Source organism: Aulostomus chinensis, chromosome 21, assembly GCF_037954235.1.
Source record: "Aulostomus chinensis isolate RoL2024-O1b breed Wild chromosome 21, RoL_Achi_v1.0, whole genome shotgun sequence".
Lineage (NCBI taxonomy): Eukaryota > Metazoa > Chordata > Actinopteri > Syngnathiformes > Aulostomidae > Aulostomus > Aulostomus chinensis.
In genome coordinates, this window is record NC_141340.1 from 19,717,131 (window position 1) to 19,858,544 (window position 141,414).

The 141,414-nt window shown below is 44.9% G+C and overlaps 6 protein-coding genes, 3 long non-coding RNA genes, 1 other non-coding gene and 1 pseudogene across 29 annotated transcripts; 6 read left to right on the plus strand and 5 right to left on the minus strand.

The window, feature by feature from the left end:
- Positions 1 to 11,788: 11,788 nt before the first annotated feature.
- On the minus strand, positions 11,789 to 11,894 carry LOC147241990 (U6 spliceosomal RNA). Its single transcript, XR_015111099.1, has one exon. It is a non-coding gene; the product is annotated as a U6 spliceosomal RNA (small nuclear RNA).
- A 2,923-nt stretch (positions 11,895 to 14,817) lies between these two features.
- Positions 14,818 to 16,133, plus strand: LOC147241991 (uncharacterized). Its single transcript, XR_015110977.1, has 2 exons — positions 14,818 to 14,925; positions 15,287 to 16,133. It is a non-coding gene; the product is annotated as an uncharacterized LOC147241991 (long non-coding RNA).
- A 607-nt stretch (positions 16,134 to 16,740) lies between these two features.
- LOC147241992 (uncharacterized) lies at positions 16,741 to 25,327 on the plus strand. 7 transcript variants are annotated; one of them, XR_015110975.1, is made up of 4 exons: positions 16,741 to 23,889; positions 24,125 to 24,253; positions 24,325 to 24,405; positions 24,545 to 25,327. XR_015110975.1 is itself a non-coding variant. In XM_086191861.1 (4 exons), exons 3-4 carry the CDS (start codon positions 24,128 to 24,130, stop codon positions 25,004 to 25,006), a joined length of 588 nt encoding a protein of 195 aa, XP_086047987.1. In that variant the 5' UTR covers positions 16,741 to 16,954; positions 18,661 to 23,889; positions 24,125 to 24,127; the 3' UTR covers positions 25,007 to 25,327. The 7 variants fall into 5 exon arrangements, 4 of the variants coding, with proteins under 4 accessions (XP_086047987.1, XP_086047984.1, XP_086047988.1 ...); XM_086191861.1 differs by lacking the exon at positions 24,325 to 24,405 and having other exon boundaries at positions 16,741 to 16,954; positions 18,661 to 23,889; XR_015110976.1 differs by lacking the exon at positions 24,325 to 24,405.
- A 2,029-nt stretch (positions 25,328 to 27,356) lies between these two features.
- LOC147241993 (uncharacterized) lies at positions 27,357 to 30,779 on the plus strand. 5 transcript variants are annotated; one of them, XM_086191349.1, is made up of 8 exons: positions 27,357 to 27,578; positions 27,696 to 28,304; positions 28,412 to 28,475; positions 28,688 to 29,195; positions 29,309 to 29,391; positions 29,611 to 29,739; positions 29,811 to 29,891; positions 30,020 to 30,779. In XM_086191349.1, exons 7-8 carry the CDS (start codon positions 29,819 to 29,821, stop codon positions 30,748 to 30,750), a joined length of 804 nt encoding a protein of 267 aa, XP_086047475.1. In that variant the 5' UTR covers positions 27,357 to 27,578; positions 27,696 to 28,304; positions 28,412 to 28,475; positions 28,688 to 29,195; positions 29,309 to 29,391; positions 29,611 to 29,739; positions 29,811 to 29,818; the 3' UTR covers positions 30,751 to 30,779. The 5 variants fall into 5 exon arrangements, 4 of the variants coding, with proteins under 4 accessions (XP_086047475.1, XP_086047473.1, XP_086047474.1 ...); XR_015110889.1 differs by lacking the exon at positions 28,412 to 28,475 and having other exon boundaries at positions 27,696 to 27,900; XM_086191347.1 differs by having other exon boundaries at positions 27,696 to 28,475.
- Positions 30,780 to 31,357: 578 nt separating this feature from the next.
- LOC147241994 (uncharacterized) lies at positions 31,358 to 36,916 on the plus strand. 4 transcript variants are annotated; one of them, XM_086191331.1, is made up of 10 exons: positions 31,358 to 31,510; positions 31,672 to 32,047; positions 32,164 to 32,708; positions 32,798 to 33,168; positions 33,755 to 34,005; positions 34,100 to 34,811; positions 34,906 to 34,996; positions 35,226 to 35,278; positions 35,377 to 35,441; positions 35,573 to 36,916. In XM_086191331.1, exons 3-6 carry the CDS (start codon positions 32,525 to 32,527, stop codon positions 34,809 to 34,811), a joined length of 1,518 nt encoding a protein of 505 aa, XP_086047457.1. In that variant the 5' UTR covers positions 31,358 to 31,510; positions 31,672 to 32,047; positions 32,164 to 32,524; the 3' UTR covers positions 34,906 to 34,996; positions 35,226 to 35,278; positions 35,377 to 35,441; positions 35,573 to 36,916. The 4 variants fall into 4 exon arrangements, with proteins under 4 accessions (XP_086047457.1, XP_086047455.1, XP_086047454.1 ...); XM_086191329.1 differs by having other exon boundaries at positions 34,906 to 35,278; XM_086191328.1 differs by having other exon boundaries at positions 35,226 to 35,441.
- A 3,257-nt stretch (positions 36,917 to 40,173) lies between these two features.
- LOC147241995 (uncharacterized) lies at positions 40,174 to 43,042 on the plus strand (annotated as a pseudogene). Its single transcript, XR_015110967.1, has 2 exons — positions 40,174 to 40,305; positions 41,583 to 43,042. The product of XR_015110967.1 is annotated as an uncharacterized LOC147241995 (transcript).
- A 130-nt stretch (positions 43,043 to 43,172) lies between these two features.
- On the plus strand, positions 43,173 to 46,131 carry LOC147241996 (uncharacterized). 2 transcript variants are annotated; one of them, XM_086191788.1, is made up of 6 exons: positions 43,173 to 43,238; positions 43,879 to 44,543; positions 44,667 to 44,712; positions 44,854 to 44,945; positions 45,069 to 45,179; positions 45,356 to 46,131. In XM_086191788.1, exons 1-6 carry the CDS (start codon positions 43,215 to 43,217, stop codon positions 45,651 to 45,653), a joined length of 1,236 nt encoding a protein of 411 aa, XP_086047914.1. In that variant the 5' UTR covers positions 43,173 to 43,214; the 3' UTR covers positions 45,654 to 46,131. The 2 variants fall into 2 exon arrangements, with proteins under 2 accessions (XP_086047914.1, XP_086047916.1); XM_086191790.1 differs by having other exon boundaries at positions 45,480 to 46,131.
- Positions 46,132 to 46,439: 308 nt separating this feature from the next.
- On the minus strand, positions 46,440 to 53,540 carry LOC147241997 (G2/M phase-specific E3 ubiquitin-protein ligase-like). Of its 5 annotated transcripts, none has more exons than XM_086191794.1 (15): positions 53,428 to 53,540; positions 52,041 to 52,173; positions 51,874 to 51,936; positions 51,525 to 51,738; positions 50,949 to 51,099; positions 50,628 to 50,702; positions 50,427 to 50,468; positions 50,268 to 50,347; positions 49,918 to 49,968; positions 49,418 to 49,623; positions 49,145 to 49,241; positions 48,286 to 48,448; positions 47,898 to 48,001; positions 47,643 to 47,787; positions 46,440 to 47,059 (listed from the first exon to the last, which is right to left on the minus strand). In XM_086191794.1, exons 5-15 carry the CDS (start codon positions 51,048 to 51,050, stop codon positions 46,925 to 46,927), a joined length of 1,200 nt encoding a protein of 399 aa, XP_086047920.1. In that variant the 5' UTR covers positions 51,051 to 51,099; positions 51,525 to 51,738; positions 51,874 to 51,936; positions 52,041 to 52,173; positions 53,428 to 53,540; the 3' UTR covers positions 46,440 to 46,924. The 5 variants fall into 5 exon arrangements, with proteins under 5 accessions (XP_086047920.1, XP_086047917.1, XP_086047918.1 ...); XM_086191791.1 differs by having other exon boundaries at positions 50,949 to 51,218; XM_086191792.1 differs by having other exon boundaries at positions 50,949 to 51,218; positions 51,874 to 51,939.
- Positions 53,541 to 61,893: 8,353 nt separating this feature from the next.
- LOC147241998 (uncharacterized) lies at positions 61,894 to 66,124 on the minus strand. Its single transcript, XR_015110928.1, has 4 exons — positions 65,993 to 66,124; positions 64,929 to 65,006; positions 64,601 to 64,714; positions 61,894 to 63,521 (listed from the first exon to the last, which is right to left on the minus strand). It is a non-coding gene; the product is annotated as an uncharacterized LOC147241998 (long non-coding RNA).
- Positions 66,125 to 75,709: 9,585 nt separating this feature from the next.
- LOC147241999 (uncharacterized) lies at positions 75,710 to 77,864 on the minus strand. The gene is made up of 4 exons (XR_015110969.1): positions 77,788 to 77,864; positions 77,512 to 77,663; positions 77,261 to 77,383; positions 75,710 to 76,607 (listed from the first exon to the last, which is right to left on the minus strand). It is a non-coding gene; the product is annotated as an uncharacterized LOC147241999 (long non-coding RNA).
- A 25,049-nt stretch (positions 77,865 to 102,913) lies between these two features.
- On the minus strand, positions 102,914 to 119,891 carry LOC147242000 (uncharacterized). Its single transcript, XM_086192379.1, has 8 exons — positions 119,838 to 119,891; positions 115,606 to 115,969; positions 114,703 to 114,728; positions 114,261 to 114,315; positions 108,700 to 110,357; positions 106,916 to 107,030; positions 104,304 to 104,347; positions 102,914 to 103,021 (listed from the first exon to the last, which is right to left on the minus strand). Exons 1-8 carry the CDS (start codon positions 119,889 to 119,891, stop codon positions 102,914 to 102,916), a joined length of 2,424 nt encoding a protein of 807 aa, XP_086048505.1.
- Between the last annotated feature and the right edge of the window lie 21,523 nt (positions 119,892 to 141,414).

Here is a 141,414-nt window from a genome sequence, read left to right on the forward strand (position 1 = left end):
TTCTTTTCAAATGTAATTTCTTTCGTTCCGATATGTGTATTTTTACTGCTCCAACAAAGCTGTTCCTCTTCTGGGGTAAATCAATCATTCAGGCAATCAATAACTGAATGTCTCTGATGCTGTACAGTAGGTATTGCAGTACAACAACACCTTGATCCTTCCTTTTCAAATGTTTTTATTGTGTTTCTCTCCTCAGGTGTTCAAAATGATTACAATAAAAATAAATAATTGATATTCAGCTTTGTTTCAAACAATAATAATTGATCAGAAATGAGGCCTGATGGCTGAAATAGCAGGCTTTGTGCTGTTCAGTGACACCTGCTATAAAAAGGAGTCAAGGCGGTCTTAAAGATGTGAAAATGTTCCAAAAATCCTTCTTCATGTTTGTCCTGAACAAGATTGGTGTCAGGCCTTTTTTCAAAGGAGCTCCAAAAGGCTCACTTAACCCTTTGAGGCCTGGCTGAGACATGAGGCCTGTTGACCTTTGACCCTGTGGCTCTTTTGCTCTCATTTGGCCTCTACAGTGGATACAGACATGAAATTTGAACTGTGAGGCCTCTAAAATTTATAAAATCATAATCTGGTGGAATAATTCTAGAATCCCCTCCCAAACAGGAAGTAGCTTGAGGAAGGAGGTGGGGCTTCAAAGTTTTAAATATTGGTTTCTGGCAGAGGTGTGAACTCCTCCCAGAAATCTCATCTCATTTGGAGCAACTTTGACCAGTTATGATGCTTCATTGATAGACTTTACTGGACTTTGCCACGCCCTTTACGGACAGCAGAAAGGACTTAGGGGGGTCAAACCACCACAGATGCGGTCCTTATGGAGGACAGAAAAACATACTAAAATTTCAACTTCCTAGGTTCAAAGACAAAAAACTATCCCCTTGTGAAACTGGGCAAAATCAGGGTCTGTGACTGCTGCACTCCGAGAGCCTTTTGGAGCAGAATTGAGGATCAAATCTGGGTTCTGGTGTTTCTACTTGGGCTACATACACCAAACTTTACACACATAATATGATGCCCCAGAGTAGCATGTGCTGGGAATTTCAGCCATCTAGGTGCTAAGGGGCCCAAGCACGGTCCCAGGGAGTCCACTAACCCTAAGGGGCTCCTCAAAGTCTGGCCCTGCTTCCCTGGTTTCATTTGAGCTGAAGCCACCAAAAGTCACACCAATGGTTGATGTCAGTGAGAGGACGGATTCTGACATTTTCAGCCATCTAGAAGTTACAGAGCTGAAACACAAGACCCCAAAGCCCCTTCCAGAGATATAGTAGTAATGACAGTGCACCTCCTTTATGAAAAAAACAACAACTGCTGCTGTCTTTGGGGCTTGTGTTTTGGGGCATTATATTATGTGTGTAAAGTTTGGTGTAAGTAGCCCAAGTAGAAACACCAGAACCCAGATTTGATCCTCAATTCTGCTCCAAAAGGACCTCGTGTGGCTGGAGTGCGTCAGCAGTTCCTGCAAGACACATGCATTTATGCTCTGGACTGGCCTGCCCGTTCCCCAGACCTGAATCCAATCGAGCACATCTGAGACATCATGTCTGGCTCCATCTACCAATGTCACATTGCACCACAGACTGTTGGAGATGCTTTAGTCCAGGTCTGACAGGAGATCCCTCAGGAGACCATCTGCCATCTCATCAGGAGCATGCCCAGGAGTTGAAGGGAGGTCATACAGGCACGTGGAGGCCACACACACTACAAAGCCTCATTTTGACTTTTTTTAAGGACATTACATCAAAGTTGGATGAGCCTGTCGTGTGTTTTTTCACTTTAGTTTTGAGTGACTCCAAATTCAGACCTCCATGTGTTAATAAATTTGATTTCCATTGGTAATTTTTGTGTGATTTTGTTGTCAGCACATTCAACTATGTAAAGAACAAAGTATGGAATAAGAATGTTTCATTCGGATCTAGGATGTGTTTCTTTAGTGTTCCCTTTATTTTTTTTGAGCAGTCTATAGATAAGCTTTACATCAAGCTTCACACATTCTCCAACACAGCAACTTCAAAACATGACAAAGTCCTAAAGATGGGCAGGAGGTTGCACAATATGCCCCCTGCGAGACTGTCCAGTCCCCATTCCCACAGAGTCCTCCCTCAGCCCATTGTCCATTCCACCAGCTTTAGGCAGATATCTGACTGGGTGAGGCAAATTTCAGTGGTGGTTCCAGCTCCTTTGTTGCCAGAGCTCATTCAGCGGTTGCATGGAGGACCGGCTGCAGTGCACGTCTCTGCTAAACGCATGTGGGAAAAGGCCCAACAATCATGTTACTGGCCCTTCATGTTGATAGACACACTGTACGACAGTGGTTTGAGCAATGCAGAGCTTGCCAGACTTGCAGGTGCCCTATTCCTGGGCCCAGGGCTCCCATGGAGGGGTCCCAGGTCACCCAACCCCCTGCAGAGTGGCAGCAGACATCCTGGAGCTCCCCGTGACTTCTCGGGGAAACAGGTATATTTTAGTTGTGGAAGACTACTAAGTTTGTTGCCCTGCATGCTTTGCCAAATCTGATGGCCTCACACGGTTGCACGCCGTTTGTTTGAGGATTATGTGTTGGTGCATGGTGTTCCAGAAATCCTGCATACAGACAGATCAGTGTGAAACAGAGGTGATTCAGAGTCTCTGCCAGTGGCTGGGGATAAAGAAGATGCGCACCACTGCCTGTAACCCCAAATCTGATGGCATGGTGGAGTGTCACAACAGGACTTTGATTGACTAACCAGCCAAGATGTTGCTTTCCCATGAGGATGAATGGGACACATATGTAAAGCATGTTACTTTTGCATATAACACTTCTAAAAAAAAAAAATCCTATCTCTCATTTGCTTGTCACATGTCTAATACTTGAAGGAAAAACAAATCATCCAGCCATCCATTTTCTACCACTTCTCCTGTTAAGGGTCACAGTGGGGGCTGGAGCTTATCATAGTGGCTTTTGGGCGAGAGGCGGGGTTCAGCCTGGACAGGTCGCCAGTCCACGGCAGGGCCAACACATAGAGACAGACAAGCATTCACTATTCTGTTATGACCACCTGGCTCACGGCAGGCCACAACAAAGGGGAGACTACAAACTAGATCATTTCCACACATTCATTAAAAACAAGGCCCTCAATCACAAAGGAAACTGAGGGTCAGTATAAGTGCAACTAACTATGTATGATATGATATGGACTGGTGCATGAAGAAATGTGCAAATGAACCAAAACACAACTAAGAAAAACTGCTGGCAGCTGTCCTCTCAGGCAGGGTGGAGAGAGAGTTGCGGCCCCAGAATCTTCTCCTCATATACTCTCTCAGGCAATCCGATCCAACCCTGTGCACCTGGTCGGGTCCTGACCTGGAAAGCAAAAATGAGCCAGGCACCAGGGAAACACCTTCAAAAAGAGGCCCAACACCGTGGCCTCTGGCCTACATAGGGCTTACAATACGACCATTACACCATGAACACCATGAAAACTACAAGGTCACCCACAGCATGTTCTTGAAAGAACTCGTGGTCCATTAGGGGTCATGCTCCACCCTGCTGGTCCTCCCCCCAGCCACCTCCATCCACCACTGCCCAACCTCCAGCAACTCCTGGTAATGGGAGAGCACCTTTAAGGAGGAAAGACAAGTTAGATGGAACAGGGTGAAGAGAAACTAAAGGGAGAGGGGAGGACACAAGCTCACTCTGACCCCTCTGCTCCCAAGTATCGCTGTAGACCATGACATCATCTAGGTAGACGGCAATACCCTCCAGCCCTGCTCCTACCCCATTCATCAGGCACTGAAAAGTCGCCAGGGCATTCCGTAACTCCAAACTCATAACCTTGTAGGAGTACAGGCGAGATGGTGTGATGACTGCTGAGATCTCTTGGGCCCAGGGGGTCAGTGGGACCTGCCAGTAGCCTTTTAGCAGACAGAATTTCCTCACAAATCTGGCAGATCCCACTGCATCTAAACAATCCTCCATTCTCATTAAAGGAAAGGAGTCAGGCTTGGTCACAGCGTTCACTTTTCGGTAATCTGTGCAAAACCTGTCAGTCATGTCTGGTTTTCCTCCCAGTACACATGAAGAGGCCCAACTGGAGTTTGAAGGCACCACCAACCCATTATTGATCATAAACTGAACCTCAGCGTCCAGACGGCGCCGCATTTCCAGTGGGACACGGTAGAACGTCTGGCGAATTGGCTCCGCCCCTCCAACATCAATATCATGCTGCACTAGATGGGTATTAGAGGGAGTATCAGAAAACAGGGATGAGAAAGCAACTAACAGAGAGAAGGTTTACAACCGTGTTCCCAGGAACACCCTGTGGGGGGTACTCCGGGAGTATGGGGTGGATGGCCCCATACAAAGGGCCATTCAGTCTTCCTACCGGAGAAGTGAGAGTCTGGTCCGCGTTGCCGGCAGTAAGTCGGACTTGTTCCCAATGAGGGTTGGACTTTGCAAATGATGCCCTTTGTCATTGGTTCTGTTCATAACCTTTATGGACAGAATTTCTAGGCACAGCCGTGTGGTGGAGGAGGTCGAGTTTGGTGGCGGGAGGGTGTTGTCTCTGCTTTTTGTGGATGACATGGTCCTCTTGGCTCCATCAGGCCACGACTTCCAGGCCTTGCTGGGACAGTTCACAGCCGAATGTGAAGCAGCTGGGATGAGAATCAGCACCTCCAAGTCTAAGGCCATGGTCCTCAGCCGGAAAAGGGTGGTTTGCCCACTCCAGGTCAGAGGGGATGTCCTGCCTCAGGTGAAGGAGTTTAAGTATCTCAGGGTCTTGTTCACGAGTGAGGGTAGGATGGAGTGGGAGATTGACAGGTGGATTGGGCCGGCATCCGCAATGATGCGGGCGCTAAACCAGTATGTTGTGGTGAAGAGGGAGCTTAGCCAGAAGGTGAGGCTCTCAATTTACTGGTCAATCTAAGTTCCAACCCTCACCTATGGTCATGAGCTCTGGGTAATGACTGAAAGAACGAGATTGCAAATATAAGCGGCCGAAATGAGTTTCCTCCGCAGGGTGGCTGGGCTCTCTCTTAGAGATAGGGTGAGAAGCTCAGTCATTCGGGAGGGGCTCAGAGTAGAGCCGCTGCTCCTCCATGTCAAGAGGAGTCAGTCGAGGTGGTTTGGGCATCTGGTGAGGATGCCTCCTGGACGCCTCCCTCGGGAGGTTTTCCAGGCATGCCCAACCAGGAGGAGGCCTCAAAGCCAACCCAGGACATGCTGGAGGGATTATATCTCTTGGCTGACCCAGGTACGCCTCGGGATTCCCCTGGAAGAGCTGGTGGAAGTGGCTGGGGAGAGGACAGTCTGGGCTTCCTTGCTGAAGCTCCTGCCCCCGCGACCCGGACCCACCGGATAAAGTGGAGGAGGATGCCGACAAAGTGAACGATACAGCTGCTGTTTTGAACTGACTCTAACACGCCAAACTGTGTTTATAAGGAAGCGCATCTGTCAACGGGATGCATCTGCCAAAAGAATCTTAAATCTTTTGCGGTTGGGTTCACCATCAAACTCACTCAGCAAGAATTATGGATTAACCTCAAGCTAAATGAAAAGTTTCCGCCGTGTGGGACCATTTTGATCTCATATCGGAAAAAAGGTATTTGTTTTAATATCATGACACTGAACTGCACAGTGGTGCAGTGGTTAGCACTGTGGCCTCACAGCAAGAAGGTTCCGGATTCGAGTCCCAGCTCGTGCACAGGATCTTTCTGTGTGGACTTTGCACGTTCTCCTGTGCCTGCGTGGGTTCTCTCCAGATACTCTTCTACCCACCATCCAAAGACATGCAATTGGGGATGAGGCTAACTGAAATACTATAAAATGACCGTAGGTGTGACTGTGAGTGTGAATGGTTGTTCGTCTCTGTATGTTGGCCCTGCAATGGACTGGCGACATGTCCAGGGTGAACCCCACCTCTTGCCCATTGACGCTGGGATAGGCTCCAGCCCCCCCGTGACCCTTAATGTAGGAATAAGCGGAAGACGATGGATGGATGATGACGCATATTTTCACATTATTTTCTGCAGGTTAAATGTCACATTTGTTTGACAGAACTGTCGTATCTCAATAAAAGCACCTCCTCAATGCTGAGGCATTACAGGGCCAGGCATGAGAATGAGGTCCCAGATACACGCTGGACAAACTCAGGTATACAGCCATTGTACAACTTGTTCATAGTTGCTTTATTGATAATTACTTCCTTTTGAATTAATTTATTTCAACAATGCAAGAAGAAAACGAAAGTACAAGAAAAAAATTCAACATCTAACAGAATGAAAACAAGGATCTTCTTCTCACACTTTGAAAAGGAGTGGGAGGAAGTATAAATCTCTATAATCCCACCCCCTTTCACTAACTCATAACAGCAGATCAGCTGTCTGTGCTCTCAGATCAATTCAAACTTATATTTCATATATTTATTTATTCTTTACTTAATTTTTACCCATAAAGCTTCCAGGAAGCAGATGCTGGATGAGGCTCTACTGAATTTGATACTGAAGGACTGCCAGCCCCTCAGCATTATGGAGAATGAAGGGTTCAGGGAACTGGTTCAGGTCCTTGAACACTCATATGTTTTGCCCACCAGAAAGGCATGTGGAAATTTTCAGAAGTATTAGTTTATATATCAGTTCATTAAATCTTTCATTGAAATATATTGATTTGCTTTTGGTTTTACTTGGTGTCATTTTCAGATCATCAAACACATGGTGGCCAAAAGGTGTGAGGAGGAACGGAACATATAACGGCTGACATGTGGACATCTGTGAACATGGAGGCTTACTTGGCTCTTACCTGTCACTACATGAATTGGAATTTGCAGTTGTGTAAATCTGTCTTGGGAGTGCAATACTTTCCACAAAGTCACACTGCTGACAATTTGGCCCAAGTTAAAAGGGGCATGATGGAGGACTGGGTCATTACCAATAAAGTAAGGTGTCTTGTGACCGACACAGCACCAAACATGATTGCATCCACGAGACAGCTTCAAATACGGCACTCAATTTGCATTGCACATAGCCATCAACACAAACACAAAAACAAACACCTGTTGGCATTATGGAAGCGGCTATAAAAGAGCCTTCACGATTGTGCTGAATGTGAACGCGAAACGTTTGTTGATTCTTCCGCTGTTTCACGCCGACTCCAGAGGTGCCATAGCCAAAGCCGATTCTTGCGTTAACTGCACTTTGCTCGGTTGGCGACACCCTGTGGCGGTGTTTGGTAACTGACATTATTTGACAACCGCATATACATCAGGCACAAAAAAGCCATCAACACAAACACAAAAACAAACACCTGTTGGAATTATGTAAGCGGCTATAAAAGAGCCTTCACCATTGTGCTGAATGTGCAAGTTTCAACAATAGCAGTACTTGCGCTGTTGGAGGATGTGGCAAACGGTGCAATAAGATGGGAGCGACACTTCAGGGAGGACTTGCACCACAATTCTGACGAGTGGCTGATGAGCCGGTTCCGGCTACCGCGGGCCATCTTTCTGCAAATTTGTGAGAAGCTGCGACTGGCGCTCCCCTCCATGAGGAGTACGCTTACGTTCATGGTAAGGGTTTACACTCCATCCATGTGCAGACCATCTATACGCAGAGGCTGGAGGGATGGACGCCGATCCCGGCCAGGCAGCCATCCGCTACGCCAGAATTTCAGTTCCTGTGTGACGACCCTCCCACTGGATCCGTGTGGGCCGGAGGATGCGCCGCTGGGTCCGTGTGGGCTGGAGGATGCGCCGCTGGGTCCGGGTGGGTCGGAGGACCGTCCGCCGCTTGTTGGCCTGGTGCTGGAGCTGAGGCCGGGGGACGACGGGCTGGCCCGAATGTCGCTGGTCCTGGAGGATGACTCAGAGCCGGCAGACGGGCACCCGCTGCCCAAATTCCGTCAGGTGCCCCTCTCCCTGACCCCCACCTGTCTGGCCGGCACTCCTCTGGAGGGCAGCTGTACACCGCTTGACCTCCTTTTGGTCCTTATCTGTCGTACCTCAGGCCAGCTCATCTCCACCTCCATCTTCTCCTTTATCTCTCTGGCATGCAGAGTCCGGAAATTCCTCAAGATAGTCTGCCACAGCCATGATCGCTCTCCTTACCGTCTCAGTTGAAACACTGGGGCTCTGCAAGATTTTACTGACTCTGTTAATGTGGTTCAACACATTGTACCATAGAACAGTACTCACCATGAAAGGCCATTTCATCATGTTTTCCATGATGCTTTTAGCGCTGGAGACACATTCTGGATCCTTCTTCTCCTTTGCATGATCTTTCAGAGCCGCCAATGCATCCACAAATTTCAGGAAGCTGGTAGCGCACTGCATCCACCCGGCACTCCCATCTTGTTGTGGACAAAGCCTTGATGGACAAGTCTTTAACGTTTTTCTGGAGAATTGTCCAGCGGTGAACAGAGCTACTAAACAAATTATAAAGCCTCTGCAATAATCCAAAATACCCTAAAGATACGACAGAAGACTTGGCAGCATCTCCAACCACCAGGTTTAATGTGTCACTGCCACACGGGACACACAGTGCTTTGTTGTTTCGTCCTAGGACCCTTGCCTGGACCCCCTGCGTCTTTCCTTGCATATTGCTGCCGTTGTCATCGGACTGGCCACGGAGGTCACAAAGATCCAGGTTCAGAGTTTCCAGGTGTCCTAAAAATAGGTTTAGCAGGCCCTTGCCAGCGGTGTCCTCAGCAACAAGAAATCCCACAAAGTGCTCATGAATGGACACTCCCTTTGTCAGCTCACAGTTGACAATTCTTAAAACTACTGACAGCTGCTCATTGTGGCTGACATCAGGAGTGCAGTCTATGATGACTGCGTAGTGCTTGGCCCTCCTCACTCTGTACACTATGGCTTTAGTGGTGCACTGTGCCACAAGGCCAATTCATTTGTTCTGTATAGTCTTACTTAGGTATGTCTCAGCCAGCTCTTTCTCCTCAATCCTCCTCAGGTGTTCCTTCATCATTGGGTCAAATTTGGCCATAAGCTCCACTTGACCCAAGAAATTGGCATTGCTATGCTCGTATAATTTTTCTCTGTGGCCTCGAAATGCAAGGTTACGTTCAGGTAGGTAGTTGACGATGGCAAGTAATCTGTGCAGAATTTCCTTCCACCTAACAATTTCAGCATTATTGAGATTAACGGTCAATTGCTGTGCCAGACTTTAGATGATTTCTCAGTGTGTGCCAGCCTTCCATGCATTTAATGTGTTCAGGGGACCTTTCATGTGCCTTGAGGTTAGCCTGGAGATTGTTTCAGTTATTAAAACCACTGGAACTCAGCTGTGAACGCATGCTCCCATCTCCAAACAACCGGCAACAAAAGCAGAGAACTAAGTCCTTTGCTTTGCTGCAAACAAGCCAGGACCTATGGATCTTCCCTCCACTCTCCATGAATGTATAGTAGTTACTACATGTGAACCTCCGACTGTCTGTGTTTTTTAGGGAAGTCGGTTTTGATTTGAACAGGTCCTCTCAACACTATCAGCCATCGCTCGCTGTCACTGATATTTTTTTGGCAAAAGTGCCGGGTCATCATCCAGTCCCAATTCATTCGTAGTTGGGGGAGATGGAGGGCTGTCAGGCCGCGGACTCACCAAATTTTCATTTTGAGCATCAGCGCTTTGCTCCTCCACCACTGGGCTTGCGGCACTTGGTTCTGAGGTAACTTGTTGAGCTAGCCCGCTGGAACTCAGCTCCGAGTCTGCCCACTCTGCCGTAACAAGCTCTGGCTCCTTAGGGTGGGGCTGCTCGCTGACATTTTTTCAAGCTGTTTTGTCTCAGAGAAAGTAAAAAATTGCGACAGTTTTGGTAGTGTCCCGCTACGTCTTTGCTTTTTGCCGTTTCTCCGAGACAGCTCCGCTTCCTCGAGCCGGCTTCACGCAGCTGTGGTTTCCTATTTGCAGCAGTAATTACATGGAGCCCTCTACTGGCAGGGGGTGTAGTAATTCGCTGAATAACTGGCCCGCGCAGCTGACACGCACACGGACACAACGCCAAGCACTCGCACATTTACTGCTGCATGGAGGGGGATGTCTACAGTGTATTTCTAGCGCTGGACAGCTCCAGTAGATATAGACAGACAACCATTCACACTCACACGGTCATTTTAAAGTATTCAATTAGCCTCGTTCCAATTTGGATGTCTTACCCAGACATGCATGAGTACCAAGAGAGAGCCCACGCAGGCACAGTGAGAACATGCAAATTCCACACGTGCCCGGGCCGGGACCTTCTCGCTGTGAGGGACAGTGCTGACCACTGCACCACCGAGCCTGTCCCTGTCTATATCCTGCCGACCAATAAAATTATTCCCGGTCGGAGGGAAGCCTCCGATTGGCTTTTGCAAAGTTAGAACAGCAGGAAGCAAAAACGTTAGAACAAAGTTAATAGAAGTACAAGATCCAATACAAAATTATACAATTATATTCAGGATGCTGTTAAAAAATTCTAAGAGCTGTTTAGTCATTTAGCTTTGATGCATTGTGATTCAAATCATGATTATTGAATTTGCAGGGGGTTTTTTGTATTGATTTGTTGTCTTTTTCCAGGAGTGTTGTGCTATTATTTAACCACAAGATGGCGCCTCAAGCAAAGCAAACAACTGTGGACTGAATGAGAGAAGGCCTTGATGTCAGAAGGACGTGTTGTTTGTAAGATGTATTGTTTTATAAATCATTAAAAAAGAACAAACTGGTATTGACTACAAACAAAATGAGCTGTAGAAATCAGAGAAGTCTACTGTGGTAGAAATCTACTGCTTTTATTTTACCACAAGATGGCGCCTCAGGCAAAGCAAACAACTGTGGACTGAATGAGAGAAGGCCCTGATGTTGGAAGGATGTGTTGTTTGTAAGATGTATTATTTTATAAATTATTAAAAAAGAACAAACTGGTATTGATTACAAACAAAATGAGCTGTAGAAATCAGAGAAGTCTAATGTGGTAGAAGTGTACTGCTTTTATTTTACCACAAGATGGCGCCTCAGGCAAAGCAAACAACTGTGGACTGAATGAGATGAGGCCTTGATGTAGGAAGGATGTGTTGTTTGTAAGCTGTATTATTTTATAAATCATTAAAAAAGAACAAACTGGTATTGAATACAAAGAAAATGAGCTGTAGAAATCAGAGAAGTCTACTGTGGTAGAAGTGTACTGCTTTTATTTTACCACAAGATGGCGCCTCAGGCAAAGCAAACAACTGTGGACTGAATGAGAGAAGGCCCTGATGTTGGAAGGATGTGTTGTTTGTAAGATGTATTATTTTATAAATTATTAAAAAAGAACAAACTGGTATTGACTACAAACAAAATGAGCTGTAGAAATCAGAGAAGTCTAATGTGGTAGAAGTGTACTGCTTTTATTTTACCACAAGATGGCGCCTCAGGCAAAGCAAACAACTGTGGACTGAATGAGATGAGGCCTTGATGTAGGAAGGATGTGTTGTTTGTAAGATGTATTATTTTATAAATCATTAAAAAAAGAACAAACTGGTATTGAATACAAAGAAAATGAGCTGTAGAAATCAGAGAAGTCTACTGTGGTAGAAGTGTACTGCTTTTATTTTACCACAAGATGGCGCCTCAGGCAAAGCAAACAACTGTGGACTGAATGAGAGAAGGCCCTGATGTTGGAAGGATGTGTTGTTTGTAAGATGTATTATTTTATAAATCGTTAAAAAAGAACAAACTGGTATTGAATACAAAGAAAATGAGCTGTAGAAATCAGGGAAGTCTACTGTAGTAGAAGTGTACTGCTTTTATTTTACCACAAGATGGCGCCTCAGGCCAAATAGAAAATGAGGAACGCTTCACGAATTTGCGTGTCATCCTTGCGCAGGGGCCATGCTAATCTTCTCTGTATCGTTCCAATTTTAGTATATGTGTTACAGAAGCAACACGGTTCTTCTCTGTCGCCACAGCCATATATAATGTCCATGAATGCACAAGCAACCTAAGTCAGGGTGTTGTAAACTCAAACTCAAATAAACGACTTAATCTGCTGAGATAAATATATAGACATCACAGCTACATAGAAATTTGAGGTGTTTGGTTATTATAATTCATCTTTAAGCGCTTGAAAATACTTTCTTTGAGTTTTGCAAACGTAATCAGGCAGCAGCAAGGAATTATGGGTAATCTATGCAGCCGCTCTTCCCGACAGGCAGCCACGACTCGCTGGCCCTCCTCCCACTTCCCCTCACTGAATCTCCACCCTCATCAAGCCGGAGCAACCACCCCCGACTGAACTGCATGGATTGTACTTCACACGCTGCTGATTCAGAAAGAGACAGAGAAAGAGAACATGGCTGTCGCTATTCTTCCAGTGTCCTTTATCAGGAACTTAAGAGTTTTCAAGTGAGCTATCCGAGAAGTGAAATAAAAGGAGGAACACGAGTATTTTATTGAAATCACTACTATATGGTGAAGAGTGTTCCCATCATCAAGCAAACACCAAGGATTCAAGGACTCAAGGACTCAAGGATCTTGATTGTCATGCCTCTCACATTTCCATGTTGGTGGTACGAAAATTGAACTCAAGTCCCGGGATAGCAAGAGATAGCATAATAGAGAGTTGAGAACACGATAGATATTCACAGAACAGAATAGATGTTTACTCAACAAAAAATATGTTTACTGAACAGAATCGATATTTACAGAACAGAATCGATATTTACAGAACAGAATCGATATTTACAGAACAGAATAGATGTTTACAGGACAGAATAGATGTTTACAGGACAGAATAGATGTTCCTGAGCCTGCTGACGTGGGGAGTGAACACCAGGGAGCTGGTGAAGAAGGCCCAGCGGAGACTCTTTTTTTCTGCCGACCCTCAGGAAAACCGGCCTACCTCACAAACTCCTCACAAACTTCTACCAGTGCACCATCGAGAGTGTCCTGAGCTGTGGATGCAGCGTGTGGTTCTCCAGCTGAACCTCAGAGGAGAGGACACACCTGCAGCGAAGCATCAAGGCTGCACCCCTCTCACACCCTGGCATCAGATCGACTCCGCCTGGCTGGAAAACAGAGCTGGAAAAATCGAGTCTGACTGGACACACCCTGAACAAGGTCTTTTTGACCCCCCTTCCCTCTGACAGGCTCAGGGTCATGAGGGCACGGACAGAAAAACTGGGAAACAGCTTCTTCCCCAGGGCTGTGAAAGCTCTGATGGCAGCCTGAGCCCGACTGTTGTTGCATGTTGCACCTCTCATCCTGCACTTTACTTGTGATGGACATTCAATTCGCAAGCCTACATCACCACTGGACTCACTGCACTATCCTCTATCCTTCATTCGTGTTCTTTTTCTATCCTGTTACTGATTTTCTGTTCTAAATGATTATTATCTGTTTATGCTGCTGTGTGACGGACTGTGTCCGACTACATCTCATTCTACAGAAATGTTCAGTGGTAATAAAGAAAACCTTAAATGACGCTCGGGTAGTCATCCGAATTCATGTCGGCCCACTGCACAGTTCGTGGCTGTCGTTGCCTCTCTGGCACAGAACCACAACCATCACTGGTGGAATTTTGACAAGCATTGGTGAACTGTGGCCAATCAAATCCAATTGATATTTTCAACAACTATTTTACCTCTCACAAAGGTTAGTGAGTACGTACAGTGGAGATTCCATTCGACACTGAAGGTAGCCTGTTGGAGGCGCTTGGTAATGTTACCGTTTACACACTCTCTCCACTACAGAGCAGGGCCAGGTGAAGCTGAGCCAGCAGGAGACCGGCCATACATCCGGATTTAGGCAGGGCAGTCCAGAACTGAGATGCCTTGTCCATCAGGACGTCCTCTTTTTTTGGCGTTGCATTTGAACGCAACGCAGCCTATCGTCCAATGGTGTGAGAGTGGTTAAAAATGATAGGCTAAAAACGGTGTCACTCAATCATCTGACTTCTCATTGGTTGCAAATGTAAACAAGCCGCCCCCTTTCCCACGTGCTAGCTGTGCACGCGGCGTCTCACCTCGTTAGCGGGACGTTGACGAGCCGAGAGGACGGACCGCATTCAATGCCCAAAGGTCAATAAAGCCCGCGTCCCTCAGCAAAAGTAACAAAGACGATTCGCATGCGTTTTGCACACTTTGTCGCTGTGACGTGGACGTTAGCACACAAGGAAAGACGGCGATTGAAAGGCAAAACATGTTTTTTTTTAAATTTGTTTAAGAACTGAAATGTGTATTTTTGGAATTTATTGATGTTTACGTATATTTAATTTGCACATTAAAGGCCATCAGTGTTCTGCTTTGTGGCACTGCACTTTGCAAGACAGATGAATCGAATAAATACAAATACTGTGAACAAATACTTTTTCTCAGGAATATTTGTTCCTCTTCGTCTCACAGACACCGTGATATATCGTAGATTGCGATGTACACACTATCTCAGAATCACTGCATCCTCATACCATCGTCATCGTGTTCAAACAAATCCAGCAAAACCTGAAGTAAGCACCGGCACCATAATGCTAAGCCAATGATAATTAACATGGTTGTGTAATGTTCAGGGTGCGAGGCGTCTCTTCAGACCTTCAAAAACTAGAGAATAATAAAGTAGCATGCTTTTGCTAAAATTAATGCTAATGCATGGATGGGTATATTACTTTTTTTAACTGTCTTGAAGTAACTCAGTTCGCTTACTTTGAGGGGAAACAGATGTTTGCTTGTTTTTTGTTTAACCCGTTTGTTAATATCCCCAAAATCAACAATTACAATATAAAGCTATTGTTTAGACAAATCATGTAACCATGATTTGTATTTTCGAGTGATTTATTTAAGGGGTTGTACTTCCGCATTTTATGTTGAAAAAGCCCGTATGACTTCCGGTGCTACCGATCACGGCAGTCGTGTCCGGGATTTCGGCAGGATCACATGGCCCAGTGGGAAACTAAGAAATAGGTTGAGTGCCAACGATGAGTAACTTGTAAGAACACAACGTGTTGATGCTTGTTTCATTGTTAGGCAGTCCCAGAAGAATGAGAATGTTATTTAGTGCTCGCGATTAGCGCCGCTTGCTAGCGTTAGCATGATATGCTAACGCCATTAGCATTCTGGACTGGCACCTGGCTGGATGCATTAGCATTTGGCTCGTGGAAGGGGCTGCTACTGGTGCCACTGTGAGACTGATTTAATTAATTGATCCGCTTTATTTATTACAATTAATTGCGTTAATTTGTATTAGAAGGATCAATGTTTTGTTTCAAATAAAAAGGAATGTAAAAGGACAAGTTCTAATTTCATGAATACTACTGTATGTAAACTGGTGTTTTTGGTTATTCTTTCAGGTGTTTGACCTGCGTGGCCGCCTGTGGTCATTTATGATCAAAATAAAGAAGATCAAGGATGTGCTTCTGTCGGAGGGCTGAAGATTTAAAAAGTCCGAACAGCTGTAACCATGATTTCACCGAAACCCCAGTGCACTACACAGGAACGATTTTATACATGTTTTTATACTTTGTAGCCAGGAGAAACAAACATGGATGAAACTCTGATGGAATCGTCAATCATTTGACCCCTTTTTTTTCCCCCCACTCCTTGAAGGAGTCACGCAGAAAGTTGAGTCAAAATGAAGTCACACAGCTCATTTACATTCAGACTTGGTTCATGAAATATTTTGCTATATGACAGTAATCCAGAAGTACCCAAGCTTCTATCACTGAACGGCAAAATCTGAATTACCAAGGTGGGCTGGGGGTGGCGCTGATAAAACGCCAAGTGTTATAATGACGATAAGTTTGGTACAACTAGGAGAAGACAGATGTACTGTGAGGTAAGAAACGAGTGCTGATATTCAACCAGGATCGCCCACAATATCAGATGAACAAGCGTCACTGCGACCAGGTCCCACGATGCGAAAGAGGCCCTGCTTCGAGTCTTCCTTGATGCTCTGACGGCTGTTTTTCCCTGGATGCGGCCACTTCCCAACTGCGGTGAACGCTGACTCGTGTAAATGAAGTCGCCATGCTCTCTTCTTCCTCTCGCCTGGTGTGTGAAGCTGACAGAGCCCCTCCCTCATCATCCTGCAGGATTAGAGAGACCAGAGAAGCTACGGTGGAGTGCGAGTGACTCAGCGCATGTTCTTGAGAATCCTAATTTCATTCACCCGCCAATAAAGTGACAGCAACAAATGTAGATCTCGGTATCACTGCTTTCTCATTCATTTACTCGGTTCTCTCCTTATCTACTGAACAGGTACAATGGACACTCATCGACTTCCATCCTTAGTACCTGGACAGGAAGTCCTGAAATAGGAATTCTCCTGTTAAAAGTAGATACCAGGCTTTTAACCCCTTCAGGATCACTGCATTTGTCAGTGTTTTTTTGTTGCCAACATTCAAAGCAGCACAGCTGCCACAGAGCTGAAGACTCAGGTGTGTTCTTGGACTCTTTGGAAAGGTGACTGTCAAGTTTTCCGATGAATCTTCCCTACTTGAAAGGGCTCAAGAATACACAAGTGGTATCACTCTTGGTTTGACCATTTGTTTTTGAGGGACCAATTTGCAGCAGGTCATAATCCTTGTATGGAATAGGAAATAAAAAGGGCCTATTTCAGTTCAAACAAGAATTTACATTTCACTTCAACATTAGCAAAATCATACTAATTATGCATAGCACAATTTACTTGTAAACAATACTTTTCTATTTATAATTGACACATTCGCACCATAGAGTTCAAGTTTTGGACTACATTACCCATAATTCTCTGCGACATCAGGAAACAAACTGGTGCGCTGTCGTCAAACTGTTCTTTACACCTAAACAGCCTACAGCAACAGATGCGCTTTGTGATGCACATTGAGAACATGACCGCTACATCAGTGGACTACGGACGACATCGAGTCACGAGTTGATTTAAATGTCGTCATTTTAAATTCACCAAGCAAACGCTCAACACTACGTTGCTGGATTGTAAACGCTACTGTACCACGACTGCAAGCAGCAGGCTTTGCCAGGTAAGTGTCTATCAGTAGCTTTACAAGTTGCGAAGTAAAACGGTTCCACAAATCAGAACATTTAGGCAAAGAAACATTGTCTTACCGGTGGCCTGTGTATTCGTTGAGGATTCGATGCGAATGCTGTCAGTTCAGATCTAACGGCTTTTAAAGGAAGGACTGTCAAACAAGCGCCTCTGCGCTCTACACGCGACTCGATTGAGAGAGAGAGAGAGAGAGACGGCAACTCTTTGCCTGAACATAAAACTAGAGTTCACGATAGGCCTATTTGAAGATTTAGTTTCACCTCATTTTGTTCTGTACTTCTAGTGGTTTATAAACACAAAATTCTTTTAGAAACAAATCATATTAGAGAAATCAGTTATTTTAGGCTCACGTCGAGCGAAACAGTGACACTCTCAGGTGTCCGTTTGAGTCTGGGATTTACTGACAAAGAGATACAGTTGCTAAAACAAAGGGGTTTTACTTCCGCCCATCACTCTGTCTGAATGCTGACCAGGAAAACCTCGGTCCATGACCAGCTAGGACAGAGCAGACATCACTAGTCCACAGACACAGGTCCTGACCTCCTTTTATCAAATCTGAAGTCCAAAAGTCAAAAATGACTTGTAGACTGTACAGCGTTTGGCACACGAAAAGTCTTCTTTGGCTCCTACTTGGAGACTTCTGAAGGACATCTGGATACCCAAACACAACAACATCCCATCATAACATAATCTTGGTCTCCAATGACAACCAACACTGGCAGGATGCAGCTTTACATGGGATTTGGATATTTTTGGTCATTTTGGGATGAACAAATGGAGAAAAATAGAGCGAATGGTCAACAGCATCAACCAAGTATAAAACTGTAAAAGTGTTCATAAATTGTTCTGTATTCTCAATTGAGTAAGACTGACAATAATAACTAATATTTCACTGACTAACAATCCAGCCTCTCCCCCGCTCATACAGTCGGACTCACTGTAGATGTGCTGAATGCTGTGATTGTTTGGTCTCTCAGCTGATCTGGTTGCCTGGAGACGGGGCGTGGTTGTCACTTAGCAGGTGTTGCAAATCAATAAATGCCCGCTTGCCCTGCTCCTTCGTGTGTGTGCATGCCGGTCAAACTGAACCGATGGCTGTGTCTATTTTTTCCTGCGTCAGTTTAACATTTTAGTCGGTGCTCCAGCCCTTTTTATGATGGCAGCTACAACAGGTTATGGGCCCAGAAAGGAGCTTGGAAGCCGATGGAACCGTTTATGTTTTGACGGAGAGGAGAGAAATTATGAGTTGTGGGAAACCAAGTTTCTAGCGCACCTGCGTCTGCTGAAGTTGAAGGGCACCATACTCAATGAGCCGCCTGATGAGGAGGAGGAGAACAGTGCAGCCACGGCAGAGGACAATGACAAAAATGAAGAGGTTTATGCAGAAGTGATTCAGCTGTTGGAGGATAAAAGCCTATCTCTTGTGATGAGAGACGCGGCAGATGATGGCAGAAAGGCCCTCCAGATTCTCTCTAAGGGGAAACCCCGAGTGATCAGCTTATACACAGAGCTGACGTCACTTCAGAAAGCTGTCAATGAGAGCGTCACTGATTATGTCATCCGTGCAGAGACTGCAATTACAGCACTGAGGAATGCGGGAGAAACTTTGAGTGATGGCTTGTTAACTGCAATGATTCTGAAGGGCCTGCCGGACTCATTTAAGCCATTTTCCATCCATAGCACACAAAGTGACGAGAAGTTGAGTTTCACCGCATTCAAAGCTAAGCTGCAGAGCACGGAGAAGTTCAATGCTTGCCCAGATGATGACAGCGTGATGAAAGTGAGAGGAAGAGATGGTGGGAACTTGAAGCTGTCCTGTTACAACTGCGGCCAGAGGGGTCACAAAGCTGTGGCGTGCACTTCTGCTGCTGGAGAGCGGGGACAGAGACAGTGGTGTAGCGTCTGCGGGAGTTCCACGCACAAGGACGTGAACTGCAGGCGGAGAAGACGGGACAAGGTGAAGCAGGCTGTGGATGAAGAGGAGGACCACACGTTCGCTTTCAAGGTCCGTCAAGTGGATGGAGACCTGGTCAGCGGAGTGAAGGAGAGAGGCCTTATGGTGGACACAGGGGCCACTTTGGAAAGTGTCACAGAGGGTATGAAAATTAAAGGTAAAACTGAAAAATCGAACATGACGTGAAGTGTGCACAAAAGGTAAATTTGCTCAGAGCAGGAATAGAGAGCCAGATGAAAAAGCAAGAGTTCCACTTGAACTGGTACACACAGATTTGGCCGGACCTACAGAGCCGGCAGCAAAAGACGGGCTCAGGTATATCTTGGCATTCACGGATGACTATTCAGGAGCAGTGTTGACCTATTTTTTGAAAGCTAAGAGTGACACTGTTCAAGGCACTGAGAAGTTCATTGCTGATGTTGCACCTTTATGGTAAAATCAAATGCACCAGATCCAATAATGGCACAGAGTTTACATCTCGCGAATTTCAGTCACTGCTCAGCAAAAATGGCATTCGACACGAAACCTCAGCTCCCTATTCACCCCATCAGAATGGGACAGCTGAGAGGAACTGGAGAACTTCACTAGAAATGGCTGGATGCCTGATAATTGAGAGTAGCCTCCCAAAAGAGCTGTAGACGTACAGAGTTCAGACTGCAGCAGTCATTCGCAACAGGTGTTTTAACAGACGTGTAGGGCAGACTCCATATTACATGCTGACAGGAAAGAAGCCAGATCTTTCAAGAATGAAAACTTTTGGGTCAGTGTGCTATGCACACAAACAAAAGAAGAAAAAGTTAGACTCTCCAGGTGAAAAATGTATTTTTGTTGGTTATGACAAAAATAGTCCTGCATATCTAGTCTTCTATCCAGAGTCAGGCAAAGTTTCCAAAAACAGGTTGGTGAAGTTTATCACAAAGAGTGTCAATCAATGTCACTCTCAGACAGATCAGGACACCAGTGAGTACATTTTGCATAGGGAGAGTGTTGAAACCCACTTACCACAAAAGGACATGACAAAACCAATTCCCCAGGAAAAACTAGTAGAGGTGTGTGAGTCGAACACCAACTGAGGTGAAACGGGAAACGGTAGCAGCCGACGTTATCCAGAGAGGGAGAGGAGACGTCCTCAGTATTAAGGGACTATGAGTGTGAGGTAAAATGTGAGGATGACCATTTACTGACCAGTGTGGATTATTGTTCCAGTCATTTCTGATTTACCCCGAACGCTGAGAGAGGCGATGAGTTCCCCCGAGTCAGAACAGTGGACAAAGGCTATGCAGGAAGAGATGCAGTCACTCAGGGAGAATGAGATGTTCACCTTAACTCCACTGCCTGAAGGTAAACGTGCAGTGGGGGGTAGATGGGTTCACACACTCAAAGACAACCCTGTTGAGACAACGTACAAAGCCAGGTATGTGGCGAAAGGTTATAGTCAAGTTGAGGGGACTGATTATCAGGAGACCTTTTCGCAAACTGCTGATATGACATCTGTACGTAGCTTAATGCAACTTGCAGCTCAACATGATTTAGAACTTCACCACATGGATGTAAAAACTGCCTATTTGCATGCCCCTGTTGATTGTGAGCTGTATATGGAACAGCCAGAAGGGTTTGAGGTTAAGTCAGAGACAGGTGAAAAACGAGTCTGTAAACTGAACAAATCACTTTATGGTTTGAAACAGTCGGGACGGAATTGGCATAAAATGTTACATGATTTCCTCAGCCAAAAAGGTTTTACCCAAAACCCAGCCGACCCCTGTGTTTACAGTAAACAAACTGAAAGTGAGAAAATAAGACTGATAATCTGGATAATCTAGCGGAATACATGGCTTTGGCAGCTGTAACACAAGAAAGCATGTATCTTGTGCAGCTATGAAAAGGAATGGACAATGGGTGTGAATACGCACCGGTGACTATTGATGAGGACAATCAAGGTGCGATCGCTCTGTCGAAGAATCCTATATGTCGTCAAAGGTGTAAGCATGTTGACATCAAGTTTCATTTTGTTCAATCTGCCCTTAATGATGGAAAAATAATGGTGGAATATTGCCCAACAGCTGACATGGTGGCTGACATTCTCACTAAACCTCTAAGTAAAACCATGCTGAAAGGTTTTTGTGTTCTATTTTTGGTGTGAAGAGCTAAAACATGAAATGAAAATGATTTGAAAATGAAATATGTGAAGGTATGTGGCACACTGTATTGTTGTTTAGTCTGAGAGCAAGTGGGGGTGTTGAATGCTGGGATTGTTTGGTCTCTCAGCTGATCTGGTTGCCTGCTTATTGGGATGAAATTCTTCCACTTGGTTAATGAGCTTTTTCATCATGTACCATTTTTTGTTGTCTCTGAATAGCTGCCTGACACTGATGCTCATGACAGCGTGAGGAGTAAAGTTGCAGCCGCTAAAGCAAATGACCTAAAAGAGAATGTGTGGGCTCATTCCAGTTTTATGTCAACAATGCTTTGACTCAACATTTCCATGTTAGTCTATTCTGTCATTAAACACACATCTGTTGTACAGTTGAGATATTTTCCTCTATTATCCTCATGGACTGATTTCAATTTTACCTCACCGCTGAATTCTTAGTGCAATGATCATAAGGCTGCCTCGCTTGTTCTTCCACCAATGGAGGAATTGATGACGAATTCCCACCCTTACCCATCTCGCCCAGCCAGTGTCTGGCACCAAAAAAGCCCATTCATGCAAAGGCAGCAGATGTGGACGTTGTTGCTACCCTATCAAAACTAATCAATGACAGAATGGATGATGTTGGGCTACAAATTGCTGGTGTCAGAAAAAATGTGGACTTTGCATGTGAGGAGATAAAAGACGTGAATGGAAGAGTGGGCACTTTGTACCAAAAAAAATCAACAAAGAGGCAGGTCGCATGGACATAAACCAGCAAAGGATTACAGACCTTGAGAGACACTCCAGAAGGTGGAATCTCAGGCTCCCACTTTAACTGTTCTGAAGATTTTGATCGGGAGTGTACACACACACGCACGCACACACACACACACACACACACACACCTCTTGGAAATTGAAGAGGATTTAATACAATTACAAAAAAAACACTTAAGACAGTAAAGCACATATGAGTTAGCCTCAATTTATCTGAGCTTCAAAGTGGACAGTAAAAAAAAAAGTGTGCAGGATGAATGATAGTGACCTCCAAAAACTGAATGGAGGGCTGACCAGGCTCTACAGAGTCAGGATGAGTTTGGCACCGAGAGAGGAGTCGAGGCCTGAGTAGATAAAGCATGAACCCTTATTATTGCAGCAGCCAGCTTGGTTTCTTAGCTGGATTGCTTCCATCGGTGTCTGAGTCCTCGCCAACGAGCTGGTGGGGAGGACTGCCTCATCAACCGTAGCTCCCCCTAAGATTTGCCGGATGAAGAGGGGAAGCGTGTTGATGCGCTACCGCCTGGTCTCTGGCTGCCTTGACAAAGCTCCTCCTCCCAGGAGGAAGGTGGCTTCTCTCCACTGGTCAGGATGGAGAGTCAAGGCTCACAGGAGGGCAATAGTATAACAACTGTGAGTGGTGATTGATGAATCATGAAAATCAAGAATTTAGATGCTAATGGATAGCAATCACCTAGAGAATAAGATTGTTCAGAGTTACGACAATGAAGAGGCAAGGGAAGCGTAACTACAGACAGAAGCAGTCTAAACATGTTAATATGCATGGGTGTGTATGAGTTTACTGGGTTTTTCTACCAGACAAATGTTTGGAATCCCAGGGTTTGAGGTTGCAGAGGTGAGAAAGACCTGTTGCCAACCCTCCCGACTGGAAGTATGAGTGCCTGGGTCGGAGTCAGGGGACGAGGACTGGTAAACATCTTAAAACAGAGGCAAGTGTTGATATAAGTGGTGAATTAGAAAGGTGGAGAGGGGAACTGTTCTGCTCCCCTTTCAGAATTAAGTGTTCTGAAGGGGTTAGTCCAGACATCCTGAGGAAGGAAAAAAAAAGGGGGGCTGGTACACTGTAGCAGGCTCAGCACCAGACACCAACGAACAAAGGTGAAGGAGATGTCCTCCTCATCTGCCATGTCATCCCCGATCCCCATTGTCCAGCTGGTCCAGAGTGCCTGGATCCCAGCTAGTCTTCAGCAGCACTGCACCTGTCTGGGAGTAAAGGGACTCCACCCCAGTGAGTTCCCCTGAAGGCAGCAGAGAGACCATGACCTCAAATTGAAAAACAGATGTGTGAAAAATGACCCCCCTTCCCTGAGGACATACCTGTGTAGTTGCCAGGCTTGGTGTAATTCAGCCAGCGTCTTACTCAGGAACTCCTGGGTGAGCTGGTTGAAGCCGTGCTCCATCTAGGGACTGTAGCAGCGCAGTGTCCCCTGCTGGCTGCACTGAGGCCCTGGCTCAGTATCGTTCCACCTCACCAGTCTCTCCAGCAGGTAAGCCTGGAACTGGAGGAGGAAGCAAGAAGTTCGATGGACAGAGACGAAAAGTACATGAGCTGTACGCAGTGAATGACTTGTCTCACCTGGGATGATCACCCCCCACTGGTGTAAAGGCTCACCCCCTTCGGATCCTGGATGCGGGCCAGGGGATGATGTGTCCTCCAGATCACCATCCAGGATGATGTCAATGAGGATGCCTGTGGTTTCTGTCAGGTCCCAGGAGTTCCATCTCCAGCTCCCCTGGTCCAACAGCAGCAGTGGCAGGCCAGCTCCCTGAGTGTCAGTGTCAGCCTAATGTCCCTTTCTTGCTGAGACTGCTTGGCCTTCACGAGGCAGCCATGTCACCCCCATTCCACTCAAAAAAAACAAATCAAGGACAAGCAGGTCATGAAGGTGGCATACAGCTGCTGACACCCCTCACGAAGTGAGGACACACATCCAGGCGCACCAGCTGATCCCAGTTTGCGAACACTCTGCGTCCCGCATCCGATCCATCGAAATCTGCTGCAGGGACCCCCAAGATCCGGCTGACAGGTACTTAACTTACTTACTCACTTACAGTGTCTAAACTTTGTCGGTCTGCGTGATCTTTGACAGCCACTGACAGCTGTAGTGTCTGTCTTGCTGGTTTCACGCTTGTGTGGCTCTTTGGCTCCGTGATGGTGGCTCCCCTCCCTGCAACCACTCAGTAATGGCACTTTAAGTAGATCACCCGACGTCCAGACTGGACACTTTCCTGGGAATGTCTGACGACACCTTTTTCTTCCAGGAGATGGCGGCCGTTCACGCATTTGCCTTCCTCCTGCCCCGCCGAAGGACTGGCCCCTGCTGTGCTGCCTGCGGAGGTGAGAGAACAATGGGGAGGATCCACGGGAGGGAGGCCAACGATCGGTCAAAGGTGAGCAGGCTGACCAGCCCAGAGTAAAGTCTTTTAAAAACAGCCCAAACCACCTCTGCTCTCTCCGTTAGCCGTCCTGATGGAGCCTAGGAAGCGTCTGTTTCAGGCCAAACACCTGGAGGAGCTGGAGGAGGAGGAGGACTCTGATCCAGGTGTTACAGCAGCTTGAAAACTGTTTGTTTTTTTGTCCCCCCCTCCGCTTCTAAAGGGACTAGACAGTATGGGTGCAGTACACGGCCAGCTGCGTGTGTCGCTCTGTGCGGAATATTATTAATAATTGTGTGTCTTTAGCAGGGTTCACCTCCTCTGATGTACACGGCCAGCCAGGAACGGGAGAGGAAGGAGACGCCACAAGCGGCGACGGCTGCACCCTTCAGCCTCCTCCTCCGCATCAAGGCAGCCACCGCCGCCGGAGCTGGCCCCCCCCCCCCCACCCCTCCTCCTCCTCCTCCTCCTCCTCGTCCCCCAGGCTCCCAACCAGGGATAAACAGGAGGAAGAAGAAGAAGGAGAAGGACAGGGAGCTCCTCGCCCAGACTGACCAAGCCATGGTCCCGCGGAACCCCTGCTACGTCTGCGGGCAACCCCAGGACCTGGACTCGGACCACGCCTTCTACCGGGGGCGCTTCTTCTGCCCGATGGGGGACGAGGGACAGAGGGCTGCTGAGCAGTGGCTACAACAACAGTGGGAGAGCCACGCGCCATCCGTCCCCAGAACCACCTCCTGGCGTAACCAGAAGCGGGTCGCCGCATAGGAGGAGGAGAAGGAGGAGGAGGAGGGGGAGGAGGGTCAGCGAGTAAGTCCCACAAGACCCACAAGATCCACATCTGCCAGCTCTGTGGCCTGCCGATGACCAAAGACTACGGGCACAGTGCTTTCAGCGGTCTTGCGAGCGGTGGCGGTGGCAAAACCACGGAGAGTTTCTGTGCCCTGTTGCAGGGACTGCACCCTGACCTCTGGCTGGCGAGGAAAAGAGCTGGCCAGAGGAAAAACAATTGAGGTTTTTGAAAATAAAATATATTGGTATTGCAAAGCCCTGGTGTTGTGTTTTTCTTGCTTGTCATACTTTGATAGTTCGTTTTGATTCATTTGAACATAAACATTGAGAACAAATCTATCTATCTACATATATGTGTGTGTGATATATATGTAATATATATATAAATATATATTTATATATTACTATGTAATATATTATATATATAATATATATGTTCCACACAATATGACACACTATGTAATATATATTATACGTATTACACGTGTATTACACCAACAATCGACCAGCGCCTCCATCAGTCTCCACGACGAATAACACAGCGCCTCCCTCAGTCTCCACGACGAATAACACAGCGCCTCCCTCAGTCTCCACGACGAATAACACAGCGCCTCCCTCAGTCTCCACGACGAATAACACAGCGCCTCCCTCAGTCTCCACTACGAATAACATAGCGCCTCCGACGGTCTCCAAGTCGGCGCGCGGCTAATTTGAATAGGCTGTTCTTTTTGTCAGCCGGCCAATCGGCGGCTCGCTTTAACCAGCAGATTTTTGGATTGGTCGACAGGATCTGCCTACCTTTTCCGGCACCTCTCGACATTTTCCGTCACTCTTCTTCTGCGACTCAGAGAGGTAAGTGTCGCTGCGCCCTTCCTCCCGCTACTAAGACGAAAACTTTTATCACGCCGAATTACAGACTGTGTGGATGTCGTATCGTTGATCTGTCTTGCTACTGCTTGCACTCGTGATGGGTCGATGAGGCGTCATGAAGCGTGTCGACACAATGACACACTATGTTGATACTGTGTCACTGAATACTGACACCTGCTGGAATTTAAAAATCCCTGCAGGCAACCGACCTGACAGACTGATCTTCCACTGATTTGATGACCTCGTGTATACAATAATATCATTTAAGTCTTTGCATTCATATTGTATCATTCCATATCTTTGAATATTGTGAACATGTATCATAATGTGAAAATGATTGTTATGAGGATGCTTGTGGACTTTGTTTTTACAAATTTTTATTCAAAAAAATAAGTTTTTCCAATGTTTTAAAAGTAAGTGCGTCGCGTTTCTTGCAAGCAATTTCTCCTGCCTTGGAGAACACAAGCTCACATGGCACTGATGATGCCGGCGTACACAGGAACTTTTTGGCCAGCAAGAAGAGGCTGGGACAGGCAAACCGCTGGCTCTTCCAATGTACCAGAGGATCTTGAGTCCGTCCAATCTTCCCCTCTGCTAAGTGTTGCTGCACTTCAGAGATTGCATCTGCAGTTGCACTTCTTCCAAGTCTCCCCACTTCATCATCCAAGTGCTGTCACAAGTCGTCTAAAAGAAAAAACACAAAATTAGCATTTCAGTACAATTTTCAAAAAAACAAACAAATAATGATGAATAACATACCTGATGTGGTTGCAGAGAGCTGTGATGATGGTCCGGGCTGGGCCTCGTATGTGTGCCCGATGATATGTGCACACTCAGACCGCAGTCTGTTTACGGCCTCGGTGCACCTGGAGGAACCCAAATGATGTGAATTTAGAAGTGTTGCTAAGGTTAACACTCTCATAGACTCCAGACTGGAAGCAGTGGTTGTGACTCGACGCTTCAGGTGCTCATGTAGGTGCATGGCTGCCTGTGTGTGCAAGGTTGACGCGTGAACCTCAAGTGCTTGATAGAGCATTTTCATCATCGGGATGACCTTTGAACCTGACACTCGCCTCTCTTGAGACAACTCCACTGTAGCTTGATGGAATGGAGAAAGCACTAGAAGTGCTTCTCCTATGATGGTGAACTCATCAGCTGTCAGTGGAGTCAAATCCATCTCCAGAGAGGCCAGAGACACCCACACTGGCTCCCTCTCATCATGCAGCCTTGACAACATTTCATGTGTGCTGTTCCAGCGTGTTGGCACCTCATTGATGAGTTTCAGAGTTGGTCGTCCCAATATGTTGCTGCACCTGAGCGAGACATCTTAAAGATGGACTCCTCCAAAAAGGCAAGGTGTCGCATTTTTGGTCAAGTGTGGACTGACTGGCGCTGACAGGTGACTGGGGGGGCGGGAAGGAGGGAATTACTCACATTTCTCCTCTATTGCAGATGACCAAGAAGCTCGTGGGGGAAGGCGCCGGGACGGCCGAGTGGGTGACCAATGTGGGCAACGAGCACGGGCAGGTGCTCATCTCTGTCCTCACCGCTGCCGAGAAGGAGGGGCTTGCGCCCATGGCAGACGGGCTGGTGCGGAGGTACAGATGGGACCCTCCCCAGATCCTGTACGTGAACTGGGACTACTGCGCCACGGGCGGCACATGTTGCAAAATAAGAGGTGAAAGTGTGTGTGTGTGTGTGTGTGTGAGAGAGAGAGAGAGAGAGAGAGAGTGTCGGTGCCTGCGTACACGTGTCAAGTTTTCCTCCTCCAACTCATCTTCCTCTCCTTCTGCAGGTGGCGGCCATGTTCGCGGACTGGGAACAGCTGGTGGTGCGCCTGGATGTATGGCACCTCAAGCGCCGCTTGGCTAGAGGCAGGGACGTGGCCCGCCTGGTGGAGGCCAAGCAGTCGGAGCAGGGGAGGGACGCCAGGGTGACACCCACACCCAGGGAACTGGCCCGCCACTGCCGCCGTCAGTTAATACATTCAAAACATCCACGTAAGGTCTCCAGGCTGTGAACCGTCCACTGCAACACAGTTTTTCGTTGTGGCTTGCTGGACTTCCAGTAAGTACAGTTTTATATGTAGGAATAAAGTGGACGGTAAGGTGATCTGAGTTGGAGAGAGGAGGAAGAGACCTCGCAGTGTAAGCTGCTCTGATATTTGCGAAACATTTGTCCAAGATTTTGTTATTTCTAGTGCTGCATTTTACATACTGATAAAATCCAGATAAAACAGGTTCCAGCCGACAGTGGTTAAAATCTCCAAGGATGAATAAAGGGGCTCCAGGGGTGCGCAGGAGTTGGGATTGGGCACACTCCATGAGGCAGTTGGCAGCCCTGGCTGCATTGCCACGAGGGGGAACATAAGCAGCACAGATGATTACATTCCCAAACTGCCTGGGTAAATAAAAGGGCCTTAGGGACACGCAAAGCAGTTTAAGATCTGGGGCACTGACAGTTTCCATGGTGTTGATTTTTTGACACCAGTTGTCTTTAATGTACACACAGACACCACCTCCTCTTGTCTTCTCTGAAGAGGAGTCTCTGTCCTGGCGTACACAAGTAAAGCCAGGTAGATCAGTCAGAGAGTCAGGAATGTCTTTGTGGAGCCATGACTCTGTTAACACTATGGCACATGACTCTTTGTATTCACAACTGTAACGTGCATTAAGGCGGAGTTCATCAATTTTACTGTACAAAGATCTCAGGTTACTCAAAATCATAGAAGGAAGTGGTTGTTTATTACCCCTCCGTCTGAGTCTCTGTCTCACTCCACCACGCCAGCACCTCTTGCGCCTAGGATGGATCTGGACAGATGGTTTCCTTCTCACCTCCTTCGGCAAAAGCTTCGGTGGCTGCTGCATCGAGATCCACCTCGCAGGCTCCATCATCCCCCTCCTCCGCCTCTTCCACCGCTCCATCGGCCGAAACCTCTCAGGCGCCATCAGCCTCCGCCTCTCAGGTTCCATCGCCCTCCACCTCTCAGGCTCCAACGACATCTGCTGCCGCCTCCGCACCGTCCGCCTCCACCTCCTCGCATCCTGTACCCCGCAGCACAGCCTTCTTCAGGAGGCTGCACAAGGAGCAGTTGCGACGGGACCGGGAAGAAGGTGCTCTCTTCCTCAAAAAGCCCAGGAAGTCCCCTTAGCAGTTCCTGTGCTCGCGCTGTGGCCAGCCGAAAACGAAAGAGTACGGCCACAGCTGCTACGGAGGAGAGCACTTCTGTTCTCAGGCTGAGGGTCGCACCATGGAGGACTGGCTGGCAGAGAAGAGGAGCAAGGACCCCAAAAATGTGCGTTGGTCAATTTCCCCCGACAAAAAATAAATAAATTGTATTCTTCTTCTCCCTCTTGTTTTGTTGTTCATTGCCAACACTTTCGTTCTCGTTGTCGTCGTCATCTGCAGAAGTAACGCAGCCGGTCCCGCTCTGCCTCCTGCATCCGATCCGTCGAAACCTGCTGCCGGGACCCCCAAGATCCAGCTGACAGGTACTTAACTTACTTACTCACTTACAGTGTCTAAACCTTGTCGGTCTGCGTGATCTTTGACAGCCACTGACAGCTGTAGTGTCTGTCTAGCTGGCTCTGTGATGGTGGCTCCCCTCCCTGCAACCACTCAGTATTGGCACTTTAAGTAGATCACCCGACGTCCAGACTGGACACTTTCCTGGGAATGTCTTTGTCTCTGACGACACCTTTTTCTTCCAGGAGATGGCGGCCGTTCACGCATTTGCCTTCCTCCTGCCCCGCCGAAGGACTGGCCCCTGCTGTGCTGCCTGCGGAGGTGAGAGAACAATGGGGAGGATCCACGGGAGGGAGGCCAACGATCGGTCAAAGGTGAGCAGGCTGACCAGCCCAGAGTAAAGTCTTTTAAAAACAGCCCAAACCACCTCTGCTCTCCTCATTAGCCTTCGTGATGGAGCCTAGGAAGTGTTTGTTTAAGGCCAAACACCTGGAGGAGCTGGAGGAGGAAGAGGACTCTGATCCAGGTGTGTACAGCAGCTTGAATGCTGTTTTTTTTTCCCTTGTAAAGGGACTAGACAGTATGGGTGCAGTACATGGCCGGGTGCGTGTGTCGCTCCGTGCGGAATATTATTAATAGTTGTGTCTTAAGCAGGGTTTACCTCCTCTGATGTATGGAGCCAGCCAGGGACGGGAGAGGAAGGAGATGCCACAAGCGGTAGCAGGCAGCAGCTTCCCAAGAGCTGCAAGCGTCGACGGGCGCAACCTTCAGCCTCCTCCTCCGCATCCAGCCAGCTGCCGCTGGACCTTGCTGCATGGCCCCCCCTCCCCCACCCCACCCCCTCCTCCTCCTCCTCGTCCACCAGGCTTCCCACCAGGGTGACCCTACAAAGGAGGAAGAAGAAGGAGGCGAAAGACAGGGAGCTCCTCGCCCAGACCGACCAAGCCATGGCCCCGGGGAACCCCTGCAACGTGTGCGGGCAACCCCAGCACCTGGACTCGGACCACGCCTTCTACCGGGGGCGCTTCTTCTGCCCAATGGAGGACAAGGGGAAGAGGACTTCCGAGCAGTGGCTGCGACAACAGTGGGAGAGCAACTCGCCGTCTGTCCCCAGAACCACCTCATGGCGTATCAGGAAGCGGGTCGGCGAGGAGCAGGAGGAGGGTCGGCAAGTCCCCGCCCGTAAGACCCATAAGCCTCACAAGATCCACATCTGCCAGCTCTGTGGCCTGCCGATGACCAAAGACTACGGGCACAGTTTGTTCAGCAGTCTTACAAGCGGTGGCGGTGGCAAAACCACGGAGAGATTCTGTGCCATGTCGCAGGGACTGCACCCTGACCTCTGGCTGGCGAGGAAAAGAGCCGGCCAGAGAGAAAACAATTGAGGTTCCTGTAAATAAAATATATCAGTATTGCAAAGCCCTGGTGTTGTGTTTTTCTTGCTTGTCATACTTTGATAGTTCCTTTTTATTTATTTATAACAAACATTTATAACATAAATCTACATCTGTATTATGTATGTATTACACATGTGGACGGATGGATAGACGGTTGATAAACCGCGAAGAACAGCGCTTCCCTCGGTCTACACGACGAATAACAGCGCCTCCGAGTCCTCTCCGAGCAGGCGCGTGGGTAATTTGAATAAAGGCGCTCCCGTTGCTCCTTCGCCGGCGGGGCAAGCGGCTAATTGGGAGGCCGGTCGGAGCATATCGAGCCGGTTTGCCCGGGCCGGGGGTGGCCGATCGGGGCCCCTCTGGCACCTTCGTTCAATTAAAGCGCCAAATGTTAAGTCGGCGGTCAAAACATCTAGTTCTGTTCTATGTACCGACTTCCGGCTGTTCTATTTGTATGCCGTCCAGACCCCAGCCTCTCACCACGCCTTCTACCAGAGCCGCTTCTGCCTTTGGCTGTCCTAGAAGTTGTGGGCATACAAGTTGTTGTGCCCCGACTGCGGCCGCCGACTGGTTGGAGCCGGGCTCTACAGGTGCGGAGAGTCCTGGACATGACGGGCTGGTACTTCATTGGCACCGAGTACCTTGAGTGCGGCTCGTGCACGCGGAAGTGCGCAGCCTGGGTGCCCTGCGTCGTGGAGCAGCTGGCCCAGCCCCACCAGGAAATGTTCCCGGCCGTCCTCACCTCCAAGTAAGCGGCGGCGGCACGACAACACACTCAGGACGTGAAAACGCATGAAACGCAGGCCTGAATACTGACAGCGTTTTACGATCGTAGCACTTGTTGTTGGTGTCGGGGTGTCATGTGATAACGCCTGTTTGACATTCAATTCTTCCATCCTCCTTTGACAGGCTGTCCTGTGACAAAGCGGTTATTCGGCAGCTCAAGGAGCGCACCCTGGGCAACTCGGCATCCCGCCTCCGCGCCTACCTGGAGGAGCAGCACTGCCGGGACTGGTTGACCAGGTCCATGTCGTACCTGTCGGTGCTGCGCAAGCTCGGGGTGCCGGGTTTTGAAGAACAGCCTGGACGCGTGTCGCTCCCGCCCATGCACCCGGTACCCTCCGTCCACTGGCTCCTCTCTGTCTACGTACGAGAAGCCCTCACTAGTCTGGCGGAGACCAAAGCCAGGGTCACGTCCATCTGTGGAGACATTTTAAAGATGGACTCCACCAAAAAGGCAAGCTGTCACATTTTTGGTCAAGTGTGGACTGACTGGCGCTGACAGGTAACGGGGGGGGGGGGGGGGGGCAGGAGGGAATTACTCACATTTCTGAGAGTGTCGGTGCATGTGTACACGTGTCAAGTTTTCCTCCTCCAACGCATCCTCCTCTCCTTCTGCAGGTGGCGGCCATGTTTGCAGACTGGGAACAGCTGGTGGTGCGCCTGGATGTGTGGCACCTCATGCGCCGCTTCGCTTGAGGCGTCACCACCGACAGCCACCAGCTTTTCGCCACCTTCATGGCCTGCTTGTCCTTGGCCATGTTTGAGTGGGACGGCGGGGACGTGGCCCGACTTGTGGAGGCCAAGCAGTTGGAGCAGGGGAGTGACGCCAGGGTGACACCCACGCCCAGGGAGCTGGCCCGCCACTGCCGCCGTCGGACCAGGGGAGCCCAAAGAGACGGAGCGGCTCACCCAGGAACTGCTGGACTCCTTCTGGGACCTGACGGACACCAGGGGGGTCCCACTTCTTGACTGCGGCAGGATGGAGGACATCTGGAGGACGCAGCGTCGCCACCTGGCTTGCATCCAGGATCCGGAGGGGGTGAGCCTGTACGTGAAAGTGGGGGAAGTCACCAAAGCGGGGGTCAAGCTTCCCGTCTTTTGCTGCGCCAGAGGCTCCAGCTCCCTGGAGTCGTTCCGCCTCCACCAGTGCCGTTTCATCCCAGGTAAGACGCGTCATGAAATGCATCTTTCATCTCTCGTGCTCTTTGCGTCCGTCCTCCTCTAACTTCTTTCTCCCCTCCCTCCCTCGCAGGCACGAGCGCCAGCGCCCTCCACTTCCAGGTGTACCTGCTGGAGGGACTGGTGAGGTGGAACGAGAACCGAGGCTGGACTGGTCCCGGTGTCTGCTCTTCTTTTGTTCCTTTTTGCTCACCAGCACTTGTTGTTTGGGTTAAATTTAGTTGGATTGAGAAACCCTGGCTCGTTATTATGTCGGACCCTCTGACAGGAGGCTACCAGCATGTAGTGCGCCTGGCGGCAGGTGAGGCAGATTGTTGCGCTGCGGGACCAGGACAAGGCCCCTATCTCCTTCGCTCCTCGCCACCAGGAACGGCTCGTGCGTGGCCGTTTCCAGGCTGGATCCTCCAGGCACGCTGGCACTGCAGGCGTGGACAGCGTCAAGCGGTATTTCGTGAGAATTTCACAGGCCCTGCAGCTGCAGGAGGAGGCTCACCTCAACACCTCCTTAAAGCACTTCATTTTCTTTGATATTTGCTTCTCCTGTCAGTCATCTGCAGATGTTTGTTTGGTCATTTTTATTCGCAAACTGCTTAGCAGTTTAAGGAAACAATATTATGAACAATAATGTTAATGTTTCTTGTCTAAATGGCAAGGCAAGGCAAGGCAATTTTATTTGTATAGCCCGTTTTCACAAACAGTTTGTCTCAAAGGGCTTCACATGGCATCATGAAAAAATGAAAAAACTTGGGTTCTTTCAATACATTTGTTCACAGGAGCGGTAGCAGACGGAGTGGCATCAGCATCATGTCTCAGTGCACACTACTTGATCTCCAAATGTTTGGGGTGTGGTTCTATAATTAGGTGTTCGTAAAAGAGTTATCAGTGCCATCTTGTGGTCATAATAAATAACTACAATGTATATAACATGTCACAACAATAATGATAACAATTGCTTCCAATAATTTCACACCACACAGCAAACATACAGATTCTCGTCTCTGATCCCTGTCTGTCTCTGCTCCCCATTCAGGTCCTACCTCGGACATGTGGAAGGTGCGGCGCAGATTCCCAGCATCAGCAGGATGGTGGAAGCTCTGTTTGTGGAGCTGTCCTACATCCATCCATCCAGGGCCGAAAATTCGCCGGGGTGCTGATCAACCGCTGGGGCGCCGTCATGAGTGACTATGCTCTCATCAGAGATAATGTACTCCATAGTCCAAACCTCATGGTGGGCGCCCCCATACAGCTGTTCCACATGAACCAGTGGAGTCTTGCGCAGTGGTAAGAGTCCAGTGCTGTCTTCATCATGTCCACATGGTGATTACTGAGACTTCACTGTTTTTTGTCATCGTTGGCTCCTCTCTGTCTGTGCCAGGTACAGCGAGCACTGTAAATTGGCTGGGACACAAGACATTGTGGTAAATGTGACAGGGTTCAGTGCAGAAAGAAAAGCAGCAGAGCCTCTACCCTCTGCCATGGCTCTGCTGCAGGACCCATCGCTGCCCCACCAGCCTCTGGAAACACAGCACCCAGAGGACATGTCTGGTCGGGCAGACACTCACCGTGGGCCCCTGGCACCCCAAGTGTTTCATGCCCTTGAGGCCAGTGCCACTTCTACTGCAGCAGCCGCCACCTCAGCCTCCTCCACCACCACCCCATCTGCTGCTGCATCAAGCTCCACCTCTCAGGCCCCATCGTCCCCCTCCTCCTCCTCCTCCTCCTCTTCCACCGTTCCATCGGTCTCCACCTCTCTGACTCATTCAGCCTCCACCTCTCAGGCTCCATCTGCATCTGCTGCCGCCTCTACACTGTCCACCTCCACCTCCTCACAAGCTGTACCCCGCAGCACATTCTTCTTCAGGAGGCTGCACAAACAGCAGGACCGACGGACCTGGGAACAATGTGCTCTCTTCTTCAAAAAGCCCAGGAAGGCCACTGCGCACTTCCTGGGCTTGCGCTGTCGTCAGCCAAAGACACAGGGTATTGCCACAGCCGCTACAGAGGAGAGCACTTCTGTTTTCGGACCGAGGGTTGCTCTGTGGAGGACTGGCTGGCAGAGAAGAGGAGCAAAGACCCCGAAAGTTTGAGTTGGTCAATTTACTCAACAAAAAACATTGTATTCTTGTTGTTTTTTTATTTGATTGTCAACAGTTTGTTTTTTGTCATTGTCATCATCTGCAGAAGTAACGCAGTTGGTCCCACTCTGCCTCCCCCCTCCGTCAACCTCTGCTGCCGGGACCCCATCAACGGAGCTGACAGCTACTTCCTTACAGTGTGTGACAGTTTCAGTCTGATCTTTGACAGCACTGACAGCTAGTGGCTGTCAAGCAGGTTTGACGTTGTGCAGCCCTTTGGCTCCGTGAAGGTGCTCCACACCCTGTCTTCCTTCCTCCCTCTCTTCCTGCAAACACTCAGTATTCACACTTTGAGTTCATCACCCAACAACCTGACCGGCACTTTCCTAGGAATGTCTTTGTCTCTAACGACACCTTTTCTTCCAGGAGATGGCAGTTGCCCCGCCAAACAACTGGCCCCCGCTGTGCTGCCTGCAGGGGTGAGAGAACAATCAGGAAGATCCATGGGAGGGTTTCGGAGGACAATGATTGGTCAAAGGTCAGCAGGTTGATCTTTGCTTTCTTCATTCACCTTCAGGATGGAGCAGAGACTGTGTTTCTCCAAGACTAAACACTTGAAGCAGCAGGAGAACTCTGATCAAGGTGTGTGCAGCAGCTTGAAAATGTTTCACTCTACAGGGATGTCAGACACATGTATGAATGTAGTATATCGCAGTGTGGCTCAGTGCCAAAATAAGATTAATATTAAAACAGCGATTGTGTTCCTTTGGCAGGTTTCATTTCTTTTGGTCAGAGCCAGCCAGGCTCAAGACAGGAGAGGAAGAAGGAAGGAGGAAGCAGCTGCAGGAGAGGCAAAAGCAGCAACAGCTACAAACTGCCACTTCCTCCTGATCCGCCAGAGTCCCCAGCAGAATGACTGTGTACAGGAGGAGGAAGAACGAGGAGAAGGACAGGGACCTCCTGGCTGAGCCAGGTGTCAAGGGAACCCCTTCTACATCTATGGGGAACCCCAGCACCGAGACTTTAGTCACACCTTCTACAGGGGACACTCCTTCTCCCCCACAGTGGACAGAGAACACACCGCTCAGCAGTGGGAGAGCCACGTGCGGTCCATCCCCAGAATGATGCTCTGGCGGATGAAGAAGCTGGCTGACATGGAGGAGGAGGGTCAAGAAGTCCCTGCTGCCACCTGTAAGCCCCACAAACTCCATGTCTGCAGGGACTATGAACTGCCACAGACAAAAGACCACGGGCACACTGTTTTTAAAAGTCATGCGTGGCAGCGGCGGCACCACCGATAGATTCTGTGCCCTCACCAGAGCAGTGTTGCCAACTTGGCGACTTTCTCGCTAAATCTGGCGACTTTCCAACTCTCCATGGCGACTTTTTTTGTCAAAAGCGACTCGCGACAAATCTAGCAACTATTCCTGGTGTTATTGGAGACTTTTCTGACATTTGGAGACTTGCGTGAAAGCACATATCTTTGTTCTGCAATTCATGTTCTCAGCGAGCAGTGGGCTCTTCCTGCTCCGCCCGAAAGCAGTCACACACAGGTGATCACCGCCTCTAGTGGTGCGGCAGTTGGCAGCTACAGTCAGGAGTGGAGCAGAGACCCTCACCTATAGACATAATAAAGAGCCCTCACCCCTCTGCGTCCAGGCAGCAAATGAATCGCACATGCACAAAGCCGCCGAGGAGATCCCACCCTTCTGAAGAGTGGGATCGGATAGCGGGATGTTAAATAAACGTAAAGGTTCACTCATTGCATTCGTTGTCACCAAATCACTGCATTATACAGTATTATATATGTATATTTTATAAACGTATAATACAACATATTTAGTTTTTTTTTTAAAACACTTTTTGTCTACTCTCCTACAGCATCCATTGCGATCACGTGCACGTTAGGCAAATTAGGTGACGGCATCGTTTGGCGACTTCTCGCGACTTTTAGGACAGCCAAAAGCGACTTTCCTTACTGAGGAGTTGCCAACACTGCGCCAGAGGACAACACCCTGACCCCTGGCCGGCTCAGAAAATAGCCGACCAGGGGAGGAAGTGAACTTTTTTATGTGTTATTGGATTTTGTTTGTATTTTAATCCATTTACTTTAAATAAATATATCACTATCTCAAAGCCCTGGTGTTGTTTCTGTCTTTTTTGCTTGCTCACTTGTGATATTTTTTAACACATTGAACATCTTCATGAATGCATAGATTTGCAATTTAAAAAGGGCTGGTGTCGCCGACCTGCCGCTGCGCCCCATCAAAAAAATGGGCCCCTTCTGAAACGCTACCTGTGTTTTAAATTTCTACTTCCTGTTGTTCTAAATTTGAAACAGCCAATCAGAGGCCTCCCTCGAAACTGGCATGTTTTGATTGGTCAAGCATATTTAGATGTCTTTGGGTGCCCTCGGCTTTGTCCGACGGTTTCCTTCTGAGAGAGTTAGGTCGCCATGCTCCGCTCCTCCTAGTACTAAGTCTTCATATCACTGAATCCAGAATTCTGAATGCAGAATGTGTCTTATATCACTGATATGTGTTGGTTCTCTTTTATGTTTTCCGTTCCTGGTGGCAGACTTTGTACATTAAAATGAATGAAAGCTCATATCAAGTCCATGAAAAAGTCATACTTTGCTCAAGTAACACCGTATATTTAGTCGTGTGTCGTATCCTGAACATTTAGTTAGTGTTTGTGGTGAGACTTAAAGGTTGGTTTTGAGTTGACGATTGTTATGTTGTGTTAACGCACTCGATGTCTGCCGCCTCAAAGGTTCTACCTCTAAGTATTTTACAATGTGATTACAATTCTACAATTCTACAATTTCATTTCGCAGATGCTTATGTCCAAAGCGACGTACAACACAAGCAAGAATTAAGACTTAAGGAAGAAACCCGTAGTTAGCGCAAAAGTGCTTCAGTTGTGATTTGGTCACAGTTATTGCCATCTAGTGGCAGAAGAAGTGTCCCCCCCCCCCCCTTCTGTTTTTTTGTTTTGTTTTTTTTTTTGGACATACATATAACATCACACAACACAGTTAGTGCTACATAATCCCTAAGTGCTGGGTCTTGGACCCTCTGACTTATTCTTCCCCACAGGACAAAGAGGAGAAGAGTCAGGTTAAATGCCTAGGTGCTCTCTGAACAATTGAGTCTTCAATTGTCTCTTAAAAGTAGAAAGGGACTCAGCAGAACGCACGGAGTTCGGTAGTTCGTTCCACCATTTGGGAACAACAGAAGAGAAGAGTCTGGCTAGAGATTTGGAGCAGCGCTGGGCTGGAAGCACGAGACGTCTTTCGTATGCAGAGCGTAGTGGGCATGAAGGACAGTAGACCTGGATCAGGGATTCCAGGTAGGCTGGAGCCGTTCTTGTGATTGTTTTGTAAGCCAAGAGAAGTGCCTTGAATTTGATTCTGGCTGCCACTGGAAGCCAGTGAAGAGAAACCAGCAGCGGGGTGACATGTGCCCTTTTGGGCTGGTTGAAGACCAGACGTGCTGCTGCATTCTGGATCATCTGCAGAGGCTTGAATGAGCATGCAGGGAGGCCTGCCAGAAGAGAGTTGCAGTAGTCAATGTGTGAGATGACAAGAGCCTGAACCAGAAGCTGTGTGGTCTGTTGGGTCAGGAAGGGTCTGATCTTCCTGATGTTGTAGAGGGCATAACGGCAAGACCGAGAAACTGAGGCCACATGAACCTTAAAGGTCAGCTGGTCATCAATCATGACACCCAGGTTTCTGGCTGAGTTTGTGGGCACAAGAAGGCTTGAGTCAAGTTGGACACTGATCTGAGGCTGAACAGATGGACAAGCTGGAAAGACCATAAGTTCAGTCTTAGACAGATTCAGTTGAAGGTGGCGTTCCTTCATCCATGTGGAGATATCAGCCAGACACGCTGATATACGATCTGAGACCGTTCTGTCATCAGGTGGAAAAGAGAGGAAAAGCTGAGTGTCGTCAGCATAACAGTGGTAGGAGAAGCCATGGAAGCGGCTCACTGCACCAAGTGAGGTGGTGTACAGAGAGAAGAGAAGGGGACCAAGCACTGACCCCTGAGGAACCCCAGTCGATAGGCCATGTGACCTAGACACCTTTCCTCGCCATGACACTCTGAAGGATCTGCCTGTGAGGTAGGACTTGAACCACAACAAGGCAGAACCAGATATGCCGAGCTCAGAGAGTGTGGAGAGGAGAATCTGATGGTTCACCGTGTCGAAGGAAGCAGACAGGTCCAGCAGAAGTAGGACAGAGCACTGACCAGCAGCTCAAGCTAGTCTCAGTGACTCAGTGACTGACAGGAGTGCAGTCTCAGTGGAGTGGTCACACCTGAAGTCAGACTGAAAAGAGTCAAGTAGGTTGTTGTTCCGCAGATGTTCAAAGACCTGGTTAAATACTGAGCGCTCCAGTATTTTTGACAGGAATGGCAGAAGTGATACTGGCCTGTAGTTTTCAACCTGGGTGGGGTTGAGATTAGGCTTTTTGAGCAGTGGGGTGACACGGGCTTGCTTAAAAGTAGCAGGAAAAATGCCAGTTTCCAGGGAGGAATTGACAATGTGTGTGACTGCAGGTTTGATAGTGGGCAAAAATGGTCTGCAGGATGCTGGTGGGTATTGGATCGAGAGGACAAGTTGTAGGTCTTGAGCTCAGGAGAAGTCTGGAGACCTCATCCTCGCTCAGAGGAGCAAAGGAGAAGAGTGAAGCAGCAGTGGCAGGTTGGTGCTGACTGGACTGGTCAGGCTCAGAGAACTGGTTGCTGATTGCAGCAACCTTTTCAGTAAAAAAGGAGGCAAACATGTCTGAAGTAAGCGCAGTGGAAGGCTGAGCAACTGGAGGAGAAAGCAAGGAGTTAAATGTCATAAACAGTTTTCTGGAATCAGAAGTGGCACAGATCTTGTTCTGATAGAAGGCTTTCTTAGCGGACTGTAAGCATGAGGTGAAGGAAGCAAGTTTCTGTTTGTATAAGGACAAGTCAGTGGGTTCTTGGGATTTATGCCACTTTCTTTCTGCTGCCCTGAGTCCAGCTCTTTTTTCTCTCAGAACTTAAAAGAGCCATGGACTTGGTTGTTTTTTCCTGGCTGATTTGGACACCAGGGGGCAGAGTTTGTCCAGAGAGGATGCCAGAGAGGAACGGAGTGTTTAGTGACTATCATTATCAGAAAGTGAGGAGAAGTGCGAGTGGTCGGGCATGACGGAGTTCACCTCATCAGACAGCTGTGCTGCTGTGAGGGACTTCAGGTTTCTGCGGAAGGAAACCGTCTGTGTTGGTGTCTGCAATTGCGGAAGGGCAGCCGCAAATTTGACCAAGATATGGTCTGACAGGTGGAGTGGGGTAACTGTCACATCTGTTATGGAGCAGTTACGAGTCAGCACCATGTCAAGGACTTTACCAGCTTTGTGGGTGGGAGGAGAAGGAGCTAGTTCGAGTGCAAAGGAGGAGATGAGTGCCAGAAAGTCTTTTGTCATCCACTTGACAAGAACGTTCGTCAGCCTGTCGGTTGCAGACTTGCTCATGTGTGTAGTTTGGCAAAGAGCTGTGCTGTAGGTCACTAAACTGCTAACATATTAGCCACTAACGTTAGCTGTGGCTGCACTTGCGACTGGGTGCTTTGCGTTGATGTGGTCGACTAAACTTGAACTGCATCGGTGGAAACTGCGTCATACAAGGAAGGCATATCTCTCTACCTCTATCAATTGTGCTGTCGGGGCAGTTTTAAAATGTTAATTTACCATTCATCGGACCAATACGGAAGAGTTTTAGGGCCACTAAAAAAAAAAAAAATTAGGGCCACTAAAATAAAAAAATAATAATTCTGAGGAAAAAAGTCAGAATTCGGATTTTAATCTCAGAATTCGGACTTTTTTCTGAAACCTTAAAAAATAAATAAATAAATATATATATGTATGTATTTAATTCCGTTTCTGAAAAAAGTCAGACTTCTGATTTTAATCTCAGAATTCTGACTTTTTCAGAAATGGAAGTCGGGCCACTGGGAAAAAAAAAATTAAATCTGCCTCGCTCCCAAAAAGGAACCGGCTTCAGTGTCACTGTCACTGTCGTTTGAACATGTCGGATGTCAGGGATTTTCTCCGAGACAATTACCCAGAATACATCGAGGCTCACGTTACTGCAGTGGGTTTGGTCGCCCAAAATACACCATGCACATCAGCCAACCTCATTGCAACGTAGTGAAATGCATGATATGACGTTACTGTGGCGGACTGTGGTTCGAGTGCCTGAATAAATAAAGCGAATGAAGACCGTTATGAACGAGTGCGCGGGTACTGATTATTCATAACCAGAGGACACTTATTAAGGACTAAGTTTGTATGATGTGAAAATACAAAGATACAGATGAAGTCACACAAAGTTTTAAGTAATTCATATATCATGTTTTACAACCACATGTGTTTTGAGAAATATTTCAAGAGGAAAACAAGTGTGTGTGTGTGTTTGTTTTACATTTTGTAAAACAAACTTGAAGTCAATTACTAAAGCTCATTCATCTATTTATAAGTTTAGAACTAATGAATTTTGTGATAAACATCATTTTGAAAGATATCCAATTTATTAATATTGAGCTCACTGAAGTGAATGTTTTCCTTATCCACCACTCACCACCTGAAATAGGGGATTTTTCTGGGAGTAACGCTGATATTTTTGTGTATATATTGTACATATGGCTCCCTTTTTTGGTGAACAGTTTATTTTAGACCCTTTAGATAATTCATAGTATATAACTAATGTGTTCTTCACTGAAAATCAGTGTCTTTGTTTTGTCTTTGTGCAGATCGACAGTAATGTTATAGCGCTAATGGATGATGCAGCCCTGGCGAACTACATCCCCACCTATGGAGATCAAATTGCCCTCTTCAACTTCTGCAAGAGTAAAAAGCCTATGTGAAAACAAAGCAACGGCTTTCAGAAAAACTTCGTGAGAAAATGAAACTCAGAAATGACAGTTCCACGGAAGATACATCAAACAGAGACACGAGTACAACACATTCCAAAAAGCGAAATTCAGCAAGAACTGTGGCAATAGGATGGATTTACAACGATGGAAAATTGACCTAACAGGTCAGGGCAAATGAGGGTGGTGGCACCAGAAAAATAAAACTGTCAACTGATGCTGGAATAGAAGACATACATCAAGAGGGGAAGAGACTGTTTTTTCCTGATTGAACCTCTACCAAAGGATCGGTATCAGATTTTGAGTTGAGGTGTGGGACTTTAAACAGAACTGCCTTACAGATGACACATGCCTGACAATAGGCACCATGTATGAGGCTGCGAACATGACAATGTTGCAATTTTACATTGCAACCAAGCCAAAAGAAATGGATGAAAATACCAGTGATGTATCTGATGTGATCCTTGTTTCAGCAACCAGTGGCAATGAAGTCAGTGTAGCAGAACAGCAAACAGGAGATGTCATGAATGACACTGATCAGTCCCAGCCTTCTCCGGAAGCATCCATTATTGTTACCTTTGGCCCGGTGTGTAGGGTGGAGGAAGACACAGAGGACACGCTGCTCTTTGAGGATGATGTGATAACAATAACTCTTCATCATGGGAACACTTTCTGTCTTAACTGCCTTCTCTGATGCAGAGATTTTGTACAAAGCACTGAATGTGAAACGCATACTTCCAGACAACACAGAGGAAGCAGCCAGTGGATCTGGGCTACTAAGAGATGCTCTCAGCTGCTTTTGGCAAGAATTCTATGAAAAATGCACACTTGGTGCAACAATAAAAGTTCCTTGCATTCGCCATGATTTTTCCGCAGAAAAGTGGAAGGCAGTGAGCAGTGAGTCCTTTTGAAAGGTTACCTCGACTGTCAGTATTTGCCAAACAAACTTGCTCTGCCCTTCCTTGAGCAGGTTCTTTTCAATTGTGTCTCCAGTGATATTAAGGCACATTTCCTGCAGTTTGTGAGCAGCCACGAATGTGAGGTCTTGATACAAACAATGAGTGATTTCTCAAAAGTAGATTGTGATGATCTTCTGGAAATTCTTGATGGCTATGGCTGTAGAAAGAGAATCACAGCTGAGAGTTTCATTATAATCCTGGATGAAATCGCACACAAAGAGCTTTATGGGCTGAAATATGTGCCACCAGAAACTGAATTTGAATTTTAAAACTGAATTTGAATTTTTTATATTTGAATTTGAAATGGCAAAACTGAATTTGAATTACACGATTCGAAATTGAATTTCTTAATTTGGAACTGAAACTCTCTTTAAAAAATTCAAATTTATTTGTCACAATTCAATGTCAGTTCTTTGTAGCGTGATATTTGTGCCATCAAGGATGAGCAGTCGATCGCAGATACACAGGCTCCTGTGGCCAATCAACTCCTACGTTTTTCAGCACGTGGGAAGACACGCACGGGAACAAGCGCTTGGCTTGATCTACCTTGGCAATGGACATGGCTGAGACAAATACGGTAATTTGGCATGTTACCATTTATATTAACGACCTTTTGTTTAACTGTTGTTGATGTCGCCGCTATTTTTAAGAAAAAAAAAACGTTTCCATTCGTTAGCGAGCATAACAAAATCATGTTTATAATTACGATGAGCATGGTAGGCTAACATTGTTTTAGCTATCATTTTAACAACGCAGCAACGAGCGCTAGAGCTAGTCCACAAACAGCATACAGTAAAGTCAACGTTCGGCAGTATCAGTGATCATGTCGCTCGTGATTATTATTTCTGAGTGTTTGCCTCCTCCGGTTGAAAATGTTTCAAGTTGTCTCTTCAGAGTGGTTATTTCGACAACTATTCTTCATGATGTATTGTCATGTCATTGGTTTGTCAAATCAACGTTACGATTCAGCACCAATTTTCTGTTTTATTTATAGGCTTTCCTCCTGTAATCAACTCACACTGGGGAACAGGACGATAGAATACGATAAATTTAGTACTAGGCCGATACACACACACGACAATATTTAATAGGCATCATTGATAAGATATCTAAACTAGGCGCCCCACGTTCTGAACATACATATCCCCTTACAGTATAAACTGATGAAGTTGTCATTACTAGATGGTGTATATTAATTTGTCGAATTGTTTTTTCAGAACATCGTTGTTCAGGACTGCTTAGCTAGACTGAAGGAAAGACTGCAGTATGCCCTCAACCACAGCCCTCCTGATCTGGATTATTTAGAATTCATAGTGACCCAAGAGAGGACCTTCATACAGGCAATGGAGAATGTAGCTCCGCCTAATGATATCGGTGAAGCCCTCCATCACCTAAGCATTTTGTTGGACCAGCAGAATAAACCTCCCTATTCACAATCAGTGGTAAAGATTACAGGTCCCTGTGGACGTTTAAGACTGCAGGTCACAGAGGACCACCTCCAAAATCTTCTTCGTCTTGGTCTACCTGCCACATGTGTAGCAGACATTATTGGAGTCTCAAGAAGAACCTTATATAGAAGGATGCAGGAGTACAATATGTCAGTCAGGACCCTGTATTCCACCGTGACTGATGATGCTCTGGATAATGAAGTGAAAGCCATCAAATCTAGACTACCTCATGCTGGACACCAGATTGTCAAGGGGTGTCTAGAAGCAGAGGGCCACTGTGTACAATGGTCCAGACTCAAGGCCTCTATGCATAGAGTTGATACAGAGGGCATCTTATCAAGAATGACAAGTATGGGCTGTGTTGCCCAGAGAAAATACTGTGTTCAAGGCCCACATTTTCTGCAGCACATAGACACCAACCACAAACTCATCAGGTGTGTTTGTAACATTTAAATACAGCTGGAAAATTAATTTTATTGGAATTATTTTATGGGTAATTATCATCTGTTTCTTTCCTTTTCATGAACTCATGTCCCCCCCCCCCCCCCCCCCCCCAGATATAACATGGTGATATTCGGTGGCATTGATGGCTACTCTAGGAAGGCAAGTTTTCTGCTGTAACAAATTACATACTCATCAAAGTATTGCTGGTATAATCCATCATTTTTGGTAAGGTTTCCATTTTGTGATAATCATCCCATACCTACTATTAGTATAACTCATGTCTGTTTTTCCACCCTCCAGATCATGTACCTCAATGCTGGATCGAACAACACAGCAAGTACTGCTCTTCAGTTTTGTCTGGATGGAGTGAGGAGATTTGGATGGCCTTACAAGTGAGTAATGCAGCAGTAAATTTATTTTGTGTTGTCTCATAGTATCCTTTTGCTCTATTGTTTTTAGTAAAGTCTATGAATTCCGTTGAATGGATACTAATTTCAAAATCTGATGTGTTACAGGGTAAGAGGTGACCAAGGTGTTGAGAATGTCAGCATTGCCCGGATGATGTTCACTGTTAGAGGCACAGGACATGGAAGCTTTATAAGTGGAAAAAGTGTGCACAATCAGAGGTGAAGTATTCCTTCTGTAATAATTATCAAATTGCCTCAAGATCCAAGTAGGTACATGTCTTGTTATTGTTAGTGTGCCCTACAGTGTGATATTTACCTTAGTTTAATTGCTGTTTGGCTTTTCTTTTACATACTTTGATTGACACATGGGGAAATGTTCTATGTATGAATTGTAGAATCGAACGTCTATGGAGGGATGTTTGGACAGGAGTTACACACATCTACTATGACATATTACACAGCCTGGAGGAAGATGGATCCCTCGACATCTCAGACAATCTTCATCTTTTCTGTGCACAGTACACCTTCCTCCCCAGACTCAAGGCTGATTTGGCAAAGTTTTCTGCTGGATGGAATAACCATCCTATCAGGACTGAGGGCTTTCTTTCCCCAAACCAGCTGTGGGATCTTGGGATGCTGCAGCACCCCGTAAGAGAGCCAGAGATGTCCGAGCAACATGTGGCAGTTGAGTAATAATGCTATTGATATTGATGTCCTGCCTCTAAACATGACTTTAAGTATATGTACTTATTATTTTATCTTCTGTTGGTTTTGGGGAATCCAAATTGAGGATATTGATTGGGAGAGCTCAGGGCTCTCTCATGAGAACTCTGACAACCCAGGAGTTACTGTACCAGAAATGGAATGTCCACTGAGGACCGAGGACATTGAAATGCTCCGCCTTGCCATCGATCCCCTTGGTCATTCAAATAGTTTCGGAAGAGACATTTATTTGACCACACTTGCACATGCGTTGTCCCTACTTAATGCTTTTAATAATACATGATTGCAGAAGTCTAGTCTTGGACCCCATGTATCAATTATTATGGTTCACCTTCCAGTCAAAAAATAAATACAAAACCACAAAATGTATTGTACTTTGCTTTAATGCTCTTATTGAACAGCCTCACGTTCATTCTGTCAAGCTGACAACCAGGAGGGAAACTGCTGTGAAGGACATCTAACAAAAACATTGTTATGATATGATGCCCATATGGAAATGCTGTTTGAAATAGCCAACAATGATTAATGTTTTCTAAACCAATCTATTAGCCATGCTCACTGGGTCACAAAACACAGATGAACAGAGAAATTGGTGAGGAGATGAACTTGATTTTACAATTTTTTAAAAAACTGCACAAATACCTTAACTAAAGGTAATAATAATTGAGCCTGAATGTATATTCACTGAAGTGGAACCATGAAAGAAAAACAGTGGTTTATTTAGTACTGCATGTTTGAAAAACAAAATTTAACCTAAACCTGATTAAATGCCTGCCCTAGATAGAAGGCCTCAGTTATCACTTGTTGAAACTCAGTATAAGTTTGCATATGCTTAACAGGCAGACGGATTGTATTGCTACATGCGGCGACTGTTGGGTAGCAAACTGTATGTACACCATACTGAATGTCACGTGTGATTGAACTGCACAAAGACTCGGAAGTTTTTCTTCTCCTCCTGTAAGACAGGAATGTGGCCCTGTCCTGTGAGCCACTGGAGAAACCTACTTGGGGACAGATGACCAGGACCCATCTCTGGAGGGTCATCCACTTCTGGCTGTTCACCTTTTCAGAGACAGATAAAGTAAACAATCATGTAAACAAAATATTGGACATGGTTTATCTATACCACCACAGAGGTAGAATTTGGTAGTATACTTAAAATTATAATGTGTACATGGAAAGTTTATGAAATGTGTAAGACAGAGTCTTGTATACACAGAGTTGACAAGAACAAAACTAAATTAGCAATTAGATGCTTCCAGCTCCTGCAAGAAGTCCTGTAGATGGTTCATAATGCTCATTTCCACCCGTTCTTTGTTGGAGCCCTTCTCACTGAACTCAGGATGGCACGCCGCAAAGACAAAGTCAGCATCAGCCTGGTTACAGAGACAATGTATCTTTATAAGTTCATCCAGAATGAGAGAGAATTGGTGGCACATTGAGCAACAGAGCTGATTAATAGAGCAAGTGGTGCTCGTGAGAACAAAGCCACTGAATGAGAGTAATAAATTCTCAATCATAACAGTCACACTGACAGCAGAAGAGAGAGATGGAGAAGCAGGTCATAAAACACAGAACTGTCAACTGCTATATTATGACTCCCAACCTCAAACATGCTGGTTGTGGTTAACACAATACGACAACCATTTCTATGTGTCAACCTTTGGACAGTGGTCCAAAGGTTGACACATAGAAATGTCCCACAGCTAAATTAATAAGATAATCAGAAACTACTTTACTTTTGTATGACATGATAAATTATTTTTTGGAGGGAAATTCAGCATAGCCTGCCTTTAATTTATTATTGTTTAGTGACCCTAAAAATACTGAGTCTACAAAAGAGCTACAATAAAGGACATGATCAGTACTTGAAATAAGCAGAGTTTAGCATTTGGAATCACTATTGGCAGTTAAGTGGTATCAATACATCTCTACTTAAGCTTATGTTTATTAACCCACCTTCACCTCCACCCCAGGGACAAAGAGTGGTTGGCAGATATTTGGGTGTTGGCTCATGAGATCAATGAGACCATAAAGTTTCAGACCTTCACGTAGCTGGGAGAGAAGGGGCAGCAGCCGAAGTGTGGCATGAAGAACAATAGCACTAATATATAGAAGAAGAAAAATTAAATATAAATGAAGTTAAATGTAAAAAAGCAAAACCTAAATATTAACATCATTGACAAGGATCAGAATATTGAAAAATAATCATACCGAACAATTTCTTCCCTCTTTTCAACATTAACAGGTCCATTATAGCCACAGCTCAAAATGTCTTCTGTCAGTTCAGTCATTGTAGCCTCTGTGGCTGTCCCAACCTTAAAAAGACAGACGTGCACACACACAGAAAAAAAGAGGGGGTGAGGGGGTTACAGCAGCGTGTCACTGAGCAAGACACTGAACCCTTAACTACATCAAATAGTCTGGTTGGCACCTTCATAGTAGCCTCCGTCATCAGAATCATATATCACAATATCTTTGAACAAATATCACAGTAACAATGTTGTTCCCCAATTTCCATGAATTCTGTGACAGCTTGGAATTCTCTATTACAAAGTGATGCCAAACATTTTACAGCAGTAAAACCCTTAAGACCTCTTACTTGGGAGATAAGTGATATATACTGAGCATCACAGACATCCTCTTTGGAAATGTGCTGAATATGTATCTCCCCATCGCACAAATACTTATAGCACCAAAGTTTGAAGCAGCAGGGTGGTGGTCCGCTTTGAGCCAGACTTGCAGCCCAGATTTCGCCAGCACTCCTGAAAGAAACAGTATATATTAATAGAAACATAACCATGTATTAACTGTGCTACGTTCATTATGTCTAACTGTTATTGATTAAGTTAAGTTTTTCCTTTTGATCAGACATGTAGAAAAGCTTTAGTTTTTACCTTACATGTTTCGATGGAGCACTTCCGTCTTCGTCGGAGGGTCACGTAGATGTTTGTGTGTGACGTTGTAAGGTAAAAACTAAAGCTTTTTTACATGTCTGATCAAAAGGAATAACTTGACTTAATAGCCATGTGTTGATATGTGTTATGTAGAGGTTATTTGTTACTATAGTGCTCTATCAGTGTCTATCATGCTTGTGTTTGTTCATTGCCTTTTTCCATCATAGCCAGGGGACTACAGATGAAAACTGGCCTTCTGGCTAATTCTGCCCTTTTTAACCACATGTAATCATGTGTTTTATTAAATTGCATTGTCCCCTTTCAAATAAAAGAAAAATAAATAAATAAATAAATAAACAGGACACACAACATTTAGCCTATTGACAAAACAATCAAAACTTATGCACACCTACAGAGGCAGACAGATTCAGGAGAGGACCAGAAGGGCGACAGATTTAAAAAGACACTGCATAAAAAGTTTGATTAGAGAACATATTTTGTGTCTTGGGATCTATAAGATCTTGTTTGAGGACTCAGACCCCACTGTATGCAAGCATGTTATACCTGAAGTTTTCTTGATCAAGATCCAACATTGAATATTTGGGACATTTTCCAGTCGGGTCACCCTCAAACAGCTTCTGCTCAATCCCTGCAACCATCTCTTTGGACACACACAAAAAAACCACTCCATTCAAGTAACTACTTTCACTTCTACTGTAGAATTTTGGTGGTAATAATTTGGAGCGAAGTGGCTAAAATAAGACAATGCCTGGATGTCTGTGCTGCTTGGCAGAGGTCTGTGCTCTGGAAGTGCTTTTCTAATTCAAATATGTGTACCTGTGAGGAACTCCTTTCGTAGTGCCCCTGTATCAAGGCCCTCTTCACCAATGAACCTGATTTTCAGCTGACTAGTGGGCAATGCCTTCTTTTGTCGCTTCCACTGAGCAAGGCCCCGCTCTACCATGTGAGATCTTGATACAGTGATAGGAAATTCTTCATCGCTGTTAACAGCAGCAGAGATGGTCTGCAGAACATCATCAAGGCTGAGGGAGTAATGAATGCCTGTTAGGCAGTGTGATTCTGGAAAGTGTATATTGTGTGTGTTTATTCCTTTAGGCCAGAGGTTGTCAAACTGTGGTCTATGCACATGTATGTGGCCTATGCGTACTCTATAGTGTGTGAGTATTTGCACATTTGTCATTGTAAATGCACATTAACTTTTTTGTTGATTCTGTTGAGTTATAGCTTGCAGGTGATCCCTGGATTCTTTGACCTAAGAAGTACTTGTCCTAGAGCGAGAGGTTATAGACTGTTGGAAACTATGGAAGTGTACAAACCTAGAAATGCTCATGTTGTTGTTTGAAGTTGAAATAATGAAGTCAGCTTTGCTGAAATGACAAAACACAAGCATGGAGTTGAAAGTAAAACCCATAAACCATAGGTGTTTAAAAGCCACATATAAAGGTTTACGTTAAAAGGTGGACTTTTAAGAAATTTTGTTATGGATAGGACTACGGAAATATATAAAAGCAAATATATATTGCAGCGTTTATGGTAACATGTCACTTAACTTAAAATTATACAATAGATTAATCCAGTAGTGGGGAGACAGATGCTTGGAATAATATCCCTTACTAAAATAATATAATATCTTGACATTTTCTTAATTCTGCGAAAAGATTGTTACCTCTCTCCACACTCGCTTGCATGTGCCTCCAGCTCATTCGGTGGAAAGTTCTGGTCACTGATTGGGCACATGGTCTGCAACTGGAATCACTCAAAATTTTAACATAAAAAGGTGGAAACATTGATACCTTGAAAATACACTCATCATATCACAACATACCTCTGTCTTTGAGGACACAAAAAGCACATTCTTCTCCATAGGCTGTCAGTAGGAATGAAAAAATTGAAAAAGGAATTGTGATGTGGTGACAGACTTAAGTCTAGTCTGTGATTGTGTAATGTGTCCTTGTTACTTTGTCGAAACACTTTTTTACCCTAACCAAAATACCACTGATGCTTGAAAAGATATGAATTATGTCACCTTCTGATTTGGGTTTGCTTTCAAGTCTTCAATATCTGGATTGGGGTGCCTGTAGTCTGGGTCTTCATTACTAATCTGATGAGGGAGAATAGCAAGTCCTTATTTATTATATGAAGATGGTCAACAAAGTGAGTATTATGCAAGCAACATTCACAATTCTGGACCCGAGGAAGATCTTGATAGAGCAAAATGTTGTATATTAGAGATATCTAGTAGCAAGCTTAAACGTGTGCACTAGTAATTTCTGTGTTTTGCAGATTACTGTTATTTGTAATATAATGTGATCTCCAATCATCATCTATAGAGTGTGTCTTTACATACCTCCTGTAGATCTGTATCTGAAGGTTTGCATGTTTCAACATGCAGCGCTAAGATTTGTAATGGATAGCTGGTGCAACAAGAGTGGCACATTGCCTTCAGCATATTGGAGAAGGACCTGGAGTCGGGGCAGTGGTTCAGTGTCTAGTTCCTCCTGTATTGGAGCAATACATAGGACATTCTTTCCGCTTGCACTTGCAGTCTTCAGCATGAAGCCAGTATATCCACTGTCATCAGGAGACACCATATGTAGTTTTCTAGAACCCCATCCCCCTACCAAGAAAAGTAAGAAAATAGTTGAATTATATTTAAATGTAACATTAGTCATTATTACTGATATTACTCAAGTGATTTTATAACAAGATTTGATTGGCCATGGATAAGTTCTATGTACTGTACCTGTTCCTTTATAAATTAGCTAGCCCCCTGACACAGTTTCCAGTTTTGGATAAGCATCTTTGAGGGTTGAACATACCTTCAACAGTAATATAAACCATACCATTATACTGATATAGTGTATAGTGGACTTTTTAAAATATTACATGACAAAATATATATATATTGTCAATGTTGCCTCACCTCATCATGGGTGTAGTTCTCTGGTATCAGCATGGACCTGCGTCCCAAACCAGCTTGAAGATGCAGCAATTCTTCACTGCCTTTTGGGGTGCACTCAAGAACCTTGAGTAAGAGATAAAATGTAACCTGTATCTCTTTGACTGGGGTGAAGTAGTTGGAAGGCCCTCGAACGCATCGGCGCTTCCCTTTTGCTCCAAAAAGGGCAGGAAAAGACCTGTGTTGAAGACAATGTTTTAATTTTACATTACACAATATAGGTACAAATCTTGCAAGCTATAATTTGAGAATTTAAATTGATGAATGCAAGGGACAAGCGAGTATTACAAAGAAACCAAATACAGTAAAGGACCTTGACATTTCTGTGTGGACAGTGGGTTGGACATCTCTCCCTCTTTCCTGACTCCTCCCCTGTCTGCTAGAGTGACATCGTGTTAACAGGGTCAAATGATGATTGAACTGTTATGCTTGTAAATATGGGTATTAATATGGGTGTGTATTTATTGTGAAACTAGACACCTTGGAGTCTCTTGAGCAGTTTGGGGGGTGGCCTTGTGTTGAACAGTGGGCCCAGCAGGGCCAGGGGAAGAAACTGCATTTGTGAGCAAATTTAGGAGGTGTCTTGCTGAATTATTACGTCTGAGTTGTCTCCCTGTCAAAAGTATAAAAATGGAGCAGTAGGCTGAAATAGGTATACCATACATCAACTTAATAATGCATACAACAATATAAATGATAAAATTTACAATTGGGATGTTTCCGTAATAACATCTATGTGGGCAATGTGCCTGGCACCACCGAGTAAATTTTACACATGCTTGTAAAGTTTTACTTGCTGCACACACACACACACACACACACACACACACACACACACATTCACCGTGCCCCGTCGTGCGCAACTAGCGGCCAAAGACTTTCTGAAATTTTAAGGGCAGGAGTTGACGTTACGAATAATTCAGGCCACCCTAAATGTTTAAATGATAACTGACCGTTTTTTTTTTTTAATCGTCTCTCTAGCATTAAAACACTAATGATGCTCTGTGCAGTGAGTGCACGTGCAAGCGCTTGCTTTAGATTTCCAGACGTTTAAGAAATATATGTAAACTAATGAAGAACGTTAGATCGCATTAACATCAGTCTGTACATTTAAATGTTTATTTTTTATGTAATTATTTTTGTTTTATAGCTACCGTAACACAGCAACTCATAAACGGAGAGCAGGGACAAATGAGGCCCTGTTTCGGCGCTTCCTGACGCTGTGGTCGTCCTCTCCAGCATTGCTGGATACGTATACATACATGACATGACAACTTCATCAGTTTATACTGTAAGGGGATATGTATGTTCAGAACGTGGGGCGCCTAGTTTAGATATCTTATCAATGATGCCTATTAAATATTGTCGTGTGTGTGTATCGGCCCAGTACTAAATTTATCGTATTCTATCGTCCTGTTCCCCAGTGTGAGTTGATTACAGAAGGAAAGCCTATAAATAAAACAGAAAATTGGTGCTGAACCGTAACGTTGATTTGACAAACCAATGACATGACAATACATCATGAAGAATAGTTATCGAAATAACCACTCTGAAGACGACAACTTGAAACATTTTCAACCGGAGGAGGCAAACACTCAGAAATAATAATCACGAGCGACATGATCACTGATACTGCCGAACGTTGACTTTACTGTATGCTGTTTGTGGACTAGCTCTAGCGCTCGTTGCTGCGTTGTTAAAATGATAGCTAAAACAATGTTAGCCTACCATGCTCATCGTAATTGTAAACATGATTTTGTTATGCTCGCTAACGAATGGAAACGTTTTTTTTTTCTTAAAAATAGCGGCGACATCAACAACAGTTAAACAAAAGGTCGTTAATATAAATGGTAACATGCCAAATTACCGTATTTGTCTCAGCCATGTCCATTGCCAAGGTAGATCATGCCAAGCGCTTGTTCCCGTGCGTGTCTTCCCACGTGCTGAAAAACGTAGGAGTTGATTGGCCACAGGAGCCTGTGTATCTGCGATCGACTGCTCATCCTTGATGGCACAAATATCGCGCTACAAAGAACTGAAATTGAATTGTGACAAATAAATTTGAATTTTTTAAAGAGAGTTTCAGTTCCAAATTAAGAAATTCAATTTCAAATCGTGTAATTCAAATTCAGTTTTGCCATTTCAAATTCAAATATAAAAAATTTAAATTCAGTTTTAAAATTCAAATTCAGTTTCTGGTGGCACATATTTCAGCCCATAGGGGGGAATCACCTGAAAAGAGAGCTGGATGAAATCAAACTTCAGAAGTTTTTGAGGTTCTGCACAGGATCTGATCTCATGGTGACAGACAGCATCTATGTGGAGTTTGAACAAATGACAGAGTTCACAAGAAGACCAATAGGGCACACATGTGGGAAGATTCTGCACATTGCTGAAAGTTAGGAAAACTTCCCAGATTTCCGTGCAGAATTCAACGCTGTTCTTGAAAGTAATATCTGGGTAATGGACATTGTTTAGACTACCACAACCCATACGACAACATTCTTCCACAAAGAGTATGCTGCATCAAGTCATTTTGAAGAATTGTAGAGGATGTTGAGGAATATGTTCTAAAGATTCCCGTTATCTAGCTCCACAAAATCAAGCTCTGTGAATATGAGCATGTTTTAAGTTCATGCATTTGAACTGTTTTGCTCTGTTGAATGTAGCACAGATGTATATTCACTCCATTGTTTTATTTTTAGAATTTGAAAATTTTGCAGTGTACATAGTTGTTCCAAATTAATGTTAGCTTTTGATAAAAACTTGATTATTGGTTTTCAATCTGTTTTTTATGCAAATTATTTTTGCATGCTTTATCCTTGGAGAATTTTACATTATATCTTGTTGCAGAATTTTATGGGTACAGTACAATACCTTACCTTACCTTACCTTACCTTATACAATACCTTATCAGTAACTGGGGAATGATGTATCATTCCCCAGTTACTGATAGAAAGTCATAGATGTGTTTAGTGCTCTTACTTGTTTTTGGTGGCTAATGAAACTACTTTGATGCATTCTTACTTGTCATAATGCCACAGTCGTGTATATATCCTGTTAACCAGCATCTTGGCAAAAGAAATGTAGACATAAGCTTTAATTTGTGTTTATTCATTCATTCATTCATTCAGTGTCTTCCACTTATTCCTTTCTATTAAGGGTCGCGGGGGGTGGGGGTGGGGGGTGGGGGGGCTGGACCCTATCCCAGTTACGTGCCAGAGGGGGGGGTTCACCCTGGACAGGTCACAAATTCATCACAGGGCCAACACAGAGAGATGAACAACCATTCACACTCACGTCATTTTTGTTTAATCTTTCATGAAAACAAGTTGTGTTTAACCTTTCATTAAAACATTCTATTCAGTTTCAACACTCAAAAATGATTGTTGTGGAAATCTTTTCAAATTTCAATAAGCACTAAAATGTTTATTCTTCTACCAAATGTGTATTCTGGTCATCTGTGAAAGTGTTGATTTTATGTCCATCAGGCTTCCTCTCAAATTAGTGAAAAGGTTACACAAAAAAAAAGAAAAACTCCAAATGCTTGCTTCAAACATGATTCATTTTTTGGTCATGTGACATTGAAGCATTTACAACTTTGTCAAGTTCATCCTGCACAGGAAGAAGCATTGTAAATACTGATTATTTATAGTGGTCCCACACCACTAATTAGTCAAGGCAGCCACCTTAACTGAAGTTAGACACGATTAAAATCTTCCAACATCATGCGCACCCAGCACTCTCTAATAATAATGTCAGAGTAATATAAAACAAACAACATAGCCTTTAAAAATCAGTACATTTCATATTTTTATGTACAAAAGAAATTATAAGGTAAGGTAAGGTAAGGTAATTTTATTTGTATAGCCCGTTTTCACAAACAGTTTGTCTCAAAGGGCTTCACATGGCATCATAACAACATCCTCTGCCCTTAGACCCTCACATCGACTGAGGAAAAACTCCATAGAAAACCCTTTTAACAGGGAAAAATCTGAGAAACCTCAGGGTGAGCAACAGAGGAGGGATCCCTCACCCAGGACGGACAGACGTGCAGTAGATGTTGTTACAGACAAGAAAACAGTTTACAATACAAAATGTGGGAAACACGGAAATGTTAATAACAGCTGAAGAAGGAAGCTTCTGGTAGGGGAGGCAGGGAGAGCAAGCCAGCTTGATGGGGGACTGGATGGCAGACTGGTTCATGGAAGGGGAACGCAGGCCAGTGTAACAGTAGGGAATAAGGGGGGGGGGGGGGGGGGGCGATGCAGGCGGCGGTTGGGGCTCTGGTGGATCTGTGGAAACACAGAGAGACTGCGAGACACCAAGGCCAAACTACAAAGTGCAACAAGTCATGGTAATGACAGATGATAAGATTTGTTGAAGATGATTAATTGAGATGACGAATCAAAAAAATGCATTGCTTTATTTTTCTTTGTTTCAGAAAGCAAGCTTAATCTTCCTAAAAAGATGTATAACACCAATGGATAACAGGGCTTTTGGTTTCAGAATCTAGTCAGCTTAAAATGCACCATGGGTAAGTTTGGGGTCAGTTTATGTATTTTAGTAATCGTAAAAATAGCACCAATTGAGCTCTGGTCCAGAATAATGCATGACACTGGTTAAAAAATGAGGTGCCTTTATTTTTAAAACAGTGCTATGAAATCCTGCAAAAATTAACAAACTTTTTTTTTTAAAATCAGAACTGAAGAAAATGTCAGTAAACTAGCAAAATTGCATCCTATTTTTTAGTCTTTTCTTTTTGGGTGGAATTTCCTGAACTAGTTATACAGGTAAGGTAAAGGTACTTTATCAAACATAGAGATGTACAGAGAAATTTGATGGAAAGCCATTGATTAAAATAATTGTGATTATCATTTTGATATCATTTTATTCTGTACATTTTCTGAGGTGGTACTTACTTGGTTTACAAAGTGAAAAAGACACACACTGCCCTTTTATTTATAATACATGAACCCACCACTTGAGCCATGGCTTTTTTCATGGCCCTGTTCTTCCAACTCCTGTAGCGTTCTAAACAATTGTGACAAAGCTCAAATCGAGACCCCTCCCCAGTTCTGATGAAGATTTAGAGATTTGAATCCAGTGTTCGTCAGTCACCTCAGTCATTCAGTGATGACTGCCCTCACACCCCTTAGACCCCAGACTTCAAGGTTGGCGCGTTTCCTCCTGGAGACACAAGCACTTCCCTCCCAAGTTTGACAATCACATTAAAGGCCTGTTAACAGATGTGAAAGGCAGAATACACGGCTCTCCTCAGTCCAGGTATATTTGAAGTTGAACCAAAGTATCATTTTTGTCAGGGTGCATGTTGGTTGAATTGAGTGGAGTATGAAAAAGCACTTTTTTGAGCAAGCACATTGGTATTATTCATTGATATTGTAACACAAAGTTCAACCAGATATGTCAACAAGTTTCCAAAAAAAGTAACGCACAACATTGATTGCATAACAAATAAAAGTGACTTAGGCAGAATATGCCTTGACTTAGGCAATTTTTCTCTTCCATATGAACACAACGATAAAATAACTAACGTTGGTTTACTCTCCTAAACATAACCAAGTTATGTTACTTTTGTAACTTTAAGCAAGTTGTGTCAAATGTCTAACCTTAACCAGGTTGTTGCGCTTGTCTAACCTTAACCAAAGCCCCGCTCAGGTGCTGTGTGAACTTGTTTTCACACTGCCTGCCGATGAGGGAGGTTGTCTTAGTACTGGTGGGCCACTCTTGGTACTCCTGGTTTCATTGCCTGCAAGTCTTTGAATTTCCTTTGAGTAATTTGCAGTTGGACAAGAAAGAGTGGGACCCAGTGGAACGGTTCTTTGGGGATGCTGAGTCGCTGAGGCAGGTCCTCCCAGTCAGACTCAAAATCCAACTTTTACCAGATTCGACCATCTGCCAGGTACTTGAGAGCCAGAAGGTCATGGACTGTGGGGTCGCCAACTTTTCTTCCTGGTTGAATGTCGGTGACAGAGGCCCCAGATAACTTCATGAAGTAATTGTGGAATAGCTGGGTGACCTTGTGTGGGGATGGTTGCAGACGTACAGTCTCGAAGATGTAAATGTAGTCATGTTCAATGAGGCTATGCATGGAGTCACACTCCATTTGTGTGTGTCCTGCAACCAGAAACCTTTGTTCTATGGTGACACCATGCTTCATGGCCAGATCTATGTACGCCGGTTTGATAGCCGCAGCCATCACTCCAGACTATGATTTTTTCAATGTCTGGTTTGGCCCCTAGGGCCGACTCAAAGTGTTTGCACTGCAGATTGGCAAAAACCTCACTGCTGAGGGAGCCCTCATGCTCCACCCAGGGGTAACAACACCCATCTTTGTTACCCAGGTTGAAGCTAGTAAAGTTGTGCAGCTGTCGTTTAGTTTTATCATACATGGTGCTTGCTTTTGTGTGACAATGTGTGTGTGTGTGTGTGTGTGTGTGTGTGTGTGTATATACTGTGTGTGTGTGTATATATATATATATATATTTACACAGTATGTATATAACAAACACCTTTCCAAGCTCCAACTGCCGCCTGCATCACCCCCACCCTTTTATTCCCTACTATTACACTGGCCTGCGCTCCCCTTCCATGAACCAGTCTGCCATCCAGTCCCCCATCAAGTTGGCTTGCTCTCCCTGCCTCCCCTTCCAGAAGCTTCCTTCTTCAACTGTTATTACCATTTCCATGTTTCCCACATTTTGTGTTGTAAACTGTTTTCTTGTCTGTAGCAACATCTACTGCACGTCTGTCCGTCCTGGGTGAGGGATCCTCCTCCCCTCCTCACCCTGAGGTTTCTCAGATTTTTCCCTGTTAAAAGGGTTTTCTATGGAGTTTTTCCTCAGTCGATGTGAGGGTCTAAGGACGGAGGAGGTTGTTATGATGCCATGTGAAGCCCTTTGAGACAAACTGGTGGTGAAAACGGGCTCTATAAATAAAATTGCCTTGCCTTTCCATAAACACACATATAAACACAAAGTCTATTTTTAAGTTTCTATTTAAATCTATAATGCTATTTAATTCATTCACTCTGACGTAGAATGATAGGAACATATAGATCTAAATGGAACCTTCACATTGAACTTCAATAATAATATTGCTGGGTTCGATGCTGTATTAGTGGTCATCTACTGTAAAGATGTCTGTGTAGGTTCTCATTCATCCAGGTCATCGTAGATCGAAGCGAAGTAAAATCTGGTCAACTGGACGTAAGTTTATCTTGAAGACGTTTCACCTCTCATCCGAGAGGCTTCTTCAGTTCTAGTGAAGAGTGTGGAAACTCCAGCTTATAAACCTATGTGGGAGTGGTCAGTGCTATTGTGGTGGAAACGACCCTCCCGAGACTCACCTGGCCTCTCCAAACGACAGTCGTTGTGCGGTGTCAGGGAGTTTCAGGGGTGGTCGTTGGGGGGTTTCACCGACCTTAAGGCTTTAGAACATCTCGGACATGTGTGTTACAAATGTTAAAGGTGGTTTATAAGCTGGAGTTTCCACACTCTTCACTAGAACTGAAGAAGCCTCTCGGATGAGAGGTGAAACGTCTTCAAGATAAACTTACGTCCAGTTGACCAGATTTTACTTCGCTTCGATCTACGATGACCTGGATGAATGAGAACCTACACAGACATCTTGCCGAACACTATGGGAAGGACATCCTTAGTGTGGTGCGGGAATGCGAAAGGACTGCAAGGAAAATCGCAGACTACAGGAACCATCTACGTTTCAACCTCCGATGCCGCCAACACAACCTCATTCCCACTAGCCTACTACTAGGATCCACCGTGAGGGGCCACAGGGCCAGCAAGATTTTGGAACGGGCCCAAAATCAGCTTCTCAACGAGAGAGTGAGACAGGTCCATTTCACCATCGAGGGACTAAAGAGCAAGCTAGATCACCTTAATCAAGAGTTAACGCCTTTTTTGCCACCCGCCATCTTGGACAAAGTCACCTCCTTCGTTGGGACAGCCCAACTATCTCAACATCAGAAGAGCAAGGAGAGGCAAAAAAGGAAATTCGCTCGCCTCCAGTCTCGCCTCGACCGGGAACGAGAAGCAGAAGGCCCAACCCCAGCGGACTCACAGGACAGGTGGATAAGGAACTTATCCAACAGGGAGCTCACCAGTCCTGAGAAACGCGTCCTTGCCAAAGGAATGAACTTTGCTGTCACCCCGAAACATCTCCCGACTGTGGACCTCATCACTGCCACAGAATCCGCCATCAAGAAGAACAACCTCTCCACCACAGAAGCAGATGAACTACGACTCAAGGTCACAGCGGCCCTCTCCGAAGCGAAGGTCCCCTCTGCCAACCTCTCGGTCCAGGAAAGGAAGGCCTTGAATGCACTGAGCAAAGATGAGAACATCACCATCCTTCCGGCTGACAAAGGAAGATGCACGGTGGTCCTTGACACAACTGACTACCAGAACAAGATCAGTTCTCTTCTCAGTGACATTCACACATATGAGACCTTAAAACGCGACCCCACCAGCAGCTACAAGAAGAAAGTGGTGGAACACCTACAGAAGCTGCAAAAGGGGGAAATCATCAACCGCTTGGAGTATCACCGCCTGTACCCCGGAGACGCAGTTCCACGGATTTACGGCCTCCCCAAAATCCACAAGGAAGGTGCCCCGCTCCGACCCATTGTCAGCAGCATAAACTCCGTGACGTACAACATCGCCAAACACGTCGCCACCATCTTAGCCCCCTTGGTAGGGAAAACCCCCCACCACGTCCAGAATTCCATGGACTTCGTGAACAAGGTTAGAGAACTCAAGCTGGACCCAGATGAGACCATGGTGTCCTACGATGTGACCTCCTTGTTCACCTGCGTCCCTACCGTGGAGGCTGTAGAAACAGTGAAGAAACGCCTACAGCTGGACAACACCCTCAGCAACAGGACCAACCTCAATCCGGACCAAATCTGCCAACTTCTGGACCTTTGCCTGAACACAACCTACTTCCAGTACAGAGGGAAGTTTTTCAGGCAAAAACACGGCTGTGCCATGGGTTCTCCCGTATCTCCTATCGTGGCCAACCTATACATGGAAGAGGTGGAACAGAGGGCCCTGACTTCCTTCAGTGGACCCTCCCCCACCCACTGGTTCCGATACGTTGATGACACCTGGGTGAAGATCAAGATTCAGGAGGTACAACCGTTTACAGCACACATCAACTCGGTAGACGTCAACATCAAGTTCACCAGAGAGGATGTGAAAGACAACCATCTGCCCTTTTTGGACTGTGACGTCTACATTCAAGAGGACAGGAGCCTGAGGGTGGATGTGTACAGGAAACCCACCCACACTGACCAATACTTGCTTTTTGACTCTCACCATCCTCTGGAGCACAAGTTAGGTGTCATCAGGACGCTGCAACACCGAGCGGAGACCATCCCCACCAGCGTCCAAGGCCGGAAAAAAGAACAGCAGCATCTGAAAAGAGCACTTAAAACTTGTGGCTTCCCAGACTGGACCTTTGTAAAATCCTCTTCCAGGTCCAGAAAGGAGGAGAGCTCCAGGAGGAGGGAAGATGAAGAAGGCAGGAGAAAAAACATAGTGATCCCCTATGTGGCAGGGGTTTCTGAGAAATTAAGGAGAATCTATAATAAGCACCGCATCCCTGTGTCTTTTAAACCAGACAACACTCTGAGACAAAGACTGGTTCACCCCAAAGATCCCACCCCTCACAGCCAGAAAAGCAATCTGGTATACGCTGTCAGATGCAGTGAGGCCTGCACGGATCTCTACATAGGGGAAACCAAACAGCCCCTCAACAAGCGCATGGCCCAACATAGAAGAGCCAACTCTGGAGGACAGGACTCAGCGGTTTTCCTCCACCTCAAGGAGGAAAGCCACTCCTTCCAGGACGACCATGTCCAAATTCTCGACAGAGAGGACAGATGGTTTGAAAGAGGAGTTAAAGAAGCCATCCACGTCAGGATAGAGAAACCATCTTTGAACAGAGGAGGTGGACTGCGACATTTCCTTTCACCTATTTACAACCAAGTCCTTTCAAAGCTTCCCCAAAGAGTTCAGCTGAAAGACCCATGTGGAACGGCTGATGCCAGCACAGCCCATTAGCATCTGAGTGGTCGGTGAAACCCCCCAACGACCACCCCTGAAACTCCCTGACACCGCACAACGGCTGTCGTTTGGAGAGGCCAGGTGAGTCTCGGGAGGGTCGTTTCCACCACAATAGCACTGACCACTCCCACATAGGTTTATAAGCTGGAGTTTCCACACTCTTCACTAGAACTGAAGAAGCCTCTCGGATGAGAGGTGAAACGTCTTCAAGATAAACTTACGTCCAGTTGACCAGATTTTACTTCGCTTCGATCTACTGTAAAGTTAAGGCTCCAATAAAGAATGCCTATTATGGATACATAAACCTACCTTTAACCATTATTCAGTGCTGATTGTAAGCTGTTTTATTTGATAATTGGTTCTTTTACCTTGATATTAGCTGTGTTAGCAGCTAATCAGTGTCGTTAGCACCAGAACGGCACCTCTGATTCACACTTACAGAAAGAAACAACCTAACAAGCTTGTCAATAAAAGTCCATGGAGTCAACCTTGAAAACATTACAGGACTCATTTCAACCCTTTCCCCACTAAATTTAGACATTATTTTTGTTGGGTGCAGGATTTTGGACCTGAAAAAAAAATTGAGACCCACACTTGGACTTTACTGTCAGATTCTGGACCCCACCATGTCCTACACACACACACACACACACACACACACACACACACACGCGCGCGCGCGCACACACACACTTAGTTTTAATATCTTTGCGGGATGTTAAGTTACTATCTGGGGCCCATTGACCACTTGCACCCGAGTGCCCGCACCAATGCAGGGGACAATGGCTTCATGAGCTCCCCTCAACTTTTGAGCCAGAGTCTGGGGCATGTCTCAATATTTGGTTCATTTTAGAGCTCACTGATCTGCAAGGGAATGCTGCATTAAGAGAGCATCTTGAGGCAATGGCGTTGGGGATTCTCTTTTTCCCAAGGGTGAGACTCGTTGTCAATTCGTTGTTGCAGAATCGGGATCCACGAGCTGGCCAGGAGTCAATTCAGAGTTCTGGACTTTTTCAAACACCCACTAGGATGTTCAACCGTCAATGGGTTTCAGCGATGTAGATCCTTCTTCTGCAGCAGACGAGTATGTTGGCATCCGGGTCACGGCACCAATTTTTGTTGGGGATTCTCTTTGTCCCGAGGGTGAGACTCAGTTCATGATCACCCAGTTATGGAAGACTGAAAACAGACACACAGTGACAACTTCTCTTTCAAACAACAACACTCGCAAGGGGAGAGCGAAGCTTCCAAGTCTCTTCAGCAAGACGACTGGAACGGTCTCCGAACCTCCAGTGGTTCGTGTGTATCTTTATTCAATTTCAAACAAGTGGGTGTTTACTAGTTACACAAGCATAATATTTCAAACAATGAATACTAATGAATGAATTTTTCATTTTGTGTTAGTTGAGACAGATACGATTGAGTAATTTAGCCAATTCTTTGTAAACAACAGGCTGCAAATGTTTATGTGACATTGGTTCACTCACTGTACAACTGTGTTTTTTGAATTGGGGTTGTATGCAGTTCTTGTGCCGAGACACTTAGGGAAATTTATTAGGTGAATAGAAGACAGAGACAGGGGGAAACAGAGGGCAAACAGAAAATGTGTGTCCATACTTCTGATCAGTCAACTGCTTTCATTCTAATGTTCGTCTCATGGCAGTTTTTCTATGTTTGATGAAATATTTGACTGCTTTCCAGTCTCTGTGTGGAAGCACTTGAGGTTCTGCAGAACTGCAGTGCTCACAGTTCGCTTTACCTGGAACAATTTGCCTCACCAAGAACCTCTTCAGGTGTTTTTCGACTGCAGCAGTTTCCTCCGACGTTCAACAACGTTTTACAGCAGCTTGCTTACCTAAGTGGGCAAAAAAAGAACAACGCTTTGGTGAACTTGACAACACTAGATCCACTAACTGTGAAAAGACAAAACAGGCCAGACAACATGCCACTGATTGTGCAAATTGAGCTTCCACTCTTTGTCAAAAATAAATGCTTTTGAACATTATAAGGCAGGTATTTCACATATTCCATTGCTATTTGAAATTTTGATCACCAAACTGTTCAAACCGTGCCCAATCACGACCCCGTATGAGTTCATAGGCCGTCAGGGTGGCGTCACAACAAACTGTCAATCGGGGATAATGTAGCGTTGTGTGTGATTGCGATCTTTTGTCCAGACATGAAAATTAAAAGGAAGAAAAAATGATAGTGCAGCCATTGAAGAGAACAGACTGCCTGCCTGTCCTTCACAGAGAACGTGGGGGATATTAATGGATGCGTAAACCTCAATGTTAACTTATATTGCACACATGAAGCATTTTTCAGCTTTATTTATAACTCATTTACAAAACATAGACAGTGGCAGTGCAGTGATCATAGAAACTACATTGTAAACATTAGGCTACATTCATAATAACTGAAAAGCAAATTAATATCCAGAAAATTGATACAACCTAAATAAAAAGACATGTTGTGCACATGAAGCACATGTTCGCTGGGTGTAAACAACACATCAGAGCACTCTGTCATCCTCTTCGTCGACATCAAGGTTCACGTCGTCGGAGATGTCAGACTATGCAAAGGAATAAAAGAAAATCTAACATGCTAGACTTTCCATCTCGGCTTCGTACAGTGTCGTAACGTGTCGTACACGCAAAATCACTGGTCATTAATTATAACACACTACACTCCAGTTTGTCGTTCCAGACACTGATAATCAGGTACAACGCTGGATATGTGCCTGCCACGACGAAATCGTGTCAAAATCTGCCTTAACTTGTGTAGTCTGAACCCGGCTTTAGTTGGTTGGAACAAAAACCTGCAGCCACACTGGCTCTTTGTGGAATAGGTTGCCTATGCTTGCAATAGACCATTTTCTTTAAAAGCAAGGTAAAAGGCAATAGCCCAAGAGAGAATCCAAGCCCCAAAGCTTACCCCTTTTTTTTGCAGATACACTTTGTTTCTGCTCTTGTGATGTGGACGTACATTCTTGGAGGGATGACATGTGGACCTCATCTTCTGACCCCTCTTCTCATGGCATACTGACATCTAGACACAAAAAGAACTTTATTAAATCATACAAGACAAAAACTGTCAGTACGGCCCTTTAAGACAGGCTATACAAATAAAATTGCCCTGCCCAGAAGAACGATTTTCTTACTTTATAAAATAATCCAGTATTTGGCATTTGTGACTCATCTTAAATGGAAGTGGTAAAAATCATTCTGCTTGAATTATTCAGGCACACCTATTGCAGACCCACCCTGGTTTTGGACTTGGCATGTGGAATTACATTCGTGCTGGGATGAAATGCTGACCTCATCTTCTGACCCCTCTTCTCCTGAACACAGAAAAGGCTTATTCAAACATGCAAGACAGACATATTGAGAAGCAGTCATGCTAAGAAAGCTAGCTTGACAAGTATATTAGTCAAATAACTGTTGTGACTCTCACAGCTGTGGTCAAGGGTACACAGATTTCATAAAAGAGATCAGTAGTAAAAATGCACGCCATTACTTAAGGTTCATACCACAAGACAGTGTTTGATATTGAGTTTCTGTATCCAAGCTTATTGGAGTCCGACTGAAACAGGGTTTTTTTGGCCCCATAATGATAGCTGATAGAAGAGGGGTAGCAATCACCAATACCTGATACGCAACAGATATACTGAATTTTTGAGTTGGAGTGAAAACAGGCCTTGAATTGAGCAAAGAGTTAATACTGATATGATTGTGCAAAGGTACAGTCAAGTCAGCCAAGTGTAAGGTATTTCAATAGAACCATTAATTTAACAATGTTCAAATATTTTTTGTGCAAAACTAATCTGACATGTAACAAAACAAAACTACAGCTGCTGTGTGAATGGACATCCCGGCTGGGTGCTTCCCGGGTGAGACGCAGACTGTCGCGTTCTGATTTTGTCACCGAGCCGCTGCAGCGATCACATTCATAGGCAGCCGGAGCCCGGAGATGTAGCTCACTGACTGTTAGCGGTTAGCATTAGCAACAAGAACCGGAGACCAGTGTTCAGCTGTGCACAGAGGCACTCTCGGAACACAAACAGGGTTTTAGCCTTGGGTTTGTATTAAACTGCTGCCTTCTGTGCTTATGTGCAAACTGTTAATAAAGAAGATTCTTTAGCAAGTGTGACGTTCCGCGTTGTATTCCAGCCAGTACGTTGCTGGCTGCGACACAAGCACTGGAAAATGTAGCACACACACGTCGCGACTGGACAGGACAATTTGCATCCCCAGTTATAGGCCATGTGTTGGAATCTTTTGCTGCTTAAAAAGAACACAAACTGCTTTCATTCATGAACTAGCTTACCATGGCTTGAGGGAAAGAAAACTCTCAGACGCCGACGCTCTACTGCGTGTGCGTGTGGCTGGGCAAAACCAATCATGAGGTTTGCTGGGGTAGGGCACAAGCTAAGCACGCACTCTACTGGACAAAGTAAATCATTACACCAGCACTGATGCAGTGTGTGTGGTCATTAAAGGGCAGTCTCTCACCGGCTTTTATTTTTTCCCCATATTTCGGCGAGCGTTTGACCGATAGGATTGCATCCCCGATTGGCAGTGGAACCCCATATAGGGCCCAATATCGGTCGGACACTGAAGCTTATTTGGGCCTGAGCCCGGAGGTCCTCCGGGGCGGAGACCCTATAATGTTTGCTTGACACACTTGCCACTTCAAAAGTTAATTTGACCCCCTAAACATGCTGAAAAACTCGCCAAATTTGACACACAAATCGGGTGTGGTGCAAAATTTGATAATTAAAAAAATACAGCGCTCTACTCAATAGCGCCACCTAGATACACCAAAAACCACGCCACAGCCTGTAAGAATGTCCTACAGACATGGGACCGACACTCTTTTGTCTCATCAAGATGGACAAATCATACACAGACACCCCTGACCTAACTCTAACAGGACGTCCACAATTTGGACACGAAAGTCCAATTTTGGACAATTTTGCACCCCGAACGAACGCTATCCCCTCCTAGGGTGTTAATGGTTTTGCTTCCAAAGCTTAATACATGACTCTCCAAACTCTTCTGATCAAAAGTTGCAAAAGGTTATTATATAGTGTAAACAGGCACGCATTTGCGCGAACAGCTTCCATTCAAAGTCTATGCAAACACGCGAATGAGACAAATTTTCAGTCTGGCGGCGCGAATGAGGCAAATAAGGCGAATGCGCAAATTCGCGAGGCAAAATATTCGGAAATTACGAAAATATTGTACTTTGGCGAAAAATTCATTTCAGGACAGCCAATCAGCGTGGAGGATGTCCTGATGTCACAGCTTACTGTGACTGACAAGATGGCGGACAAGTTGATTGTGGCTATGTGTGGAAACCTGGTGCTATATGACAATACGTGTCAAAATTACCAGAACCACTTGAATAAATTGGTGTCCATTCGTGAAATTCTGTCACCGATCCTAGCTAGAAGGTCGTTAAACTGGCCAGTCGTCATTCGAAAATACCGCTTGAAGCGGCAGTTATACAGACGCAGCCCCTGGAGGAGCTCGGTTCACCGAGCGGTGAAATTCACCGAGCTAAGCTCGCCTCTAGATGGTGCTCATAACCCAGATACGACGGCGTTTAGTTTTCCGACGTATTTCTGCCTTCCGCGGAAGGTACAACGCAACAGTTTTGTGAATATTCATGGTGAAATGGCAGAAAGAAACGTTGCCGGAAATACTCGCTACTCGGGCGGGTGAGCGAATTTGCGTATTCGCGTGAATGACACAAATGGACACTAAAATGATTCGGCGTCAAATTCACGTGAATAACACAACACTAAATTCGCATTCGCGTTTGGTGTGAACACACAGTACAAGGGCCAGCTCTCAGCTCTGCACTCACACTCTGCATCAGACTCAGGCTTCTAGCTCCCAAACCACAAAGCCCAGGGATTTGCCAATTACACCGTTGGATTCGGGCCAGCGTTTGGCACTCAGTCGCGGCCTTGCGGAGGCTCAGGCCCTAACAACGCTGCTTGCAGCTTTAATCGTCCCTCTCCTTTGTCCAAATATCTGTCCTGTTTACCATATGATTGTGTCAGGGCTGGATCTTTATTCATCCTCTGCATATTAATGAAGTAAACATAGCATTTATAATGATTACCTAATATTTATCCAGAACGTAATGAACATCACCACCATGTTCTGTGCTGTCTCTCTTCATTGGCAAAAGAAACAAGGTGAGATTCATAAATTCTGAAGCTGCACTTAGAGATTTGCCTAGACCAGGGCTCCCCAACTGTTGCAGTAAAGGGCCATGTGGCTGCAGGTGTTCATATCCACCCAGCAAAAGCTACACCTGATTCTGCTTAAACCAATCAAGCTGTGTCAACACAGCTCATTTGTTGGATCTGGTGTTGCTTTTTGTAACCCAAGTGCTAAATGGGCTACTAACGCTCTTAAAAAAACCTAAGCAGTTCAGATGTCAATCATGTTATCACGTGAAAAGCGCGCAGCCAATCAGCCGAGCTGCTCCGCTATTTACAGGAAGCAGACGCTGTCATTGTTAGATGAATGGGGGCTGATGCACGGAGTGGACTGGCTGCAGGTTAGTAAAAAATTTGCTGGCGTTTTTTACCATCTATGGTTTCACATGGCCATTAACAGTTACTTTGTTACCGACTCCAGATGGCCACCGGCTGTCGAGGAAGTTGTCGAAGTCTGAAACCTGTTGTATACTGACTGCTTGAATTGGCCGGGTTTCTGTTGAGCTGATCTGTGATGGCGAGCTATTCCAAGTCCAGTTGATCCACGTGGAGGAAACAGGAATCCAACTGCTACAGTAATCATCATGTGTCTGCCACAGCGGTCTCCTTTGCCCCATTCACTCTCTCTCTCACACACACACACACCCTTGGCCCAGCATCATCGACTGATTGACTCATAGGCTAAGACCTGCACTGACTCCTGCTGAGTCTTAGGAAAGGACATCGGATTGCGTGTAGACTTGAGTGGGGTCCACACATTTATTGTGTTTATCTTTGGTGGGTTGTTTTGATTTCATACTTTTGCCAAGTGTGGATGAAATCTCTGAATGTCATGGTACACCAACCTATCTGACTAAGCTAACTACGCTAAGCCATTTTTCATATTTTGGTTTTGAGTGATTTAGTACTTGAAGAAAAGTTTATAAGTGGCCATATTTATTTTGTTATATTGAAATAATTGTTTTTCTACAATATAATTTTTCAATACATGGTACCTATTCAAAGCTGTCTGTGTCTTTCTTGATTGTACATCATCATTTTGTGTTCTCCAAAACCGAACCTGGTTTCTGTTGCCTCTAGTAAACATTTAGTTATTTTCAATATATGCTACATTTTGCTTGGTTGGAATGAGAACCTGCAGCCACAGGACCCTTTACTGGAACAGTTGTTGGAGAGCCCTGGTCTAGGCAAATCTCTAAGTGCAGCTTCAAGGAAGACCTTTACAACAACTGAAACAGCTACCTAGTCACACTGCTGGAACTTTGCTCTGCAACATTTTAGGATTTTGTTGTGTTCTGAATCTTTGGGGTGAGCTGGGTTTTACAGATGAATGACGGTTAAGAGAAATGTTATCTTGGAACTGTACTTTGACAATACAGCACATTAAAGTAGATTTCCCTCATCTTGCTGAATCACATTTGCACCCTCAATGATGACCGATGACAGCTAGTTTATAACCAATTGTCACATACCCTCAATGTCCTCCTCTGAAGGCCCCTCCATGCCTAAGGTCTCTAAAATGTTAAATTGATTGGACTCTACCCTGGCTGCTTTCCATCAGGTTGTTGACTGTCCCACAAGGAAGAACAGGACGATTGACCTCCTGTATACCAACGTTAAGGAGGCATACAGAGTCACCGCCCTCCCCCCACTGGGCAAGTCGGACCACAACCTGGTGCACACACAGCCCCAGTGCACCCCCCTGGTCAAAAGACAGGCAGTCTCCGCCTGCACCATCAGGAAATGGACTCCTGCAGTAGAGGAGGCCCTGAGAGACTGCTACAACACCACAGACTGGGATGTACTGCTGGGTGCACATGATGAGGACATAGATGGGATGACTCACTGTCTCACAGCCTCAACTTCTGTGCAGACGTGGTTGCCCCCACCAAGACTGTTTGGTGTTATCCAAATAAGAAACCATGGATAACACAGGAAATCAAGGATGTCCTCAACAGGAAGAAGAAGGCCTTAAGGACAAAGGACAAAGAGGAGATGAGAGCAGCACAGAGGGAGGTGAAACGCTGCCTGAAGGAGGCAAAGGACTCGTACAGGAGGAAGGTGGAGCAAAAACTGAAGGAGAATGACATGAGGGAGGTCTGGGAGGGCGTCAAGACCATCACCGGCCACAAAGCCAGGACCAGCACAGAGGGGGGAGGGGTGGAGAGCAAATGACCTGAGCAAGTTCTTCAACAGGTTCAGCCAGTCCACCTCACGCCACCCTCCAATGCCCCTTCCCCCTCTGCAACAGCTGAGCAGCCTCCTCCCTACTCCATGGCCCACCGCCCCTCCCCCTCCACAGCTACTGAATAACTGATATTATATATATAATAATTAATATTATAATTATTATTATTCCTGTTACTATGCACATATACAAAATCACATTCAGGTACACACAGGCACACGCACATGTGTGTATGTATATATATATATATATATATATATATATATATATATATATATACACACACACACACATATATAGTCTTAGTTTTCTTTTCTTTTCTATTTTTCTATACAGTTTTATTTATGTCTATTCTTTTTACCTTCATGGTAACAGTGCTGTGAATGTGTAGGAGATTGGGATTTCCCTGGCGGAACGTCCAAAAGGGATTAATAAAGTTATCTGTCTGTCTGTCTGTCTGATATAATATTATTGAGTTGGAAAGCTGAAACTGTGGGCAATCTGTCAATTAAGACTAAACATACTGTAAATACTGCTGAAAACTGCTTGACTGATCATACAAATTTATTAACTACAGTCAAATTACAATACAGAACTATAAACTTACTTTGTCTGTGTTTGTTTGTGTCTATGTAAAAGTAAACTATAGACGTGGGATAGCATCTCTGTCATTCTCATCCAGTCACCATTACTCCCCTATGTTTTACAGGGTAAATACTTGCTTACTGGATGCTTAAAAATACAGTAAATGTCATATATTGCACACTACTGCCTTATGCAGTCAGAAGCCCTGATGTAATGGACGGAGTGTGGTAATGCCAACAGATATCCATTGTCACACAGCACCCCACATTCTTTTCTCTTACTTTGAGCATCAAGTGACTCTCTCATGAGTGGCGTTAAAAGAACGGGTACCTTTCTTCCTCTCTTTCCTACAATTGTAATCCTTACAAAATGTTTGCACAGCTTCTGTTCAAGTGGTGTAAGAGCCAAACTTACATCTCCATGTGTGTCTGATGTGTCTTTTGACTGGTACAAAGACAGGAGCATCCTGGACACTTCCCCTCCTCTCGGGCAGTTAAAAAGTACAACTTGTGTCAGAGTCACTTTTGCAAGCTCTTTCCAGTTTGATGGTGATGGGTGTTCTTGCAGATCATTCAAATGTAGCTGCTGTTTCTCAGCTAGGAAACAATGAAGCTTTTGGATATTGTGCTGTATTGCAAAGGGGACTGAATAAGTTGATATTTGTTTGAACAATGTTTGTACGTTTTATGTGGGAAAAAATAGTGTTAATGGTGCACTGGGAGAGGGTATAACATTTTGTGTGATTGTTCTGAGCTTTTTCAGTGGAGTTGTTACAGTGATGTCACTTCTGGTTTCGTGATGTCACTTCTGGTTTACTCGCGATCGCTCCGTTGTCAGAAAAACTGTTTCCTACTCAACTCGGGATATCGTTCACCCGCGGTTGGGGACATGTTCTGCGAGAACTCGCGTGACGTCGACGAGTTTACAGAAGTGGTTACGTGCTTTCTCGGCAAACTGCTAGACGATACCATCCCTATGGTGACTGTGAAGGTTTTTCCTAATCAGAAGCCGTGGGTGGATAAGTCTATCCGGGGAGCTCTGAATGCACGTACCGCTGCGTACAACGAAGGACTCAAGACTGGCGACATGTCACCCTACAAAGCGGCAGCCTACAAGCTCAGGAAAGCTGTGAAAGCGGCTAAGAGGCGACACAGGGACAAAGTGGAAGGACAACTGTGTGACCGTGACAACAGACGAATGTGGCAAGGACTGCGGACGATGACGGATTACAATGGCGTGTGAACACCGCGCCTTTGGCATACTCTTCGCTGGTGGAGGAACTGAACACCTTCTTCGCTCGCTTTGAGGCTGCCGGTGCTCATGCTAGCACAGTGGCTAGCGCCGGCAAGGAGAACCGCCCCCTCTCGCTCTCGGAGCACGAAGTAAGAAGAGCTCTGAGACGAGTGAACAGCAGGAAGGCAGCCAGCCCCGATGGCATCCCCGGGTGTCTGCTGAAGTCCTGTGCAGACCAGCTAGCCCCCGTGTTCACGACCATATTCAATCTGTCCGTTATCCACTCTGTCGTCCCCACCTGCCGAAAGAAGTCCGCCATTATCCCTGTGCCAAAGAGGAACCAACCCTGCCTGCCTGAATGACTACCGCTCTGTTGCCCTGACCTCTGTAGTGATGAAGTGTTTCGAGAGACTTATCAAAGACTTCATCTGCTCATCACTACCGGACACTCCGGACCCCCTGCAGTTCGCCTATTGCCCCGGTAGGAGTACTGACGACGCCATCACCCATGTCCTCCACTCCACCCTCTCCCACCTGGACATCGGCAAAGGGAACTATGTGCACCTGCTGTTTATTCATTACAGCTCAGCCTTTAACACCATAGTTCCTCAAAGACTGGTTACCAAGCTGGTGGATCTAGGGCTGAACCCCTCACTCTGCTCCTGGGTCCATAGCTTCCTGACTGGCAGAACACAGTTGGTGAAGGTTGGTGCGCACACATCCACACCTCTAACCCTCAACACTGGAGCCCCCCAAGGCTGTGTGCTGAACCCTCTGCTGTACTCCCTGTACACCCATGACTGTTCTTCATCTCACTAATCCAACATCATTGTGAAATTCGCGGATGACACAGTGGTGGTAGGCCTGATCTCCAAAAACAACAAGACGGCCTATCTAGAAGAGGTGGAGCTGCTGTCCTCATGGTGTAAGGACAACAACCTGGACTTGAACGTCACTAAAACCAAGGAGGTGGTGGTTGACTTCAGGAGAGGGCGGCAGGGGATCCAGTATGCACCGCTCAAGATCTACGGGAATCCGGTGGAGAGAGTGAGCAGCTACATGTATCTCGGGGTACTCATCTCAGAGGACCTGTCTTGGACTACGCACACCTCCAACCTGGTGAAGAAGGCGAGGCAGCGTTTATTCCATCTCAGGAAGCTCAGGAAATGCAAGGTCTCCAGTAAGCTGCTGTGTACTTTCCACACCGCCACAGTAGGGTCTGTACTTTCTGTGAGCATCACTGCCTGGTACGGCAGCTGCAGCTCTCAGGACAGAGGCTCTACACCGAGTCATCCGTTGTGCTGAACACATCACTGCACTGCCCGGCCTCCAGGACATCTACACCCAGCGGTGCAGGTCCAGGGTAAGGCGGATCATCAAAGACACTCACCATCCCAACCATAGACTGCTACAGTGGTTGCCCTCAAGCAAGAGGCTTCGCTCCATCAGGGCCAGGACGGAGAGGCTGAAAAGGAGCTTCTTCCCCCAAGCCACTCGGATCCTGAACTCTTCAGTACACACACACCCTTAACTGACTGTACAACACCCTCTGAACAGACTGTGCAGCATCGGACAATTTCACTGGTCACCTTACCTGTTTACATATGTTGTACATAGCCTCTGTTAACTGCTTACTTGCACATAGGAGTCTTTTTTTATTGGAGTATTTATTTGTCTAATTCTATTTTTATTTTCTCTTCACCATATAGCATTTTTTTAACTTTATTTTTTTCTTACATACTTGTGTTATATTTATATTCAGTTTCACTAGCACAGAAGTCACTTTCATTTCACTGCCACTGTACCTGTACATTTAGGCATGTGAAAAATAAAAAAAATAAAACTTAATAAAACTTGGACAAGTACTGCTGTGAGTCAATTCATGTGTAGGATTGTGTGTGTGTTTTAGATATTATAATTTAGTAACTATTTGTTGTTAGCCGAAAACAAGCTAATCGCTAGTCATTGATTTGACTGGGCAATTGAGTAATGTGTGTCTGTATGTTTTGTTGCAGTTTTTACCACGTACTCATGTATGTTCATTTCAAATACAAAGAAGAAACGCCACTCCACGCCTCTTTCCTTTTTCTTGGAATCCATACGTGAAGGTTAGCTTGGTGTTTATTTTGGCCTCCAAAGACCAAGAGAGAACATCATAGATATCTTGTGTGAAAGGTAAGAGTTGGGAGCATTCCATTTGCTCTGGTCAAGCTGAGTTCATGCTTGGCTCGCGATATTGAATCTCCAACTTTCTTGATAAAGCTGTGCAAACACCTCAGCATCTGGAGTAGCTTGTTTATCTTTCTTTTTCAGGCCTTCAGATTTGATAAACATGGCCAAAGAATGCAAGCAATGGCCAACCTTGCAAGCAAGAGATGGACGTTGGTATTTACCAGTTTGCTTACTGAATCCAGACAGGTTCTTTGCAGCGGAAACAACCTGACTGTACTGTTCAGGTTTTAGGAGTTCTTGGATGGTCTTCACATGTGTAACTTGTCTTGCTTCCAATAACAGCCTGCCAAGCTCTCTCACTTTCTGTCGTATATACTGATGTTGACTTACGATCCTCTCATTTTTCTTGAACAATCTGTAACCATACTCAAGAAGGCAGCGGTCTCCTTTAATAGCAACTGCAATCCTGTCTTGATTCATAACACTCAAGAACTTCCAAGAAGCATCGTTGAATCCAGATGGAGCACGTTCAGCGAAAGCACAAAAATTCCTGAACTCTAGTTTTGCCTGGTTCAGTACTCTCAGGTTTGAGGCTGCACACCTGAAAATGACACCACATCGCTCTCCTGGAGAACAAAAGCCATAGCAGTAAACACAATGTGCAAAATCCTGTCCTTTTGATTTTTTTTTGTGGTTGCTTCCACGGAATGAGATTGCCTTTTTGTGTCTCCAAAACCTCACTGTTGTGCTCAAAGTTCCCTTTATTTCTTATATAGTCCAACTGCAGTCTCCTTTCTTTGGAGTCTTTTGGCAAGCTTAGTGCTTTTGCAACATACATTTCATCCTGGTGTTTACACAACAAGTGTCGTGACATTTTCTGGAAGAACTTTCTGCAATAAAAGCAAAAATGTTTCTTATTATTGCTTCAAGAGCCATCTCCCCTCTTGATCACTGGACTGATAAAGACAGACTGTTCTTCATGGGGCACTGAAATGCTCATATCCTTTCGCGAATATGTTGACATCATTTTCTTTTCAATCCCATTAGCTCTGCTATTTGAAAGTTCAAGCTGGCTCTGACTGGAAGACTCACTTGTGTTCTGACAGGAAGACTGGCATCTCTGCCTGGAAGACTCACTTCCACTCTCCTTGGGCTTAAACTTGCTCTGACTGGAAGACATTCTTCTGCCATCACTAAATGTACCTTTTTTCTTTTTTCCATCTTCCAGGGTTAATTCCAAACTATCTATGTTTGAGTCCTCTGATTCCACAACGTTCATCTGAATGTTTCAAAACAACAACAACAAAAACATGTATCAATCACTCATTTTGAAACATTAAGTATCAAAAATCTGAGCATACTTTAAATGTCTAGGCATCCTAAGAAAAGAAAATTCTGTATGGAGCCTTCTAAATGGAGTCTACGTAACTTTAAAAATGAAAAGACTTACTGCTGATTTATGTTCGACAAAAAAAATGACTAAAAACTAGGGATGGGCGTTTTCATTTACTTCTATATTCAGTTACTCACATTACAAGAGTTAAGAGTCAAGAGTGTTTTATTTGTCACCAAGGGATTGAGCCCAAGGTGAAATGCATTACACAACTCAAAGCCTGATACAACTATCACAAGCGGTCACAATTATTACAGATTGAAAGTAATAATGGTACACTTCAGAAATTTAACAACAGCACATATACATTTGTTGTGTATGTACGCTAAACTTGAGCAGTCCGTTGACCCAATGGAGGCAAGTGAGAGTGAGGCGTCGCAGCAGGGCCACGCCACCAAGCCTGGGCGGGGCCGGCTGCAGCCAACAGGCGCTGCCACCCCAAGGGAGGTGGAGAGGGCAGAGGCGGGGGTCAGGAACACACGGGGGAGGGGGGGGATAGTACGTGCCATTTGTGTCACCAAGGCAGAAGGAGTTCTCCTGGAGGATAAACAGTTGGGGCAGATGACCTTCAGTAGCCGATAAGGAAGCTGGGCAGAGGAGCACACATTCCAATCCGTCTTCTCTTTCAGTCCAGTCCAAATTGTAAGTTAAAATGTTCTGGTCTTCAACATCACTCTCCTCTTCGCAAAGCGGCCAACTGCTCCGAGATGGTTTCCATCCTGCATTTCAGTTCAAGAGTCTGTTGTTTCAGTTCAAGAGTCTGTTGTTGCCCCGCTCTGCCAGCCTCAATAATTGCGTTGTAAATGACGGTCAGTTGTGGAGATCCAGATCTGGTGGCAGCCGTCGTCTTGCCAATTTTGCGGTGTGTGAGGGCACCTCCAAGTCCGAGGAGGAGGAGAAGCCCCACAACCATGAACCCAAATAAGTAGAGGTCCTCGATGTCCTCCACGGAGAGAGGCGTCAAGCACGCAGTACACCATCTCCCCCAGGAATCGAGAACGTAGCCCACAGGGTCGGTTCCATGCGGACAAACAGGTTCCTCCGATCCTGATTTCCTTGTCGAAAATATGGTGTCAATAGCGTTGAGAGACCAGTTGATCAATTCCATGATTAGTTTTAGGTAGAGAGCTCACAGCTGTGTTGGATAGAAGGTGAGACAAAGAATGATAGTCAGAGAGAAAAGAGAAGGAGAGAGGATAAGTGCGACTGCTCTCGCCGAGTCCCAACCCAGTGTGAGCTGCTCACATAATGAGCAAATACTTGCTTTTTTTTTACCATAAAATTAAATCTGGTAGTTCCATGTCTGACTGTTAAAGTTGGTTCTGCCAGTGTCCACACATATAGCCTACAGCTGGTAAAACAACAACTTCCTGTTCAATTGTTCATACAGATATGAGAGGTTGCCTGCAAAATGCACTTCAGTCCTGTCCTCACACTACAAATGTACAGCAGTGCTATTTCTATCTCTCTCTCTCCCTGATGGTCTCGCAGCGGGCTACTGCTCCATGTTCACATTCCCAGTCCAAGCAAGAATGGTGAGCTGTTACCTGAACAATAATGTTACCAATGGGTATTTGAGTACTCAGGTAATCGTGCCCATCCCTGGTACAAACTTTCAAAACCATCTAAATCTATCATATCACAAAAAAAGCCTAAAAAATGAACATGCTTAGTATGAATTTACAAAACAAAATAGGGAAATAAAATTCAGTCAGTGTCAGGCTCACTAGCAAGAACACCAGACATACACAGTCATTAAAACACATACAAGAATCTAACAAGACTTACAGGATGGCAAGAGATTCTTCTCGGCCTCTGTGAACTCCTTTCAGGCTTCCAAATGGAAGTGCCCTGTGTGCTGTCATCACTTGAATCATAGATACAGCCAGCAAAGTCTTGTACTCGATCCATCTGCAAAAAGGAAGACATGGAGGTATGATTTCCCTTTTTGTTGGTAGAAAAACAAATGCCAGGTGCTTCTGTGGGAAGAGCCCATCAAATAAGTCCTCCTACTGCTTAAATAACTTTTAGGACCTTACCAGAATGCTTTTTGTGCATCTCAGTGGTGGAACAAGTTCATCATCTGATTGTTCGTTGGAATGGTTGATTGGAGAAGCCTCGTCACATGTTTCTGGCACAATAGAAGCATGTGACGCGTAGAAATGATCAGATACATCCGGTCCACTATCATCTACAACAACAAAAAGTATGTCATGACATTCATACACAAGTCAATATCAAGCAAAAAACAGCAAGATTGATAAAATTACTTGACTAAAAAAAATTAAATGGAATTCAAAGCATTAAAGGTGTACCAGAATGTTTTCTGTATTCTTCCTTCCATCATGGTGTGGGGTAGAGGTTTTGTCCTCCTTACAGTCCTCATCAGTTTCATCACTGTCTGAATAAGCGACTAGTGAAAACCCTGTGACTGTAAGAATCTAAACATAAAAAAACATAAAAATCTGTTCGCTTGCAAAGTTCATATATGGCGGAATCTGCCAACTAGAAAAGAAAGCCAAAGCAAAGTCTTGTCCTGAGACAGTAGTGTTGCCACAGTGTCATAAAAACACCTTGAGTCAGAACCACGTGGAAGGGCCCCACTCGGGTCAGACTGGAAACGTACCAGTGTGTAAAGTTACCCTCCCTCATTTTTGTGCCTTGACGAAATGACCCCACAATGACATGACTGGAAACGTGTGTGTGTGTGAGACGACGGCCCGTCACTGAGGAGACAGCAGCACATGGCACTCAGTTACAAACCAGGTCACTTTCCATATTCCCCTCTGCCATTGTGGTGAGTGCACGCACCACAATACAATCACAATCGACCATTTCCACCTTCCCTTACAGCAGTGCTTCTCAAATAGTGGGGCGCGCCCGGCTCCGTGAAGGGGGGCGCGTTTGACCTCGGGGAACATGCTTTTTTTATTGCAATTGCACCTCCACTACATTAGGGGGCAGTGGCGCTCTCATTGGCAGAGTGTGCGCAGGGTGGTGTAGGGGTTTTGTTTGCACTGAGCATGCGCGCTTTGCCGACAGCACAGTGTATGATTACGAAGTGTAGTAAGCAGACCCTCAATTGACAAAATGAAAAAAATATTTAACAGGGATGAAAAGACAGGCGGAGAGAGACGGAGATGAAGAGACAAACGAAAGTCTCCCGAAAGCTAAGACAAGGAAATATGACGAAGCGTATGTAGCGCTTGGCTTCACTGTGACTACGGTGAGAGACGGGGAAAGACCGGTATGCTTACTGTGTCTAAAAATGTTGGCAGCGGACAGCATGAAGCCAGATAAATTAAGGAGTCACTTAAAGACATTACACCCCAATCACGCTGATAAGCCGCTTGAGTTTTTTCAGCGAAAACGTGCCGAATATATCCAACAATCATCCCGCTTTGTGACTGCTACTTCAGTAAACCAGCGAGCATTGTTGGCATCATATAAGGTGGCGTACCAAATTGCTCAGTGCAAAAAACCCCACACCATAGCAGAGGAGCTGATACTGCCTGCAGCATTAGACATGGTCTCTGTCATGCTGGATGACGCAAGTGCTGCAAAAATAAAAACTATCCCTCTGTCCAATGACACTGTTGCTAGACGTTGGTTGGTTTGACATGGTCAGTCAAAAAAGGTTTATAGTTTAATTAAGGATTTAATTTTATTTTTGAATTTCAGATGCACTTTAAATCTTTTCTGTTACAGTTAATGAAGTTATGCTTTGTTGTAAGTTGGTCCATATTTCTTTCTTTTTTTATTCTCTTATACGTTAATAAGGATACAGTGTTATGCAGAGGTGTACTTAAAACAATTTTATAGACAAATGATACTATTTATAGTCGCGCGCGGGGGCGGGGGGAGATGTCTTCTTCTTCCTAGGGGGGGGCATGACAGAAAATAATTGAGAAGCACTGCTGTAAAGTGTAAACTGATATTTTGCTCAATAAATCATTGAGTGATATTGATGATCTGATTGTTCATGTATGCATGTCTGCCTGTTCCCTGTTGTTAGCACTGTCGTGGGCAGTTACTGTAAAAAGCAGTTTTCAAAGCATTTCCAGGGGTAGCACGGGAAGGGTGGGGCTATGGGGGCTGCTGTTGTGTGGGGAATAGACACCCGAAAACTGGAATAAAAATCTCCCAAAACCAATTAAAAACCGTAAAAATTTGACGGCAGCGTGCGCCCTTTGTTTTTTAACACATGCCCTTTGGGCGTGCGTACAGTTCCAGCAGGACTTTTCAGCCACTTTCACCCCTGATCATAACTGTGGCAAAATGTCATCATGTTTCAAAATGTCCTCACTAAGATGGTTTGTAATTCTGTCTCTCCCTCATTCTCAGCTGCTGCAGCTCTTTAAAGAAAACCTTTGACTGGTGGATCTAACAAAGATCAGATGTTGTCTCATCAGGAACATCAACAGTTTAACATTGTTGGCAGGACTCCAACCTGAGCAGGGAGACCCCTATGGATTTCTAGTCCTGATAGAGAGAGGGAGCCTCCTGGGTAGCAGAGAGGGGGAACCTGATAGGGAGTGGGACAATTTGCCCATTGTGTGTGATTGATTTGATTAGTTCAGAATCAGTCAGAGATCAAAGATTGAAACAGGAGATCAATGCTCAGAAACCAGAGATCAAACACAGAATTCAGAGATCAAACACAGAATTCAGAGATCAAACATAACTGATGGAGGCTACAACCCCCCCCCCGACAGATTCCATTTTAGTCAAGTCAGTTTTATTTGTAAAACACCAAATCACAACAAAAGTTCTCTCACGACTCTTTCCAAGTAGAGCAGGTCCAGCACCTTACTCCTTCAATTAGTTTACACCCAACAATTCTCCATCAGCAAGCACATCTTGCAGCAGCAGTGATTAAAACCATCCATCCATCCAGCCATTGTCTTCTGCTTATTCCTATTGAAGGATGTGTGTGTGTGTGTGTGTGTGTGGGGGGGGGGGGGCGGCTGGAGCCTATCCCAGTGTCTACGGGAGAGAGGCGGGGTTCACCCTGGACAGGTTGCCAGTCCATCGCAGGGCCAACATAGAGACAGACAACCATTCACACTCACACCTACGGTCAATTTAGAGTATCGATCAGCCTCGTCCCTAATTGCATTTCTTTGGACTGTGGGAGGAAGCCAGAGTACCAAGAGAGAACCCACACAGGCACAGGGAGAACATGCAGACTTGCTAACCACTGCACCACCATGCAACTGCGACTAAAAAGAAAAGGCAGGAACTTCAAGCAGATCCAGGATCAGTGGGAACAGATGTCTGCTTTGACCAGTTGGGGGGAAAGAGAGCAGGAGAGGGGGGCAGAGACAAACACAGATAGTGGAGGAAGACAGGAAAACAGAAGGAAAGAGAGGGACAGAGATCAAGACGAAGAGAAATGGAAAGAGACTGATGGACAGATGGGGACATGAACAGGTGGAGCTACGGGTGGCAGCTTGAGCCTCTTCAGGTCTGCAGCCTCCTCCAGCGGCACCTGGGATCTGGGATGAGGGGAGAAGAAGAGGAGTTAGTGACACGTATGAATAAGATTTATGTATGATGCATACAGGAGGACAGAGAGGGAAGAGAGGAGGAGAGAGAAGCCCAGTGCACCATGGGAGATCCCCAGCAGCCTAAGCCTATAGCAGCATATCTAAGGGCCAGCCTAAGCAGTCCTTATTATAAGCCTGATCAAAAAGGAAGGTCTTTAGTCTGCTCTTCAAGGTAGAGAGGGTGTCTGCATCCAAGACTGAAACTGGGAGATGGTTCCACAGGAGGGGAGCCTGATAGCTGAAGGCTCTGGCTCCCATTCTACTTTTAGAAACTCTAGGAACCACAAGTAACCCTGCATCCTGGGAGTGAAGGGTTCTAGCTGGATAATAGAGGACTATGAGCTCTGTCAGGTGTGAAGGTGCCTGACTGTTGAGGACATTGATGTTAGAAGAAGAATTTTGAATTCTATTCTGAATTTGACAGGGAGCCAATGCAGAGAAGCCTGTACAGGAGAGACATGGTGTGTCCCAAATCGCATATTTCCATTCTACATACTTAAAATTTTGAGTATTCTCAACTTAAAATGGAAAAAAAGTATGTATAGTGTGTGACAATGGAGAATGCAAAAGTAAGTGGATGACGTACTTAAATCAGTCAAGATTTTGAGAATGTGACCGTGGACACTCACTGCTGCCACCACAACTAAGATCCTGCAGGGTCACTAGAAACTCCAATGTCCAGCTGACAAGTGGACTTTCCTCTGATCTATGATGGTGCTGAGTTTAGCAAACATCTCCAACAAGAAGATGGAGGAGGCCATCAACTCCTCCAAGCTCAACATCTATACTGGCTTTACTGGGAGATCAGGAGGTCAAAGCAGACCTTCACCCTCCACCTCAGATGGTTTCTACTCACAGAGATGAGGGACCAGTTCAAAACAGGGAACTGGAGCCATTGTCCCCATCAGCGAACATCTGGATCTAGACCTGGACTGGTGCTGATTTGTGTCTTGAGTCCCCAGAGTTTGTTGAACCAGAGAAGTTTCAACTGGTGATGGTTGTACAACCAAGCGTGAAGGTGAGCCTGCATTACCTGATGGGCAACTACAGCTGGCTCCGTTCTGATGTTTGAGCTCTTGATTGACATTGCACGCATGTTATACTTGGCGGAAAAAACACGCATGTTTTGAAACTTTGATCGTCCACCCACTAACAATTTAGTCTCGTCTCGTTCTCGTCAGACAAAAATGTATACAATTTCGTCACATTTTAGTTTTTACAGGGCGATGGTGACGTTTGTCTTAGTCTCATTTTCGTCATGGAAAAAAGGGGTCTGACGTCGTCATTTTCGTTTTCGTCCAGTGTGACCAAAACAGCACTGTTCACATGAGCTGTGGGATTGGTCTTTACTCCTGAGACAGAAAGAATCCCTCCCACATTGGGTTATTTTAACTGATAACATTGTTTTGGCTCATTTGAACATTTTAAACCCTCGTTACTCAGATTTTACATTAATTTGATCAAGACTTTTGGACAAATCATCTGTTTATGAATTAAATAATCCCTTCAGTTATGAATTTAGTGAGTCAGCCAGACTTGGACAGTAACAAATGTTTCTCTGGTTATTATTCAGTTTCCAGTCAGAAGGCACACACACTGTTACAAGAATTGTGGGTTCTTCAATGCAGAAAAAAATGGCTGGACACACTAAAGCAGATTGAGGTGTTTTATTTTACAAAAAATGTGTGGAAAAAAAAGTAGGATAGCCAAAAATAAAGAAGCAGGGGAAAAAAATTAGATATAAGAAATATAGCTGGGCATATGCCTTCTCGGGCCTGCAGCTACCCCAGACTGAACTACCTGAGCCTTTGTGGCCAGTGGCTTTTAAGCGCCAAGTCCCTCCCTCTGGCCCAAACCATAATGACCTGGCAGATAACAAAAGTACGTAATAAAGGGGAAACGACACATAATAGGCCATCTACAAAACACCTTATAAACAAGAACAAACTCATACAAAACCCTACCAGTCGCACAAAAGAAATAAACTCCAAAGTCATAACAAAAGACAACTAATTGCCTAATTACTTGGCTTCTGACATGGTATGCCCCACCATTTGCACACCTGTGCAGAGGAAGTGCAGATGGCTACTTCCTGTTGCCTATATAACCCTGCCCCTTTGAGCAGCTCTGGTTCAGACCCAGTGACTGTGGAGGAGAGAGACAGCAGTTAATCTCAGCAAACAATTAAGGGATTGTGAGTGAATAACTAACCTGACGTTGCCTCAACAGTAGTGGTGTGTTTTCTTGACTCTATGACTGTAAGGCAGTGCTTCTCAATTATTTTCTGTCATGCCCCCCCCCAGGAAGAAGAAGACATCTCCCCCCACCCCCGCGCGCGACTATAAATAGTATCATTTGTCTATAAAATTGTTTTAAGTACACATCTGCATAACACTGTATCCTTATTAACGTATAAGAGAATAAAAAAAGAAAGAAATATGGACCAACTTACAACAAAGCATAACTTCATTAACTGTAACAGAAAAGATTTAAAGTGCATCTGAAATTCAAAAATAAAATTAAATCCTTAATTAAACTATAAACCTTTTTTGACTGACCATGTCCCTGTTCCCTGTTTTGAACTGGTCCCTCATCTCTGTGAGTAGAAACCATCTGAGGTGGAGGGTGAAGGTCTGCTTTGACCTCCTGATCTCCCAGTAAAGCCAGTATAGATGTTGAGCTTGGAGGAGTTGATGGCCTCCTCCATCTTCTTGTTGGAGATGTTTGCTAAACTCAGCACCATCATAGATCAGAGGAAAGTCCACTTGTCAGCTGGACATTGGAGTTTCTAGTGACCCTGCAGGATCTTAGTTGTGGTGGCAGCAGTGAGTGTCCACGGTCACATTCTCAAAATCTTGACTGATTTAAGTACGTCATCCACTTACTTTTGCATTCTCCATTGTCACACACTATACATACTTTTTTTCCATTTTAAGTTGAGAATACTCAAAATTTTAAGTATGTAGAATGGAAATATGCGATTTGGGACACACCATGTCTCTCCTGTACAGGCTTCTCTGCATTGGCTCCCTGTCAAATTCAGAATAGAATTCAAAATTCTTCTTCTAACATCAATGTCCTCAACAGTCAGGCACCTTCACACCTGACAGAGCTCATAGTCCTCTATTATCCAGCTAGAACCCTTCACTCCCAGGATGCAGGGTTACTTGTGGTTCCTAGAGTTTCTAAAAGTAGAATGGGAGCCAGAGCCTTCAGCTATCAGGCTCCCCTCCTGTGGAACCATCTCCCAGTTTCAGTCTTGGATGCAGACACCCTCTCTACCTTGAAGAGCAGACTAAAGACCTTCCTTTTTGATCAGGCTTATAATAAGGACTGCTTAGGCTGGCCCTTAGATATGCTGCTATAGGCTTAGGCTGCTGGGGATCTCCCATGGTGCACTGGGCTTCTCTCTCCTCCTCTCTTCCCTCTCTGTCCTCCTGTATGCATCATACATAAATCTTATTCATACGTGTCACTAACTCCTCTTCTTCTCCCCTCATCCCAGATCCCAGGTGCCGCTGGAGGAGGCTGCAGACCTGAAGAGGCTCAAGCTGCCACCCGTAGCTCCACCTGTTCATGTCCCCATCTGTCCATCAGTCTCTTTCCATTTCTCTTCGTCTTGATCTCTGTCCCTCTCTTTCCTTCTGTTTTCCTGTCTTCCTCCACTATCTGTGTTTGTCTCTGCCCCCCTCTCCTGCTCTCTTTCCCCCCAACTGGTCAAAGCAGACATCTGTTCCCACTGATCCTGGATCTGCTTGAAGTTCCTGCCTTTTCTTTTTAGTCGCAGTTGCATGGTGGTGCAGTGGTTAGCAAGTCTGCATGTTCTCCCTGTGCCTGTGTGGGTTCTCTCTTGGTACTCTGGCTTCCTCCCACAGTCCAAAGAAATGCAATTAGGGACGAGGCTGATCGATACTCTAAATTGACCGTAGGTGTGAGTGTGAATGGTTGTCTGTCTCTATGTTGGCCCTGCGATGGACTGGCAACCTGTCCAGGGTGAACCCCGCCTCTCTCCCGTAGACACTGGGATAGGCTCCAGCCGCCCCCCCCCCCCCCACACACACACACACACACACACATCCTTCAATAGGAATAAGCAGAAGACAATGGCTGGATGGATGGATGGTTTTAATCACTGCTGCTGCAAGATGTGCTTGCTGATGGAGAATTGTTGGGTGTAAACTAATTGAAGGAGTAAGGTGCTGGACCTGCTCTACTTGGAAAGAGTCGTGAGAGAACTTTTGTTGTGATTTGGTGTTTTACAAATAAAACTGACTTGACTAAAATGGAATCTGTCGGGGGGGGGGGTTGTAGCCTCCATCAGTTATGTTTGATCTCTGAATTCTGTGTTTGATCTCTGAATTCTGTGTTTGATCTCTGGTTTCTGAGCATTGATCTCCTGTTTCAATCTTTGATCTCTGACTGATTCTGAACTAATCAAATCAATCACACACAATGGGCAAATTGTCCCACTCCCTATCAGGTTCCCCCTCTCTGCTACCCAGGAGGCTCCCTCTCTCTATCAGGACTAGAAATCCATAGGGGTCTCCCTGCTCAGGTTGGAGTCCTGCCAACAATGTTAAACTGTTGATGTTCCTGATGAGACAACATCTGATCTTTGTTAGATCCACCAGTCAAAGGTTTTCTTTAAAGAGCTGCAGCAGCTGAGAATGAGGGAGAGACAGAATTACAAACCATCTTAGTGAGGACATTTTGAAACATGATGACATTTTGCCACAGTTATGATCAGGGGTGAAAGTGGCTGAAAAGTCCTGCTGGAACTGTACGCACGCCCAAAGGGCATGTGTTAAAAAACAAAGGGCGCACGCTGCCGTCAAATTTTTACGGTTTTTAATTGGTTTTGGGAGATTTTTATTCCAGTTTTCGGGTGTCTATTCCCCACACAACAGCAGCCCCCATAGCCCCACCCTTCCCGTGCTACCCCTGGAAATGCTTTGAAAACTGCTTTTTACAGTAACTGCCCACGACAGTGCTAACAACAGGGAACAGGCAGACATGCATACATGAACAATCAGATCATCAATATCACTCAATGATTTATTGAGCAAAATATCAGTTTACACTTTACAGCAGTGCTTCTCAATTATTTTCTGTCATGCCCCCCCCTAGGAAGAAGAAGACATCTCCCCCCGCCCCCGCGCGCGACTATAAATAGTATCATTTGTCTATAAAATTGTTTTAAGTACACCTCTGCATAACACTGTATCCTTATTAACGTATAAGAGAATAAAAAAAGAAAGAAATATGGACCAACTTACAACAAAGCATAACTTCATTAACTGTAACAGAAAAGATTTAAAGTGCATCTGAAATTCAAAATAAAATTAAATCCTTAATTAAACTATAAACCTTTTTTGACTGACCATGTCAAACCAACCAACGTCTAGCAACAGTGTCATTGGACAGAGGGATAGTTTTTATTTTTGCAGCACTTGCGTCATCCAGCATGACAGAGACCATGTCTAATGCTGCAGGCAGTATCAGCTCCTCTGCTATGGTGTGGGGTTTTTTGCACTGAGCAATTTGGTACGCCACCTTATATGATGCCAACAATGCTCGCTGGTTTACTGAAGTAGCAGTCACAAAGCGGGATGATTGTTGGATATATTCGGCACGTTTTCGCTGAAAAAACTCAAGCGGCTTATCAGCGTGATTGGGGTGTAATGTCTTTAAGTGACTCCTTAATTTATCTGGCTTCATGCTGTCCGCTGCCAACATTTTTAGACACAGTAAGCATACCGGTCTTTCCCCGTCTCTCACCGTAGTCACAGTGAAGCCAAGCGCTACATACGCTTCGTCATATTTCCTTGTCTTAGCTTTCGGGAGACTTTCGTTTGTCTCTTCATCTCCGTCTCTCTCCGCCTGTCTTTTCATCCCTGTTAAATATTTTTTTCATTTTGTCAATTGAGGGTCTGCTTACTACACTTCGTAATCATACACTGTGCTGTCGGCAAAGCGCGCATGCTCAGTGCAAACAAAACCCCTACACCACAGAGCGAATGCTCCCTGCGCACACTCTGCCAATGAGGGCGCCACTGCCCCCTAATGTAGTGGAGGTGCAATTGCAATAAAAAAAGCATGTTCCCCGAGGTCAAACGCGCCCCCCTTCACGGAGCCGGGCGCGCCCCACTATTTGAGAAGCACTGCTGTAAGGGAAGGTGGAAATGGTCGATTGTGATTGTATTGTGGTGCGTGCACTCACCACAATGGCAGAGGGGAATATGGAAAGTGACCTGGTTTGTAACTGAGTGCCATGTGCTGCTGTCTCCTCAGTGACGGGCCGTCGTCTCACACACACACACGTTTCCAGTCATGTCATTGTGGGGTCATTTCGTCAAGGCACAAAAATGAGGGAGGGTAACTTTACACACTGGTACGTTTCCAGTCTGACCCGAGTGGGGCCCTTCCACGTGGTTCTGACTCAAGGTGTTTTTATGACACTGTGGCAACACCTGGCATTAACTTTTCTGGATGCATCTTTTTAATCAGACTGCCATGTTTATATGCTACTACTGACTTTACTGATATGTTACTACTTGACCGTACAAGACTTTGCTTTGGCTTTCTTTTCTAGTTGGCAGATTCCACCATATATGAACTTTGCAAGCGAACAGATTTTTATGTTTTTTTATGTTTAGATTCTTACAGTCACAGGGTTTTCACTCGTCGCTTATTCAGACAGTGATGAAACTGATGAGGACTGTATGGAGGACAAAACCTCTACCCCACACCGTGATGGAAGGAAGAATACAGAAAACATTCTGGTACACCTTTAATGCTTTGAATTCCATTTAATTTTTTTTAGTCAAGTAATTTTATCAATCTTGCTGTTTTTTGCTTGATATTGACTTGTGTATGAATGTCATGACATACTTTTTGTTGTTGTAGATGATAGTGGACCGGATGTATCTGATCATTTCTACGCGTCACATGCTTCTATTGTGCCCCCAGGGGGGCGCGCCCCACTATTTGAGAAGCACTGCTTTCCAGTGAGTGACACAACACAAAACATGGAAAATTTCAAGATCAGTTGCTAATTCTATTTTGCCCTCGGTTTTGTTTTCTCCCTCTTTTTTTTCGTTCCGTGAAAGCAGAACACGTGTGGTTTTAACCAATCAAAACTAACAATGCTGGTAACGTGACCCACACGTCCATCTGTCAGCCAACCAGAAACGCCTCGCATGCGGAGATGCGCTCATGGGCACGACTCCATGTCAAGGCGGTTTCACACTGAAGGTGCAAGGTGCAGGCTGCGGGGGGGGGGGGGGGGGGGGGGGGAGTCTGTATGTGGGCGCGTTGTGACGTCACATAAACACAAACCAAGCCCAGCAACTTGGTGGGGCTGCGCGTGCCGTTCCGGCGGTGAATATTTTACTCGCCCTCACTTTCATCCCTGGTTATGATTGACTTGTAACACTGCAAAAACCCTCTTCTCCAACTTTGTAATCATGTTGTCTCCTCATCAGGCACCACAGTATCCAGGATGTTCAGTCAAAAAATCATGAATGATTTTTAAAATGTCCACCAAACACAAATAAGGCTTCAAATAAGTTTTTTCCAACTTCATTTGATGACTACTGCTCTGGGGACTCTTCACCTGTGAAAGTCCTCTGGTTTGGGACTAAAGACACCGTGTTGATGTTTGACTTCTTTTACGTTCACTTTCAGCAGCAGGTCAGTCCAGCACACTCAATTCTTCCAAAGGCTAACTCTTTTTTTGACCCCAGGTGAACCAAAACATAAACATAGCTGCCCTGTAAAACTGCGCGACCTATAAACAGGCTCAACTAAAAATGCCTGACTAAATTATTCAGCTGTTTAAATCAAAAGTATGTTCAACAATTAACATATTATTCATGTGAATTTGCATACTAACAAGGGAATTTATAACACACACACACTCAACTAAACTACTGTACTTGGATGAAATCAGCATCCAGTAGGGATGAAGCAGTCATGAAAAGGCAGAGTAATAAACAAGTACCAGTAACAATGTGTCATCCTCCATGCTCAGTGTTTTATTCGGTGTCTGTGGCTGCATCTGAATTGCCAAGTGACAACCTACGTCCTACTGCTACGACCTACAGCTACAGCAGGGGTGGGCAATCATGTGCCGTGGAGGGCCGTGTGTATGCAGGTTTCCTTCCAACCAAACACTTTAACAGGTGATTCCACCGATTAACACTCTTCTGTGGCCTCCATCCAAAATACATGGGGTAGCAAGGAAGTGGATATGAATGAGCATGTCAAATTCAGCTTGTACTGAATTCGACTTTTCATCATGATACAAACTGTAGGAATTTTTCAACAAGTCATCATTAATCAATCAGAAGGACCCACAGAGTATATGTATTACGCTGTTCAAAATCCGGAGAGGACACCTTCCAGTTGGTTCAAAAGAATTTATTCAGATTAACAGGAAAGAATACAGAGCTCTGGAGATCGTCTTCCCCTATGCTGGAGTCAGCATACGCAGATGCGTCGTCCCTGGCGTTGGGGCAAGAAGTCCAACGATCTAACTATCTTCTCCAGTTTTTATGTGTTACAGGGGAGGTGCTTATGTGATCGCTTCTGCGTGCAAGTGTGTATTTTTGATCTTCATGTCTGTTGCAGGATCTTCTGTCTGACCCCATGCCAGTCCCTTCTGTTCCATCGTGGCCTTGTTGTTGCAGCTGTGAAGATTAAAACCTCTTTCCGATTTACGGCCATGCTCTTATCTTTCACGGCCTCATCCCACCAGAGAAATTCTTGTGGACTCTGTTCTGACTTAATTAGCTTGAGGGAGTGATGCTAGCATGAGCTACACTCCTGCTATTCCCTGTTGTGACCTTTTCACCTGTGTCCACTCTTAAACAGTCTGGTCTGTGCTTCACTGCTGATAGTAAGTGTTTTTCTGTTGTCTTATATCTTGGAATGTCTATCTGTGTTATCTCCAGTATTTATAAGTTCCTTCCTAGAGTCGCAATGGCACCAACTAATCCTGGTGCTTTGGAGATTTGTGGGACCCCTCTGTAAAACACCTTTTACTACTTCCAGATGTTCACGAGGTCAAATAAGGTGACTTGCAGCTAAGTCATTGATTCTGCCTGGGATGCATGAGCAGGAGATCCCGGTACCGCTACTAACATTAAAGAAGTACATTGATGAACTAAATGCAGTCTTGGAACATTTTCTACCTCTTTGGGAACTGCCACAGAAACATCTTTATTACAACTGCCTTGTGTGTCCTACACTGTATTTTAAGTGAATGTATGTATAAATTTAACTACAGTTTAAGCAAATATATATATATAAATTTGTCTACAAAACAAATAGCTTGACTCACTCATATCCTTTTTTGGCTGTGTTCCGTCTTCCTGTGAAGAGATGCTCATGACTGATGCGCCACCTGATCAGGTGCTCAGTCTGTTCATCTGGCCCTAAGAAACACACATGTTGTGCTACAATGCACTGGCGTGCACTGAGTAGGCATATATCTACCCAAGTAAGTTGACTCTTGAGTGATGCAAATATGACAACCAGTAATTGTGACATGACTGCAGATTGATGAGAGAGTGAATTCGTTACAACTTACATCTGTACTGTAGCGGTCCTGCCTGCTCCTGCTGCTCCTCCATGGCTTTACGGCTGCAACCAGCCGACGTTCGTGTTGCATAAGAATGGGAAACTGTTGGTGGCAAAAATTTGGCTTGCACGTTCACAAGTTTTTAGGGAATGAAGAAGAAGTCCGCGGTGCATCGTGGGCCATAGGAAGCTCCGTAGGATACACCTGAACGTGCCTGCAGACACAATGTCTCTGAGTGCAGGATTCACTTCCCTCATTGCTGTTTGTTCACTGTTGAGGTTTTTATCCCTCCATCAACCTGCTTCTGTCTGGAAAGAAACAAATAATTGGAGTGCTGCAGATGTACAGACTCGGTGTTTGGACATGGACGAATGAAGTTTGGCTTTTTATTTCTTCCATCAGATCAGAGCTGATAGGAAAAACAATGAGGTGGTTTTATTAAACAAACAGTGAGCTGCACTTCAGCCCAGGTCCACAGTGCCACTGTCAGTTCACTTCAACATGAACGAACAAAACCCAACCCTCACCTGGCCTGGAAATAAATAACACTCTTCCTTAATGTCTCTCCTGTTCAGGTTCAGTTGGACTCACTCATCTCTGCTTGGTAGGATTTCACTTCATGAGTTCAGAAGCATCTTCACATGAGACGCTGGTTCCTCACATTTGACCTGCAGCAACAGTCTCACACTGGCAAGACAAGAACACTTCTACTGTTGATGATGACAGTTTGTTCAACACTGAACTTCATGCAGTGTCATGTTGTCAAACACTGGAACCTCCACAGCACCTGAACAGGGACTTGAACCCTGGACCCGCAGATTAAAAGTCTGATGCTCTACCGTCTGAGCTCCTCAGGCTCTTTCTACAGCATTTAGACAGTAAAAGAAACAACTGTGAAGGTCAAACTGAGGATTTCTTGACTTGTTCAATCCTCCATCTTAAAGTCCACCATGATTTTGAATGTCTCTGAATCTCTGTGGCAAAATCCAACAAGAGGCTCCAAAAATGTTTTGAATGTCATCAGAATGCAGAGGACGAGATGTTAGTTTCCTTCATGTCTGCAGTTCCTCCACTGGAAAGTAAAGTCAATGCTGCTCCTCTGCTGAAACCTGGGATCGGACCAGGGACCTTTAGATCTTCAGTCTAACGCTCTCCCAACTGAGCTGTTTCAGCTCTGAGTGATGGCCCTGCTTCTCTCATTTTATAATCTCATCCACTCTTAATAGACCTTAGAGAGGATTTGAGCTACTGAAGTCATGTCACATTGAACAGTTCTACAGGACCATTTTTTATGAATGTCTGAATCATACCAGCCTTTTTTGTTTGTGTTCTTCCCAGTTGCCTCAACATGATGTGAGCCAATAATTCCACATCTGTACCAGACACACCTCTTGTTGGTGGGTTTTATGGATCTTTCTGTTCTAACAGTGTCTTTTATCTTAAATATGCCACTTTCACATGAAAACATCAATAAAAGTACAACATCAATAGCATTCAACCTGCAGTATGGATGATTTTATTTGGATACTAGTATTTTATGGTGGCACTGAGGTGCAGTGGTTTACACTGTTTCCTCACAGCAAGAAGGTTCCTGGTGCAAGTCCCGGCTCCGGCTTCCCGGCTTCCTCTCCCCTCCATGAAGGATGCAAAGTAAGCTGAGATGAACTGGGGGCCGTTATCGGTGGTAATGGCGTCAGACACATCCCAGCGGGCAAACAGGGAGAAGAGGAAGTTGGTGACTGCCTTGGTGGTTACCGACCCCACAGGAAGAACTTCAGGCCATTTGGAATGGAGATCATAGGCTACCAGGAGGAAACGTTGGTGATGAGGGGTGTTGTGAGGCTCCCTGCAGATGTCCACCTGGGTGTGGGTCCATGGTATTGCTGGCTATGGTCGGGGCTGCAAAGGTGGAGGTGGTGGCAGGCCGTCTTAGCACTGGTGAGGCAAGCTGTACAGTCATCACCATTTTCTCAATGTCTCTGTCAATGCCTGGCCACCAAACCAGACCCCTGCAGCACTGTTTAACCCTCACAATGCCGAGGTGACCCTCATGAACCATGGCTAGGGTGCATGGTCTTAAGGCACCGGGGATCACAGCACACAGCCCCCTTGCGACACAGTCATCATTCCAGCAAGAAAGGTCCCCTTTGACATGGTGGAAAGGCGCTAGCTCCTCTGGCACCTTGGCGGGCCAACCCTCCTGGATAAAATTGCAGAGCTGAATAAACCTGTGCAGATGGTGCCTGGAGCTCCTCCAGGGAGACAGCCCTCTGGAGGGGCTCGCACAACATGAGAATTAACTCTGTCTCTGAGCAATCTTGGGTGGTGTCCAGCGCAGAGGTGGGCGTGGCCCTGGAGACCAGGTTGACCACAACATTGTCCCTGCCAGGTGTAAACATTGTGGTGAAGTTATAGGCTTGCAACCTCTCTGACCACAGGTACAGGTTTGTGCTGCAATCAAGTCGTGGCTCGGAGGGCTGGAAGTGCCTGGCGGTCAGTCTGGAGTGTGAAGTGTTGCTCGTATATGTACATGTGCCACCGCTCACACGCCCAGATGCAGGCCAGTGCCTCCCTCTCCCCCATGGAGTATTTCTGCTCAGTCAGTGAAGGACCTTGAGGCAAAGGCCACAGGACGTTCATTCTCCCCGTGCTGCTGGGAGAGGACAGCACCCACTGCAGTGTGGGATGCATCACAGGTCAGTAACGTGGGGTTCTGCAGATCAAAGTGGACAAGCACAGGAGGAGAGGTGAGCTGAGCTTTCAGCTGACAGACTGCGGTGGAGCACACAGGGGTCCAAGACCAGGGCACATCCTGTTTGAGGAAACGGCGTAGTGGTGTGGTGGTCTCCGAATAGTGGGGAAGGAAACACACACCACACACAATGGCACACACCATCCAGCTCCACTGTGCACCACTTAAATGGCTTAGTGCTGGAGCCCACAGAGTGGATGGTGGTCGAGCTCGAAGCAGTGGACGAGCGAAACCAGGGGTTTGTAGGGGTGGGCGCAGAGCGTCACACTTTGGAGAAGTGGTTCAGCTTGCTGCAGCGTTGACACCTCTGTACCATGGCTGGGCAGGCAGGCACACGCGTGGAGTGTGATGAAGAGCCGCAATTCCCGGAGTGTTGACGTGCCGTGGTGCCCCGTCATCCTGCAACGTTAACCTCGAGCTTGTCAGAGGGAGAGGTGGGCTCGGAGCAGTAAGAGCTACCGTCTGAGCCAGTGGAGTGGTTTGAGATGGGGCTGGGTCCGATGCCGCTAGGTGGGATGTTAACAGAGTGGCCGACTCGAGCTGGAAGGCTATCTCTACTGCTTTTGATAGCATCATGTCGTCCGGTGACATAAACAGTTTCTCCTGCAGCTTGGGGTACGTTGTGTGCTCTGCTAGCTGGTCCCGGATCATCTCTTCCTCCAGAACGCCAAACTTGCAGAGGCTGGCCAAACTCCGGTGGTCGGTGATATAATGGTGGGCCACTGTTGGTGCTGCCTGAAGACGATTCGCCATACCATGACACTCTGTGGAGCAGCGAAATGTCTGGAGAGCAAGGCAACACAGTCGGTGTACTTTCTAGCTGGTCGGAGAGTCCAGAAGATCTGTTGTCCCTCGCTGCCCAGGCTGTGAATTAGCATCGCCCTTAACCACGTGTCACGAGCATAGGCCAGCCTGGTGGCTTCAATAAATGTCTGAAAAGACTCACACCAGCTGGGCCGTTGGACTGGCGGCTCCCCGGGAAGGGCGAGGAACGGAGGAAGAGGTGAGAACAGAAGCTGTGTGCTCAATGTGGTTTATTTGTATAAGCGGCCATTCATATGTCTCAGTACCATATGTACTTTTCGGCAGTGACGTCATGCTGTTGTGACTTCAGGTACTGTGACTTAAGGTCACATACCACACTCCCAAAGTCCAAAGATGTGCAAGAAGAGATGAGGCTATTTGAATTCTCTAAATTGACCATAGGTGTGGCTGTGAGTGTGAATGGTTGTTTGTATGTGTTGGCCCTGAGATGGACTGGTGACCTGTCCAGGGTGAACCCCGCCTCCTGCCTGAAAGCTGCTGGGATAGGCTTCAGCCCCCCAGCGACCCTTGAAAGGATAAGCGGGAGAAAATGGATGAATAAATGGTTCTCTAATGCCATCTTCTGGACAGAAGTTGTTGATGCATCTGCGTCACAGGTCATCTGACTCTCCATTGATTTAACAGGTCTTGATTGATAAAACTGCACCTGTGGTCTAAATCTGCATGACGCTCTTTCAGTATTGTTATATATTAGCTAGGAAAAAGACAAAGACGCCCACAAAAGGGAAGGAGGGAACGGGGACATCATGGAAAAAGACTGGGGATCCTGACAGTTGCTGACTACATCAGAATAATGACAGTGAATCGTTGCATTAAACAGATAAAGGAGAGGTCAGGAGGTTGAGTGGAAGTGTTGCTGGATGACTGAGCCATTTTCCTTGAAGCTTAAACCTTTAAATCTGTTCAGTTCATATTTGAGGAAGTACTCTTTCATAACAAATGCAGTATTTCTGTAGTACTCTGTTGTTCCATACCTTTCTCTGTCGCTGCAGCTCTCCTCATGAATTCAGAGGAAAAGAAACGTCTAAAGGGCATCACAGACAGAAAATATATGAAAACAATGATGACTACTAGGGATTTAGCATTTAGTTCATTTTTAAAACTTTTTGTAGAAAACAACTGTAAATTAACCAGGAGTTATTGGTGATGTGCTTTACAGTTTCAAAGCACAAATGGTCTCCTGCTTGCTGGACTTAGAATTTCCAAACAATTTAGACATCAAAAGTCTAAAATAATGTTTTTGTTTTGTTTTGATTTTTTTTTTACTGGGAAAAAACTTCAAAATTGTGATGATGTGTCTGACTTAGAAATTGACCCCCCCCCCCCCAAAAAAAAAAGAAATCCAAAAAGTCCCCAACTGGTTACTGCTGTGCCGTGATCTCTGAGCCAATCATGATTCACGATTCATCTAATCAATGATTGGATTTCCACCAGAACTGCCATGGTGTGCGTCGTGTCCAAGCACCGGCTTGGGGCTCCTCAGAGAATACGCAGCGAGTCACTGATCCAGGATCAGTGGGAAGGGATGTTTGCTTTAACCTGTTTGGGGAGAAAGAGAACAGGAAAGGTAAATGTTTGAGGAAATGTTGATGTTTCTGGGATGAACAGAGCAGGAGAGGAGGTCAGCACATAATAAGAACAATTTAAACTTTCACAAATTGTTCTCCTGCACTGCACAACAGTTGTTTCTTTGATCTCTGAATTCAGTGTTTGATCTCTGAATTCTGTTTGATCTCTGAATTTTGTCTTTGATCTCTGGGTTCTGAGCATTGATCTCCTGCTTCAGTCTTTGATCTCTGACTGATTCTAAACTCATCTAAGGATCACATCAGCATATTTGTCCAGACTCCAGATGGTGATTTTACCAAGTGCACTCCAGCAGTCCTTGTTACTGTCTGCTGTTGTGTCACAGCAAAGTAAGGAAACAGCCTGACGGATCTCAGGAGGAAATTCAACAACCTCCAAAGATGGAGGTGAATCTAGACCTGCTCATGTTGGCCATCCTTGATGAACTTGGGTGGTACTCTGGTGCAGGGATGAGGTCATGGAGATGATCTGGGAGCAGTCCTGATGTTAAATGCAGTGATGAAGGACAGTGTGGTGGCAAAATGGAGAAAATTAGTCAACATCAAATGAAATTGGAAACCTATGTTAAGCCTTTATTTTTAAAATCACTAATGATTTTTGGGCTGAACATCCTGGATACTGTGGTGCCTGATGAGGAGACAACTTGAGTACAAAGTTGGAGAAGAAGGTTTTTGTAAGGGGGATTTTTTTTTTTTTTTTTGCAGTACCATTCAGAGGACAGTGGTCCTTTGGTCCATCACCTCATACTGTAAGTGAAACACATCCAGCCACACAGTGGATGTCCATGACCAAAACCCATGGAACCGCCTTAATCTCTTGACATAAAAAACATCACAACACAAATTACAGGTAACCCACCTCTGTCAATGCAGCAGTCTCAATCCACAATGATGGCATCAGGCTGTGGATCTCCAGCATCCCTGCACAGTAGACAAAGCCTTGGCCCAGGTTCAGTGGAGGGTACGGCCACAACAACCACATTCACACACGTAGAAGGTTGAAATTCAAAAATCAATCTTCATGTCAGCACAGACCAACTTTTTTATCTTCTCATAAACATAAACTGTGTGTGTGTGTGTGTTTTGACTGAATAGTGAAGAAGACGACTTCTTGACTCCATTTTTGTTGTCACTCTTCTATTAATTTTCAGTTTCACTCATTAAAATGAACCAGCTTTGACATGTTTACTTCTCTTGTATGTCAACAACTTTGGTCTTGAAAACTCCTGACAAACACACCACATGGCACACATTTGGTGCATTAAGGTCATAAATAATAACGTCATCATGTTTCAGGTTAGGTGGTGTCATGGCTCTGAGGTCGAGTGGCCGTCTAGCAACCGAATGGTCGCAGGGTCGATCCTCCTAATTGTTCCTGTTGGCCCTGTGACAGACTGAGGACCTGTCCAGGGTGAACCACACCTCTCGCCCAGTGTCAGCTGGGATAGGCTCTACCCCCCACCCACAACCCCTAATGGATATGTAACCAGCATGAAAAACCCATCCATTGTCTTCCGCTTATTCCTTTTAAGGGTCGCGGGGGGGGGGGGGGGCTGGAGCCTATCCTAGCGAGAGGCAGGGTACAACCTGGACAGGTCACCAGTCCATCAGCAACCATTGACACTCATGTTTACGGTCAATTATAGAGTATTCAATTAGCCTAGTCCCCAATTGCATGTCTTTGGAAGAAGCTGGAGTACCAGAGAGAACCCACGCAGGCACGGGGAGAACATGCAAACTCCACACAGGAAGATCCTGTGACCGAGCTGGGACTCGAAACCTGAACCTTCTTGCTAGGAGGCGACATTGCAAACCACTGCACCACGGAGCAGCCTGCATGAAAAATCAGGGTACTAATCCTGTTTTCACTGTCACTGTCATTTAGACAGTGCGAGTAAACATCCAGTAGGTGTCAGTGTTCCCCTTTCAGTCGGTTTAGTCTGCCTGAACTCAGATCGCATGAAGTCTGCACATGCAAGCAGACGCCATATTTTTCTTCTCAGACATGAGGCAGACAGCAGCAGGAAAACACGGAGTAAAAAGTAGCACAAACCAACGGATAAAATCAGAGAAGTCCGTAGGCAAACCCAGGTTCCATCCCGACGCTGGGAACAGAGATGGGAGAAACCCTGAGAGAATAGCATGAGACTCCGGTGAGTTAGCATCTCGTTAGCTTCCTGTTCGATAGCTACTCTGAAGGGAAAATGCTTTTATTGTGTCTTTTACTTGGTTTGGGTTGGTCTTAGTTACGCAAAATACATCAAAGATGTTTCGCTATGTTTTTTCTATGACTTTTATTTTCCATCGCAGTTTATTGTTTGGAAAAAGATTGTTAATTTATGTAAATCCTAATAGCAACCGCGGTTTACATTGTTAGCCACTGTAATGGGTAACAGCACCATTCAAGATGTGGTATACTTCATTTTTGATTAAGAAATTGCACCTTTATGTATAAGAATAGTACTTCTTTTGATAATTAAGAGGTAAATATTAAAAAGGTGAATTAAAATTGTTAAAAAGACAAGAGATAAATAGTAGTCAAAAGGAAACATAAATTATGTGTCTATTAAAAATGATATTGTGAAGGTAATTCATGCATGATAATTCATTTAATTTTGTGCTATATATTTCTTTATATTTCCTTGATTTTTTGGTGATATATTTAGATATTTTGAACTGGGAAGGTGAAGAGATCTCATAAGAAAATATGACAGAATCAGATGAAGTTTCTTACACCGATGCACTTCTGTGTAGGTTGTTTTTTGTTTCCCTTGCATGTCTGCGTGCTGTCCGAGAACTGGAAAAAAGAGATGATTAAGATGGCGAGCCCAGTTACCCTGAGAAAGGGAGAGATTTGGAGATGCAGTGTGGTGAGCTGCAGAGCCTACCTGGATGACTGCAGATCACCTGAATCTCTCACTCTGAGAACAGATAAGACACACAGTTCTCACCTACCCGGGTAGAAGCAGTAATTCCTAGACATTGGAGACAAAGAACTGAATGGACTTTGATATACTGAACACACACACACACACACACACACACACACACACACACACACACACACACACACACTGGACTCTTCTTGAACTGAACTGATACTGAGCAGGAGAGCTCAGTTCTGTGGACTGATTTTCTTTTGAGCTTTTTATTATTTTCTTTATTATTTTACAGCACTTTATTGAAATTAACAGGAAAAAGTTATTAAAGCTGTTAATGTGTATTTGCCTTTCACTGATATTAACGTGTCACCTGTTCAAGCGCTACACTCGCTCCTTTTTGTGAGTCCCCTCAGTGCAACTCCTACCGGATCTAGAATGATGTTAGTACTCCTCAACTATTTAAGTTAGGCTTAAAGGAGCTACAGAATGCAGGATAGAAAATGGATGGATGGAGCATTCGTTCACATCATATGTGAGCAGAAGCAGGGTGAAGCACCTGCTCCTGCTGATGTCAGCAACAAACAAGGCAAGGTGATCAGGAGGAGGCATGAGCCGGATACTCAGATGAAACCAGTATCCAGTAGGCATAGCTGTCAAGTCTCCCGTTTTGGCTGGGAAACTCCCGTATTTTACCCCTCTTTCCCGCCCTCCTCCCGTTTTAGTATTCTCCCGTAAATCTCCTGTATTACAATGAAAAAAAAAAATCCTCTGCTGAACTCTGTCACTAGCCTCGCGAGAATTGCCACCTGCAGTAGTCTGGGCAGCAGTTGTCGCGAGGTTAGTGCCTACGGCGGGAAACAAACAATAGAGAGATGGATCACGGACGTGACACCGAAGGCATTCCTGCCAAAAAAACTAAGTCTTCCTGTAAATACCTTGATAAATGGAACTCTGAATTTACCTTTCTAAGGAGGAGCAGAAAGGGGGATAGCCACGCTTTCTGTAGGATTTGTAATAGCGACTTTAGTGTCTCCCACGGAGGAAGGAATGATGTCAGCCAGCATGAGAAATCCGCCAAGCACAAGCGCGGGCTCGAGGCACGGAATCATGCCCAGGCGATGTCAGTATTTCTGACTAGAAATACCACGGAGGCAGACCAGGTCACAAATGCGGAGGTTAAAATGGCAATGCTGTGTGCCAAAAACAACGTTGCTTTTACTTTCTGCGATGACTTCAACAAGTATGTAGCTGAGATGTTTCCGGAAATTATAATGTAGGAATTTTCACAGCATTTCAATGTCAACAAAGGTAGGCCTATCAGATTCTGATCACCTAATTTTAGTTAGTAAGTGGTTGACAAGTTGTTTTTAGATATCTTGGACACCTGTCTTAAGATGTAAGGGACACTGGAGCTTAATTGGGGTGGTGGGATGGCTTGCGGCGATCACCAGAAAATTTCCCTTATTTTCAAATTCAAAACTTGACAGGTATGCCAGTAGGGCTGCAGCAGTCATGGAGAGACCGAGTAATGAACAAAGAACAATGAGTCATTGTCTGTGCTCAGGGAACAACATGACAACAGTATTTCTACAGAGGAGGGGAAGTCCTGGGCAGCCGACCAGTCACACACAAATACTTTGATATGCAACAGACTGGTTTCTGTTCAGGTAGTTTGTTATCAACTGTTGTCACATTTAGGATCAATTTAGCTGATAAGATGAAGGCTCCAAAAGACCAGCTGGAGATGCCGGGAATTGAAACTGGGGCCTCATACATGCAAAGCATGTGCTCTACCACTGAGCTACATCCCATCTGGTAGAGTCACTGTTTTACTGATGCAGCAAACACAAATAAAGACACAACACTTTTTTCCTCATTTTAGGGAAAAAAAGGAACTCAGCCTGTGATCTCAAAGGCTCTGTGATCTCAGTAGTTTCACTGTGATGTCAGCCCACACAGCCTTCGACCACAGAGGCGAGTCCGGCTCCAGGAAGCTGAGGCTGCTCCGTTCTCAGTCCAGTCCAGAGTGAATGTTTCCCTCTCAGAAGTTTAACAATCCAGCCCAGATCCTCTCTGATTTGTAGGAGTCTTTGACCAAGAAATGAAAATTATATTGAATGTCTGCTCATCCTCAGAATGAAGTAAAAGTATTTGTGTTCCTAAAATAATCTACAGATGCTAATATCAATTCTTAACATTGATTGACAGCTCTAAACTGACCCATCATCACTATACAGTTGCAAACTGAGAGCTGAAATATTTAGAAATATTGCAAGGAAGCAGCAGGTCCTCATCCGCCCCGGTCCACCCGACTGTGTCCCCTGAGACAGAAGACAGCTCACTTCTGGCAGAGGCAGTTAGTTTGAGGACCGTTGCTGATGTCATCAACTGATGTCTCCATCACAAAAGGTGACAGACAGGACGGTCATGCACATAAAACAGAGGCCTAAGAATGAGAAAGAATGGTTGTCCTGACTGAAGTTTAGCTTGAGCTTTTTAATTTGTTACTAAAGGAAGTCTTTGTTCAAGTAAGGAGGGCAGGTGAACTTTCCACAAATATTCAAAATTAACTTTGACAACCAAAACATGAACCAAGACGACAAAATAGAGAACTTAGGACAGTAAAAATGAGATGAGATTAACAATCATAGCGAAATAAGAACCTGATATGAACATAATTTACTCTGTTGAAACTGGCAGGTGGCAGCATGGTGGTGCAGTGGTCAGCACTGTCGCCTCAATGCACGGTTCTGGGTTTGAGCCACAGCTCAGGCACAGGATCTTTCTCTGTGTGGAGTCTGCATGTTCTCCCCGTTCCTGTGTGGGTTCTCTCTGGTACTCCAGCTTCCTCCCACAGTCCAAAGCCATCAAGAGGGGACAAGGCTGATTGATACTCTAAATTGACTGTAGGTGTGACTGTGAGTGTGAATGGTTGTGTGTCGGCCCTACAATGGGCTGTCCAGGGTGAACCCCTCCTCTCACCCCAAAGCTGCTGGGATTGGCTCCACCCCTCCAACCCTTAACAGGATAAGTGTTAGAGCACAGATGGATGGATGGTAAATGGCAGGTGGTTCATTGGGGCTCATCGTCCTGCCCAGTGGCCTGATTGCAACAGGCTGCTGGAGGCTGTCATCACAAGGCTCGGTGCTCTCCACCCCAACACCGTGCACTGTGAAGGGGGGAAGGTGTCCTGCTTCACAATGATTGTAGGAGCTCACAAGTACAGCAGAGACACGTTGTCACCAATGAGGTGATGAATGAGACACCATCACCTCCCTGAAGTCAACGCTACCACAATCACATAAGGGTTAGTAACCATGCAGGCTTCACATATGTGCTTTAGTTCAGTTCTCAGAACCTGACAGCTGCTTAGCAAATGACCTGAAATCCAAACAGAGTTATTTTACTAACCAGGAACATCTGAGACACTGAGACTCATTAGTTTGCAATCAAACTGTGTCATGTGACCTCATCATAGTGGTGATGAAAAGGAACCAATCACACCTTCTTGTGTGTTCCTGCTGAAGTAAATGTTAATGAAGGTCTCAGGAGAAGGAGCCACCTCAGCAGGATCTCTGGAACAAATTCACCCACGGTGAGACCTGTCAAGCTCCCTGCAGCTCTGCCAATGGTACCAACTCTTCATTCCAGCAGTTTGGTTGAATCCCATTTTTTCACCTTTGAACCTTTTGAACACTGATGAGGAGGTGAAGCTGGAGGCAAAACCACAACCTCAAGTCATCTCACAGGATGAACCAAAATGCCAGACACTTCCTGTCACTGCTCCAGCACCATCAGTCTCCCCTCCATATTTTTACCATCTGTGCAGCTTCCTGCTGTCCCTGGACCCTCACAGGTGATCGCTCCACCAGGAGCCTCACGGATGGGTTCTAACCTCCCAATACCTGCAGCCCAGCCTCGACCCACTCAGACACAGTCACCCATTCAAGCTGGGCCTGATACCACGCTCCAGTACAGACAGAGAGAAAGAAGACAGATGGGATCCTTGAAGAAAATGCAGTAAAGACAGGAAGCCCCCATCACATTGTCAGTGTTTTAGTGACTGGCATTGTGAAGAGACTGAGACAAAGCCAGTTATGAATGGAGGGCTGAGTTGGAGCAGAGGGGGGGCAGGATCCTGGGGTGGACTGTCTTTAGGAGGCTGAGGTGTCTGGTGGTCTTGGTGGACCCTCTGTATCTCAAACTGAGACAACAGAGTCCTGTGTTCTTGAGTCATTGTTTATAGTCTCTGTTGTTGGACAGCTTAGTGTGGTCCCTGATGGTCCCTAGCCAGTGGGTAGGATTTGGTGCTCTCACCGCCATGGCCCGGGTTCAATTCCTGGTCAGGGAGTGAGTTATTTGGCGGTTGAAACTGGATATAGGAGAGGTGATCAGGTGGTCCACATAATGGTGAAGGTGATGAACTGTGAATCCATTGTTGGCTCCACTCTCTCCCCATTGTAGTGTTCTTGGTTCACTCTGCCATGGCCCCATGTTGAAGGGTAACCGTCTCATTCAGGTTCAACCCTTTGTTAGTCACTATTAAGTCACTGACTCCTGCAAGGACAAACTCTGTCATCCTCCTTAGTAGCTTTGGTTCCTCCTCAGCACAGAAAGTCTTTTCACTGATGTAAGAACTCAAAAACGTAGAGCTCCGGTCCTTGGTTCCTTCCTCCACTGAGCAGAACAAACACAGAACAGAGAGCACTTCCTCCTCCAGTTCTCAGAAAGTCTGAGTGATCCCAATGCCAGTCTTAACATTAAACATGGGCAGTGATGGGAAGAACAGCACTAAAATATACAGTGTTACTAAAGGCATTACTTTTGTCAGCAACGGGTAATCTGACTAATTTCTTTCTCTATTGTTACAACGCCATTACTGTTACCAAGACGCCGTTCCTACGTGTCACTGAAGCTAGTCATGGAAGCTGTCATCTGACTTGGCTCACACAGACACAGGAGCTGCAAATGCGTGTGGTTTTTTTTCTCCTTTGGTGAGGGGGGAGGAGGCGGAGGGGGCGAGATAACCACCTAAGTAATGATGATTGGCTAAAAGAGAGTAGGATTTCCTGTTAAGCCAACCAGAGACATCGGGTGGACGGGTGTTCACACACAAACCCAGCACGTAGCAGCACACACACACAAACTATCAGAGATGGTTGATGTGTTCCTTGAATCCAATCAAGAAAATGCGTATTCACACACCACAATAACATTATTTTATATGTTTACATTTTGTAATCCATGCCCAAATATTCCACCTTAAGAACACAGGGGTTACAGGGAAAGACGGCATTTTCAAGATGGAGGTATAGGCACTACTTTCACTTCATGGAGGTTAAAGGTCATAATGTACATGTTGAGTGTAGGTTATGTCGTCCCAGAGCGAGAGCAAAGAGGCTGTCAACATCCAATGTTAGCAACTCCAGTTTCATGAAGCCCCTCTTGAGGGCACACGCCTCTACTAAACCAGTGGCCAGAAGCAACGTTGACACCGCAAATAATGATAGCAAGCAGGTGCTGTTAAGGTGAGCTCTGCTATCAAAGAAGGACACGGAGCCACACAGCCAAAGCTGGATTTTAATTAAAAAAGAAAAAAACAAATTCTATGACATTTTTAAACTTAAAAGAAAAAACAGTAACACAATAGTTACTTTCCTTGGTAACGAGTTTCTGTCATAGTGGAGTTTCTCAGGTACTGATACAGACACAAACAGATGTTGATGTTTATGCTGTAGTTCTGTCAGCAAGTGTCCTTGGAGACGTCACTCCAGACACACGCAGAGCTGACAAAGATTCTTTTACACAAGTAATGATGTTGACTACACTGCAACAGTAATGGACCGTCTATGGCATCGTGGTGATGGAGGAGGAAAAAGAATTCTGTCATCAAGTTTTGGATCACTTTGATTTTCTGTGATGGGAAGGAGGGATTGAGACATCCTGTGCTTCTCATCTTTTGTGTGTGAGTGTGTGTGTGTGTGTGTGTGTGTTTGAAATGCACTTAAGAGAACAAAACCTGTCCTATTATCAGATGTTGGATTTGTGTATAAATGTTGGGTTCTAAGGATGTTCCTCCAGGAGCAGTGAGCCTTTAAATAAACCAGTGGACCGTGGACTCAGGATATTTGTTATTCTTTGATCTCAGAATTTAGTCTCTGATGTCATAGTGACAGAACGGACCAAACCTGCCTATGTCAGAGGAAGCAAAATGACATCAGCATCAAGACATTCAGGTCCTTCAGAATCGTGTTGATGGTTTCACCAAAGAGTGATCAGTTCAGTAAATGTGTTCAGGCTGCTGAGAACTTGGCTTCAAGATGGACTTCAGGGTTTTAGCAACTCAGAAAAACTGTTTATGGCTCAGAAAGCAGAGGAGGGCTGATGAACAGACCTCAGCCTGACCTCACAATTACTGTCATCAAGGAAGAGGAGACAGTAGACATCACATGAGGGGAGAGACAATAGAGCAGCAGATAGAGAGAGAGGAGGAACAACTTGATTGAATAAAACAAAGAAAAACAATAAAAGAGAATCACAGTAAATGGAGCGGCCCTGAGTAACAGTTAATGGTGGAGTTTTAATAATTCCATCATTCATCTCCTTTTAAATGCTGTCAGGGAGGGAGAGCTGTCTGCGAGTGGTGACGTTCATTCCTCAGTGGGAGCCTCAAGAGTTGATATTCTACTGCCCTCTGGTGGTGAGGCAATGGGGATGCAGGTGATCTGCCGGTCTGGTTGAACGTGAGTGGACAGAAATCTTGTTGAAGTGATTGGGAGGTTCTGACTTTGGTGAGCTGCCTTGCTTCTCCTCAGGTCTTCATGGTGGCTCCCTGCTGGATTGTTGTTGAAGGGAACATTGCATCGTATCATTTTCAGCTCTGACATCTGAACAGTGGCCAGATGTGACATCATCATGGTCTCACTGCCTGCTTTGTTCATGGATCAAATGGAATGTTGTGTTGAAACCTTTATTGTACAACTGCTATGAGCTGAGAGCTCAATGTTGGAACAACGCAGCTCCACATGGGACTGATGTGATGAACAGGTTTTTATTGAGCTGCAAGTTGGAGAGCAACACTCAAAATGGAGCAGCAAACTTTATGTCTGGTCTTTATCTCTCTCCTCTTCCCCACCTCTCTGTCTCCTCTCCTCCCTCACCTCCATCTCTCTCCAGCCCTGTTTAGACAGAAAATGTGCCAAATTTGCTGCCTGGTAGAGGCGGGAATTTGCCGTCTTGTTCGTGCGAAACGGAGGCGTAATATTCCTCCTTTTAAAAAAGACACCCCTTGTGTGGGCATCAACATGTGATGTGATGTGCAGCACAAAGTTGTACGTGAACAGTGACCTACAACAAACATGACAACAGAGATCCCTGATTCTGAGTTTAGTCATTTGGAGGCTGATATCACAGCAGATCAAACTGCAGGTTCACTACCAACAAGTCTAGACTCCATTGCTCCTTTAAAAAAGATCCTTAAACAACAGAGAACAGCTGTGTGGTAGAATTCCATCACCAGGCAACTAAAACAAGAGGCAGAATCGTCTTCAAATGTAGAAGAAGGTCCTCAGTAAAGCCAGAGCCTCCTATTATTCATCACTAACAGAGGAACATAAAAACAGTCCAGGTTTGCTTTCAGCACCTGAGCTAAACTGACATGAGTCCTGACTCTGTCGACCCTGGATTCCTTCAGCTCTCAGTAGAGACGACTTTAGGAGATTCTTTGATGACAAAATATCAACTATTAGGGCTCAAATTAATCAGCTGCTGCCCTCAAGAGATTCTAATTTACCTGTAAACTCAGTAAACATAGAAACTGCTGTTAAACCAGATATTTATTTCGACCACTTTTATCAAGTTAACAATACAGAACTTCATTCAATGATGACCTCATCAAAACCTTCATCCTGTCTCTTAGATTGATTCTTCTTTCTTCAATCTGATTCCTCTGTCTGTAGTAACAGGATATGAACCACAGCCCTTTAAGGTAGCTGTCATTAAACCACTGCTTCAGAAGCCCCCTCTAGACCCTGAGGTTCTAGCCAACTACAGACTGATAGCTAACCTCCCCTTCCTCTCTAAAATCCTGGAGAAAGCAGCTGCTAATCAGCTGTGTGACTTCCTCCATAACAAGAGTTGATTTGAGGATGTTCAGTCTGGTTTTAGAGCCCAGCCCAGCACAAAGACAGCACTGGCAGAAATCACTGGATATATAAATATATATTATATATAAATATAGGCCTACTCATCAATGACTGAGAAATACATTCAGTCATGTGTCTGTTGAGACCTCTCTTGTCAGAAAATCTTGTGCCGCAAACTGAGCACGGGAATGGTTTCTCCCCAGTGTGTGTTCTCATGTGTCTTTTCAGACATCCCTTCTCTGAAAATCTTGTGCCACAGGAACTAGGAGGAGAGACCACATCACTAATCCAGAATAGAGTTAAAAATCCTTCTCCTGACTCTTAAAGCTCTTCAAGGAAAATTCCAGCTAAAAAGGAACCTCAGGTGTGTTCTGGTATTTTTATTATTTCGAACCATTGCAGGGATTTGGTTTGAGAGCATCCATATCTAACTAGGTTTTGATGCATACCGCTAATTAGCTCCCAACGCAGGTCCTGGGGGCAGCGGATAAACAGACAAATGATAACAACAACATCCACTCAAAATAGTAAACACCTCAGTGGTGATACAAGTAGAGCCTCTACATGTAAACAACAGCACTGAGAACTTTGAAAGAGTACAGAAACTTTATTAAAAGAAAACTTTATAAGGACAGTTAAAGGTGTGTAGACGGCTGTTTACACTTTAATTCAGCTGTAGAAGAAGAAGACCCTCAATGTGAAAATTCATCCTGTGTTACAGCCGCCTCTCCAGGACGGTCAGGGACCGACTTCAGTCCTGGTCCTGATACACCAGAAATCCAACCAATCCCTCACATAGGAACCACGTATTTGTTTAAGCAGCGCCCGCTGTGTCTGTGTAGGAGCCGGTACTGAGCGTATACTGCATGTGTACTACGACGAAAGGTACTTCACCAGAGGCTTCAGCTGTCACAAATTTCTCCATTGGCTGGATGACATCACTGACATCAGAGACTCCGCCCACTCATTTATTTTCACACATCTAAAAGATAATGCAGTGTTTGATCAGGGATCAATACATCAATATAAAGATCAGTAATTTGTGCCAAGTGGATCTTTGATGGTGACCTCAAAGAAATAAGATCAGCCCTCACACCATCATATCCAATGGTGGCTCCATTATTTCAGGTTAATGGTGTTTCTTTCCTGATGTGTTTTCTCTTGCTCTTTCTCGTCTCAAGATTTCCTGATCGGCAAGAATAATGTCTTTCAGAAGTGTGTTCTCATCACTGTTCTCCATGTAGACACGTTGTCTACACTGACCATAATCCTCTCACCTTCCTTAATTCGTTGCAATGTCCCAACAAGAGACGAGTCAGGTGATCTCTGTTCCTGCAGTCATACTGCCTGGATATTCGCAACGTGAAGGGGACCGACAACGTGGTGGTGGAGGCGTTGTCTAGAGTTCCCTCAGTGTGGTAACTGATTGTGAACTGTTTTCCTCTCTCTGGTTCTCCTCTTGTCTTTTCCTAGCCTCTAAAATTAAAAGGGGGGGGGGGGGGGTTACAGTCCCTGACTGATGGCTTCCATTATGTTTCTGGTGTTGTAGCAGGAGGGCGGGGAGCTGTTCATTCCTCCTAGTTGGAAGCACCTGGGCCTGGGCCTCAACATGTAGACCCCGCCTTGCTGGTTGGGAGCCTCTCTTCCTCCTCATCCATTGCCACTTTGATTTTCAGCAGCCAACATCTCTTCCTTACACTTCCCTTACACCCATGTACACACACCAGTGACTGAACTGACATTGTTTTCCTATTTCATTTTTGGTTGTGTGTTTTTAGTTAAATACATTAATTATTTGGCTATCGACCTGCGTCTTCCACATTTTGTCATGGCTTCAGAGTTACGTCTAGGCAAATGGCTTCTCCCTAGTGTGGATTCTCATGTGGCTTTTCAGATGTCCCTTAACTGAAAATCTTCTGCCACAAACTGAGCACGGAAATGGTTTCTCCCCAGTGTGTGTTCTCATGTGTCGATTCAGACATCCCTTCTCTGAAAATCTTGTGCCACAAACTGAGCACGGGAATGGTTTCTCCCCAGTGTGTGTTCTCATGTGTGTTTCTACATGTGCCTTAATTGAAAATCTTGTGCCACAAACTGAGCACGGGAATGGTTTCTCCCCAGTGTGTGTTCTCATATGTCTTTTCAGATATCCTTTCTCTGAAAATCTTGTGCCACAAACTGAGCAGAGGAATGGTTTCTCCCCAGTGTGTGTTCTCATGTGTGTTTCTAAATGTGCCTTAACTGAATATCTTGTGCCACAAACTGAGCACGGGAAAGGTTTCTCCCCAGTATGCATTATCAAGTGTTGTTTCAGGTAACCCTTTTCTGAAAAACTTTTATCACAAAATGAGCAGAGGAATGGTTTCTCCCCAGTGTGTGTTCTCATGTGTCTGTTGAGACCTCTCTTTTCAGAAAATCTTGTGCCGCAAACTGAGCACGGGAATGGTTTCTCCCCAGTGTGTGTTCTCATGTGTCTTTTCAGACATCCCTTCTCTGAAAATCTTGTGCCACAAACTGAGCACGGGAATGGTTTCTCCCCAGTGTGCGTTCTCATGTGGGTTTCTACATATGCCTCAACTGAAAATCTTGTGCCACAAACTGAGCACGGGAATGGTTTCACCCCAGTGTGTGTTCTCATGTGTCTCCTCAGGTGTCCCTTTTCTGAAAATCTTGTGCCACAATCTGAGCAGAGGAATGGTTTCTCCCCAGTGTGCATTCTCATGTGTCTTTTCAGACGTTCTTTCTCTGCAAACCTTGTGCCACAAACTGAACAGGGGAATGGCTTCTCCCCAGTGTGTGTTCTCATGTGTCTGTTCAGACATTTTTTTTCAGAAAATCTTTTGCCACACACTGAGCATGGGAATGGTTTCTCTCCAGTATGCGTTCTCATGTGTGTATACAAACTACTTCTGTGACTAAAACCTTTACTGCATGTTGAGCACCGAAAGGGACGCTCATCCTCACTCACTTCTGTCTGAGATTCAGAAGGACCAAAGTTCATGTTCCTGTTGATTTCTGATTCTCTTTCAGTCTTCAGTTTTTGCTCTTTTGAGCTGCAATGTGCCGCTTCCTGTCCTGGTCTCAATTTCTGAGGCAAATTCCCCCTTGAGCAAAAGGGGTCCTTGTGCTCAGAGGTGGCCGTGTTATCAGGCCTGACCCAATCATTCTCACTGACTTCAGGATCAGCTTCAGAAGAGTCTGACATCTGGTCATCAGTCTGGGGTTGTACAAGTGTATCTGGATCTAGTTTGCTGGCTGGTTCTGGTCCTCCACACTCTTCTCCATCAGCTTCTGCTTTAAGATGATGAGTTGGGCTGCTGGTCAGAGACTCTGTTTTCAAGCTTTCCTCAGTTAGACTCTGATGAAGCTGTGGGAACTGAGGTTTCTCTTCATCCCCTTCCCTCTTCACAGGGACCAGAGTGATGTCAGCCTCCTCCTGCCCTTGAAGCTGTGCTCCCTCCTCACTGATCCTGAGCTCCTCCCACTCCTCTTTAATGTGTGGGGGCTCTGGGTCCTGCAGCTCAGGGGGAACCTCTTCTTTAATCACCAGCAGCTGCTCCACATCTGCAGGAAACAAACAGCAACATCAGAAATCCCTTCATTTGACTCTGAAATAGTGGAGCAACAGACAGAAACAGAAATCAACTCCACTGCGTGCACAATTATTAGGCAAGTGAGTATTTTGACCACATCGTCCTTTTGATGCATAATTTCCAACTCCAAGCTTTAGGAACTTGAATGGCTATTGGATTTAATCATACCAGGCCATATGCATTTGTGTAATGAGAGATGGTGTGGCCTAAGGAGATCAACACCCCATATCGCCAGTAAAGGCCTTAAAGATGAAAGAATAATGACATGGCCCCCTTCCTCACCTGACCTCAACCCTATTGAGCACTTGTGGGCCCTGATAAAACGAGAGATTTACAGAGAAGGAAAACAGTCCACCTCTCTGAACAGTGTCTGAGAGGCTGTGGTTGCTGCTGCACAAAAAGTTGATCATATACTCCATGGATGGAAGGCTTTTGAGTGGTATTGAAGAGAAGGGTGGCTATATCGGTCACTGATTTTTTTTTTTGAAATGTCAGAAATGTTTATTTGTAAATTTTGAGTTGTTTGTTTATTATGATCACTTTAACAGATGAAAATAAACAAGTGAGATGGGAATATTTTTGTTTTTCATTGAGTTGCATCATAATTCTTCCCATTAATAGTTACCTAATAATTGTGCACACAGATATTCTCCTAAGATAGCCAAACCTCAATTTTACTTCCTTGAATATTCAGGTTTGAGGTTTCTTAACATTTTGGGTTGATTGAGAGCACTGTTGTTGTTCAATAAAAAATGAATCCTCAAAAATACAACTTGCCTCATAATTGTGCACGCAGTGTAAATGAAAAGAGACATCCTGCTACTGATGACCTGTCAGCAAACTGGGAACAGAAACGCTGGCTTCAGATGCTTGGATCGACGTTGTGTCAACCAGGTCAAAGGTCATTGGTCCCCTCCACTGAATGCTTTTGTCCATTCATAATCACATTCACTAGATGGAATGTTAATGTCTGTAATGGGACAAATGGACAATTCTTGAGCGGCCAGTCCAACCCAAGCCAGCCAGGCCGCCAAGGAAAATCTTCTTTTTTTAAATTAGGACTTTATAATTCCCAATATACACGATTGTCTTTTAACAAGGTGGCACCGTAGCAGCCTACATATTAATGTCACAAAAGAAGCAACATACACACTGGGCCAGCCTGTCACACACACACACACACACGACACGGCAAGGCTGAGTGAGGCAGTCGTCTGCATGTATTTACAGCCTGCCTGGTCCTGTCTGACCTGAGAATGACAGACTTTTACTGAAATCTGATTGGCTATTTGATTCAATAAGTTTTGTTTCTCTCATTCCAATCAGTCTCAGTCAGCTTTTTAGATGGCAATTCATTTGAAAGCCTGATTCTCAGTTTGTCTCCTCCAGCCTGGAAACCTCAACAGCCACTCTTTATCATTGTGTACCGCCCTCCTGGTCCTTACTCTGAAATCTTATCTGAATTCTCAGAGTTTATATCCAGTTTAGTTCTCAAATCAGATCAAGTCATTATTGTAGGTGACTTCAATATTCATGTGGATGTTGATAACCACAGTCTGGGTGCTTCATTTCTTTCTCTTCTAGACTCAATTGGTTTCCATCAGTCTGTCCATGAACTGACTCACTGTCACAGCCACACCCTCCACCTCGTCCTAACATATGGAACTGAAGCTGAACATCCAGATGAATTTCTAAAGAATGTGCTTTTATCAGACCATCAATTAATCACTTTTGAATTTATTCTAATCAACTACACTCCACTCAGGAAAACAGTGGTTTCCAGATGTTTGTCTGATCAGGCCGTAGCTGGATTTAAGGAAGTGATTCAATTGGCGCTAAATTCAGAGTCATGTCCCATTGTTACAGAGGACACTGATGTCAACCTTCGTCCCTCCCAAATTGATCATTTTATCGATGGTGCAGCAGGCACCTTAAGAGCAACTGTGAACACAATTGCCCCACTAAAGAAGAGAACAATAAATCCAAGGAAACAAGCACCTTGGTACAATTCAGAAACCAGGCAGCGTCAACAAAAACTCAGGCTCCTTCTCTCCAGATTCTCTCCAGTTTCTGTCACTGAAGGATCTCTCCAGTGCTGTCAGGGTGTTGTGCATGGGGTGGGGGTCTGTGTTCAACAGAGATGACAGCTTGGCCATCAGCACAACATTCCATAAAAGATGGCTACAGAGACTGGAACCTGTCATTGGCATTAAAGGAACTGCACTACACTGGTTTAAGGTCATATTTACTTGGTTGATCTCAGTTCATCAAATTTAGAATAGAATTTAAAATTCTCCTTCTCACATCAAAGTCAGGCTCCTTCATACCTGACAGAGCTCAGTCCCTGATTATCCAGCTAGAACCCTTCGCTCCCTGGGTGCAGGGTTACTTGTGGTTCTTACTGTGTGTTCACACCGAGAGCGAATTTGAGCATTTGTGCGAACAGTTTCCATTCAAAGTCTATGCAAACTTGCGAATGACGCAAATTTTCAGTCGGGCGGCGCGAATGAGGCGAATGTGCAAATTCGTGTTGCGAACTTTTGCCATTCGCACAAGTTGAAAATATTCAACTTTGGCAAAAAATTCGCGTTACGACAGCCAATCAGCGTTGATGATGTCTCGACGTCACAGCTGACTGTGAAGATGGAGGACAAGTTGATTGTGGCTATGTGTGGGAACCCGGTGCTATATGACACTACATGTCCAAAATACAAGAAACGGTTGAATAAACTGGTGTCCATTCGTGAAAGTCTGTCACCGATCCGAGCTAGCAGGTCGTCAAACTGGCCAGTCGTCATCCGAAAATACCACTAGAAGCGGCAGTTATCCACCGCAGCCCCTGGAGGAGCTCGCCTCTAGATGGTGCTGTTAACCCAGATACGACGGCATTTAGTTTTCTGACGTATTTCAGACTTCCACAGCAGGTACAACGCAACAGTTCTTTGAATATTCATGGTGAAATGGCGGAAAAAAAAGTTGCCAGAAATACTTGCTGCTCGGGCAGGTGAGCGAATACGCATACTCAAGCGAATGACACAAATGGACACTAAAATGATCTGGCGTCAAATTCACATGAATAACGCGGCACGAAATTCACATTCACGTTTGGTGTGAACACACAGTTTCTAAAAGTAGAATTGGAGCCAGAGCCTTCAGTTAAAAGGCTCCCAGTTTCAGTCCCACCCCATGTTTAGGATCAAACTAAAGACCTTCCTTTTTGATCAAGCTCATAGTTAGGACTGCTTAAACTGGCTCTTAGATATGCTGCTATAGGCTTAAGCCTGGTTTATGCTTCTGCGTTACGTCAACGCCGCAGACCCCTACGTGGACCCTTCGCCGTAGCCTGACATGCACCTCCAAAAAAATCAGTGTGTTGGAGCATCGTGATGTGAACGTCAAGGACTGTGATTGGTCCGTTCAGAGGAGGTTGCCGAATGCATGAAGAGGTGGAAGAACCTCCGTGACAAATATGGGCGTCTCTGGAAGAAAACGGCCACAAGAAGTCATGTTTGTCATGTTCAAAGTTTACAGTTTGATTCATGAAAGCAAACAGTCGTTCAAAGAAAAACACTGGACTTTCTGTTCGAAATAATTTTGTTTTGGAATTCGACAAGAGCCCCCAATACCATACAAAGACACAGCCACACCCCCTAGCGCCTTGTTGGTGAATTGCAGAGTAACACGTCCCTCAATGCAGAACTTCGAATGCTCAATCATGGCGTAGGGTGTACGCCATCGTTACGCTGTCACCGTGACGTAGAAGCATTAACCAAGCTTTAGACTGCTGGGGGATCTCCCATGATGCACTGGGCTTCACTCTCCTCCTCTTTCCTCTCTGTCCTCCTATATGTGTCATACATAAAATCGTACTCACACGTGTCACTAACTCCTCTTCTTCTCCCCTCATCCCAGATCCCAGGTGCTGCTGGAGGAGGCTGCAGACCTGAAGAGGCTCAAGCTGCCACCCGTAGCTCCACCTGCTCACGTCCCCGTCTGTCCATCAGTCTCTTCCCTTTCTCTCTCTATTTGTCTCTGTCCCTCTCTTTCCTTCTGCATATCTGTCTTCCTCCATTATTTATCTTTTTCTTTGCCCTGCTCTCTTTCCCCCCAACTGGTCAAAGCAGAAGGCTGTCCCAACTGATCCTGGATCTGCTCGACATTTTCATCACTGCTGTTGCAGGATGTGCTTGCTGATGGAGAATTGTTGGTGTAGATTCATTGAAGGAGTGACATACTGGACCTGCTCCACTTGTAAAGTGTCATGATTTGACATTGTTGTGATTTGGCGCTAAATAAATAAAATTGACTTGACTTGCCTTGAACGTGATGATAGTGTGGAAAACTGTCAAAAAGAATGAAGACAGGTGAGAAAGAAATGGGAGGAGTAAAAAGAAGAGATTAAAAAAAAGCTACGGTCCTGCTAAGTGTTGTGATGCTCCATGTTTAGCTGTCAAGCTAGCAGCTCTGGACTCACTGATTTGGACTGAAACTGCATTTAAATGAAACAACAGAGCTTCATTGGTGTCTGCAGGAGTTTAGCCTTTGTATTTTGTCTGCTAAAGCTGCTGTAACTTTAGGGAATTCTGACGTGACTCATTTGCATATCATGTGACTTGCTGCAGGAGACACAGAGACCACTGACGTGTGTGTGTGTGTGCTGACTGAGTCCTGTGCTGCCTGATCCTACTGATGTGTCTGATGGTCTTCAGCCTGGCAGCAACCACCTTCAGTTGCTCCATAGCTTTCCTCATTTCTCTGATCCATTATTGTGGTAGAATGGAGCTCAATCATCAGAACAAGTCCCAACAACGTTGTGCTGCCTGCTCTTTGACTTTTACTGACTTGTTGATTTTATACACCATCTTTATCTGAGTGGGCACTGAGCAAGTCTGGGATTATGGATGAGATTTTACCACCTTTGCCTTTATAAACCTTCTTTGTGGCCCCTGCAGGTGGAGTTTGCCTAACTGATGTTCCCACGCTGGTCTGGACCACTTGGTCTGATGAAGCTCCAGCTTCATTTCCTGGACTTCGTTTCCTGAGCTACTAAAACCTCCCTTTTATGTTGGAAACATTGCAGCTGGAGCCTGGTTCACATTCTGGTACACAAGTTAGCAGTAGTTGGTGATCCAGTGTGAACGTCACCCAGGCGAGGTCTTGTTGTGACTCAGTTCAATGGTAACATGCTGCTACTGATCGTTAAGGCAGGGCTTCTTAACAGGACCCAGGACAGGGATTTGCTCCGCGCCTGAAGGGCCTCTGCAGCTCTACTTCCTGGGCTGAATTAGGGGCCCAGCAGGTCCCGGGAGGGGACTCACCTGCTCTGTCCAGCCTGACTCGGGGCTTCATCATGGCATCGAGCAGCAACCTCTGCCGGCGGTTCTCCCGCTCGTACTCCGCCACGGTTTCCTCCAGCAGAGCCACTATCTGCTCCGCGGCCGCCGCCAGCCGCTCGGTGAGCAGCGCTCTGAGCACCGGGACCCAAGCCGCTGAGTCTCCTTCTCCCAGCTGCAGCAGGAAGTCTTCAGTGGCGAGGAACCGCTCCTGAACACGCAGCAGCTGCGCGGTGCACAAGTTGTGGTTCTACCTGCGCTACTCAGCCTTCAGTAGACAAAGACCAAGATTGGAGGTTCACGGACTTCTTCTTTCCTTGCTATTTGAAAACGTTCGGATTCTTCTTCTACTCCTCCTCCTTCTTCTTCTTCCGCTTCTGATTCTGAATGGCAGTTGTCAGCCAGCTTTTTGGTTCATTACCGCCATCACCTGGACTGGAGTGTGGATCACGTGGTCAACCTCCGCTCTCCTCGATTCTTTTCAATAACCAGGTCTTCTTCAAAAAGAAAACAGAACATGAAAACAGGTTTCTCCAGATTCTCTTTGCAGTTCATCACATAGATTTAATGTCATCTGGTTGTCCTGAAGTTGTAAACTTCATCTTTGTCGTCTGTGTAGGTTCTCATTCATCCAGGTCATCGTAGATCGAAGCGAAGTAAAATCTGGTCAACTGGACGTAAGTTTATCTTGAAGACGTTTCACCTCTCATCCGAGAGGCTTCTTCAGTTCTAGTGAAGAGTGTGGAAACTCCAGCTTATAAACCTATGTGGGAGTGGTCAGTGCTATTGTGGTGGAAACGACCCTCCCGAGACTCACCTGGCCTCCCCAAACGACAGTCGTTGTGCGGTGTCAGGGAGTTCCAGGGGTGGTCGTTAGGGAGTTTCACCGACCACTCAGATGCTAATGGGCTGTGCTGGCATCAGCCGTTCCACATGGGTCTTTCAGCTGAACTCTTTGGTGAAGCTTTGAAAGGACTTGGTTGTAAATAGGTGAAAGGAAATGTTGCAGTCCACCTCCTCTGTTCAAAGATGGTTTCTCTATCCTGACGTGGATGGCTTCTTTAACTCCTCTTTCAAACCATCTGTCCTCTCTGTCGAGGATTTGGACATGGTCGTCCTGGAAGGAGTGGCTTTCCTCCTTGAGGTGTTCATCTTTGTCATTATAAATAAAGTTGGATTCAAACCTGTAAGTCCTGGCCTCATCCTGGACACCCCATCCTCTTCCTGCTTCCTTCTGGATGTGTTTCCATTTATCATAGCTTTGTAGCACTTCCCGATCACATTCACCTGCTAGTGGTTTTGGAACAAGAGTTCAATATGTTACAGGCTCTGAACCTGTTGCCACATCTGTTCTGGTACCAGAACCATAGTTGAGACAAACCAGCTCTTCCTTATCACCAACCAGAGTGGGCTCCTCCCACTCCGAAGCAGGCAGTTGCTCCAAGCCAGCCGACACTTTCACTTTCTTGTAGGAGTGAAGAACCAAATCAAAATCAAGACTCATCACTCTTTCATCGGGGCTCCTTCCTCCTTGTTCTGATCCAAGAATTCAACAGCTTCTATCATTCATTTTACAGGAAATGTTGATGACACTGGGATTTTTTGTGTTCATGCTGTCACTGTCAAGTGCAGCTTAACATGTGAGAGGCAGCAGGATCCATTCATGTGTTCATGTTTACAGCGGTGTTACAGATTCCAGGATCCGGGTTCATTTTGTGTGTGTGTGTGTTTGGGGGGGGGGGGTGGTTGTTGGCTTTGTTTTGTTTCCGCCGCCTCATCACCTGTTGCCTGCTGGACAGGTGAAGAGGGATGCCTGTGACATCACTGGGATTTCCTCGGCTGTGCTCTGCCTCCACCGTGTTTCCCCTGCTCCAGCTGTGTGCTACTCACTGATCACCTGGGCCGCCTCCATCCCCTCTCCATGTTAAAGGAACCGTCAGTGCTTCACTGGTAGCAGTCTGTATCTCCCCCATACGCAGACCTGCCCAGTGTGCTTGTTGTTCTGATGTTGAAAGCTACTAAAAGCTGATGGTCGCCGCTCTGTGGGAGAGCCAGGCGTGTAAACTTGGTTCTCTTTTCTATGGACGTGTGCGGGCCTGAGAGCCTCAGTTTGGTTTTCTTTCTTTCTTTTGCTGCCTCCTCTGCTGCCTCTAATAAATGGCAGGCCAGCCTTGGTACTTTACCCCCAGGCTGCATCTTTAGGGTTGTAACAAGCAGCAAAGGGAGGCCACCTTGGAGGAGTTCAGTGACTTTTATCAAAGGTCATACTGGAGTATGAAGTTCCAACCAAGCTGGCCAGGAGGTGAACCTAGAATCTTCTGATCCCAAGTCAGACGTGTTCTCCTTTACGCCACCAGCCCTACAGGGAAGGATTGTCTGAATAGAAAAAAGTCAACATGTTCATTTGTACTTGTTTTGACAAAGTTGAAATGATAGGGTGGCATTTTCTGGTTTAGTGCTGCTGGATTTTCTAAATATCAAGTTTAGATCATCAAGTTATCAATGGAAGACGAGAAGAGAATACAGTAATAAAAAGATGATCATTTTAAAAAATAGATCTAACATGAATTATTTTACATGAAATCATTCACTTTTTTAAGAAGAAAATAAGAGACAACCTGCATCATCACAGCATGAAGACCTCAACACGGCTGAAGAGAAATTCTTGGGCTGACAAACGACCAGGGCTCTGCACATGACGTGTAGCGACCAGCGCGGTGGCTTTGGCCCTCTTAATGACTGCTAAGTGTTACTGACAGAAACTGACGTCTCAAATGGAGACGTGAGTCCAACAAGAAAACCCTTCAGCAGCTTCCTGAACACTGTCCCTCCCTGGAATTGCAGATTGTTCACAACACAGTTAAGTGTTGGAGGAGGAGTTGTTGCCTCTCCTTCTTCTCAGGATGGTTCCACCTCAGTGGAGAGGTTAACTAAATACTCATCAACGTCTGTGGTCCAATCATATTTATGTTGGCACACAGCGTACAGATCCAGAATCAGAGCTGAGACTTGAGTCTAACACCTTAAGGGTGGAGGAGAAGAAGCCCTGATTTCTGTCTCACAGTCTTTTTACTCTCTCTTGGCTCCACCCACACATGGCGCTGATCTATCATCAGCATCACATCTTGAGCATCCCAGCATCCCCTGAATATGTGCAAAGGGTTTTTTCAAGAATGGCCCCCAAATGGAGTGACAGCAGGAACAGGAGCTCCATGGAGCTCAAAGGAGTGATCACTCTCAGCTTTGAGCCATCCTGGTCAGAGTTTTCCAACAGAGCTTTGAAAGACCAGGAGTTCCCCAGAGCTGCAAGGAGGAACAAGAAGTCGACTTGGAAAAAGAAGGGAGGGAAACCTGTTGATTGTTGAAATCTGGACGACTCCACAGAGAAGAGAAACAGAAGAGTTTCTGATGAACCAGGACTGTGGAGGGAAGGAACCATGGTTTACACTTCCTTGTTGTCTGCATTATAGAATCAGCAGACATCCATGTTTACAAGTGTTGTTGTGCTTTGTTGTTCTCTTTTCCTCTCTAAGAGAGGCCTCTTAGAGCAAGAACAGTTATGCTCTTAAGTCACATCAAGTTCTCATTTATCCATCCATCGTCTTCCGCTTATTCCTACACATTAAGGGTAACGGGGGGGGGGGGGGGGGGGCTGGAGCCTATCCCAGCGTCAACAGGCGAGAGGCAGGGTTCACCCTGGACAAGTCGCCAGTCCGTCGCAGGGCCAACATAGAGAGACAAACAACCATTCACACTCACATTCATACCTACGGTCAATTTAGAGAATCCAATCAGCCTAGTCCCCAATTGCATGTCTTTGGATGGTGGGAAGAAGCCGGAGTACCCGGAGAGAACCCACACAGACATGGGGAGAACATGCAAACTCCACACAGAAAGATCCCGTGCCTGAGCCGGGACTCAAACCCAGAACCTTCTTGCTGAGAGGTAACAGTGCTAACCACTGCACCACCGTGTAGCCAAGTTCTCATTTATTGAGTTTCTATTTTAAAAGTTCATTGTGCAGTTCAGTGTTGCACAATAAAGAATGCGTTTACTGGTAATGAAGCACTTCAAGCTTTAAGGAGGAGGAATTGCTTAACACTGCTGTGGGCACCCACCTCATGGGAGTCAGGCCCCTGGTGATCAAGGCCATAAGGAGCCGTGGTGGGCATCCCTGATTTTCATTCCTAAAGGTGGCAACCTGAAAGCAAACAAACCCATCATCTGAACTAGGAGTCTCAGTTGAGGCTCCATCTGAAACCAAAGACTGTGTATGAAGAACTATCAACCCACATTCTTTGTCTGAACTAAACGTTAACTGGTTAGCAGTTAGCTAAGCTACCTATGGTCAAACCTGAAGCTGATGGAACCCTGCAAGAGCGGCTAGCTAACGTCTAGATTTGATTTTATGAATGGAAAGAATCAGAAAGGCAATAACAATGACATCATCAATACAAAACCTGGTGCTTACAAAGGTGAGGTGAACAATTTTAACAATCAATCTAAATTTAGGCTTGAAGTTAGAAAACAATATCCTGCCCAAGTAGAACACATTATTTTTTTATTTGGCCAAAATAAAAATGGATGAAAATTTGAAGGATTTACCTCCCAAATCTGATTTCTTCAAGTGAAACAACTCTGTAACATTTAGAGATTCATTCCCTCACAGTAATGTCTTATTTCCAACTCTGCTCTCCCTCAACTACTGTTTAGTGTCATATTCATTTTGCTGACTACTTCATTGACATGTGGTAAAAATGTCTGGTGTTTCCTGAAAATAACTGAGTGCTGCTCAGTAAAGGTGACATGACTAGAGATTCTATTCCTGCTGGGTCCATTTCAACATTATTATCCTTCCTATCATTGGAGATAAAGTATCAGTTAGGGCTGTACTTGATTAGTACTACTGCATATCGTACACATCAGTCACTGCCAGTACACAGTGGACTGGAAGTTGAAATACTGTTTACCACCGAGCTGAAAACTGTTGTGGTATTTGACAATTCTATTGTTTCTGAGTGAAAATCATGTGAAGGGGACGTTCTAAAAATGGCTGAGGTCTCTGAGCTGCAGCAGGTCTGATCTGCTTTTGATGCCCAGATGATGCAGGACTCAGTGAATGTTGGGTTTGTGTGGAGCTGAAAAAATGCTGCAGGTGTTGAGAGGTCTGCTGTTGTCCAGGACCTGAGTCGTTGGGTCACAATCAGAATCCATCCTTGTCATGATGACAGCTGGACTCCTACAACATTCTTAGGATGATAAAATGCTGGTTTGGTTCAGTTTCTGATGAGAGGTTCAAAACTAAGACCTGAATCAAAGGGACCAATAATTAAGACCTCAGATTTTCCTGGTTGAGCTGAGAAAGCTCTCTTCCCTCCATGATCGGATCTCTAAATGCAGGTAGAAGGACATCAACTGGTCCTGATTCATCAGGAGACACGGCGATGTCCAGCTGTGTGACATCAGCAGAACTGAGGACATTAAGACTAGGTCTCCTGATGACAAGTGGCAGTATATAGATAATATATAGTATATAATATAGTGTAGATATTAAAGAGGGTCTGAGGTAAAATGGAAGCTTGGGGAAATTCAACCTTTGATGTCAGAGTTTTGCGTTTGATCTTTGAATTCTTTCTTTGATGTCACCTTGATTTCTCAATGCATTTCTTTGTGGACACAAATTGTCTTTGATCTCTCAATGAGACAAAGACATAGCAGCTCAAGCTGCTGTTGAGGAGGCCCTGTTCCTATAGTGGTCAGTACTCTGTGTTGTGGATGCAGCAACCCTGGTTTGAATCCGGGGCACAGCAGCAACATCAATACTGACTAGTGTTTGTTGTCAAACTGGACAGTTTGTCTGTTGAAGCTCTCTCAGACACTCCTTTATTCATCCTACCTTCAGGCTCAGCAGCATCATAGAGAATGTGTCTGACTAGAGTGATCTCTTGTTTTAAAGATGGCGCTGTTCTTTTCTTTCTCAGTCTGATGAAGAGCTTCTGAGCAGCAAACGTCTCTCACTCTGATCACTTCATGCTGTAGAACAAGGAAGCCCTGGCCTGACGACCTCAGTCAGTAGAGCATGAGACTCTTAGTCTCAGGGTGGTGGGTTCAAGCCCCACCTTGGGTGTTGATCTTAAAATCTCTTAGCTTGTTCTCTTGCTTAAACCAACACTGGCAACTTTCATTGTGTGATTAATTTTAGAATATAAATATGGAACAGAACCATTGGAATCAGATGTCAGGACATTTGAAGGAATGTAAATCTCCTGTTGAAGTGTTGCAGTGTGCAGCTGAGGCTCTCTGGCAGTGGCACAAGGAGCCACAATGGCAGAACCTGGACCCTCCTGGAGGAGAACCACAGGTGAGAGCCTTCTTGGCTCTAGATTGAAGGAAATCAAGTTTCTGAGGCTGTTAGCAGCCATTAAGTTGATCTAGTTGGCACTGGTATTTTTTCTTGCTGCTGCTCATTTCCAGCTGTTAACATGAACTCACGAGTGATTCAGGAGAAGAGTTTCAGAACAGCCAAGGTTGGGGACAGGAATTTTAAATTTCACCTGGAACCAGACAACCTTGGGGGGTAAAACCTCAAATCATAGCCACTCAGATGCAGCAGCAGAAGAAGCTGTCATCTACCCTGACATTCAGAGCATCAAGTCAAGAAAACATCACCATCTTGTGATTCCAAACCTTCACCTGTCAGATTCAGCTACTTCTTATTGTGGGACTTGAAATGTGAACACAATGGAATTTGGACCTGGAGTTTTCCTTCAAGTCCAAACATAATCGTCCAGCCTCCAACCAGAGGTCCCTCAGTTATCATGGAGCCACATGTGGAGTCTGAGTTCTTTTATTTAATGTGACAGCAATGACAGTCCTGCCAAGTGAGATCACTGACGTGACTGGATGACACCCAGATAGCAAAAGGTGACTGGGTCAGATCTGATTCCACTATGAAGTCCGGCCCAGATCCGGATGCCAGATCTGGACCAGTGTTTAGACGCATGATGGCCCAAAAACGGTCCGCATCCTGATAACACATCAGCACCACAGCAGACCCAGAATTGGTCCAGTTCTGATTTGACTTATGTATTTGGCGCCTTCGGCTTAAGGTCTGTATAACATATTGGGACCAAATCCGGTTGGTCACACACATTTCACATTTCACCTCGGATTTTAGCGTTTTCTGTTCAAGCCTGTATTACATGGAACTCATAAAATGAAAGGCTGTTTAACATGTTTTATCATCTTTCGGACAAGCACCGGCAAGTCAGCCAAATCCATAGTCTCTGAGAATCCAGCTTGAACCCACACCCTCCTTATTTTTCTAAAACCCAAACAGCGACCATCAGTCTCCCTCAAATCCTGTACTTGGGTTCAATGCTGCTGTTCCATTTTGCAGCAGTAGGCGTCGCTGTGATACCAGGTTCAATGAAAGATTCCCAACTCCAGCTCATGTTGGTGACCTCAGTGGCAGTGTAAAATCGCGCTTCAGTGGATCATGTGGATCAACTCATGTCTGTCCTCACTGCTCCACAGGTCTGTCAAATGTTCTTTAAAATAGCTGGACACACAGCAGAGATGCTAGATTAAGAGTTGATGGGAGTTGTTGCAGATACCAGTGTCCAAAGTCCAGGCTTGAACCTAGTTTGTGCAGTTATTTGTCAAGCTAGCAGCGATTCTTTTCTTTTCACATCGCCGTGTCTCCTGATGACTCAGAACCAGTTGATGTCCATTTACCTGTCATGGATGGCAGAGAACTTTCTCCAGCTCAACCAGGACAAAACTGAGGTCTGAATTTAACCTGGAGACAGCGTTGTTCGGGCCTGAGCCTCCTCCCGTCCACTGCAGCTGAGTAGCAGGAGTCGTCCTGAATCCAATGATGTATTTTATGAGAATGGTGGGGCTTGTAGTTCAGGAGATAGAAGCCTCAGTGTGATACAAAATGTGAGTCAGAACTGAGAGCTGTGCCTTTAAGAACCCCCCCCCCTCTCTGCCACCACTGTCAGAGTGGAGAGGAGAGGAGGATTTTTTGAGAGTTTGTTGTTTGAAAAATGCTCATAAATTCCCAGACTGTGTTCAACAGTTGAATGTAATATATTTTAGAAGGGATTTTTGTCAGGAATGTAGTGATGTTATGTGTGAAGTGGAGCGACTTCAAGTGTGGACGTGAGAAACGTCTGTTTGAGGCTATGTGAGTCTGAGGAGACAGCCTCCCCATAGGGTTCCATTGTAGAGTGAAAAGTGGGTCCTGGACTTTGAGGTCTTTTAAAATCTAAACTGTCAGAGTTATGACAAAGTTTTCTGGCTTTTATTTCGCACAGTGTCATGAGTCGTGTTCAATTTTGAAGTCGATACCATGAACGCCCTGGGAGGAGATAGCGTTTTTTTGGGGGTCCAAAATAGGAACAAAATTGTCCTTTCATGTCCACATTGTGGAGTTCCTGTTGGATGTAGGTCACAAGTGTCTCCATATCATTAGTCGGTCTTGATGAGACGAATAATGGAGTTTTGGTTCCATGTCTCTACGACATTCCTAGGGGATGTGGTGGGCTGTAGAATGCATTTTTAGAGATGTAGGATGTAGGCGCTGTGGAGCACAATTTGGCATTTGGGGGGTTAATTTTGAAATTTTATAAAATTTTCTGCCGGACCGGATGTGTGTGCCAAATTTGGTGAGTTTTTGGGGGGTCAAATTATGGTTTAAAGTTTTTGTGGCAAAGTGGCAAAAGTGGAAAAAAGAAACAAACGTTGCAAAAACAGTTGGGTCTTTGCCCCAAAGTTCCTCCCTTTGGGCTCAGGCCTGAATTATAGACAGTAAGAACAGAGGCCGGGTTTTCTCTTCAACATGAAGGAACTGAGAGTTTCTAAACATCACTTGTTGATGGTGTCTTGCACTGTAGTTAGCAGCCACAGACAAATGCAACTCCTCTTTCAAAGCCTGTCAGAGACCTGCTGGAGGCTCCACTGAGATTTGAGCTCTGACCAGTGGACTCAAAGTACAGAGTGCTAACCATTCCACCATGGAACCTGTCTGAAGACTAAATGAGGGAGACAAACTATGGCACTAATCATGTACGAGGGACTACAGTGGTTCTCTGGATTTAATTTTCACAAAAATGTGTTTTAAACTTTTAGACAGTGACACAGGGCTCTTATTTGAGGGGCCATAAGGTTGGGAAATATCCCAGACCTCTGAGATCAGAGCGTTCACTTTGATCTCAGGGTCCTGAATTTGGGGGTTCTTCCTTTGGTCTCCAAATTCTAACTCCCATCTGACTGAATCCTTTTTTTCAATTGAAATTTCTGAGATCCTGATGATGTCAGGAAGAAATCCAGACATTCAGCTTGTCATCTTAGATGTTCTGACTGAGACGTCAAGCAGCCAATGAAAAAAGAAGTGTTACAACCTAAACTGTGGCCTTTACAGGACCTAACAACCTGTTTTTTTTTTCTAAAACTACTTGGGTAACTCTTTAAACTCGTAAAATATGCATTTCTGTGTGCAGACTAGTGAGGTGCCTGGGTGAGTGTAAGGATATTTTACCACCAACACAGAACCCAAACTTGAGTCGTGATGAGATGGAGACTCTGATTATGAAGTTAATGGACAAAATGCCAATTGAAAGATGAACACAAATATGTTTCAGAAGAAAATACATTTCTTCAGTTGACTTTGAGCCAACATTTGAATTGTTTGGTGGCTGCTCTATGTTGGAGGTTGGAACGTCACAGGGAAGCTCATTTGCCTCCTCTGTTGCCAGTTAAACCCACTCACTCCCATCAGTACAGAGCAGCTTCAACTAGGTTTGGAATTTTCCATTGTGGCTGCATAGGAATGTGGAGAAAATGTCCTTTGTCAGAAGTGGGATTCAAACCCATGGCTCCAGAAGAGACTGCAACCTGAACGCAGCACCTTAGACCGCTCGGCCATCCTGACAGTAACTTAAAGATGCAGACTGCAATATGAAATGAATTCATTCACTGACAAAGTCGACGTTTTTTCCACAGGAGCTGCTGGCTTCTAAGTTGTTGCATTTGTTGTTAACATTAAAAACACAGTCTGTGTTCATGGCAGTAAGAAATTAATTTCATTTTCCTAAAGGATAAGAAATGAACCAGAACCACATAAAATCTCTTAAACAGTGTGTTACATGGGACACATTCCAGACAGGAAAGTCCCACTGAGACTTGAACTGGGATCACTGAATTCAGAGTCCAGGGTGCTCACCATTACACCATGGAACCAAACACAAGGTTGAGCTTCCTCAAAATATGACTTGACATCGGCTGCAATACAAACTGTTGATATTTGGAGGTTCATCTCGCTCTTGTTCCAGACTCCATTGCCAAAAGGACAAAACATGAACTGCAAGGAAATCATGGAACTCCAGATTTATTCAGGACTTTCTAACTCCATCGTATGACCTGGGAGCAAAGACTGGCCGCGCCTTCCTTAATTCATCAGTTAATTACCGCTTCAACAAACATGCCACTTAATTATGTTACCAGAATTTCTGTCTTTGAAAAACCCACCAGTCTGATTTCTTGACATGACATGAAAAATTCTCCAAAAACACACAGTTGGGGTCAATAGATGCAGGGTTAACCAGGAGGAGTCCTGTTCCTGAACCTTGTATGGAACAAAATCCACTGTAAAACTAATTCCTGAGAGCCAAATCCATCCGGGAGCTTGGGTCTCCACTTGGCTGTGATGATCCATGAGATCCAAGGAGGACAGAGGAAAGAAGGATCCTGTTGGAGATCTCCTACCTTCTTCCTACCTTCTTCCTACACTTCACTACTTTGATGTCAGGAGTATTATTACTTTACTCAAATGATGATTATGAGTTTTCTGTTTGACAAGAAGGAAGTCAGAGGTTCATAACGTCACTTGTTGGTGGGTCCCTGCAAAATGAGAGCATCACTTAGTGATCTACAGAGAAACATAGCAGCTCTGCTGAAGGCTGCAGGAAACTTGCTGGAACTGAGACTTGGACTCACATAACTGGATTCAAAGTCCAGGTTGCTAACAGGTCCACAATTGCATCTGTGCTTTACTTATCAGGTAAAAAGGACCACAGTGGCCGTCTGGTTTTAATTTTCACAAACAAATATGGTTTTAGACTTTTAGACAGTGACACAGGGCTCTTATTTGAAGGGCCATGGGATGGGAAATAGCCCAGACCTCTGAGATCAGAGTGTTCACTTTGATCTCAGGGTCCTGACTTTGAGGGTCCTTCCTTTGGTCTTCAAATACTTTTGGGTTTTATTGGCATAACTCTCAACTTGCATGCAAAAAGAGAATCACAGTCAATTTAAACCCAGCAGACAGTGTATATTTCTAATACATCACAAATGAAAATTAAAGGAAAAAAACAAAAATGGTTTATAAAAACATTCTCCACTCTAAAGCTTTTTAAAGTTAATTTGAAGGTTTAAAGGTGGTGGTGAGGAGGACACCCTGATCCTCCCTGTCTCCCTGTCGTCACTGCCAGGATTTTTTCCTTTGGTGCTGTGGTTCTTCTGATGAAGGGCAGCATGATGTTTGCTGTCTCAGGCTCCACCAAATATCCTCTTTAGGACGCCACAATGTGGCCTCTTCACTGCTCCATCTTCCCTGCATCGGTGACACAAGGGTTTCTCCTGGTGCCGACCCCATCATCCTTCGACCGGATGGTGCGGCGATGGATCCCTCAGAGGACGCTGGCATCCTTCTTCACATCAGTGCCTCAGTTTTTCATGTAGGGAACAACAGGAGCTCAAATTCTATTGCAGGTTGGAGTTCCCTGTTGACTGAAGCATGAATAGGAACAAAAGCTTGAGGCTGTCAGAGCTCCAAGTTGGGATACTGATATTAAAGTGTGAGATGAACACATCCAGGTCAGACATCACTCTCAGAACCTGCTGCTTTACCTCTTCAGAATAAAGCAGCATAGCAGAGCTTCATCTCGCCAGTTCGTGGCCCACTTTGATGTCTGGGATATCAGCTTAAAGGTTCTTTACAGCTCTGAATGAAGGGTTTATAAGGTGTTTACAATGGGATAAATAACACAAGCACTCAGTAATCCTTGACAAAAGGTGACTCACCATCAAGTTGGACCAGTTGCGTAACAAAAGGACTTCTCCACTAGCACATTTATCCTCACTAGTCCAGACTTGGGGGACCTCTGTACTAAATGGAGAGTTGAGGAAATGGGTTTGTGGTGGCCCTGCGGTCCACAGACGTCCTGTACAGTCACCAAGCGCTGGCAGGCACAATCCTAATGGACCGAATTATTTTAAAATGGCAGTAACACGTAATAAATAACACATTCCAGCTTTTCAGTAACTTGCCCAACACTGGTTTGTGAGTGTGTTGTCCTGTCCTGCCAGGAAAAACTCCTTGAAATGTTGTGAAAGTCAAAGAAATGAGTCCTTGTCATGTTGAGCTGTGGATATCAGCTGACTGCTTCTGTTGCCACTGCCTTGTTGGCAGGAAAAGCCTGAGCAGAGATGAAGAGTGAGTTCAAGGCAGTAGATTTCACTGCAGAGTTTAGGCCTTCATCCAGCAAGGAACTCTAATGATGACGTCAGCACACCTCTAGCACTGCTATGATAACCACATGGCTTCTCTCTCTTATTGATGTTTATCTATATCTATATAATTCATGTTATGTATATTTTTGGATATGAATGTTATTCATGTTACATAAAACATGTCAATAATAATGTTCCTTTTGGGAATTAATTTTTTTGGAGTGCAAGTAGAAAATCTAGGAGCCACACATTCAACTGAGCTGCAAAGTTCTGAACGAGGCAGCATTTGTTGTTCTACAGGCCGATGATTGACTTGAGGTGGTGACATGGAACGGCGTGGACACAACAATGATGAGCTGGTTCAGAGACACCAGGTAGAAAAAGGTGGATGAACTCTCATTTATTCCAAAAATGACTTCACCCTTGAACACGAACGTCAGGGAATTTTCCCCCTCATAATTCTGGTCATGTAATTTTAAAGGGTCCTCCATTTTTTCATTTATGTGACGTTGCATATAAATTAAAGAAGAGAACTTCAGTTTGGCAAACAGTGTTGTACTTTAATATACTAGGATGAAAACTATATTTTATCAGGAATACTACATTGGGTCAAATATATCCGTCGTTAGTGACGGTGTTACTAATTTGAACTTTAGTGCTCTGGTGTTAATTGCCTTATGAAGATATTCATGAAGAAATAAACTTAGATTTGTATTTTTTTTTTTACAAAGTTGTCAGTTCTTGTGTGAGCACTGAATCTTTCTTTGTGTTGAAGAAGCTGTCAAAGGCCTTTAGTTGGCGTCAAGGCTGAGAGACACAAACCCCTCTGAACCTGCTTCTACTAGTCAGGTTTAAACACCAACAGAAGGATTTCATGCTGATTTCTTCACATGAAGCTGAAATTCAGCCTTCAAGTGTTCATTTGAGGTTCAGCTTTCTGCCTATTTAGGTTTCAACAAATATTAAGTCACTTTTATGGAAACGAACCATGACCTGCCTGCTCAGTAACTGTCAACAAAACTGCTGGAGAGAGCTCATCATTACTGGATGGGAATATTAATGATGTCTATAAGCAAAAACTGATTAAAATGGTTTAGCTTACTAGCTAACGTTGGTCTCAGAGTAGCTGAATCTGTTAGGGGAAGGCAGTGTGGACCAGCATGAGCCTGCTATAAAATGACATGGAGAGATGAAGAAATCATGAGGAGTCGCTATGTGATTGAAGTGTTAGGGACGTGGGTCCTTTGGTGGTGATCTCATTTGAGCTACTGACTCTATTTTTAGTTTATTTCAGTGTCATTGCAAACACCAGCTGCTCACTTATCAGCTAGCAAGTAAACAACAGTATTGTTCAGTGTGCTAGTTTAAGTAGATGAGCGGTCATTTGAATCTTGATTTCCATGTGTGCTAATGGTAGCAGGTGTTCAGATTTCTCAAGCTAGGATTAAATTAAAGCTGCAGGCAGTGTTGTTAGGGCCTGAGCCTCCTCCGGCCCACCGCGGTCGAGTAGCAGGAGTCATCCTGAATCCAACGATGAAGTTTATGAAAGTGGTGGGACTTGTAGTTTAGGACAGTGTTTCTCAACCCTGGTCCTGGGGACCCACATCCCCGCATGTGTTAGATGGCTCCCTCTTCCAGCACACCTGATTCAAATGATCAGCTCATCATCCAGCTCTGCAGAGCCCTGATAACCAGCCATTCATTTGAATCAGGTGTGTTGCAGGGCAGCGATGTCACTTGGCAGGACGTCAGTGATGTCACATTAAATAAAAGAACCCAGACTCCACATGTGGCTCCATGATAACTGAGGGACCTCTGGTTGGAGGCTGGACGATGATGTTTGGACTTGAAGGAAAACTCCAGGTCCAAATTCCATTGTGTTCACATTTCAAGTCCCACAATAAGAAGTAGCTGAATCTGACAGGTGAAGGTTTGGAACTACAAGATGGTGATGGTTTCTTGACTTGATGCTCTGACTGTCAGGGTAGATGACAGCTTCTTCTGCTGCTGCATCTGAGTGGCTATGATTTGAGGTTTCCCCCCATAGGTGTTCTGGTTCCAGGTGAAATTAAAAATTCCAGTCCCCAACCTTGGCTGTTCTGAAACTCTTTTCCTTAATCACTCGTGACTTCTTGTTAAGAGCTGGAAATGAGCTGCAGCAAGAAAAAATTCCAGTGCCAACTAGATCAACTTAATGGCTGCTAACAGCTTCAGACACTTGATTTCCATCAATCTGGAGCCAAGAATGCTCTCACCTGTGGTTCTCCTCAAGGAGGGTCCAGGTTCTGCCATTGTGGCTCCTTGTGCCACTGCCAGGGAGCCTCAGCTGCACACTGCAACACTTCAACAGGAGATTTACATTCCTTCAAATGTCCTGACATCTGATTCCAGTGTGTAATAAAGATGTTTCTGTGGCAGTTCCCAAAGAGGTAGAAAATGATTCTACACTGTATTTAGTTAATCAATGTACTTCTTTAATGTTAGTAACGGCAACGGGATCTCCTGCTCATGCATCCCAGGCAGAATCAATGACTTAGCTGCAAGTCACCTTATTTGAACTCTTGAACATCTGGAAGTAGTTAGAGGTGTTTTACAAGGGGGTCTCACAAATCTCCTGAGCACCAAGACTAGTTGGTGCCGTTCCGACAACAGGAAGGGACTCACAAATGGTGAAGATATCATAGACACACATTCCAAGAACATTTGTCTTTTGGATCTATGTAAGCTTATATCATGTATATGCTTGACTTGTAAGTATACGTGAGTACAAAGTATTATTAAAAGGTAATATATAAGACAACAGAAAAACACTTAATATCACAATGGTTCTGTTCCATATTTATATTCTAAAATTAATCACACAATGAAAGCTGCCAGTGTTGGTTTAAGCAAGAGAACAAGCTAAGAGATTTTAAGATCAACACCCAAGGTGGGGCTTGAACCCACCACCCTGAGACTAAGAGTCTCATGCTCCACTGACTGAGGTCGTCAGGCCAGGGATTCCTTGTTCTACAGCATGAAGTGATCAGAGTGAGAGACGTTTGCTGCTCACAAGCTCTTCATCAGACTTAGAAAGAAAAGAACAGCGCCATCTTTAAAACAAGAGATCATTCTAGTCAGACACATTCTCTATGATGCTGCTGAGCCTGAAGGTAGGATGAATAAAGGAGTGTCTGAGAGAGCTTCAACAGACAAACTGTCCAGTTTAACAACAAACACCAGTCAGTATTGATGTTGCTGCTGTGCCCCGGATTCAAACCAGGGTTGCTGTAGCCACAACACAGAGTAATAACTACTATAGGATCAGGGCCTCCTCAACAGCAGCTTGAGCTGCTATGTCTTTGTCTCATTGAGAGATCAAAGACAATTTGTGTGCACAAAGAAAGGCATTGAGAAATCAAGGTGAGATCAAAGAAAGAATTAAAAGATCAAACGCAAAACTCTGACATCAAAGGCTGGGTCCAGGTTCTGCCATTGTGGATCCTTGTGCCACTGCCAGGGAGCCTCAGCTGCACACTGCAACACTTCAACAGGAGATTTACATTCCTTCAAATGTCCTGACATCTGATTCCAATGGTTATGTTCTGTGTCTATTTTCTCTTACAAAATCACATTCTGGGAGCTGCCAGCTGGAATAAGTGAGAGCACAAGCTAAGAGGAGCTTTCAAGATAGTCCCCCAACATGGGGCTTGAACCCACCACCCTGAGATTAAGAGTCTCATGCTCCACTGACTGAAGTCGTCAGGCCAGCGCTTCCATGTTCTATTCAACTTCAGTAGCAAGTGGGCCAAATGGGAATGGGGGTCTGTGGGCCACACAAAATATTTTGTCTATTCATGCCACAAATAACTTGCAGTATAATGTTCATAGATATATTACTGCATGGAATAAACTGGTCACATGCATCCCTTTACTTTCACTTTAACTGTATCATCACAATCAATTCCAGACAGCAACCAGTCCATACAAAAAGTAGGTAAGCTATGGTTAGAAGCTGAAACAGAAGTGCAAACAATACCATCTAAAAATCCAAGGAGACATGGTGTTTTTCTGCCAGGTACATATCCACAAATGTAGAAAACAAGATGAATGTAGTGGAACAGTCTCCATCAGACTAACAGTAAGTAGGCCTGTTTTTAACATCCTCAACTACACCTCCAAGCATCCAAAAGAAGCTTTTAAAACAGGTCCATAGCCTTAAATGCTAAATGCAAGATGAACATTATAGAACAGAAGCAGTCAGACTACCAATAAGTGGGCCTGATTCATGATACGATCAGAAACACCTCCAAGCAGAAATATGGTGCTTATAGCAGGTCCAGAAGCAGATTTGTTCAAGGTAAACAGTAAAACAGTATCATATTAGCAATCAGGAGGCCTGTTTGAATCATCATAAAACACATCTGTAGTCTGTGCGTCTTCACTGAGAGCTTTACAAGGCTCCACCAGGTGATTTACGACTACACAACTGACACACGTCAGACCTCTATCATTTTGAGCCTGTTTGGGTCATTGAGAGAAATTACACTGCCTTGATTTTGCTATTTCAACACAGCCTGGCTCAGAAGTGCTAAACCAGTGTTTCTCAACCCTGGTCCTGCCAAGTGACATCGCTGCCCTGCAACACACCTGATTCAAATGAATGGCTGGTTATCAGGGCTCTGCAGAGCTGGATGATGAGCTGATCATTTGAATCAGGTGTGCTGGAAGAGGGAGCCATCTAACACATGCGGGGATGTGGGTCCCCAGGACCAGGGTTGAGAAACACTGTCCTAAACTACAAGTCCCACCGCTTTCATAAACTTCATCGTTGGATTCAGGATGACTCCTGCTACTCGACCGCGGTGGGCAGGAGGAGGCTCAGGCCCTAACAACGCTGCCTGCAGCTTTAATTTAATCCTAGCTTGAGAAATCTGAACACCTGCTACCATTAGCACACATGGAAATCAAGATTCAACTGACCGCTCATCTACTTAAGCGAGCACACTGAACAATACTGTTGTTTACTTGCTAGCTGATAAGTGAGCAGCTGGTGTTTGCAATGACACTGAAATAAACTAAAAATAGAGTCAGTAGCTCAAATGAGATCACCACCAAAGGACCCACGTCCCTAACACTTCAATCACATAGCGACTCCTCATGATTTCTTCATCTCTCCATGTCATTTTATAGCAGGCTCATGCTGGTCCACACTGCCTTCCCCTAACAGATTCAGCTACTCTGAGACCAACGTTAGCTAGTAAGCTAAACCATTTTAATCAGTTTTTGCTTATAGACATCATTAATATTCCCATCCAGTAATGATGAGCTCTCTCCAGCAGTTTTGTTGACAGTTACTGAGCAGGCAGGTCATGGTTCGTTTCCATAAAAGTGACTTAATATTTGTTGAAACCTAAATAGGCAGAAAGCTGAACCTCAAATGAACACTTGAAGGCTGAATTTCAGCTTCATGTGAAGAAATCAGCATGAAATCCTTCTGTTAGTGTTTAAACCTGACTCGTAGAAGCAGGTTCAGATGGGTTTGTGTCTCTCAGCCTTGACGCCAACTAAAGGCCTTTGACAGCTTCTTCAACACAAAGAAAGATTCAGTGCTCACACAAGAACTGACAACTTTGTAAAAAAAAATTACAAATCTAAGTTTATTTCTTCATGAATATCTTCATGAGGCAATTAACACCAGAGCACTAACGTTAAAATTAGTAAGACCGTCACTAACAACGGATATATTTGACCCAATTGTGTAAAACCTCATGAGTCATGAGTTTGCTCAAAACTAATGACTTGGAGTGAGTTCAATCATTTACACCCAACAATTCTCCATCAACAAGCACATCCTGCTACAGCAGTGACAAAAACCTTCCTTTTAAAAAGCAGGAACATCGAGCAGATCCAGGATCAGAGGGAACGGATTTTTACTTTAACCAGTTGGAGGGAAAGAGAGCAGGAAAGGTAAATATTTGAGGAAATGTTGATGTTTCTGGTGTGAACAGAGAAGGCGAGGAGGTCGCACATAAGAACAGTCTAATGTTTAACAAATTGTTCTCCAGCACTGCACAACATTTGTTTCTTTGATCTCTGAATTCTGTGTTTGATCTCTGAATTCTGTCTTTGATCTCTGGGTTCTGAGCATTGATCTCCTGCTTCAGTCTTTGATCTCTGACTGATTCTAAACTCATCGAAGGATCACATCAGCATATTTGTCCAGACTCCAGATGGTGATTTTACCAAGTGCACTCCAGCAGTCCTTGTTGCTGTCTGCTGTTGTGTCATAGCAAAGTAAGGAAACAGCCTAACGGTCCTCAGGAGGAAATTCAACAACCTCCAAAGATGGAGGTGAATCTAGACATACTCATGTTGGCCATCCTTGATGAATGAACTTAGGCGGTACTCTGGTGCAGGGATGAGGTCATGGAGATGATCTGGGAGCAGTCCTGATGTTAAATGCTGTGATGAAGGACAGTGTGGTGGCAAGTCATCAAATGAAATTGGAAAAAAAAAACTTATTTGAAGCCTTATTTTGTGTTTGATCGACATTTTTAAAATCACTCATGATTTTTTTGACTGAATATCCTGGATACTGTGGTGCCTGATGAGGAGACAACTTTAGTACAAAATAGGAGAAGAGGGTTTTTGGAGGGGAGTTTTTTTTTTTTTGCAGTGTTACAAGTCAATAATAACTGTGGCAAAATGCCATCATGTTTCAAAATGTCCTCACTAAGATGGTTTGTAATTCTGTCTCTCCTTCATTCTCAGCTGCTGCAGCTCTTTAAAGAAAACCTTTGACTGGTGGATCTAACAAAGATCAGATGTTGTCTCATCAGGAACATCAACAGTTTAACGTTGTTGGCAGGACTCCAACCTGAGCAGGGAGACCCCAATGGATTTCTAGTCCATCGCCTTCACCACTCGGCCACAACAACCACATTCACACACACATTTGTAGAAGATTGAAATTCACAAAATCATCTTAATTTATGTCACAAGCCCATTTGTGTGTATGTGTTTTGACAGAGTAGTGAAGAAGACAACTTCTTGACTCCATTTTTGTTGTCACTCTTCTATTAATTTTCGGTTTCACTCATTAACATGAACAAACTTTGACATGTTTACTTCTCTTGTGTATCAACAACTTTGGTTTTTTAAACTCCTGACAAACACACCACATGTCACTCACTCTATTGATTAAATCTGCTGATAACACAAAACATGTGACCCTGTGACCCTGCATGACGTTTTGGTCCAACTTTCCAGAACTAATAGGAGGAACAGCATGGATCATTCTGAGCAAGAACTCTGATCATCAACATCATCATGAACAAGAAGGCAGTCGGACTCAACTTCAACAAATCTGAAATATCCCCTTAAACTCCTGCTACTTTGAATTGATGCCAAAAACTTAAATTTTCATTCATCACCCAGAACCTCTCACAACCCCAAAAGAAGAAACAAAGGTTTGGAGCAGTAAAGCCATCAATAATAACATCATGTTTGAAGGTTTTCTTCCCTCAAACTGTTTCTAACAACACAACAGAATCCTGGAAATATTTCAGGTGTTGAACTCCCAGCAGCCTGAAGGTGAACCTGCATTATCTGTTATGTTGATGAACAGAGGAAGGAGCTCAAATGGTAGAGCCCTCGCTAAGCATGTGAGAGGTGGTGGGATCAATGCCCTCATTCTCCAGAAGACTTTAGCTTGTTCTGTTGTTGAGCTCTAATGAAACCACTGACTTTGAGCCACACACACAAAGTGAAGGAGTAAGTTAAGATTGATGGTACCTGAGGAACTTCTAGGTTTCATCAAATCAACTGTAAATTCATTCAACGATGGTTGCATTTCCCACTTTTCTATTGGCAACCTCAGAAAGGAGAGAACTTTTCTGAGAACTGGAAGACTGCTCTCTGTTCTGTGTTTGTTCTGCTCAGTAGAGGAAGGAACAAAGGACCAGAGCGCTACGTGTTCCAGTTCCTACATCAGTGAATGGACTCACTCACAGAAAAGGTTCACCCGGGCCTTTGTTAGGAATATCATCAACAAAAAGAATTTTTAACTATGCAGCTCATTCATTGTATCTTTCTCTTAAATGTATTATGGATTTAATGGAAATTACATTTACTGTTTGTTGTTCAGTGAGTAACAACTACCACAATAGACACAAAAATCCAGTTCCCACAAAATAATTGTTTCTCTACCTTGGTTGGCCCATAGGGTCAGGGTTCACTCAACGGGAAGCCTAAGTGGTTCAGTCCCAAGTCCTCTTCCTGTGCCTGTCTACCTTGACAGTGAGGAACAACAGGACATCCTTGTTGCCTTTCTGAAGGCAGTACTTCATAGAACACCAACACAACTGAGCTTCATGGATGAAGTGCAGTTCATCTTTGGTGTTCTAGTTCCTGAGGCAGGCTTAACCATGTATATACTTTCATGTGGCCCAGTTCCTGGACTTTCAAAGCCTGTAGAAACAGCATACCTACCATGGTTCTACTTGTGTACGGACCCGTACTGAACTGTTAGACCAGTACGTAGAACTGTTCTGCTGTAGTATAATGGTATATTTAAATTATATATTTTTGAAGTAACTACTCTCTTTTAGAAGGCCATCGTGTACGGCCTGACTGAGCTGCAGAATTCGTCCATGCAGGAGGCTGAGCAGGTCTTCCTCTCTGGTCCAGTGTATCATCACAGGTCAGAGTAGAGAATTAAAAAAACGTACACAAATCTTTATCAGCTATTTACTGATATCAGTTCCTACCTTCAAGTAATAATGTTAATTAATGTACCCTTTTTAAAGTGTTACCAATGTTTCTGTTAAACCAGCTGTGATTATGATGTCCATTTACCATTTCAGGGAAGTGGAGGAATTTGTGAGACTGAGACACAAACAATGAAGGAGAGAAGGGAGACGTTCAGTTGATATGTAGGCTGCTTCTTACTTCAGTATCAGGTTCTGAAGCTGAGTCAAGTGAACATGATGTTTTTAAGTGTTTCAGTATTTCTTTGTATTTTCGTAGACTCCAACATCATGGCCATGGAGAAGTGTCCTTGTTTTACTTTTTTGCATAATGTTTGAAAAATTATGCTCACAAATAACACAATAAAAGTGTTTGTGGTAAAATGATTCCAGTATATTTAATTTCCATTTTAAGAGTTTCAGCATATTTTGATGACATTGGTTTCATATCATGACTCAAAGTTACTTTTGCAGGATGATCGTGACATGAAATTTTCCTCATCATCTCATATCGACCCACAACCCCCTCACACAGAACCAGGGTCCCTCAACTGAATGCACTTTTTAAACTGAGACGTTGGACAGAAAGCAGTATTTTGGTGGAATGAACCTTTAAAACTACAACTTGTTAGGAAGTATTTTAGTGGAATTGTAATAAACCTTTCATACTATAGTAAGAAACAAAAGGACAGGAAGTAGTATTTTGATGGAATGAACCTTAAAACTATAACTTGTTAGAAAGTATTTTGGTGGAATTGGAATAAACTTTTAACACTGTAGTTAGAAGGTAGTATTTTGCTGTCATCCAATTCGATAGTTGGCGCTGGCCAACTTAAAATCCCAGAGCTGCATTTTATCATCTAACTCAGTAGGTGGTGCTGTAGAGTCCTGGAACTCCAGCTCCCTACTATTGAAAAGCCTCACAGTTTCTGAGTCGTTCCATAATCTCCGAGCAGGAACCAAAGTCTCCTACGACGAGGATGGGATTTGAACCCATGCGTGAGGAGCACAATGGATTAGCAGTCCATCACCTTAACCACTCGGCCAAAAAAAGGGTTAAATGGACCGCCTGGGCGGGGGAGAAAAGGGGGGAGGGGGGAGAGAGGGGAAAGGAGGGAGGGGAAAGAAAAGGGAAAGGATGAGACATGGAGCTGAAAACACGAGGCTGTGAGTTCAAATCCGGGCTGGGACACACTGACCAAACTGGCTCCAGTTGTGTTTGGGTTGAAGAAAATGGGTTATTAAGGATAAACCAATGTTGGCCAGATCAGGAATAAGTAAAATAAGTTCATGAAGCTATTTGAAATATGTAAATACATTAAATCTGCTACACAATTCTATCGTAGAAGAGGGGGTGCTGCTTCATCTCTCTCTCTTCACACACAAATGTGATGCATGTTCGAGTGGAATAAAAGCTTATTGTTGTCATTCCATCACATTTTAAATTCACCACAAAGAGGTGTCAGATGATGATAACACAAAGTTAAACACGTAAGTCAGACCACCTCCATTACTGATCAGATAAAATGACAGGGTTATGATCGGACAAACAAAGTCTTGCAAAAGTAACATACAACACAATAAAAACAATGTCACCCACAGGATGTAACAACACAGGATCAGCATCACCTATGGGATGGAACTGTTTACTCACACTTTTTTTTTAAACTAACACCTCTAAAATAGAATAAAAACTAAAGAGCACTCTTCCACCCTTCAATGGTGAGCCCAGATGCTGGACAGTACCATTTACCTCTCACCTGGGTGTGGCCAGTCGTTTTATTCTTCTGACTGACCACACGTTTTGCACAGATAGTGGTAATCTTCTTTGGCACGTCTTTTCTTCTGAGGCTCTTCACTTGTCATCTGCTCCTGATCCTCCAGAGTGGCCTTCTGCAGTCTCTACTCACGGTGCCGATTTCTAGCGGGTGGTGCTGGAGCTGAGGCTGATGGAGCTGCCCCACCCTGTGACTGGGGATTGGGAGCAGGGTGTGGTGGCCCATACCACCCAGTCTGATGCTGAGGGTAGGGAGCAGGGGGTGGTGGCCCATACCACCCACTCTGATGCTGAGGGTAGGGAGCAGGGGGTGGCTGGTAGGGCATCCACCCAGTCTGATACTGTGGGTTGGGAGCTGTCGATGGATGGGATGGTGTCCAACCACCAGCATGCAGAGTTGGAGCAGAGTAGGAGGGCTGTGACTGAGGGAAAGAAAACCATCCTGAGTGCTGTGCTCCTGGCCAGTCATGTGCTGCTTGGGTGGAACTGGTGCCAGGCACATCCCTTCCAGTGTCTGCAGCAAAGGACCCTGTTCGGCCTCTGACACTGCTATGTTGGCGGATAACAGCCTCACCCTCATGGTTTTCCGGCTCAATAAATTCCATGACATCATGTCCATAGTGAACAGGTGCGGATGGGGGATCCCTGGCCTCCATGAGGGAATCAGCTGTACATGTCTGTGGGAGGTCCACATCTTTAATCAAGGTGTCACGGTTCTTCTTCCTCTGCCGCTCAGCCAGCCTGGAGGGGCACAAATCAAATACATTTTTAGAATGCATTTTCAATGAAACAAATATTGAAGGTAAGATTTGGGAATAAATAAGCAACTCACCAGTTGTTGACTGTGGTGATGTTGATAGGGACCAGCACCAAGTTGGTTGCCTGAAGTTCTCTGCAATCTTCAATCAGCTGCCTGATGTGACTGTCGACCAGAACAATTGACTGGGCAACGGGGAAGACTTTGCCACTGCTGTTCTTTGGCCTATTTCTGCCTGCGGTGAACTCCTTTGACAGTTTTAGGCAAACGCAGGCCGAAATCCTGTTGGCATCAGGTTTGTGGGCAACCTGTCCACCTGTCATGTACATTCTGTGGAAAGATGGTATGCAACTAATACATATACGTATGAAGAGTAATAATCAGCTTTCAGTTGCATTTCATGTTTGCTATACAAAGTGCATTACAGAGCAAAAATGAAGCACAAATACTTAACAGTACACATGAAAGCAGAGCAGAAAATAAATTGAAGAATGTAAACCATTAAGGGATGTGGGATGTGACAGACTGTCCCTTTTAACACTCCATGTCTAACAGCACTATGATAAACAGTTTAGAAAAAAATGACATCTATAAGTTCACACCACATTACCTCATGAACTTTTAGATCTCCACCTATTTTTCTTCAGGGAACGTGTGACTTTGAAAAAGAATAAGTTCCTGACATCATTTTTCATGATGCACAGAATAATCGATTGTTGTTCAGTGATGCACATCACTAATCCAAAGGCCAGAGTATTTTAAAGGAGTAGTTCACCCTCAGAATTACTTTCTATTAATTACTCACCCCATGGAGACTTGAGTTCAATAATTTTGTTTTATGTCGCATTCCTAAGACAAAATTTGATTTAAATAATTGAGGCCCCATTGATTCAATGTGCCTCCAGCTTCTTTTTCTTCTTTTTTGTCTTAGGAATGCAACATAAAAAAATATTGTTGAACTCAAGTCTCCCTGGGGTGAGTAATCAACAGAAAAAAGATCATTTTGGGGTGATACTCCTTTAACTAAGTCGGCACTGACAAACACAAAAAGCATCCCTAGTGTAATATTACCTTTCAGATGATTGCAGGCCAGGTGCAGAGCCACTGCGCCTTCGAGATGCTCTCCAGGGTCCAGCACATGTGGTCTTCTTTGATTTTAGAGGATATGCTAGTGGATTCCGGTCAAACAAATGTACACAGCTGTGCAGCCACAATATCTCTCCCTTTTCACGGGTGGACAGGGCAGTGATGGTGCGGTTGAGACAAATCAGGTACTCTGCCAAATCATCAACCTTTTGCCATCCTGGTACTCCACTTGACTCACACTTGACAAATACCACAAAACCAACTCCTTAAACCAACTCTACAGACATGCAGCAAGCAGAGCAAATTTAAAGAAGTGTCTCAGATGTTCATTCACTGGTTATTCTACCCGTGCTGACGGGCTTTGGCTGCCAGGCCCAGTGTCGACACTGTCAGAGACATCATTGTCACTCTCCACTGGTTCCAGCAGGTGTCTTACCTCAGTCTGTGAGAAGACAAATAGTTATTGGAAAAAAATAAACTTTGTCCAATTTTACTGTTATTACACTGTCATAAGAATTGTCTCAATGGCATGTTGACCACCTGAGTGCTGTCCCCCTGAAGATCACCTTCTAACTCCGACAGAATGTCAGCAGTGTCTCGCTGCACAAGGTTCAACAGGTCACTGTCAGTTTGAGTGAAGTCAAAAGTTATTAAAAACACAAGTATTACAATTTGACTGATGATGTCCTCAGTTATTTCACTATGTTATAAGAATTATCTGTTGTGAATGGCCTGTTGTCCACCTGAGGTAAGGTCAAATCAGCGCTCTTCTCCCCTTGGAATTCAGACTCTGGCAGAATGGCAGCAGTCTCCATCTGCACAAGGTCAAA

What these genes read in the sequence shown, in the direction of transcription:
- LOC147241992 (XM_086191858.1), top strand. Translation starts at nt 24,128, where the DNA reads ATGGCGGCCGTTCACGCATTTGCCTTCCTCCTGCCCCGCCGAAGGACT. An exon ending in AGGCCAACGATCGGTCAAAG is followed by an intron (nt 24,254 to 24,544) that starts GTGAGCAGGCTG and finishes GTGTGTCTTTAG; the next exon opens with CAGGGTTCACCTCCTCTGAT.
- LOC147241994 (XM_086191329.1), top strand. Translation starts at nt 32,525, where the DNA reads ATGGAGGACATCTGGAGGACGCAGCGTCGCCACCTGGCTTGCATCCAG. An exon ending in CCAGTGCCGTTTCATCCCAG is followed by an intron (nt 32,709 to 32,797) that starts GTAAGACGCGTC and finishes CCTCCCTCGCAG; the next exon opens with GCACGAGCGCCAGCGCCCTC. An exon ending in CAGTGGAGTCTTGCGCAGTG is followed by an intron (nt 34,006 to 34,099) that starts GTAAGAGTCCAG and finishes TGTCTGTGCCAG; the next exon opens with GTACAGCGAGCACTGTAAAT.
- LOC147242000 (XM_086192379.1), bottom strand. Translation starts at nt 119,891, where the DNA reads ATGCCCACCACGGCTCCTTATGGCCTTGATCACCAGGGGCCTGACTCC. An exon ending in AAATCCCTGTCCTGGGTCCT is followed by an intron (nt 114,729 to 115,605) that starts GTTAAGAAGCCC and finishes TCTTTTTGACAG; the next exon opens with TTTTCCACACTATCATCACG. An exon ending in GAAACTCGTTACCAAGGAAA is followed by an intron (nt 103,022 to 104,303) that starts GTAACTATTGTG and finishes TCCTATATCCAG; the next exon opens with TTTCAACCGCCAAATAACTC.
- LOC147241996 (XM_086191788.1), top strand. Translation starts at nt 43,215, where the DNA reads ATGGACATGGCTGAGACAAATACG. An exon ending in TTGATGGCTACTCTAGGAAG is followed by an intron (nt 44,713 to 44,853) that starts GCAAGTTTTCTG and finishes TCCACCCTCCAG; the next exon opens with ATCATGTACCTCAATGCTGG. An exon ending in AAAAGTGTGCACAATCAGAG is followed by an intron (nt 45,180 to 45,355) that starts GTGAAGTATTCC and finishes TATGAATTGTAG; the next exon opens with AATCGAACGTCTATGGAGGG.
- LOC147241993 (XM_086191347.1), top strand. Translation starts at nt 29,819, where the DNA reads ATGGAGCCTAGGAAGTGTTTGTTTAAGGCCAAACACCTGGAGGAGCTG. An exon ending in GGAAGAGGACTCTGATCCAG is followed by an intron (nt 29,892 to 30,019) that starts GTGTGTACAGCA and finishes TGTCTTAAGCAG; the next exon opens with GGTTTACCTCCTCTGATGTA.
- LOC147241997 (XM_086191794.1), bottom strand. Translation starts at nt 51,050, where the DNA reads ATGCTGAAGGCAATGTGCCACTCTTGTTGCACCAGCTATCCATTACAA. An exon ending in TTGTGTCCTCAAAGACAGAG is followed by an intron (nt 50,348 to 50,426) that starts GTATGTTGTGAT and finishes GAGTGATTCCAG; the next exon opens with TTGCAGACCATGTGCCCAAT. An exon ending in AACAACATGAGCATTTCTAG is followed by an intron (nt 49,624 to 49,917) that starts GTTTGTACACTT and finishes TTACTCCCTCAG; the next exon opens with CCTTGATGATGTTCTGCAGA.